The sequence below is a fragment of the Rattus norvegicus genome, chromosome 1, assembly GCF_036323735.1.
Source record: "Rattus norvegicus strain BN/NHsdMcwi chromosome 1, GRCr8, whole genome shotgun sequence".
Taxonomy (NCBI): Eukaryota; Metazoa; Chordata; class Mammalia; order Rodentia; family Muridae; genus Rattus; species Rattus norvegicus.
Window position 1 is genome coordinate 137,153,353 of NC_086019.1, and position 144,179 is coordinate 137,297,531.

General features: G+C 44.9%; 1 protein-coding gene across 2 annotated transcripts; it reads right to left on the minus strand.

The window, feature by feature from the left end:
• Nucleotides 1–19,001: 19,001 nt before the first annotated feature.
• On the minus strand, nt 19,002–94,444 carry St8sia2 (ST8 alpha-N-acetyl-neuraminide alpha-2,8-sialyltransferase 2). 2 transcript variants are annotated; one of them, NM_057156.2, is made up of 6 exons: nt 94,138–94,401; nt 56,132–56,194; nt 51,871–51,999; nt 46,913–47,170; nt 41,333–41,626; nt 19,002–23,383 (listed from the first exon to the last, which is right to left on the minus strand). In NM_057156.2, exons 1-6 carry the CDS (start codon nt 94,233–94,235, stop codon nt 23,098–23,100), a joined length of 1,128 nt encoding a protein of 375 aa, NP_476497.1. In that variant the 5' UTR covers nt 94,236–94,401; the 3' UTR covers nt 19,002–23,097. The 2 variants fall into 2 exon arrangements, with proteins under 2 accessions (NP_476497.1, XP_063124404.1); XM_063268334.1 differs by lacking the exon at nt 19,002–23,383 and adding an exon at nt 23,392–41,136 and having other exon boundaries at nt 94,138–94,444.
• Nucleotides 94,445–144,179: the final 49,735 nt, after the last annotated feature.

A 144,179-nucleotide genomic window follows, 5' to 3' on the forward strand; every position in this document is an offset into this window, starting at 1 on the left:
TAGTGCTCCCATGGTACTACACTTGGAAAGATTCCATTTTCACGTTTCCAGGAATAGGTTAGGCCTTTTTGCTTGAAAGCACTTTTTGCAAACATCAGGAGACTCTAGAAATAGTGAATCAAGGTTCTGGCCCATGCAAAAGCATTTGTATATACTCTAATGTTTCCTGGGAGGAGCTTAGGAAGGAATAAACGGACTGTTGTCCAGAGGAGAAGAGTCAATATAGGCTTTGTTGGCCAAATAGGATAAAGGTTTCAGGTTTTCTAGGGAAAGATGGACCGAAGGTGATTGAAAAGTAAAGATTCCCTTTCCCTCATCCAGGGTGAGAAGGTGGAAAGAGCCCTGATCTGGGAGTCTGGCTTTTTTCCATTATTAAATAGCTTTATGACGTCGAGAAATGGAGATGTGATATTCCTTATATGTAAAAGAAAGGAACCAGGGAGGCTAGGTGATGGCTACAGAGCCCCCTCTCATCCTATCTCACTCTGTAGGACACTATGGTTGGGGGCAGGGTGCTTGGTGTTCGTTCACAGTGGTGACATGGACTAGATGCTGACCTGACAGTGGGTGTGTTTACTAAACGTTCAGACTGAGATGTCCCTCCTAGCAACAGCATTTTGTAACCTCGATTCAGTGTGTTCACATGAACCTGTGTATTATTAATGACTAAGGAAGGCTACCTCAGCTGTGCCCTATGTTGTTAAGCACTAAAGCCTCTGTGCATTCTCTTATCCACCTGCTTGAGGCAGTAAAGTTTTACTTCTTAGCAAGGGACTAGCAAGCACTAACTACTGGATGTCACGGAAGCACGGATGCTTTGAACTTGGAATTTTGATTTTGATGTAACTGTAAACCAGAGGCAAGGGGACAGATGACAGAATTTTAACTCCTTTGGGACAGCCAAGGTCGACATCTTCTAGGTAGTTATGTCTTAAGAAGTTCCAACTGTGACTCTGGAGTAAGGAAATATCTGTGATCTGGGACCCTGGAGGTGGAGTTTCAGGAAATCTAGACCTCTGAGATTGCCTGGGCCTTGTTACATGAGTTTTCGAACAGTTCCCTGAGACTGACTAAAGGTCGGAAGTGGATGCTCCGATTCTCTTTTAGCTGAGATGACAAAGCACAAGGACAAAGGAAGGACAGCTATGGGCCCTCACATTCCAAACTCCAGAGCTCAACATCTGTGCAGAAGTTGTGCAGACTGACCTAAGATGGGGGTCCTGACCCTTAGTCCTTCAGTTGTTTCTTAGGTGTAGAGAAATTGAGTTTGGAAACTCAAGAGAACAAGGATGTGCTGGTGGGCGGGTTTGTGTGTGGTGTGATCCACCTGCACCCCCATAGACTCACTGTAGGAATCAGGAGGCAGGCGGAGAAACTCCCCCTGGAGTTGGAGGGCACAGCAAGCACACTGGGGTCTGAGCCATATCCGACTGAGGCACAGGTTCTCAGAAACTGGGGCTCAGGGAACTGGGGGTGCTGGAAAGCAGTGCTATGAATTTCCTATGATTCAAATAGACTGAAGGAAGAAAATTGACCTGGAGATGTCTCAGAAGGAAGTTTGGCCAAGGTGTACATCTGGAAAAGTAATGAGCCCCTCTCAGAGAGTAGCTGGAGGGTGAGCTCTGGTCCTCAGGGACTAACACAGGAGATGATCAGTCGGAGCAACCATCTGCCACAAGTGGGCTTAGGGGAGGCTACACAGGATCCAGGAAGGCTGAGCATTCCCTTTCCTCTCCACTTCCTCACGAGAGGCTTGCTTGCTTGTTTGTGGCCTTAAGGTTGGAGCCCAGAGTCTCTCACATTCAGGGCAGTGTTTTACCAATAAGCTACAACCATTGCTCTCACACGAAGACCCAGAAAGCAGGAAGGGTGTGAAAGGACACTTCTAAATGTATTCACCTTTAGGAACAGTTTCTTTTTGAACTGCAGAATAGCCTTCCATGGCAGTACCAGTTAATCACCTGCCTGCCCGCTCCCCCCCCCCCTATTGATCAAGACAATGATTCTTTCCTGCTTGGGGCTATTGGGATCAGAGCTGCTAAATACGAATATTCATGTGCTAGTTATCTCGGAAACACATGCCTCTCTTTCTGCTGATTAAGGTACCTCAGAGAGCTCTTCCTGTAACCCTGTGTCTCACTGCTCAGTGCAAAGGCCAAGGTGTTTCCCCTGGCCTCGTCTGTCCCATCTCAGTGCACACTCCGACAGAGTGAGCTGTGCTTGGCTTTTCTTCACTGAGCTGTGTTCGTTTTCTGGAAACCTTGTTTATGGAGACTATGTTTGTTTGTTTGTTTTTTAGACGAGGATGAAAGTGCCTTGCTTTGGTGATTACTTAGGCTGTTGCTAGGGGCCTGGGAGTGTGGAGCTACAGGCCTGGGATCACTTTCAGCCTCACTTGTGACTGAATGTTCATTGTGGACTCTGCTGCAGTCACAGCCACTCAAAGAGAGCTTTGAGATTTTAGATAGATCTGCTTTGCTTTGTTGGGTGTCACGGCCTCTCTGCAGGCCCTGGGCATGAGGGTGAGGTACAGTGGGTTTCCTTCTGCCTCTGCCTTACCCTGCTGGTAGGACCTTAGTCTGCACATAAAAAACAGTAGCTCAGTTCCACTTAGCATGACAAACAAGACCAACTTCGGTTTACCTCCCTGTCTCCGCCTTTTACTTGGATTTTCAGTTTAACTCCCTGAGAGTCTTCTTTTGTTTTTGGCTGTTGGATGAGGTATTTACTGATCTCTCACCAGTGTTTACATGAAGGTGTTCCTAGTGTTTTACTTACACTTTTGGAGATTTTTGTGAGGAGAGTTGGTTCATCTCATCTCTGGGTTGTACAAACCTAGTAGACACACAGGATGCTCTCCTCAGAGTGTAACAGCCATTACCATCCTCAACATCTGTGACTGATTGCAGATGTCCTGGTCAGGCCTGCTGCTCCGGTAGAGGAGGAGGCCATCAGACTCTTACCTGAAAGTTCAGCCATGTCTTCCTGCGCTTTCAATCCTGGTGCTAGATAGTTCCACCCAAGCAGTGTGTGACCTCATGGTCTCAGGAGGTGGTCCAGCGCACAGGATGTGGAAGGGTAGCTGCATATACCCATGTATACACCTATGTATGCTGGGGCAAAGCTTACTAATGCTGCTGCTCCTGTGAGTAAACCCTCACCCATGCTGTGGGAGTGAGCTTCCTGTAAGTGCCCCCTACTCATGTAAGTGCCCCCACCCATGCTGTGGGAGTAAGTCTCCTGTATGTGCCCCCACCCATGCTGAGGAGTGGACCTTCTGTAAGTGCCCTCACCCATGCTGTGGGAGTGAGCTTCCTGTAAGTGCCCACCCATGCTGAGGAGTGGACCTCCTGTAAGTACCCCCCATCCATGCTGTGGGAGTGAGCAAGCTTCCTGTAAGTGCCCCCTACTCATGTAAGTGCCCCCACCCATGCTGTGGGAGTAAGTCTCCTGTATGTGCCCCCACCCATGCTGAGGAGTGGACCTCCTGTAAGTGCCCTCATCCACGCTGTGGGAGTGAGCCTCATATTGGTTCTTGAAGCAAGACTTGTTTGCACTGTCATTAGGTGCACTCCTGATTGGAGTGAATAAACATTCCTTCACACATCTCAGGAAAAGATCACACAAGAAGCGTTAGTCCCATTTGGTGAGCCTTTTTAAAGTATAAAACTTAAAACTCTTTTCTATTCTAGAAATGACATTGAGTTGTGTATTTCATGACATTTTTGTTTTCATTTGCCTTCAGTTTTCTCCAGAGACAAGGAGGCAGTTCATTGGATGGTAGGCCTCTTGTATCAAAGCTCTAGTATTCTTCTTTTGTGATCTTTTCCCTCATTTGGATCATTTTGCCTTATTTACTTGGAGAACTTCTCAATGGCCATTTCAATGCTTTCATTGAATTTTTACTTTTTGTAACGGTGTTTTTAATTCTGAGAGCCCCCTCCACTTCATGGTTTTCGAAACAGTTCTCTCTCATCTAGTACCTGAATTCTGGGTTCCAGAGTAAAATGTCTTCTGTCTCATGAGAGTTTGGGTTCTCCGGTTGGGTCATTGTCTTTACAAGCTGCCCATCTTCTTTTGGTCTCCCCTGTGCATAGGGGAAGCTACCTCTGATGCTGGGACCTTCAACTGCTCAGATTTTAACACCAGGCACCAAAATGATGATAAAAACACTCTATGTGTGTTTATGTGCATTTATGTATGCTTTTTTTTTTTTTTGGTTCTTTTTTTCGGAGCTGGGGACCGAACCCAGGGCCTTGCACTTTATGTATGCTTTTATCTCTGTGTGTATGTGTGTATTTGGACATGTGTATAGGTGTGTGTGTGTGTGTGTGTGTGTGTGTGTGTGTGTCTTAATTTGCTTTTTCACAATAAAGACCGTGAGTAAAAGTAACTTGTGGAAGAAATAGTCTGTTTGGCTTATACATCACAATCACAGTTCCTCTGTGAGGGAAGCCAAGGCAAGGACTCAGACAGGGCAGGGAGTATGAAGGAATACTGTTCAATGACTTGCCTAACTTGCTCTCTTATACAACCCAAGTCTACCTTCCTAGGGATGACACCACCCACAGTGGTCTTGGAATGTCCACATCAATCATTAGTCAAGAAAATGACCCTAGACATGCCCACAGGCCAGTCTTAAGGAAGCATTTGCTCAATTATGTTTACTCTAGTTTGTGTCAAGTTGACAAAAACTAACCAGTACACCACGAGTGTGTACATGTATATGCTTGTTCTGACCTAATCAAGGGAGCGTAGACCTTCGGTCCCCAGCTCTGGAAAAAAAGAGAGAGAGAGAGAGAGAGAGAGAGAGAGAGAGAGAGAGAGAGCGTAGACTTAAGTTTTCATACAGCATAATTTCTCATATAACATACACAGCTGCTAAACTCTACTCCACACTCAAGGACTTGGGTCCATGGAGTTTCCATCACCACGGTTGCTTGCTTTATTTGGACCATACAGTCTCTCTGGCTTCTTGTTTGTGGAACAGGGTGCCAGCCCATTGGTGGTTCTTACATGCTTTAGTCTTAAGTGGTGTGTCTTCCACCTGCAGCTGGTTACGATGCATGTGCTGGAAGGAGTGAGAGAGCAGAGGAAATGCTTGCTGATACAGGATGTCTTTGTCACAAGCTTTTGGACAATATGATTCACGGCTGTGGTGGTTTGACTAAGAATGCCTCCTTGGCTCATACATTTGAATGGTTAGGGAGTGGCACTATTTGAAAGGATTAGGGGGTATGGCCTCGTTAGATTAGATGTGGTCTTGTTGAAATAGGGGTGGCCTTGTTGGTAGGTTTTGAGAGATGAGGTGGCTCAGTGGTTAAGAGCACCAGCTTCTCTTCCAGAGGTCCTAAGTTCAATTCCCAGCAACTGCATGGTGGCTTACAACTCTCTATAACGAGTTCTGATGTCTACTTGTGGTATGTAGATGCACATGCAGATAGAACACTCAAAATAAATACATCTTAAAAGGAAAGAAACAAGTTAAAAGCCCATGCCAGGCTCATCTGGGTGTAGAACTGTGTGCAGCCATGCTCCCTATCATGAGGATAATAAAGTAAACCTCTGAAACTGTAAACAGGCCCCTATTAAATCCTTTCTTCTCATGAGTTGCTATGATCATGGTATCTCTTCACAGCAATAGAACGTTAACTAAGACAGTGACCACTCACCTGTCTGGTTCTAATGCTGGTCCCTTCTTGTGTTTTCCTTTTTAGTGGGTCAGAGCCTCAAAAGCAGTCTTTTCTAATTTCTTAACTAGAAACTGAGTCCTGATAGCCAATGCTCTTGAAGCTGATATGGGGAAGGTGGCTGAAGCTGGGGATGGTGGTGGGTATTTCAGTATTTAGTCCACACATGTAGGCACTGGGGACCTTGTTATTGATGGTGTCCCTCTCCTTGGGGTCCAGAATTCTGTATATGAGAAGACATCTCCCAGGCAGGCTGATGATTGAATTGTTCTTTTAAAGTTCTCAAACTGGGTTTCTCATTGGCAGCCTCCTCTCCATTCCCACATTCATGAGCACCTGGTCGCATCGGCCCTGCTGCCAGCCCAATGTTGACAACTCAGTGCTCACACACCTGTGTGCTCCTTAACTCCCAAATGCCTCTCCCTGTTGCCTCTCATATTCCTTATGTGCCATTGGGTTTGTGTCATTTAAAACTCATTTTAATGGGGTTTCTGAGGAAAGTAGAGGTGAAGGGATGCTTGCTGTCCTTTCTCTTTCTTTAGACAGAAGGTTTATTCCCACAGTGTTTCAAGTCTCTTATTGGATCACATGCACTGGACTCTTACATACACATTATCACTGCAAGCTGTTTTTTAGTGAAACTTGGGGTGCTTTTGCCCAACTATAATTCGGGAGACAAAAAAGGACAGTGCAATTCACCCTGTATGTTTTTCTTTGGCAAAGAAAAACATTTGTTAGTTTTTGTTAGCTTGGGGATATTTTTGTAGATGGCAAATTATGGAGAGTTCAAGGAAGCTTCGTTGTGCAGCACCATTGAGTATCCAGAACAAAGCTCGATGCACCAGACATACTCACTATCAAGACTGGAAACTTTCCTGCTGTGGACCTTTAGAACATGGCTTCTAGAAGAGGCATAGCATCTCATAGTGCTTTGTTCTCTTACTTAACATTTAGTTAAATGTGAGAATTATGAAAGACTCAGCATCCAGAAGCACACTATAACATAGACATTGTTTTGCTTGGAGAGTACGGTGAGTGAAGGAAGACTTTGGGGTGCATCTGGGGGTACTCTTGGACAGTTTACTGAGGTTGTAGTCTGAAGTAGACTTTTATAGAATGTTCTGTGCTTGGGGGTTAGCTTTGAAACATTGACATGTTTAGAAGGGTAGTCAGACCCATTCCTTTCTTCCCTTTTGCAGGGCTGGGGATTGAACCCAGAACTTCATGCATACAAGCCAAGCACTCTGTTGACTAGGCTGTTTCTCCAGTCCCGCTAATACCACTTTTAAGTCTATGCTAGATAGTTAATTGGCACCTGGGCCTATCCTCACAAACATATGGACAGTTGACATCATCTAATCCCCATGTGACTTCATGCCAAGGCTCTTGTGAGTTCAGTCATGATGGCAGTTGCTCAGTATCATGAAGAAGAACCATGGGCTGGAATTCCATTCCTGCTGAGTCATCAGACTGGTTTCTTATCACTAGCACAACCAGGAACTCAAGATTTGAGTCTAGCTCATGATTGTCTGTGAAAACATGATGTTAGTTCCAGAGTAGAAGGCATATTTCTCTCAAAATTCTCTGTCAGGATTAGCAAAGGCCATTACTGAGTCAAAAGCGATAGGGCCGAAGTTCCTGAAGGCCACACCCTTTCATGATGCATGCTACTCAAAACTATCCTGCTTTCAAAGGCCCCATTTGGTGTGGCCAGGACTCTTATGGGGGAGAAACCTTGGGAGTCAGAAGATTAAGACCACACACACACTGCCACTTAACAGTGTATTCCGTTCATTTTGCCTTCCTCTGACATCGTCCCATCATTCCTAATGACTCTCAGGCAAACTCATTACCGTCTGGAATGTTCTTTAATCCCACTTCTACATAGAAGTTTCCTCTCAGTTTTCTCCCTCTCTTTTTAGTGTGTGTGTTCATGCATGTGTATGTATAGCTATGTGCTTGTGTGTGTGTGTGTGTGTGTGGTGTGTGTGTGTGTGTGTGTGTGTATGGTTACACATGTGCAAGTGTGCATACTCACACAGAAGGCAAAGGACAAACTCAGGTGTTTTTCCTCAAGAGGCTTTCACCTCTGAGTGAACATGCAGCTCACAGTGAAGTGTAAACTGACCAGTCTCTACCCCACATGCTGAAATCATAAGCATGAGTCACCAGACCTAGCTTTTTTTATCCCCCTTGAGTGGGGTGATGTCGGGGATCGAACTCAGGAACTCATACTTGTGACTCAAGCGCCTGATCTATGGAGCTATCTCTCCTGCTCTCATTTGCTTTCAATTTTTTTTTATTTAAAAGTTTACTCATATATATATATATGTATATGTGTGTGTGTGTGTGTGTGTGTGTGTGTGTGTGTGTGTGTGTGTGTTTGTGTCTGCCATGTTTGGGCAAGTAAGTACCCTCAAAGGTAGAAGAGGACCCAGGAGCTGCAATTACAGGCAGTGGTGAGTGGCCTGAATGGGTGCAGGGGATTGAATTTGGGTATTCTAGAAGAGCAGGAAGAGCTGACACTGAACCACACCTGTTTATTTTTAACTCTGTACCATGTTGTTCCTTGTCATTTGTCATTTCTCTCTTACTTTACTAGAGGAAGCTCTCCCTTAGAAGCCTGTCACATATCCTACATCTCCACTGTCACGGAGAGTTAGAGTCATACCTTGTTCCTATGGGAAACCAAACATCCTAGAGATTACAGTTAATTGGGGCGAGCCAGCCTGATGACATCATGAGGTAGTATACCCGGCTCCACAGGTCAAGGAAAGTCTTTTTGTTTGCTTTTCTTTCTTCTTTCTATTTTATTGGGCCCTATTATCCACCACCCTTCCAATGCTTATTTCACCCCAATTCCTTCTAACTCTCCAATACTAGGTTGGAGAGAAAAACGGTTAGAGGGGTAAAAGGGTGTAGACCTCTTTAGACTACCTCCTGATGATTAGGGGTGTTCTTTGGGGGCAAATCCGGTCTTAGTAGTCAGGATATCTTCAACCAGCCACCCAACAAACCAGCAAACCAGTAAGCCAGTAATAACAAATGCACCATTGTCGTCGTCGTCGTCGTCGTCATCATCATCATCATCATCATCATCATCATCATCATCACTATCACCATCACCACCACCACCACCACCACCACCACCATCACCATCAGCAGCAGCAGCAGGAACAGTAAGAGCAGCAGCTCCCCTCAGGGCTCTTGCATTTATATCCTCTCAAGAGTTTCTAGAATTCCAAACGTAAACCATCTGCACCTGGCAAAAATCACACCCGTCCCAGAGCATGAGACAATCACAGTTACTGGCTGTGGACAATCTGAAGCAGCCCCGTATCCCATACCTGGGATTAAAATAAAAACATATTCACATATCATAACTGGTTTTTTAAGAAACCAAAGAAACTAACTTCTTTTCACCCCAAGTCAGAAGAAAAAAAATGAAGAGCACTAATAATCCAACTAGGAAATCTATTGGGGCACCCCTTCCCCTCAGCAATTCTTCTCTGTACCAGTGTGTTTCTTCCCACTAGGCAGTGTAAGTACAAGCCTATCATCATCTGATAAAGATCTGGAGAGATCTGCTCTCTGTTGGCAGTCACTCCCCGGAGGACGATGGTAGTTGCTAGAAGACCAAGGACTCACAGATCTCCACCCCTAGAAGACTTCCCAAAGACTTAGCTTTAGTTAGAACAACCCGGGCAGGCAAGCATGGCACCCGGTGGACAGCTGGTGAAGACGTGGGATTTCACTGTCCTCGTCTCTTCTCAGTGCTGGACAGGGGATTCTTGACAGCAGACAGATCCAGAATAGAATAAACCGAAGAATGCATAACCCAAACAGAAAATATAGTTCTTTGTATGATGCACATGAGGATAGGTGATTGAGATACAGATTGACTTCTGCACTAGACCGACATACACACAAGCACACACGCACACCCCCACACTCACCCACACATAGCTTATAGTTACAATGAAATAATAGATGTTTAATATATACTGGACAAACATCTTGACCATATTGAATGAATGTTACCCAACTCCTGTTCAACTAGACTTTTTGGACTTTGATAAATTGTATGATTTGTCCTCCCTTGTCTGCAGAGGAGCACAAAGCCCATTTTTTTGTGAAGACTGCATGGTATTTCATGGTATTTCTTGGAGTGGGCCTTAGGCCCTGTCCTGGCATAACAGAAAGCCGTAATTTTTTTATGTTCTCATCACGATTGGCTGTATGCTTGCTTGTAAGCACTGCATCTACTGTGTTCTTTTAGGCAGGTTTGGGTAAAACACAAAGCTTTATTTTAAACACAGAGCCTGCTGTTGTCTTATTTTTCACAAGATCAGTTTGATAAGGGAGTAACTGCAGAGTGACTTTATGTAGTGACAAGGTAGTGTCTTTTCCATTGTCTGTTGATGGCCTGATGGTCTATTGATGTCTGATGAATAGGGATAGAGAGACTCAATGTTTGTGTTAAGTGCTCCAGATGTAGTTCCTCATGTCTGAGCTGTTGCTTTCCTTGGAGGTTTGAAACACTTCTCTCTGTGATAACACTAGTTAAAGATGAAGTGACAGGAAGGTGGAAACCAGGGGATTCCAATCCGTAGGTTGACCAACAAGAAAGGGTCTTGGTGATACTTGAGATGAGCCAAGAGCCAGTCGTTCTCTGGCCTACTGTGCTGCATCAGATGGAAGAGGAGTTTCCAGAGAAGACATAAGTTAGGACAGGAAATGTCAGGTTAAGTGACTAAGGAACAGACACTGGAGACCCTACATCTGAAGGTGAGATGTAGTGAGGTTGTGGCTAAGGAACCAGGGGAGAGTTGACTCAGAGCTCAGAAAGACTGGGGACTACCTGAGACGGAGGATCTTGTTGCTGGGCTGGGTCTGGCTTTTGTGTGTGTTTTATTCCTAAACTTGAATTCTCATCAATCGTTCTCTAACCGCAACTGTCTATTGTTGGGTAGAGTTGATGACATAACCTATTTCTTTGGAGGAATCATGCACATCAGGATAAGTAACAAGCACGCATCTGTTTAGTGACTATTTAAAGGATTTGCAAAGGTGTAATGTTGTCTTTATTTGTGTATGGTTATCATTTTGCTTATTATGTGGCAAGAATCAAGTTCTGGGAAAACCTGGAAAGCAAGTCCTGGTCAATAAGGACTCGCAAACAGGAATGGGATTGCAGGGAGCCATGAATCCAGCCACAGGTGAGGGGAACCAAGAGCACAGGTGCACAAGGATTGTGGTGAATGCAGTCAGGGTTGCTCTGAGCAGACTCCGCCCACCCTGCAGCCATTACTATGGTCAAAGAAAGTGCAGGGTCCTTCTTAGAAATCTTTCCCTTTCCACCAGATTTCCCCATTCTGTACAGTTGTCTCCCATGAGAAGACCAAGTAACTTCTGTCTTCCAGAAGAAAGACCAAGAAAAACTGATGTGTACATCAACAGACTACGCAGTTGACAGCACCCCGGGAAACTGTAGTGTTCCCTTAAAGACAGGCCTGGAGACAGATACCTCAGAGAGAAGAGCCATAAGCAGACCAAGAGAAGGTAGTATGCAGCATGAAAATCACTCTGGTTGCACCTTGAAGAAAGGTGGATTAGAAAGAGGACAAGGGCCGGAGGGATAGGTTCAAAGAAAATGTGCAGAGGGTGAAACTCTCATGCATGTCACATAGGCACCTGTGCCTGTCCTTCCTGAGATAAGTCTCTGCAGATCAAGGGTCTTATGAATCCAGGTGACCTTGTGTGGAGCATCATCAAGACCTGTAGGAGAGAATATATATAGGTGCCAGCAGGGCTAAGACCCTTGTTGGCTTTTGGAAATTGGTGGGAATTAGCATCAGTGTGATAGTCGGCTGCTGGATTGATTTTCTAACCCATTACTGCTGCTAAGGAGGGTAGAGCCTTCCCAAAGGGAGCAGGCTAGAGAGTCAAGGTCCAAGAAGCAAAGCCCCACTTGATCTTTCAGGCCTAGCACATCCGTCATCTCTTTGGTGAATCCTTCTCTGAGTATTCCCAGTTGCTTGGACTGACATATTCTTTTTAGTTCATTATCCCATCCATCGTGTATCATGGTTCCTACCAGTAGATTTAAGTCTGTCTGAGGTTGGAATTATGTGTCCTTGTTCCTCAGAGACAGCCTTCGTTCATTGTTGCCTTTCAGTGAGGTCTGCAAACTTGGATGAACAAGAGTAGATATTTTATCACACATCTTGCCTTGCTTGGATGGCTTACTGACGTTTGTGGTATATTACAGAGCCCCATATCTGGCATGGTACCTGATCTTAGGGGATGGGGATGAAGATCAAAATTTCCCAGGCTTCTCTTTTCCTTTGTAGACCAAGTCTCCTAAGGAGCAAATGAATCTAACACTGTCTTTGCATATTCTCCCCCTCCGGCTCTCTCACCCCTAGAGCATCTCTATCAGAGCTGTACCATTTCTCTCCTTTCCTTCACCCACTCCAGCCGTGGACTGCGAACCTTGCAAAGGCAAGGACCCAGTGTCCATGTGCCCTGCTGTTCAGGGGGCAATTCGCTTCCTTGAATGAATGGTTAAAGAGATTTCTAGAACGAACAGTTCTGTCCTGTTAAACTTACATGTTGGACTTCTAACTCTAGTACAATTGTATCAGGAGGTTTGGGCCTTTGGAGGGTAATTCTGTCACCAGAGGATAACATTTCTGATGAGATGAGTGTCCTTATAAAATGACACATGAAAACTTATATCCACAGTTCTCTCTCTGCTAATGTAGAGCTTGCTCCTGCTCGGTTTTTCAAAGGCCGTCTGTGTTCCATCTGTGCTCCTGAATCGTTTCCCTTTTCTAAAATACACAGGTCAAGTGACCAAGCACATTAGGTAGGAGACCACCAGATATGTCCCCTTATATCACATGTCACTGGGCCAAGATGAGTGATAGTTTTCTTAAATATAACCTGTTTAAAAAGCAAGCTGGGTATGGTAGCTCTCATTGGTAATCCCAGTACTTGAGTGGCTGAGACAGAAGGATTGCCACGAATTTGAGTCCAGCTGGGCCTGCACCCATTCTCAGGCCATCTGAGATTCCCTGTTTCCCGTGGTGCTGCAGAGGAGGGCCAGAGAAGCCTACTTTCCTGCTGTGATTCATCCTAGAACATGCCTAGTTTTGAGGCAGGCTGTTGGAGCAGAAGTCCTGATTGAGACAGGTTCCTGCTTTCTCTCACTTCCTGTCTTCCACTATGCTGGTTCCAGGCTTGTGGAGTCAGAGAATACTTCCACATTTTCTCAGCAGTTTGACACTTGCCCCCCCTTCCTCATCTTATCCCCAGACTCTGAGCCAAATGGCCATTGTCCACAGAGAAAGATGGAAAGAAGATGTTCAGAGCTTCTGGCCAAGTTCAAAAGGCAGTAACTGCAGCTATGAACTGAGGGCTGCACAGCTAGACTGTCCCTGGCACTGTCCTAAGGAGCATCTCTACTTGGTGGGCCTGGGTCAAAGCCAGGGTGGGAACAAGACTATGGGGACCAGCTGTACCACTCTCTAGCCAAGGCTGATGCAGCCCTGGGGCCCTAAGAAAGCCTAGGGGCTCCTTACACCACTCTGGGATCATGGGGACTCTGAGTTCAAATTACGCTTCAACCTCTTCCTAGGGTTTTGGCCTTGGGAAGGTCAACCAATCTCTGCCTCAGGCTTGTTATCAATGGAACTGGAAAATAACAAGCTACATAAAGAGGTAGTTCTGAGCAGAGAGTTAGTGCATGGGATACATCATTTAGTCAGAATAGAAAAACTGTCACCTACTCCTGATCCTCAGCTACTTCTCCAGTTTCCAGTCACCCTTCAGCACGCCTCTGCTTACCTCAGATGCTATTTGAAGCAGTCCTTCGCTGGTTATCAGTCCTGACTGTCAGACAAGCTTCTCTTTCTTGGGCCTCTCAATGCTCTAATTGAATTCGTAATCTGTACACACACGAGCTACACAGAACATCTGCTATGGGTCAAGGATATGTCCATTCAAAATGAGAAAGAGAAAAGCCATTTCTTCTCCAGGCATTTCTATCATAGAAACACATGGAGGGATTCTTTGGTGTCCTGCCCCCATGGTTCAAACACCCAAACATCCCTTCTACCTTCTAAATTCTTGCCTATAGGGCCTGAGGGATACATACACTATTTGACACTCTGGTAGGACCCTGGGTATCAGAATAGACCATAGCTACTGTGTGCTTGAGCAAGGCTTCTTAGGGCACTCAGAGAGCTGGCTCTTGACTGTCAAGAAAACACCTTAACACACATTGTTGAGTCTATACCCACTGTGCAAGTTGGAAGAGCCAAAGCAAAGCAGTGCTTGGGGGAAGTCTTAGAGGCAGAGTCCCATCTTCATCCCCTTCTGGTATGAGCTCATATGATGATCAGATATTTGAGAGGTGGTACAGGGAAATGCCTCTTGTGGGTGGGCTGGTGTGAACAGTGCTGGCAGATGGTGTGAACAGTGCTGGCAGATGGTGTGAACAGTGCTGGCAGATGGTGTGAACAGTGCTGGCAGATGGTGTGAACAGTGCTGGCGCTGTTCTCAGACTATGTGCTCATGAGCCTTGGCATCTTGAATACATTTTTCTTTAAATCTCAGAGGATCTTGGTAATCCAATCCAATAATAGCACAAAGGCCTGTTGATAAGGTTGAATATTGCAGTAAGTTCTATGAGTTGGGTCTTAAATGTCCCCAAAGGCTTGGTATTAAAGGCTTGGTCATCAACTTGTGGCACTTTTGGGAGGCAATGGAACCTTTAGAAGATGAGGCTTACAGAATACAGCAAATACAGAGGCGAATGCCAGCAGCAAACCACTGAACTGAGAACGGGACCCCCGTTGAAGGAAGCAGAGAAAGGACTGGAAGAGCTTGAAGGGGCTTGAGACCGCATATGAACAACAATGCCAACCAACCAGAGCTTCCAGGGACTAAGCCACTACCCAAAGACCCTGGGCTCTAACTGCATAGGTAGCAATGAATAGCCTAGTAAGATCACCAGTGGAAGGGGAAGCCCTTGGTCCTGCCAAGACTGAACCCCCAGAGAACGTGATTATTGGGGGGAGGGTGGTAATGGGGGGAGGATGGGGAGGGGGTGGGGAAGGGGTTAGGGGGATGTTGTCCTGGAAACTGGGAAGGGGAATAACAATTGAAATGTAAATAAGAAATACTCGTTAGTAAATATAAAAAATAAAATAAAAAAAATGAGGCTTAGCAAGAGGAAGTTAGGTCATTGTGGGTGTGCTCTTGAATGGATGTGGAATGCTGCCTCCCCACCCCCACTATATACCACAAATGAGTAGTTTTCCTCTGCCATGTGCCATAGTGGTTTTGTTTGTTTGTTTGCTTGTTAGAACCAACAATGGTTTTGTCAAGTTCCCATAGACTGAAACTGGAAATTGTGAGCATAAATAATCTTTTGGTTTTTGTTTGTTTGTTTGTTGTTTTGTTTGTTATACATGTGTATAAGCTCGTGTGTGTGTGTGTGTGTGTGTGTGTGTGTGTGTGTGTACATGTGTGTGAGGGTGCATATGAATATGTGTATAAATACAGGTGGGGTTCAGAAAACAACCTCAGGCATCATTGTTTAAGCACTGTGCATCTTGGTGTTTGTTGTTTTGTTCTTCTTCGTTTATATTTTGTTTTGTTTGTTTTTTGAGTCAGAATCTCTCATTGGCCTGGAGCCTCTGGGACTGACCTATCTCTGTCTCTAGTATAGGCATCACAAAGGCATACCCTTATACTTGGCTTTTTTTTTTTTAAATTTGGGCTCTGCCAATCAGACCCTGGTCCTTATGCTTACAAGGAAAACACTCTACTCGCTGAACTATTGTCCCAGCTCAACTTTTGCCCTTTATGAGTTATCACAGGTATTTTGTGAGAAAGTGGGAATGATTTCTTCTCTGCTTGAGGAAATCCAGGGTTTTTTTTCCTAAAGGTAGGCCTCTTCCCTCTTCCACAGATTCCAGATACCAGTTGGGTCCATATTTTTTTCTTTTCTTTTTTTTCCATATATTTTTCAAAGTACTCATGCATCCACATTTCACATTCTGGTTCCTGCAATGTTCTTCATACAACAGGAGCCTGTGAAGAACTCTCTTTGTGCCAAGCATAGTTCCAGTGGCTGGAGAAACCTATGTAAAAATGCCACATGAGGCAGGCAACATGTCAGTGCTTTTTTTTCCCACTGCAGGCACATGCTAACCCAAGCAGCAGGGGCTGGAAGGCTGGCTCAGTGATTCAGAGAACTAGCTGCTCTTCCAGCAGATGTAAGTTTAGTTTGTAGCACCCAAATTGTGACTCATAACTATCTGTAAATTTAGTAACAGGTTCTCTGACACCCTCTTCTGGTCTCAGTAAGCACTAGGCACATACATGGTTCACAGACATACTTATAGCTAAAACACCCATACACATTAAAAGACAGACAGAAAGAAAAGCAGTAGTAGTAGTAGTAGTAGTAGTAGTAGTAGTAGTAGTAGTAATAGTAGTAATAGTAGTAGTAGTAGTAATAGTAGTAGTAGTAGCAGCAGCAGCAGCAGCAGCAGGAGGAGCAGCAGCAATAAAACAAGCACACAAAATACAGCCAAGCCTGAAACTAAGAAAGGAAAACCTCAGAAAACAGAAACAAAGGAAAGGTCTCAAGTCCCACAGGGATGCCATAGAAAAGTTCAGGAAGTGGCTCTGGTAAGGGCGTAACTGAGTGTTGCATAGAACCTTCTAGAGGTATCTAACTATAGCTCAGGGTCTGGTGGGGGTGGAGCATTGTCTGTGAGAAATCCAATGCTTACCTGTGGTTTTTGAGAGCCAAGGAATTGTTACACCACAGGCATAAACAATAGTTACTACCTCAGAGGACAGATACTGCCACATTCAGGAAACAGACCTATATGACCCTCTTTACACACAAACACCTGGAACATTCTAGAAGATTAGCAGACAATAAACAAGGGAACAATTAACATATTACAATTAACATTAACTATTTTGTGTTTAGTTATTCCTTATTATGAAAAATTTATAAGTCAATGTTTATCACAGGTTGGTATGAATAGGAAAATCAGTACATGTGTAGTTTGATACTATCTGTGGTTTCAGGTATCCACTAGAGATATTGGTGGCATGTGTCTCTCAGGGATATGAGTGCACTATTGTAGCTTTTAGAGGCCCCCTCTCCTAGGACAATGTCATTTGTAATAGAAGGTAATAGACTGAGGGAGCCGAGGACTCCGGAGCATGTGACATCCAGTTTCAGTCTTGAAAGGTAAGGAGGAGGCCATAAGTAAGGTAGAGAGGAAGCAACTTTCTGGGCAGAGGAAGTAGCTGACATGAAAGTTCTGAGACCAGGATGATTTAGAAAAGTTACAGGAAAATAAAAAAAAATGGCTAGGTATTCGGAACAATGAGTCAGAAGGTAGGAAAGTTCAAGAGTTGTGGTATTAGGCTTGATGTCTTCTTCTCGGTGGAGGAGAGCCCGGCAGGTATGACTTGGGCTTGGTGGAAGCTTTAGCACTCAGAGCTATACACAATTTCATTGCTCTACAGCACTGCATTTTCACAACAATGCCACAAAGGCATCATTAGGTATCCTCTCTAACTCATGATGACCTAATCCATATCTCTTGACTCTTGACAGACTATGGTCACCTGCGATACTCAGGAGCTTAAGACACAGCCAAGCAATTTACCCCACCCACAGTCGTTACAGTGAGCTGTACTCAGCACACTCCTGATTTTCCTTGGGCAAATTGGCTCACCCATATCTTTCCTGCAGCTCCAATTTCCACTGATTATTTTGATGAACAGAGTTCACCAATTGTTGAGCAGCTTAACTGTTAAAATCTTGCCTGAGCAAATAAGGCAACACTGAGGGCTGCTTTCTTGCGCTAGCTTTAACCTGACTCACCTCAGTTTGTTGTAGGAGAGCCTGTAAACCTTGAAGTGGTTGGCATACTCAGGGCAATTTTCCTCTTTCTTGGGTCTTCATTTTCCTACACTTCCCAAGGATTGACTGCTCCTAGCTGGTCTGGATCAGCTTTGTAGACGCCTCTTCAGATTTTGAAGCTGTTTTCTTGGCTAGAGCATTTGAACTTTTCTTGACAGTTCTTGGAGTCCCTTTGGAAGGCCCTTTCCTCTGCTAGGTTCCTTGCAGGGGAAGGTCTGATGCCTCAGGAAATGGTAGGGAAGACAAGGTGAGACAGGCTGCAAGGCCCTTTAGTGTCCTGGTTGGGTGACTTCACTGGGCTTTGTCTAAAGGCAATTCGAGTGACTAGATTGCCTGGGGGTTATACATGCACCACATATGAAGATTTCCCACAACCCGGACTGATGAGAATGGAAATTAAAGTGTCCTTATAGTGCCCAAAGGCAACTCATACTGCTTCGAGATGGTAACCATGGAAACCTCCCATTGCTGTGAATGGCCCACCACCAGAACAAAAGCCATTTGTTTTCTGCCTCCAAGAGGGGTAGTATTAAGTGTTTTGCCTCCTCCTTTCCCTCCATGCCATCTCACAATGACTCAGGTTAGAGTTCAGGTACCCAGGGCTAAGAGCTGCCACTCAGGACCTGGGAGGGCTTTGGAGGAGGGGAGTGAAAGGATGGGGATGAAGATGGGAAAAGATGACACCCGGAAGGGGTGGTAAGAAGCAGTGGGTGGGGCTGGCTGTTAGTGTCACTGGAGATGCTATTAAGGGCATTTATGAGGGAGCATTCATGTCTGGAGTCCCATCTGACTGGCATCAATAACTGTCTCTGTTCCATTCTGGAAAGAGAGCCTTAATTAGGCATGAAGAGATTCATCAACCAGCAGCCTCTTGGAGCTATTGGTCTCCCTGCCATCTGGATGGATGGTTTCCCACCCTCAACAACAACAGTGGGAATGATGGACGAGGTCCCACAGCTCAAACCTCCAGGCTCTAAGAAAACCCAAATGGCATTTGTCCTCCCCAGAAACAGTGAAAATCTGCCTGCATTGATGGGCATATGTGCTATGGTTCATATTAAAGTTCGTCCTTGGAAGATATGATACTAACCTGGGGCAGCCAAGCCCACATCTACCGAAAGTCAATTTTTAGTTTCCAACCAGTGTTCCAACCACATGGATTTATAGAAAAGGCCCTTGGGTGGGGGGGGGGACGTTGGTGAAAATTCCATGCAGGCCTTTGCCTCAGCTTAGTGACCTATTTCTTCTGCTTTGGTCCAACCCACATGAGTTTTCAGAAGGTTCTCTCAGCATGATAGATGTGAAATGGCTTCATTCACTATAAAAGCCTCTATAGACATCCAGGATTTGATCCAACAAACATTTATTGAGCAACTGTTGTGTGCTATGCACCACGCCTAATGCTGTGATGGATACAGATGAATAAAACAGTGCCTGCCCTTGGCAGGGTTACAGTCTACGAACAGACATAGGACAAGTGCACAAGTAGCTATAATACAAGGCAGAATATGGTAAGTGCCGTGAGAAAGGGAGAAATAAAGTGCTGTGGTGGTTCTGTGGGGGGAGAGGTCCCAGCATTGATGGACTGGGGAGGGCTTCATGGAGGATGTGGTCTCTGCATGCGCCTTGGAAGAAACTCAAGAATGATCCAGAAGATGCAAACTGCAAGGCCAAAGGCACGGGGCCAGGAAACACGGTGCTTTTCCAATACTGACAACTCTTCTGGATTGACCATTGCAGGGTATGAAGGGACCTGATTGGGTGTAATGTCAGGATAAAGACAGGCACATTTTTGTGGGCCAGGAGATCTTAGCAAAGTTCACGAAGAGCTGGAGTTACATACCATTGAGCATGCTCAGGGAGGTCTGGGAGAGGAGACCACTACTCAGGTGGTCCAACGGACAAGTAGAGGTGAGGTTGGGACTAGTTGGAAAGAGTAATGAGGGAATACATGGATGAGTCAGTGGCTATCTTAGGGACCCAGACTGTGTTGAAAGAATCATTGGTATTCCAACCAGAAAATAGGGGATCATGCTGGGAAGATAGATGGTCTACTTAGCTTCAGATGTCTTGAGCTCAAGATGTCAGAGCAGATTAAGTATGCTTAACAAGCAGTGTATCTTCTTGGAACTGGGAGCTTCTAGTGGAGCTAAACAGCTAAGGGGAGTTGAGGGTATTCTTTGGGTAGTGGCAGTTGGGTCTGAAGGAAAGCATGCAACTATGGATGCATGGCTTATAGGACTTCAGGGAGGACCTTGTTGGAAGGAATGGTTACTTTGTGGTACCGGGAGAAGAGAGGGGAAAATGGGCAGATCTTCCTTGGCTCCTTTCAGCTCAAGGTAGGAATGCCAATAAATACCTCATAAATACATAAATAAATATATAAATACGTGGTCATGGAGGTTGGGATGGGAGGGGTAAAAATCTTAAGAACATAGTGTTTTGCCCAGGAGAATTCACCATAGGGCTTTGCAATGAGAGAGGCCTTTCAATTTAGCACATGGAGGTGGCTATAGATGCTGGTCCTAGGAGTAGGCTAGGAGGGAACATTAAGGTGTGGTACGGGGGATTGGTGGCAGTAGGGACTGCAGATGCTGCCAAGGTCTGGTGGTAGAGGAGTTAAGTGGAGAGGCTCTAGGAATCAGGGTGAATGCAAGAGGGGCTGGGAAAAGTCTGAGGGCAGGAGAGGAAAGACTACTTGCCTACAGGAGAAGCCTCACTTGTGGAAGAATGAAGGTTAAGTGGGAGGGAGAGGCCAAGAGAATATGAGAAAAGGTCTGATGTCAAATGGCCTTTTTTTGGTGATAGCAGAGGCTGAGGGTGGGGCCACTGGGGGTTCAGAGTAAATGGAGGTCTGGCAGGCTTAGGCGGGCAGACTGAGGAGGTTACTGATAGCCAACAGTAGAGGGGACTGGCTGAGGCTGCTGTGATGTTACGTGGCAGCTATGAGTTTAAGAGTGAAGGCTGTGTCTCCCCAAGGCCAGCCAAAGTCAACCAGTTTATGTTAAAAGACTTCAATAGAACCCAGCCCCAAGTGAGTTCTCAGTAAGTAGTAGAGGACACTTGGCTGCTGATTGGAGAAGAATGGCAAGAGGGAAAACCAAGGCCCATAGAGATCTTGCAGTTACATGCCCAGATCATTCTAATAGGCCAGGTCTGCTAAGTTAGGGAAAGGGCATATATGGGTGGTCCTGGGACCTCTGCCTTTTCCCATCAGGTTATAGCCTGTGTAAGCCCAGTTAGACAAATGGCCCTCTAACTCTTCACAGAGAGGATGCTGGGTGGTGCTCATGGTCATGTCCAGTACCTGACCTCTGCAGCCTTCTGTATGACTCCACGTGGGGTGTTCTGACATCCAAGGGCTTTCCTAATGCAGAGCCCTGGTGGTGATTGTACCTATTCCTCCAGGACACCGCAGACTTTGGAAATTAAGTGTCTTCTAGAGCCGTTGAGAGCCTTCAGATGGAAAGCTCTGGACACATGTAAAATATGATACTAATTATCTCCGCTGCTCATGAGGAGGCTGAACCACTCAGCTCCCAGGGAGGCTGTTATGGCTGTTACTTTTTAAAATATTCATTTTATGACGCAAATCCCAAATCACAAGCTTCATACTGCAACAAGAACAAAGAGAGAAACATAGAGATATACAGTCCTCAGCCTGCGTGGGGCTGGAGGGACTGTACGCAGGGTTAATGGTTCTAGGGTATCCCTCCATTGTCTTTGCTCACTTCCCATCAGCCATTAATTTAGAGCAAGCATCGTGTTCTGAATGGCTGTTGATTAATTACGTCAGGCCTCATACGCTTGGGAGAGGATCTTGATTACTTTTTTTTTTTAACTCTCTTCACCTTCAAGATAATAGTGTTTTGTTTTGTTTTTTTTTACATTTATCTTTCAAATATGTTTTAAAACACCATTATTTATCAGGCGAGGGAATTAGGGAATTGCATCTAACACATCAAGCTGGCTAATGCTTTGCACTGTGTGACCTGTAAGTCCAACCCCTAAGTTGTTGGCATCAAGCCCAGATTTCCCCTGGAGATTATGTCCAGTGTTTGGACCTGTGTTTGGCTTTGGGCTTTTTACAAGAAAAACAAGTCTTAAGTGGGAGCCCTAACAGAGGGGAGAAGGCTTTTGCAAAAACTCTGCAGTGGTTGGTGGTGTAGGGGTGTGAGGGTGGGGAGGGATGTAGGGTGGACACTGGAACCTCTCCCAGAAGAGCTTGGTGTGGGCAGGGATGACTCAAAATGGGAAAGTGACAAGGTGACATTGACACAGCAGGCTGGCTGCAGGGGACTCTCAGAGTGCAGGATGCAGAAAGCAAACATGGAATGACTGTAGAGACCCAGGGGTAGATGTGTCACAGCCTTCCAGGTGCCCAGTTCTAGGGCCCTGTGAGGTGCCTAGAAAGCTGACTGTATATGTTTTGAACAAGATGACACCTACTGTGACCATGCTCTTTCAAGCACCTGCTGTGTCTTTCTGGTGGTAGATGGGACAGTAGAGTTCCTTCATGTGACATTCTAAGAGGATGGGATAAAAGCTAACCTGGAAGTTGAAGTTCTAGGGTCACTTCTGCCTCAGTGGGCCTCACCCAACAAAAACAATCCTAATTTGTACACTCTTTTGTCCTTTTCTGAGGTGGAGCAAACTCCTAGAAGATGTCAAGTTTCTAAAACCATGATTTACAACAATCTACCTCTTTAGGGCCACGTCTTACTAAGTCCTGCCCTACTAAGTCCCAGGTGGTACTTGTCTAACCAGAATTTGGGGCTGTCATTGAGCTTCCTCCAGCCTTTCTCCATAACTGGGAAGGCTTGTCTGGGACGCCATCCGTACTTGTCCTTTGGGCAGCTGCACTCTCAAGTTCATGAACAAAGCCCTCAGCTCTGTTGTGACCAGTGCTGCTTGGTCTCCTTGTGCCTCTTTGCCCAGTGGAACTCTTCAAGTCTCTCCTCCATGAACTGCACCTCTTTAGACTGGTCCAAGCTGTCATCTCTGGGTCTGGGCTACCCAGAATCTACTTCACTTGGAGGTTCGGGGAAGCTGACAACAGGTGGCTCTCCATTCATCCATGAGCCCAAAGATCCATCCAGCCCAGGAAGTGGGTTGTCATCCAAAGTCATGGGACTGGCTTCTTTTCGTGTCAAGTCCTTCTGCCCCCAAAGATGGACTGAGTCTCCATCTGGTCCAGGTGGGTTCTCCACACCTTCTTCCTGTGGCTTATCTGCCTAATGCTAGATGAACACCACACAGTTATAAATACTCAGGTCAATATATATATGCAGGTATAGATATATATATTCTGGTCACTGTTTTACACTTTAACAAAGAAAACCACTAGCCTGCTTGTTCTATTGTTTGTGCCACCCCGACTCCCATCTGCCTATGGTGTAGCTGGCAGGAAAGTGAGCCACTGAGTCCCATGGGCTGCCCTCCTTACGTAGCCCCGTCACACTGGCCGACAGTCAGTTTCAATGCCCCCTGTTCATGTAGGCTCTTGAGGGCCTTGAATTCCAAGGGCATGGTGTGGGGGCTGGCCTGGGAGGTGTAGCCATACTTGAGGCTGTCATAATAGTGGTACTTGACGGGGTTCTGATTCTGATCCAATGGGAAGGGCCAGAAGCCATAAAGGTAGATCTGATTGCAGAAGCGTGTGGCCAGGGTGTACATCAGGAGGCCAGTGGTTGGTCTTTTGATGTGGACTTTGTTGGTCAGCCAATATCTGGAGAAGAAAAAAAAAGAAGTTAGAAAAGGAACCCTAAAGCCTGGGAAGATGGCTCGGTTGGTGAATTCTTGGCTTGCAAGCATAAGAATCTGTTTGGGTTCCTCAGTACCCAGGTAAAAGTGGGAGGAGTACACCTCTAGCCCTGTTGGGTACCTCCCAGTGGAAACAGGAGGATCTCTGGAGCTCATTGGTCACCCAGCCTAGCCAATCAGTGAGCTCTGGGTTAGCAAGAGACCCTGTCTCTAAAAAGAAGGCAGAGAGCAAAGATACATAATATCAACCGTGTATCCATACATACATACTTGCATGCAAGGCATGCATGTGCACCTCCCCCCCATATACCCACTATATATTATACATTATAAACAAACACGTCAAGAAACAATCAGGAAATGTGTTTGTGACTACTTCTTTCCAAGAAGAAAGAAACTTTTTTCTTGGCCACTCCAAGAGCCAATCACCACGTCACAGACCCAAGGCATCCTTCTCAGAAGTCTGATCACCTCCACAGTTAAGCACCTGGACTACACCTTGAGTCTGTGCTTTCCTGTGAAAGTCTGTGAGGTCTGGGGTGCCAAGATGAAAACTGGCAGCCCAAGGCCACTCACGTGGCATGTATCTTGTTTTGAACTCAAACCTATTGACAATTGAAGCAGGGTTAGCAGTTTTTTTGTTTTTTTGTTTTTGTTTTGTTTGTTTTTGTTTTTGTTTTGTTTTTTTTTTGTAACAGACTGGAAGATAAATATTTTTGGCTTTGCGACCATAGGGCTCCAATTATGACTATGCAACCACACTAAGAACATTAAAGAGCCACCATCAACATGCTTTGGTGTGTCCTGATCTCTATGAAAGCATGTTTGCTTCTACAGAGCCCACTGCCTTACAGAGAGTCCCATTCGTTTTCTTCACTTGAGCAGGCACAGTTGGGCTTGTTTCCTATCAGTGCTCCCAGAAGCCCTGCCCTCTGAGGCAGCTGCTGTTCTCTGACCATGCATGTAGCTTTTCTGCAGAGCCAAGGCACTCTGGGCAGTGGTCTGGGCTGGATTCTCTCTATATGTTTCTTCTAAAGATCTACCACCTTATTTTATCATCCACCTTGAATAGCAAGGCAGTATTTCCTGCCTTGGGACTCTGTCAAAGAATGATGAGAGGAAACACAGAGAAGTACAGAGAGCAGGACGCTAGAGGAGGCTTCCTAGGTGAGTGGAGCTCTGTGTGTGTCTGTGTACCTTAGCCAGGACCTCAGCATAGAAGAGTCTGTCTTCATTCTGGATGAAGAATCATGCCCAGAGCATGGAGATATGCAATTCAGATGGTACCATCGTCAGTTTTCTGTGTCTTGGAGAAAGTCTTTGATGAATCTCATTTTTCATATTGCCATGTAGTCCAGACACCTCCAGGTTCTACCATTCCAGGAGAGTCTAGAAATCTCTCTCCACATGAGAAACCTTCTGCTTGCCATCATTCTCGATTCCTACTGTTTGTCTCTGGACAAACTGAGTGCCCCCCTCATCTCTTTATTTGTAGTTAAAGCTCCACTCCCCCCCACTTCCCCCGGCAGAACAAGCTTAATAGCCAGGTTTCTGTGCCAATTCGAAGGCAGAATTTCTGACCACTGAGCTGGCCCAATGTGTCTCTAAACCAGACCCAGACCATCATTTTCTGTCCTTAAACAACCTTCATGGCACAGCATCTCACAAGCTCCCACTTGCCACTATTCCACTGAAGTGAAGGCCAGCATGGTTTCTGATGTCCTACAGCACAGCAACACATGCAGCTTTATCCTCAGATGAGCTTATTAAATTCATGCTGGAAGTAGGACACCAGAGCGAAATATTACTTACTGTTGAAGGTTAAAACTGTGTGTGTGTGTGTGTGTGTGTGTGTGTGTGTGTGTGTGTGTGTGTGTTCTTCATAGTGATTTTAGTTGGCAGGGAGTGTAGAGGAGGGAAAGGCTTCCTAGAAGCCCAAGAAATCCTTTATATACAATGGCTCTTTCTGCAGCTCAAAAAGGGAACCCAAAAGATCCCAGAGTCAACCCTAGAACATTTCTTTGCTTTGGAGGAAGCATTAGCTTATGAATTTGATGATGTTACAAATGCCTAATAATCCACGTAATTAAAATATGCAATATTTGCAATGTTTGATCAAATAAAAGGTATTCTGAGGACCCCCACAACCTACCCCTCCAACAGGACTGTCTATCTGTTCTGATGTTAATGTCACTTTGGACCGAGATCAGAGACTGTGGGTTCAAATGACCACATCCAGGCCTGTAGTTCTCCTGGGCACAGTGGGAGATTGGTGATCCTTTGTATAACCATGGTTGTTCTCTAAGTTTGTCACTTGGAGGCTCTCTTCCTTCTGTCTCCTCCATTTTATCCTATGGGAACCTAGAAACTTCCTAGCAACTAGATTTTTTCCAACAGGGGAGAAGATGGAACGACAAAGACAGAGCTGTGCAGTGTCTCTGGTAACTGCAAACACAGAGGACACAATTGAAAACAGTAAAGAACAAGTCTGTGGACACAGCACAGATCTTTCCTTTCTTCTCCTACTACTGTTTCTATGGTGATAGTCAACCATTGCCCCTCCCCCTACTCCTTACAGCCTCCTGGGCATCTCTCAGAAACCTCTCCCATTTCCACGGGGCATTCGAATTCCATGGTGGAAACTCTAAAAGACCTGCCCTGGCTACATGGGCAGCTTTGACTTTCCCTACACTGTATCAGCCTCCCAAGTATAAATGGCCACAGCTCTCTTCCAAGGCCCTATGTTGTCTCATAGTGCTTCCCCTATCAAGAGTTTGTTGCACTTTTGTCTTGGTCTCTGGGTTGTACCTGAGGTCACCTGTTAATAGGTTCTTTTCCAGGCTGTTGACATCTCATGGGACTGCAGTGCACACGCATGCCTGTGCACATGTGTGACTTTTCATTATACTGTGGGTTCATCTCTCTTGCTGCCTCTGTGCTAAGGGATAGAACTGCTGAAGAAGTGTATTATCACTTACATGGAAGGAGGTCTGATTTCAGAACAGAGGGCTGTGTTTAGTTTTTCCTTCCCTTACACTGAGCTTCCACAGGGTCATAGCCTACTTTCCATGGGTTAGCTACAGGCATGGGTTGGGGTGTCACTTGTCTGAAAGAAAATATATTGAGAATATGAGGGGTAGCCTATGTGTAGTAAGTCCCACAGGGTTCCAGGATGCTGTGGTTATGGTGTCTTTTCATAGCAATAAAAACTTTTGATGAGTTAGGTAGATAACATTAGTTAGCCATACTGCCAATGAGAGATATCTCATGGGAGATATTGACGCTGGAGATCCTAAGCTAAGAGGGGAATTGATGTCATTGTTCCAAGAATCCACAGGATACCAGAAGTACAGATTGCAACTACTTGGGTGTTTCTGAAAGGCTGTACTTTGTGAGGTTTCCTTCCAACTGCCCCATATTGCAATGCTGTTCTGATCTTTTGAGAAGTTCATGCTTTGAAAAGTCCATCTTGTGACCCTTATTCTTCTCCAACTATGATGGCTATTCTTGGCTGTCAACTTGACTACATTTGGAAATAACTACTCCCCTCCCATATAGGGCACACCTGTGAGGGATTTTTGCTTAATTTGAAGCAGAAAGATGCACTTCTAATTTTGATGTTTAAGATGGGAAGATATACCTTGAATCCAGAACTTTTGAGGTGGGAAGACCCACCTCTAATCTGGTCTGTACTTCTGTTGGAAGTCTGTATGAGAATATGGAAGAAGGAAGGTATTGTTTTTCGCCTGCTTGCTTTTGCCTCACTAGCAAATCTATTCTTTCTGCGGTATTAGAGCTCACTTTTTCAGGATTCTGGCATATACCGAAGACCAGTTGAAACATTCAGCCTTATGGACTGGACAACTACTAGATTAGTGGTCCTTCCACTGATAGTTAACCATTGTTGAATTAGCTGGACCACAGACTGTAAGTCATTCTAACAAATCATCTTTATACATATATACATATGCATGTATGTATTTGTTATTTTAGAGAACCCTGACTAATATACCAGCCATCCTAATAACATTCCACAGCCACTCCCCTCATGTAGCTCAACTGAAGTCTAGCCTTGATTTCAGTAGCCCTTCACAGTATTCTACTCCTCACCCTGGGTTTCACATAGTGGTCATACCACAGACTGGGGCATTAGGAAGTTCTCAAGGATTAAACAAGATCCTATTGGTGAGGGGTGGAAATGAGGCTCCCTTCATCAGGTCCTCTGATTGCACACTTATGTTCTTTGTCCTTTGAGACTACATGGTTGGCCAGGGAAGTACACGATGCTAAGATGTGGGTCTGGCAACTAACAGCAATGACGCACAGTGGTTGTTTAGGGATGCTTGATGCTGAAGTTGGGGCTCCTGAGTCACCATGGTGTTCTCTGTTCAACGGGGCTATGAGATGAACCTGGAAGGCCCTGGGAGATAAGGCAGGGGTTCTGTAAGGAGACGATTCCAAGTGGCTGAAAATGGGTATAAAAGGGCTTTTAATAGTGATAAAAGCCTTAAAAGCAGGATTGTGCAGGTGATTTCACAACTGGTGGTTACAGCTCATCAAACTGCAGCTACAAAATGGGAAGTAATAGGTATCAATTGTACTTCAGTAACATTTTTTTTGTTGTTTGTTTTTTTAAAGATGAGTCTCAGAAGGATAGCCAACAATGGCAGGTCCTCCCTCCCACCCTGGGAAATGTTCATCTGCTTCAACTGACACACATCCAGTAATGGGGAGCTTGCCCTTTGCTAAGGTAGCCTATCACATTTTAGCCCTAATGTGAAGTTTCTTAATTCATTGTCCACTGCAACACCAGGAACTTTAGGAGATGCCTGAAGCCTACCCCTTTGTGTAGTCTGCACACTGAGATTTCTCTAACTCCAGTAACTCCTGTTCTGACTATGAGGTGGGAAAGAACCCAAATACAGGTTTTATTTGGAAGGGAAAGAGGGACAGAGTAAATATAGGAAAGATGAGAACTCAGCCAGCCCAGCAACTTGGCCGAGTTACAGTGGAGTAAAGTGGGAGTTGGGGTGTGTATAAGGAGAACTGGTGTCTGCCCTCTGTGTTGTCACATAATGGGGCGCAGTGGCAATGGTGGCATGCATCTTCAGGAATGGCCAATTTTATTGTGGCTCTGTGAGGTGACGCTAAGATTTTCTGAGTTGTTTTTAAAAGCACTAGAAAGTGTGTGTGTGTGTGTGTGTGTGTGTGTGTGTGTGTGTGTGTGTGTGTGTAGAACACTGTGGGCATTCAGTGGTAGAACAATTGTCCAGCATGCATGAAGCTCTGGGTTCGATTCCCAATATTATCAAAAATATATTTACTTAAAAGTGTCATGTGAGACCTTATTAAGTGAGTGAGTCAGATGGAATCTGTCTGTGGTTAGGGTACCTCCTAGATTGAACTTCTCTTCCGCTTTCAGTGGACAGAGGCAAAGGCAGTGGACCAGGAAGATTTTCCTGAGCAGAAGCAAGTCCATATGCATAGGATTAGACAGGGTTTAGATATAAGATGTGTTTCCCAATCTTGGCCTCTGGGGCAGTTTTCACCCTGTGGCGATTCCATGTGGGTCAGGGTTGGGGTGACATGGCTGTAGCTGCAACTACAGTTATCCAGAGTTCAGCAAGTTGCAGCTGATATTATCCAGAGACCCATGAACCACACTGAGGCTCACTCCCCGAACTAACCACCAAATTCTATCCTAGGGATTTATGCTTTGTTTACTTTCTGATAGTAAGGCCTTAGCAGGGGACAGCTCTCTGAAATGAATTTCTATGCAGGCTAGTAATGCAATGCCCAGAAGCTATGTTGTATGAGTTTAATCAATGGGACAAGCAAGCAGCTAGCAGGGGACAGTGCCATGACATGTTCATACTGAGATCTCTCCATTCCATACCTCTTCCCGTCTGCATCTTGCATGAACTCTCTTTTTCTCTTTCCCCAAATTAAGCACATCCGTCCCCTCTTCCTGAAAGAGTCTTGTTTTTCCTCTAACTCCTCCCTGGCTCAACCTGTCAGTCACACTACTTGATCGCCACGAGCTTTCCCCCTACTCTTTTTCTGTGCTTAGCAATTGGGGCTTCAAGGCTTACATTCCTTTATAGGATGCAGTCATCCAGCTCTCTGCATGCTGTACCTGCTTCCCTAGGCAGAGGCAGTAGCATTTCTGGAACCCACAGTGTGCTCCCCCCATCTCCCCGCCCCACACATCCCAGTATCCTTGAGGTTAAGCTGGGTTATATCACCAGTTCTGGTACCCAGATTACAGCAAGGGAGGCTTCTATTTTCTTTTCCCCTAATCTGAAGATGGGTTGGTTAAAATAAGGTGCATCATAGGTCTCCAAAGAAGAGAGCTAGGAACAACTCCCATTACATTTGGTAAGAGTGAGCCACAAGCATCGATTTCGTTAAACTCCTGGAACTTGAAGCTTTGCCATTGTAGCAGGTCTGGATAGTAGACCTGAGATCTGTTGTGTGCCACATCCATTTCACTCAAATGAAACTGTAAAATGGGTAGATGTGGGAAAGAAGAAAGGGGAAGCTAGCATTGTGCACAGCTTCGGAACTGTGGACATTGAGACAGGAATGGATACACAGCTCTTCAGACTCAGTGCCAGAGTTTCCACCCATAATTCCTACCTGAGAAAGGTGTTAATGGCCCACATGGTTCCAGAATAAAGCAAAGTGTGATGGCTTTTGTTGGAGGGACCCACTTACTCCTTATTCTGCCTCCAAGGTAAACAGGAACTCCTGAACCTTGTCTGACAGGGACATGGGGGCTCCATTTAATGAGCAGCTTGTAATAGAAGCTGACTACGTTAGGTAGGAACAGATCACTCCTGATTTCCTTTCTGTCTCCACAGTCACTCTGGCCAATTTAGAACTGCGTGGCTGATTTGTAGACTATTCCATTCCTTGGGATAACAGCTGGGTGTTAAAACACAAACTAATTAATTTTGCCTTCCCAAATGAGGTTAGCTGGGTGCATCCACAAAGTTTATTGACAATGCACCTTTAATATCCTAGTCTTGAGATTTTAATTAGAAGGCAAAGTAATCTCAAAGATGGCAGTAATTATTTTTCAAATTGGCCACCCCAATGGCTGTGCCGGTTAAGCACTGTATTTTATGAGCATGGGACCAGTCAGTGAGGATTGCCAAAGCTACCTCTAAAGTGCTTCCTTCCTTCACCCTGGATTCTTGGGTGCAGTATGTGGTGAGGATAATGGCTGACTCTGGTTAGAGAGGGGACAGTGAGGGTTTTCTCCCTCACTGTGGGCTGGGGCTCATCATGTCCTTTTAGGGAAGGAATATCCACAGGGAGATGGGAATGGCACGGTAGCAGTACACCATGGAAGGGGTTCACCAGCTAGGCTACTGCTTTGCAGTCTCCTGCAATGTGGATCAGTCCAGATCTAAAAGTCCCACCGTCCATTGCTGTTCTTTCCTTGGTAGGACACTGAGGCCTCTTCTATTCCCTAGTTAATCTAAGGGTGAATTTGTCCATTTTGCATGACATTTAAGTTCTGGCTTTACCTTCAAAGTTGGCGCTGTTGTCAAGAGTTGGTAAAGTGCTTGCCTTGAGAACAGGAGGACTGGAGCTTAATCTCTTCAAAAGCTGGAGGAGGGTAGCCTAATCCTTGAGCCTTACATCCTGTCCTGCACTGAGAGACTCTGTCTCAACAAAACCTTTCTAGGGTGGCACCTAAGGTTGACTTCTGGCCTTCACACGCACACGTATACACGCACACGTACACACACACACACACACACACACACACACACACACACACACACACACAGTGAAGCCATGGAATGAGAGGATTCTGGTTCCTAAATGTCTAGGACTCCAGGCTTATCCAATACTCTATTTAGCTCAAGTATACATCAAACATGACCAAGCCCCCAAAAGTCTCAATGATCCTATGAGTGCATAGGATGAAATCAATGGCCCTGTCAGGCTGGACGCATCAGCAGTCTGGGGCTGCAAACCTTCCTCATCACTACTCTATACCCAACTGCCACTGTAGCAGTTTTCTTAGTTTTCTCCAATGCCTTTCCTCTATGTTTTTGGTCAGCTACTTTAGAATGTTCTCAGTTGTCACAACACTTCCCACTGAAACTTTCAGGTCCTCCTTGGATGGTTTTGGTCCTGTGTGCTGATCCCCTATCACAGCACCTACCTCGTTATACTTTGATTATTTGTTTGCCTGTCATTTCCTCCCTACACTTCCAAATTCTATAAGGAAGTGGATTGGCTTCTGTTATGGTTTGCATATGCTTGACCCCAGGAAGTGGCACTATTTGGAGGTGTAGCCTTGTTGGAACAGGTGTGGCCTTGTTGGAGTAGGTGTGTCACTGTGGATGTGGGCTTTAAGACCCTCATCCTAGCTGCCTGGAAGCCAGGATTCTGCTAGGGGCATTCAGATGAAGATGTAGAACTCTCAGCTCATCCTTTACCATACCTGCCTGGATGCTGCCATGTTCCCACCTTAATGATAATGGACTGAACCTCTGAATCTGTAAGCCAGCCCCAATTAGATGTTGTCCTTATAATAATAGTTGCATTGGAGAACAAAATAATTCAATTAAACAATGGGGTACCGAGCTAACAAAGAATTCTCAAATGAGGAATATTGAATGGTTAAGAAGCACCTAAAGAAATGTTTCAACTTCCTTTGTCACCAGGGAAAGGCAAATCAAAACAACCCTGAAATTCCAACTCACACCAGTCAGAATGGCTAAGATCAAAAACTGAGGGGACAACAGATACTGTGGAGGATGTGGAGAAAGAGTAACACTCCTTCATTGTTGGTGGGATTGCAAGCTGGTGCAACCACTCTGGTAACCAGTCTAGTGGTTCCTCAGAAAATTGGACATAGTGCTACTTGAGGACCCAGCTATACCACTCCTGGGCATATACCCAAAATATGCTCCAACATATAACAAGGATATATGCTCCACTATGTTCATCGCAGCCTTATTTATAATGGCCAGAAGCTGGAAAGAACCCAGATGCCCTTCAACAGACAAATGGATACAGAAAATGTGGTACAATGTGGTACACAATGGAGTATTACTCAGCTATTAAAAACAATTACTTCATGAAATTCATAGGCAAATGGATGGAACTAGAAAATATCATCCTGAGTGAGGTAACCTAATCACATAAAAACCACACATGTGTACTTACTGATAAGTGGATATTAGCCCAAAAGCTCGGATTACCCAAGATACAATCCACAGACCACATGAAGCTCAAGAAGAAGAACAACTAAAGTGTGGATACTTCAGTCCTTCTTAGAAAGGGGAACAAAATACAGGGACAAAGAGTGGAGCAGAGACTGAAGGAAAGGCCATCCAGAGACTGCCCATCCTGGGGATCCATTCCACATGCAGCCACCAAACCCAGTTACTATTGCTGATGCCAAGAGTGCTTGCAGACAGGAACCCAAAGGGATGTCTCCTGAGAGACTCCACCAGAGCTTTACTGATACAGGTTAAGATGCTGGCAGCTAACCATTAGACTGAGCACAAGGACCCCTGTGGAGGAGTTAGGGAAATGACTGAAGGAGCAGAAGGGGTTTGCAACCCCATAAGAAGAACAACAATATCAACCAACCAGACCCCCTAGAACTCCCAAGGACTAATCCACCAACCAAAGAGTCCACATGGGGGCACCCATGGCTCCAGCTGCATGCGTAGCAGAGGATGGCATTGTCTGGCCTCAATAGGAGGAGAAGCCCTTGGTCCTGTGAAGGCTTGATGCCCCAGTATAGGGGAATGCCAGGATGTTGATGTGGGAGTGGGTGGTGGGAGGGGGAGCATCCTCAGAGAAGCAGGGGGAGAAGAGATGGAAGGGGGGGACCAGGAAAGGGGATAACATTTGAAATGTAAACACATAAACTATCCAATAAAAAAAAAAGAGTTGCCTTTGTCATGGTGTCTCCTCACCACACAGCAGTAAAACCCCAAACCCTGAGGCAACTTTCTTTTTTTTTTTTTTAAATAACCCTAGATCCTAGTGCAGGACCTGCAGGAAGTGCATGCTTCACAAGTCTTCAAGCATAATTGGTGAGCAGAGCTCATGGATCACTGTGGGGGCACTGTCAGGAGAGGTGCATGGGCTCACTCAACTTTATTCTACCCTTCCAGGCAGCAAGCAAGTCTGCACATGTGATTGGCTAACGCCAGTCTAGACAGCACATTGCTTCAACAAAGGAGTAAAAAAAGCCCCTCATGCTGATTATTCAGAGGGCCCTTCCTGATACAGAGTGGGTGCTTTGGGTGTAGAGAGACAATTTTTTCCTGCTTAAGACTTAAATCTGTGACTCTAAAGGGCCAGGAGAACTCCAGAAAGATCGTTTGTTGGGAGCTTAAACCTTGTGGCTAGATCTTAGAGTTTAAACTGATGCCACATGCAAACAATCAGATTAGAGTCAACCTTGTTCACAATCAGAGGACTCCAGTTTCAAACAACAGCAATCAGATGTCAGTTTTCACTGGGCTGGTAAAGATGACATCAGAAGTGATGGATGTTGATAGTACATTTTTGAAAAGGTTTTGGGAAAGCAAGTATTTTCAATAATTGTAGGTGAAAGTAAATTGGCACTTGCCTCTAGGGAGGGCGATGTGGTAATAGTCATGAAGATCAACAAGGCATGGATTTCTCTCTCCCTTTTAGCAAAGACACTTCTAAAGGGCAAGGCCACAGATACAAATGCTTTGCAAAAATCATCAGAAGTGATGGATGGATTCATTCATGACCTCAGTGAAGACTGGGAACCATGCCTCTGCCTACGCAGGTGATGAGCCAGGTGTGGCCAGGCAGCTTCGAGGGACCATGAGGTGGTGTGCATCCGTGTGGGGTAGTTTTCAATTTAGAGAGGTGTGAGTGTACACGAATACCCCGTGTGTAAAAAGAGACATAGTCACAGAGAGCTGGCTTTACCGCTCGACACCTGGAGGAGGATGAGAAATGAGGGGCTTAACTTACACACACACACACACACACCCCACATGCACATACATGTACACAAATAAATGCCAGTATCTGAATGTGTCCCAACACTGTAGACAATCTTTTCTTTTTATGCTTTTAAACATTTATTTACTTATATATCTTATGTATATGAACGCTCTATCTGCATGCACACCTGTGTGCCAGGAAGGGCATCAGATCTCATTGTAGATGGTCATGAGCCACCATGTGATTGTTGGGAATTAAACTCAGGACCTCTGGAAGAGCAGCCAGAGCACATATAATTCAGCCAAAGGGAGGGAATGCAGGGATGGGCTGATCTTTTCAACCTCATTTCATTTAGAGGGAAGGCTTCACAGCCACTGACTGGTCTGGGCTTTCCTTTCCCTCCCCAGGGTTGGCAGGTGGAGGAGGCTATCAAGACGGTACAGTTTATAGGTTTTTTATGAGACATCTTAACCCTACATTTGAACTGTATCATGCTGTAACCCTGTACTCCTTAAAAGTCCCACAAACATATTCTCTCCTCTCTTGGCCTTTTCCCCTCTCCAAGGCAGGGTTTCTTTTTGTAGCCCTGGTTGTCCTGGAACTCATTCTGTAGACTAGGATGGCATCGAACTCAGAGATTCACACGCTTCTACTTCTTGAATGCTGGGATTGCAGCTGGTGTTCTTAACTCCTGAGCCATCTCTCCAGCCCAGACAATCTTTTTTTTTTCTATAGAACATACATCCAGAGAGGTAACTGTAGTTCCTTGGCTATCTACCTATTGGTGCAGCAAAAGAGAAGGGTGTGGCTAGGGAGGCCCTCGATGGACTGGGGTGGCATGCTTGGAGAAAGCTCCCCTGCTGATGCTGGGCTGTCCCTTTGTTCTCTGCACTGTCCATCCCTTCATACAGCTCGCTCTTTGGCCTTCAGGCTTCTGCTCACAGTGATAGATGGCAGGACCTCACCACTGATCTTCCCTTCTAAGCCCTGGCAGAAGGGGATCTGAATAAGTGCCATTCTAAGACAAGCCTCCAAATTCCTGGTACTTAATTTGGCACCAATTCACAGAGTATCTGCTCAGGGACCAGGGGCTGCTGCCCTGATCAAGGGATGGCCCTCTCTGTGAGTCACAGCCTTCCCAGTTGTTGTAATTGAATTAGAACCATTCATGACCAGCTGCTGATAGTTTCCCACTTACTGTGCCACACTTAACTGCCTGGCTTCCCATCCACTCTCCTATGATCCTCCCTGGCCAACAGCCAGCCAGGGCATCGGGCCACCATGCAGGCTGGCAAAGCTCTTGGGAGAGCTGCTTGTGCTGGGACCTTGTTGGCATTTGAGGTAGGCTCTGCCAGCCGCCGGCTTTGCATTGTGCTCCTCTCAATGCCTTGGTTGGTCACAATCTCAGATGGACTGGAGCTGGTAAGTGCACTGGTTCATTGACTCAAACAACTCTGGAGTGGAGTGTGACTCTTATGGACTTGTGTTCCTCAAACTCACGGGTTGAAGTCTGTCCTATCTAATTCTCAGTACCTTGGTATGTGACCTTATTTGGTGATGTGGTCTCAGAAGTTTAAAACTGGATGTTAGGATGAGCTTTAATCCTAGGTATCTTATGTCTTTGTGAACAGAAATGTTTAGGCTATGTGAGTGTGAAGACAGCCATCTACAGACAAAGAAGAGAGACTAAGATAGGTGTCTCATAGCCCTCATAGGGGGCCAATGCTGCTGGCATTCTAATTTTGGGGTGCCCAGCCTCTAGAGTTATGAGATGACCCACTGTTACAGTTTAAGCTTATCAGTCAGTCCCTTTGCTTAGGCCACCTTCACTGAACAAAGTACCCCCTCTTTACAGCCTCCATACAGGGATTCACTTAACCCAGACATTTCAAAAGGTGCTGAAGACTGATCACTTCCTAAGGGAGCTGCCTGGCTGCTGAGGCTCTCAGGAGTTGGGATGCTCTCACCAGTGGCCAGATGGCTTGCTCTCCCCACTCCTTTCCTCCACCTACCCGCTACCTCACGGGCTCAATCTAGCAGTCCCTCGAGGGCTCTATTTCATCAACCTAAAGTACCCTGGGAGCTTTTAAGTGTCTGATGAGAGCCCCTGACTGAATGAGGATGTTTTGATGCTCCCCCAGAGCCTTCTCTTCCTAAATGTTTCAACTCCTGATTTTTTTCTGCCACTGTGGTCCTTTTCCAATCTGGTACCCCCAAAAGCATATGTGACTCTTCAAGTGGGATCTGGCCAAGCAGAGGAATAAAGTGATCCCTGACTTCCCTGCCTCTGAAAGGTGCTAAAAGATCCACAGTTGGGCCCTGAAATCATGGAAACCTTTGTGGTAGCCATCTGTCCACTCACAGTTTCAAGCCACCACTGTTTTCCCCGCCCAATGGCAGAATTTTGGTTTTGTCAGAATTTTCAGTTTCTTCCCTTAGATTCAAGGCTCTGAATTAAGACCGAGGCTCTGAATGTTGAAATTTCTATTAGAATCATCTGACGTGTGAATTTGTTAACTGAACCAACAGTGACCTATTCCAACTATTTGCAAAAACAGAGACAGGGTCTGAGCCTTGTGTCAGGGTCATAGAGGACTCAACATGAACACAATGGTCAACATGAACACAATGAATTTAGCATCATTGGCCTGTCTGTGGTCATTCAAGAGTGGTTTGTCCATCTGTTAGGGATATAAGGAGTGGCAGGAGGATGTGTAAAGACCTCTCAATTTCACACAGGCAGAGTCTCATCCACACTCTACCTTCTCACCAGGACAATTTACTTAACATCTCCCAGTCTTAGTTTCCTTTAGAGTAAAAAGGAGAGCTATTTGCCTATGTGTGTGGCTGTTCCAAGAAGAAAGCTAGCATTTGTTCTTCATTGTTCCCACTGTCAATTAGGCTACAGCTCTCTAAGTTGCCATGAAGTACCTTGTCATCGTAGCTGACTTATTCCCTGTGTAAATAGAGGGACTATACAGATCCCAGCATACTATGTGCGCTTCCCTTCACCCAGGAACCCCAGGACGGCACCTCCTGCTCCTGTCTGGTAAGCTCACTTACATGCAATGTTTCTTCCCACCCTCTGTTTATGAAATCCTGGATGAATAACCTTCCCAAACTCAGGCTTACTGGTGTCCATAGTTTTCTCGTGTGTGTGTGTGTGTGTGTGTGTGTGTGTGTGTGTGTGTGTGTGTGTGTGTGTTTTAATTAGAGCCAAGATGACTGCCTTCTGGTATAGCTCAATTTAGAAGAGACCATGGCCAGCTTTTAGAGGACATCACTGCTAGTCTCCCCTGGATGTTAACTGGTCTTGGTTTAGTGATAGATAGCAATGGTTTTCAAGTTTATGCCATTACCGGAATCAGGTGGAGCACCAGTTAAACCACAGATTGCAGGATGTTTTCCTAGGGCTTATGATTCTGGACATCTGGGTGGTCTGAGGATGCACAGGTCTAAAATGCTCCCAGGAGATGCTGATGTTGTGCATCTAGAGTCCGTGCTTAGGGCAGCAAACGGACCTGTAGGTAAGGAACCAAGGATCGCCTCACTTTCTCCAGGCCAGAGATCCATCCCCACCCTCTTTGCAGAGAGAGAGGGGTTGAGGAGTTTGTTTTACTTCTGTATCTTGTTTTTATGTTTTTTGAGGTGCTGGGGATGGAACCCAGAGTTTCACGTGCGCCAAACAAGTAAGCTGCACTCCCAGACTACCCGTTGTTTGGAGCCTCAGTACAATCTACCTCTATTTCTTTGGTTCTTTTGCCTGCAAGATAATATAGCTTTTTGGTGCTGTTATTGTTTTTCTTACTATTATTATAAGCTCATGTCCATCTTGACTTTGCTCTTCTTGACATTATTCTTCTAGAGTCCCTTCACTCCTTCCTGGTCATGTACACTAGAAGTAAAATGAAGCTGATGAGGGACAGTGGGAGAGTCCTGGACCTGTCCCTTCCAGGGAGCCTTGTGTGAATAAACGACCCTACAAGGTTCACTTTCTTTAAAGGGGGGAAAGCAAGGCTAAGTCTAACCTTACCATCACATGGGATAAGGCTCAGCATGGTGTCCGGCCCATATGCAATAGCTAAGACATCATGTGCTCCCATCCATTTTCCTATTTTTCATCTCAGTTCCTCCACACGGCATTCAGAATGTGTGATTGAAGAGTTGACATCTGAGCATGTCTGCTTTTCTTCAGAGGAGTATCTTGCATGCAAGGAAACAGCCAAGCAAATCAGGGAAGACAAACCCATGTGGTCCACTGATGAGAAGGTTTTAAGAAGATAGTGTCCCACTAGGTGCTCATAGGTATTGAGACTCTGGTGTGTTCTGACAATTCATCTTGTCCTGCCTCTAGAGAGAGTTGCCCACTGAACTCCTCCCCTGGGCACCTACAGATATGGAAAGGAAGAGGCACAAGATCCCACTGCACCTGCTACACCGGGAGTCAGATGATATGGTACTCTTGGTTGTGCCACTTAATTGCTGAGTCACCTTAAATGAATCACTGGGTTTTCCTGAGCATTGGTTAGCAAAGATACTAGCATACCTCAAAAGTAGACTCTTATTTAAGTTCCTTGTCAGCAGAGCATAAGAATTTCAGATTCTGCAAGTCGTCACAGATACTTGTTTTCTGGTCACTTCCTTAATTTACTTGATGACAGTTAGGCTCCAAGGTGTGATGTGCAGCCCCATTGTGGTTTTGTGCTTTCTGCAGTCACTGGTGATGCGCAATGACTTGTCATATGCTAATTTCCCATTTGCATATCTTTGGAGAAATGTGTACTTGAATCCTTCTCCCATTTTTGAATTGGTTGTTTGTGCTCTGGCTGTTAAGCTGAGTTCTGAATAGATCCTGGATGTTGGTCCCTCACCAGACATACTACTTGTAAATATTTCTGCTTACTCTACGGGTTTTCTTTGTCACTTCCAGACAGAGCATCCTTTATGCATAGTTGGTGTCCCACCTTCTTCTTTACCAACCCCTAGATATTTCTCTCACGATTTCACTCTGCACCCCCCAGCCTGTTCCTTCATTTTTAGTGAACATCAGGTAAAGGGACCCTGAGACAGAGGCAGGCTTTCTCCAGATGAGACAGGCTGCCTGCCTTCTCAGTGGACTCAGTACTTCACAAGATCAGGGGTCTGTCTGAGGAAATCCATCCCCAGGCACCTCCTTCTTCACCTCCTGGTGGGGCAGCCCACCTGTTACTCCTACACTATTCCCTCCTGGCTTGCCTGCAAGGAGAGCTAGCTGCCTTGCTCCCAGGATCAACAGCCTGTTTGTTTAAAGGGCTCATTACTGCTGCTTAATGCTATTTTGACAGATGAAAGTGAGTCAATTATGGCTAAAAATAGCTCAGGCTTTAGAGGCTTCTTCCAGGTGGCTGCCTGCAGCCCTATCCAAAGGACTTTCACTCTCATTGCCAAAGGGCAGTTCCCTGCCTTCCATTATCTCCTTGAATCTTCAAATCAACTCTGGAGCTCTCCTTCCTGGAATAAATGCCCTTCAAGACTTGGGGCCTAAGCCCTGGAGTTCAAGGTTTCTTTGACAGACCCTCTCTGAGCGAAAAGATGCCAAAGAGGGTCTGTGTCCCTCTGGATCAGAGAGAACTCTGTTCCACCAGCCTCCAAGTCGTTACCGTTGAGGTTTGTCTCTAGATCTATCTTGGAGCCAGTGGGTTCCCTGCGATAACATACAGAAATACATCCAGCTTTGTTCATAAGCATGAATGCCTTCCTGTCACCTTTTTTTTTATGAGCATGCTTCCTTTGTGGATGACTCAGATGGCTTCCCCTTGTGTTAAAGACACATGAGAGAGCATTCCCATGTGTGTTCTTGTGTCTCAGAGCATGGTACCTCCCTCCACCGTTTGCTTAGGTTCTAATCTCAAAATGATGTGGAAAGAGATGCACTCAATAGCAGCTGTATCCAATGTCCCATCACCAGCCACCATCTGACTGCAACTGTGTGGCTGGTACCCCTTGGCCTAGAACCATCCAACCAAGTGCTTTCTGAGCTCCTGATGAAGAGCAATCGAGAAGAACCGTTACTGTTTTTCTCAGTCCTAAATTTCTGAGTGACTTCTTACCCCGTAATAGATAATTGGAACCAAGTGAGTAATTGCTAAACATACAGTTCTGCTGGCCATTGTGACCTAGGGTATGATGTGTCCAGATCCCTGGTGCCTAGTCTCACAGTTGGGAAGAAATAAGCATGAAATTAGGAATTGCCAGTTTGCCTGGTGCTATTGAAAAGCCTAACTGGATCAATGTGGACTTAATCCTTCTTTCTTAAACATTAGTTTATTTTATTTTGAGTCAGAGTCTCCTGCACCCCTCAAGCTTACTACGGTGCTGAGGCTGACCTTGAACTTCTGATCCTCCTTCCTCCACCACCCAAGTGCTGAGTTTATAGCCAACACACCCTAACTATGCAGTGCTAAGGATTGGAACCAAAGTTTAGTGAGTCAATGGTGCGGGTGACAACTATAGTGACAGTGTATCTGTATCAGTTGTTGCCCAGATGTCATCTCATTTAGTCTTCACACCCCAGCAATGTTACCTTCCCCATATCTGCTTACTGATGAGGAAAATAAAATCCACAAAGCTTAAGGTGACATATTGAAGTCACTGCCATATGTTTCTGGTGGAGATCACCTACCTGAGATGGCAGATTAGAGGTCACTGTCTTCCTTCCCAAGTTCATTGCATCAGTTCCACTGAGCCTTAATACAACCTCCACTTGCTTTCCTAAGAGCACAGGAAGGAGGCAGCTCACCTGGATGACAAACATATTTGCCAATCTCTCTCATGGCTGATGGAGACTCAGGAAGGCCAGGTGGCTTGCTAAGAGCATTCGGTTAATGGGTGTGGGGGTGGAACTGCATCTGAGAGGCAGCTCTGCTTACGGTGCACACCCCACCCTTAGCAATGAGAGCATACTCACCCTCGGACTGCGTGCAGCAGGCGCAGGGAAGGGTAAGCTGTGCGTACGTTGACATGGTGCTTCAGGATGAGAGCATTGACCCACTCCACACGCTCCTTGCCACCCCGGGCCATGAAGGCAGGTATCCACAGTATGCTCCCATTGAGGCCATGCAGTCGCTGCAGTAGCTTCTCCCGCCACGTGGCATTCACTAGGTCCTCAAAGGCCCGCTGGATGACTGAGGGGTTCATGGTCACTAGGTCAGTCTTGAGGCCCACATCCCGGGCATACTCCTGAACTGGAGCCAGGTTGCACCTAAGGGATAAAAGGCAAACATGGTCGTTTGGGGAAGATGGCTCTTCTTACATTGAACTTGACCCTGTCCTCTGCCACTTCTGGCTTCTTCCTCTTCTTCCTCATAGACGAAGGAGCTTCACGGGTCACAAGCATCACCTATCATCCTTTCTCTTCCTCCTGACTCAAATGTTTACTGAGCCTCTGTTATATCCTTAGATGCAGACTGCCATACTCCTAGAAGCAACAGTGCTTGTCCTCAGTCCCACAATGAGGTGGCTTTTAACAGGTGTGCCTTGAGCCATTCATTGTGAGGGCACAGAAGACAGAGATGTCCAGGTTCAAAACTCAGATCTGGCATGCTCTGCCTGTGTGGCAATGGGTAGCTTTTTTAGTCTCTCTGTGCTTTCTGGGAGCTTCCATGACTTTGGCTGTGAGGGAGACCACATGAACAGTGGGTATCAGAATGTTGCAGGACCATAACGAGGGCATAGCCAGTGCTAACGGCTGTCATCTTTCTATGGGCTGGAGGACTATCAGGAGAAGGAGTGGGGAGGGAAATCTAAAGAATGAATGAGTAAGAGAGCACTGGTGGACAGACTCAGAAAAAGAGCTTGTCTCCAGTTTGTAAAGTCAGAAGAATCCCACAGAGACTTGTTAAAAATAGGATTCCCCAGGTCCTGATTCAGCAGGCTTAAGAATTTATATGTATATATGTATATGCATGTGCATACATATACTTTCTAAAAATCTCTTCCTCCTTGAGTTCCAAGCAGCTTTAAAAAATAAAAAAATAAACCACCATGCTACAAGAAATTTGCCCGAGGGCAGAGAATATGGCGCAGCATGGGTGTTTAGAAGAAGGTGTGTGAGTGGATCTGACTAACAAATATTACCTAACTGATCATGACAAGCAACAAAAGAGCAGCCAGATGAGATATCAGAAGTTAGTTGTGCAGTGACTTGGCACTGAAGGTAGTAGGGAGCCATTTGAGGGGCCTTGAGGGGCTGAGCATCATGGGCAGATCTGTCCACTGCACTCTCTTGCTTAACCCATCAGCCTGCCCATGAACTTCGCTGAGGGGTCCCTCCCTCAAGGATTCTGCCCCGGTTGTGTGTGCAAGGCTTCCTGCTTGAGCTGAGAGCCCCAGGGACTGAGTCTACAGCCTGCAGGTATTGTCTTCCCTGGAGGACTGGTTGGTGAGAAAAATCTTCAGATCAGTGGGTTTATGTCTGAGAGTGCACAGCAAGTATATACAGTACGGAGGCTGACTGTGTGTGAGGGAGGGGCCAGACGCCATCACTTCATACACACCAGGTAGCCCTGCCTTTAAGCAATAATCGTTCTTCTTTGGCAGGGAAAGAAAGTCAGTTACATTGATGGCGAAGGGGCATCACTTGAGCCCTGGGTTATGCTGGCCACTTGGCTAGTCAGTTCCGTTTACTGTGAACTTGTGTTAATTTTACAGATGAGAGGAATGCAATCCTCAGTTGCCAATTAACTTGCCCAAATCCCCTGAGCCAGGAAGGGGGCCATTAGGATTCAGACTTTGTAGTGTCTAACTCAGAAGCTCACGAACTCTTGAGAGCCTCCCCAAATACTTCTTGTCTCCATCTCTAGCCCCAGGCTTTCTCTCTCCAACTGTGGGGTAAAATTGCTGGGAAGAGAAATGCTGATGACCTCTTCAGATGCCCCTGCTATAGGCCTTGGAGAGTGGGGGTATTTTCAGCACAGTGGCTCCTCTGGGGCCACCCACAGCTCTCTATTATTCTGAGACTAGCCAAACCAGGCTTCCAAAGATTTCCTGATGCTTAGGACTGTTTGTGGGCAGACTCCCAAAACTGAGAGCAGAGACATGGGGATTTAATCCTGTCAGGCTGACTGGAGACAACCACTAACTGGCATGGGGAAAAGGAGGAAGCACAGGTTTACTGAGCACCTAGTAGATTTGAGGACAGGTTAGGAGGTGGGCAACACACTGATGATTATAATGACAATGTGAAAGGCCTCCACTGGAAGGGATATCAGCATATTTGTACCCTCTGAGGGCAGGGCCATTAAAGCATTTCACACTTACATGGGGTGGGTGTGGGGGTCTGTGGGGCCCAAGTTTGCCCAATGGTATGTCTCAGTATGGACATTGCTGCTAGGCATGGCAGCTGGGCCTGTGTGGACACTAGAAATGCTCTTTCCCACTGGCATAGAACGCACGACATGTTTTATTTAAGGAGGGAGGACCCAGTCTTTTCTAACTTTGGTTCTGGTGGATCTAGGCTCTGTTCAAAGAGAGTTTCAGGGCTGGGCTGGAGATGGGCCTGATTCTGGCAGGAAGGGAGCTAGTCCCTTCCAGAAAGAGCTGTATCCATAGGCACATGTAGAGGAAGCCTCAAAATGAGGGGTGGGTGTTGTGGTTCTGCAGCTAGGCTGCCAGGTATACAGCCTAACCCTGGCTGTAACTAGTCACCCAAACTTTGGCCATTCCTTCCCCCAGTTTCCTCACTGGAAAGGGTAGTGCTGAGAGTTAAGTAAGCTCATAGACGTGCGCAGGCTAACACTGAATGCTATGATCCTGCTATTAATAACACACTGAGGGTGTAGCACATCTTAAGGAACTAGTTGATGATAATTTACATGTGTGTGTGTGTGTGTGTGTGTGTGTGTGTGTGTGTGTGTGTATGTGTGTGTTGCTCAGAAGAATGAAGCTGAGAATGGCAGCTCCCCTCATCCTGGCCCTCTTGGGTTTACCTATCTCAGCCATCTCATGTCCCAGCAGCCAGTGTGTAGCCAGCATCTGCTCAACAGAGTCTCCTGGACCAGTTCTGTTTTCCCCATTCCTCCTCTTTTGGTCTGCTCTTCCTTGTGGGAGGTGCTATATGTCCTGTGACCTACTATGACTCCTGGGGTCCTGTCTCCCAGTAGTTTTCTGAGGGAGTGGCAATGTTTTGCACATCCCTTACATGGAGTGGGGGCAGAAACATAAACAAGGAAAACTGATCTTGTAGACTTTGATAGATGGAGACAGACCTCCATTAAGACCTTTTCAGAATTTGTTGTTGGGAGTACAGGCCTTTGGGGTCCTCCTGTGTCCTATCAGATCTTTAGCCTGGAGGTGGTCCAGACATTGATAGAAAAGACTGCTGTCATCTCAGGAGCTCACTGTTTGGGGGTGAACTAGTGCAGTGGACACATACAGTTTATAGAGAATGAATGCTCAGTGTACTGTCATGTGGGGACGTGGGGCATGTCTCCATATGTTACATCACCTAACATTCATGACATCATTTTCTATTGATTGTATATGTGTGCTTGTGGAGGTGGGGTCAGCAGGGCATAGCCTAGCCTCTCTCTAAGCCCATCTTGTATTCCTCCCTTGGAGTCTTGTGGGAAATCCAGTCTCAGGCACCCTTACCCGGTGCCTCTGCATTCAGTAACCACCAGATACACAGCCACATTCAAGCGTGGAGAAATCTGGGTTAGTGTCTGAAAAGGCTTTTTCATGAGAGGATCTCAGAATCGGCCAACACAACCTAAACATTTTATAGATGTAAACAAGGCTCAGGAAAGGGGGAGTGATCTACTCCAAGTCACATGACAAATGGCCAGTAGAGCCAAGAATGAGTTTCAGAACCCACATCGGGAACTGTAGCCTGGACCCTCCCTCTGGCTTCTATAAATTCTCTTTTCATTCAGCCTGGGATCCCAGCCCTGTAGAATAATGACAACCATGTTCACTCAGGGTGGATCTTCCCTCCTCAGTTAGGAGTGGGGCTTAGCATGGCATGGGAAGCTAACTGTTGAAACCTATCACTCATATCAAAGTACAGGGTCATGACCTGCAAGAACTACACCAGGCCAGAAGGGTTTCCTCGATGCTGTTTGCACTGTGGTGGTGAGCTGAGCCCAGGAGGGTGCTTTGGCCTGTGTTCTCCACTTCAACAGCCGCTCCACTACCCCTCACCTCTGGTTTCTAGTCAGACAAGTTCCCATACAGTTTCCTTTCTTTTTCTCCTCAAACCTGCTCTTAACCAATCTTTAGCCTGGAGGGTTTAGGAATGGGGGGATAGAGCTATTGTCTCTGCCGAGCACAGAGTGACCTGGTCAAAGAGAACAAATGTGTGTCCCATCTCAGATTTCTGCCAGGGCTAGGAGCAGTTTGGGATGAAACTTGAGGCACCATGTGTCCTACTTTTGTCTGGGAGACAGCAATGCCTTGTTTCTGAGTTTGTATGGCTCAAGGGCCAGATACCAGGGCCATGGATAACTGTTACAATGTCCCCAGTGATGGCAAAACAAGAGTTGATATCATAGAGAAAATGACTGCTGAGTTTCTTTATCACTTTTTCATTTCCTAGGTTTTGACTCCAGGATTCTAAAGTTACAGGTGGAACACCAGCTTCTAGAATACTGGAGAGAATTTTACAGTCATGACCCCAGTAACTATCCACCCAGGTTTTCTTAATCCCTTTTGTACTAGGTTCTATTCAGTGTTTTCAGAGAACAAGCTGATTCTGTAAGGGGCCAGACAAAAAATATTCCCAGCTTTGCAGCCTGTATGTGTGCCATATTACTTTAGCAAGAACCACCCCAGCTTTGGCCAGAACACTATTGGCAGGGTGAAGGTGGGCATGAGTGGCTGTTTTGCAATAAAGTTTTATTTATAAGATATGTTAAGGGTCATAGTCTGCCCACCTCTATACTCTCTCTGTTTCCCAACCTTAGATATAATACAGAGTCACTTAAATTCTCTGGATTACACAATGCCCTTGTCCTGTCCTGCAGGAGATTTAATTGACTAGATGTATATTGTGCTTGGAGTCAAGGCTCCCTGTGATGACTAGTCTTCACTGTCAACATGATTAGATTTGGGCACATACCTCTCGGTGTGCCTTTGAGAGACTTTCCAGAGAGGTTTAACTGAAGAAGGAAGTCCCACCAGGGGATGTGTTATACTACCCTGTGGGTTGGGTTTCCAGGCTGAACAAGATGGGGAAAAATGAGCTGAGCTAAAGCATTCATCTCTGTTTCTTAACTGTGGATGCACTCTGAGCAGCTGCCTCATACTCTTGTTGCCATGCTTTCTCTGTCATGATGGACCCTCAAACCATGAGCTGCAGACAGACCCTTCCTCCTTTAAGCTGCTTTTGTCTGATGTTTGATCATCGCAATGAGACAAGTCACAGATGCTCTCCCAAAGCCATTATGGCAAGCAATGAAGGTTGAGAACAGGGTGTAATCAATTAATGTGGCTTGTTTCCATCACTCGACTTCAATATACCCGCCACTCAGGGCCACGGGTAGATGGTTACCTTATGACAAAGCTGTGTGTGTCAATCTCCTGCCCACAGCCGCTGTTGAGCAAGACTCCTGAGTTGCCCACGATGGCACAAGTCTGGAAATGCTTATTCTTCAGAGGTGAGGTTCTGGGGAGGAGTTCATAGAGGTTCTGGGACACGTTCATTGTGCTGTCTCGATCAAAGATATAATGAATAATGTCTCCAGGCTTCAGGGTCCCCTTAAGGACAGAAATATCCTTCTCTGCATCCAGGAACTTTAAAATTTGCTTCCTGTGAAAACCAAAGGAAGAAAGTCTCCATGCTGCTAGATACTCCTTATTGGCTTAGATGTTCTCTCCCTGTCACCCTGTAAGGATGCTGCAACCCAGAAAAAAATGGTGGGCATACCCTGAGCTCAGTTGCCCTCAGGGATGCTCTCTAGGCTTGACAGAAGTCCCTAGAGCAGTGGTTTTCAATGTTCCCAATGCTGTGATCATTTAATACAGTTCTTCATGTTGTGGTGACCCTCAACCATAAATTAATTTTTTGTTGCTACTTCATAACTGCAATTTTGCTACCCTTATGAATCACAATGTAAATACCAGATACTCAGGGTATCTGACATGCTGCCCCTGTGAAAGGGTCAACCCCCAAAGGTATCTTGACCCACAGGTTGAGAACCACTGCTAGATGGGGCCGTGTTGCACAAACAGCAGAAGACCTCTTTTGACTGGGTGAAGGCAGCTCTTCAGCCCACCCTTCATCCAACTGTCTATCTAACAGGAAGATCTGAAAACATAACAAGAAGCCAGAGTAACGAATGCCCTCATTCCTCACTGTCCTCTACTTTTCCAGGAAGGCTTCTTTGGAGGACTGGGGAGGAAGCAGGGGATGGGGCACAGGGAGATGGAACTGTGGAACTGTGATGGAGATTACTGCTTCCACCTGTAAGGCTCCTGTGAGCATGGCCTGGGCACTGGCCCATTTTGTGGACTATTATTCCTCTGGTTGCTGTCTCCTGGGGTTTATGAATTGTGACATTCCCCTGGTACAGAGAAGTGTTCCTCTGTGTGTATTCAGAAGAAAGTGATCAAAACACAGTTCTCTTGGTTCCCTGGTAAGTTAGATGTAGAGGGAAAGTTTGAGAATAGCACAGGGAGAGAATGGAGTCATGTCTGGAAAGGAATAGACATATTCATGAAGTCACCATGAGAATTTACTCCTAACACAGTCCATTCATAGGACCCTGAGTACTAGCTAGGAGCTCTACTTATAGGAATCTAAGGACCTGTACGTATGTTATATAGGTCATACCTCTAGGATAATACCAATAGATATATTAATGTGGGAGGGAGAATTCTCATATGATCAACAACAAGAGAAAAGAATCACAGACAGCTAAGGAATGCTGAAAGCAGAAGACCCCTCATTGGTTGTCCAATGGCAAATGATCAGCCCTGAAATCATATATGGATGTAAGTAACACACAGACTGAGCAGGTTGTGTTTATAAATTTAGGAATTCATATCCATCTATCTATCTATCTATCTATCTATCTATCTATCTATCTATCTATCTATCTATCGACACACATACATAACAACAATTAAGAAATAGAGGCGACGAGTTTGAAAGAGAGGGTGACAGTGGGTATACGAGAAAGGCTGGAGGAAGGAAAGGGAAAAAGATTTAATTACATTTTAATTAAATTTTTAAAAGAACTGCCTAAGGGATTGGAGAGATTGCACAGTTGGTAAAGTGTCGTGAAAGTTCGGTCTTCAGAACCAACATTTAAAAAAAATCCAGGCACAGGGTTGTGTGCCTATAATTCCAGTCCTGGAGAAGTGAAGACACACAGATCTTCAGGGCTCAAGTGTTAGCTAGTCTAGCTTACTCAGCGGGTTCCTGGCTAATGAGAGACTGCCTCAAAAACCAATGTGCACTGCTCCTGAGGAACAATGTTAAAGGTTGACCTCTGCCCTCCACATGTACATGCCTACATACAGATGACTGACAGCACACACCTTTATAACCAGCAACTGGGAGACAGTCAAGAGAATGTCTGAGTTCAAGGACAGCCTGGTGGAGAGAGAGAGAGAGAGAGAGAGAGAGAGAGAGAGAGAGAGAGAGAGAGAGAGAGAGAAGAGAGAGTGTGAGTGTGTGTTAGTTCCAGAGAGCCAGGGCTTTCTTGAAATATTTCTTGAAAAACAACCAACCAAAAAAGCCACCATCACCACCAACAAAATGACAGGGTAACGAGTTTAGTCATATAGGGAAGGAGCTGCATGCTTGGGTCAGCTGATCTAATTGTATCTCCTGCAGGAGGTCCCCATTAGAGAGCAGGCCCAAGGGAGCTTGTCTCCATCCACAGAATGCTCATGTGGCCTGCAAATGTGTGGCGCTTCCTAGAGGTGCTTTTGGTAACACCGAGCTTTGAGCCTTCGAACCTTGAACGGTTTATACCCTGAGGCAAGTCCCAGGAGGTTGCATGTCTAGATGCTTGGAAACTAGGAAGAATCTAGAAGCTGACATCTGAAGAAGCCTCATTCTGTCAGGCCCCAGGTCAGATGATTACTGCACATCCAGGTTTGGGATGTTCCAAGGGACAGCCAGAAGCCCTTGGGCATGGCGTGATCCACCCACTAGCCACTGCACATTAGTGACCAGAGTCTCCAGAGTGACAGTAGTGCAGAGGGGGAGAGCCATCTTGGTGAGCACTTCTTACTTCTTAGCAGGAAACAAAAGCGTCTTATTTACTACACTTCACTAAAGATTATATAACTTGACACGCTAATATGGTTTGGAAATTGCTAATATCCCTTGCAATTACTTACCCCAAAGTATTTAAAAGCAAAGAAAGCCCCCAGAAAGCTCATAAATAAATACCTCTGTGAGGGAATTAATTTCTAACTAATTATGAGAAATTACAATCAATTATTAAATATCATTCCGAATCACTTACAGAATCTTTTATTGTGAATAATCTTGGCAACTAATTGAGTGGAGGGAAATTCCTTTTCCCTCCGGGTGGAGGAGGCGTATTATTCCTTCTACAGGGGCTGGTGTTTGCAGACTCCTTGTGGAAGCAGTGGTCTGCTCTTCTTCACAAATGGGGCATGTGTGTGTATATCCGTGTGTGTGAGTGTGTGCATGTATATGCACATGTGTACATATGAGTGTGTATGTCTCTTTTTTCAGGGTTCCTACAGAATAGGTCCTGAAGGAGCTGAAGTAGGTAGGGTCTGACTATAGATTTTTACCCTCATGTGCTATAGTGGGGAGCATGGAATATGGTGGCCACCTGATATATATGGCCAATTTCTCTGGGACCCATGGATGTAATTTTACTCAGAAACAGCACTTCTCAAGATTAAGGATCTTGAAATGAGATCATTTTGGATTCTCTGTGGGCTCTGAATCCAGGGGCCACACCCTGTGAGAAGCAGAGGATGAGGTTATTCCGACTCAGATGGGGGAACAGAAGACATAGATGTCAGTGTGATCCAAACACAGTTACACCTGGAGCCCTGAGAAGCCAGCAGAGGCAAGAAGATGGGTTCTCCTAGAGCTGCTGGGGCAGCATTCGGAACACTGGCTTCTAGAACCATCTAGAGACAGTAACTTCTGTGGCTTTAGCCACAGGCTGGTGGGGTTTGCTGCTTTGCATCTGCCTTGTCAGTTCTGTGGTGTCCCAGATGAAGTGATGTGGCTGTTAGGACAGTGCAACAAGGGCGAGTCTCTCTAGGTGGCCCTGAAAGAGGTGCTGAGAAAGGGTGGCCCTGGTAGCAGCTCTTTCAGCTGGACTCTCAGTTCCTGGGTTCCCAGATGTCAGCACTCTTTAGTCCTATGCTCTTTTTGTCTCCCCATGGCACATCTAGAGCTAGGGGATGGACCTACCAGATGTGGCAACTCCCTGCCTCGTGTTATATTATATGTGGCCTGTCACCTTTGCTTCAGCATGCTGATGCCCTGAGGAATTATCAAGCCTTTTCTCATGTGGTCCTGGCTGCCTCGTTCCCACCCCCATTCTCTATCTTCTTTTCAATTTTCCTTCATCCCTTGTCACAAATACTATAATCAGACCCTGCACATGTACACCTGACAAACTCCTACTTATCCTTCAAAACACATTGCTATAAGCCAGCCTTTCCCCTTTAAAAAATGAACAACTCCCTTCAGTACAATCTCCTTAGTTTTACATATTTGCAAGATACAGGACTGTCTGGTGTGAACATCCTACTGAGTTGTCTTTGCTTATTTTTGTGTTTTTCTGTCTAACATGTCTATTCATGCCAGCAGCCTGGGCCACACAGCTCAATGCCTGGAGATGAATATCTGCTGGGTCGATCACAACAGCATCTCAACCTAAAGTCGCAAGGGCTGAAGTTATAATTCCTCTCCATGGCCACCACTCAAGGATGATTGCTATCTGAAGGCACCAAGAAAGGACAAAAGCTTTTCTCCGGCTTAGACAGTTTGCTCTGTTGTTGGTCGACCAGATGTCAGATCATCTCTGGATCTCTCAGCTATAGTTGTGTGTTCTCATGTTAGTGGTGGAGAGGATAGAGGATTTCGTCCTACAAGGGCCGTGGGAGGTAGACAGGTAAGGGACTGTCATAGAATGAAGACACAAATATCAGATAGAGACAAACAAGAAGCAACTCTTTATATCGGAGAAAGAGGCACTTGTGACCTGTGCTGCCTAGAAGCAGAGCTCCTGGCCTGAACCAAGGACCCTGTGGGGATAAGTTCATCCACGACTTCCCCTTGTCCAAATGGCTACATATCCATGTGGGGCATGTGGCTGGACTTGTCCCAGGTTTTGATAATTTAATTGATCATCTAATAGATGAAACCTGTTTCCTTAGGAGGGCTACATTTTATTTCTATCCTGGCTACTTTAAATAACAGAGAGCAGCAGGTTGGTGGCTTGTGGTAAAGAAGGCCAGGCCTGCCCCTTTCTCTCCTGTTCTGTAGTGACCCACCGATACCTGATCCTCAGAGAGAGCGTCTGGTTGTGTCTCCACTTGGATGAGGCTGGCTGGATGCTGTGCTTAAGGCTTTCATTACTTCTGTCAGCAACGGCTGGTAGTGAAGAGCCATTTATTACAACTTCAGCTCTGGAAGGGGGAAGAAAAAACACGAAGGTAGACATGATCTGTGAGCCTGCCCATGACACGCCTAATAGTTCTGTATTTGCACGGGCTTGAATGTAAACTTCACAAGAGCAAAATTGCCGTTATTACCTGAGAAGGGAAGTCTATTTATCTTCTAGAATGCACGAGTTCTCTCCCTCAGGAAGAGCCTACGGACGTTGGTTCTTAGAAACAGGAAGCGGAGTTCTACAACTGCTCTTCCCCCTCCCATCTCTGCTTCGAGGGAAGCAGGCACTGCCTGCCAGGGCAGTACAGTTTCCTTTCTTAGCTACAGTGAAGAAAGCTCGAAAGGAGAAATCATAAACTATTACATGCTGGCCCACAAATCTTAACAGAGAGCTAAGCACACACAGGTCAATGCCCTTGAAGCCTGTGGTTTCACCTACTGCCCTCCTTCCTGTCTCTTTCTTCCTTTTAAAACTTTTTCAAATTATGTGGTGTGTGTGTGTGTGTGTGTGTGTGTGTGTGTGTTTGCTTGAAGGTAAGAGGACAATGGGCAGGAGTCCATTCTTTCCTTCCACCTTATGCGTCCTGGGGATCAAACTCAGATGGTCAGCTTTTGTGGCAAATGCCTTTGGTAACTGTGCCATATCATTGGTCTCTCCATCACTTTTTTTTTTGGCTGTTAGAAAAATCCACCTATGATAGAATTATCAGTCTTGTTATCTGCCTGTCTTGCTAGACTTCGAGTGGGGGATTTTACTCATTCATTTCTCCATCTCATAACAGTTTAACATAGCAGGTATTCAGTAAGTAGCCACTTGTTGAGTTTGACATTGAAATAGGTCCTAAGAAGCTTGTCATGGAGGAAGGAGTTAGCTGGCTTTGTATTCTTGAAGCAGATCACAATGCTGGATATAAACTCTCTTTCTGTCTGACTCAGGGACAGCAGGGCTTTTTGAACTCAGACACTTGAAATCTATGCTAGTAGGTTTCTAAGAAAGGAGGCTACACTGATATCTTTGAAGACGGTCTAGAAGCCAGCTCGCCTCCTGCCAATGCACAGAGATACATGTGGGTCACGTCCCAAGTTGCTTTTGTCTAGCCGGCAGCACATTCTCCCGGTTAGAATAATAAGTGGGTTTGTAATGCAGAATGCACTAACCTTTGAGAGTTCAAACCAAACACCTCTCTCCTCTACATTTATCTTGGAACAACCAAGTTCAAAAAGATAAAATCCTGCTAGCAATGCCTGAACTCAATACTCTGTTTTGCTTTATGCACTCAGAGAACAAATTCTTTTAGGGTCTACCCTGTGTGGCACCCTTGGCCTGTCTGCTTACCTCCATCTCTCCATATTCCTCCCTCCTCTGCTTTTTATCACTTGTCTTGTAGCTTTGAAGAGGATAGACCACATAGCTTTGCAGAGGATAGACCATGAAAGGATTCAGAATGTGGTTGATGTACTTTATCTAGTACACAGACTTAAGGGAACTCACAGGAGAAAAAAAAGAAAGCCCAAACTTCCAAATTTTATGGTTTCATGGAAGGAAGCTGAATGTGTCATGGAGAAATTTTTGCAACGTGGCCATCCATGGGAAATCCCCTTACCCTTCTGGTCCATAGTCTAGATCTTTACATCTAAGAGGAACATACCAGGCTCTGAGGTTCTAGAGTTCTTAAAGGACTACTGTTGTTTCCTACCACTGCCCAGGGCTCCAGGAGGGCTGGTCGCCTCTGGTACTATCCTCTACATGTGGCTAAATGAGGTTGTTAGGTATCTTCCTTAATTTTCTCTGTCTTTGTTTTTGAGGCCGTGCCTCTCACTGAACCTGGAGCTCCGTGGTTCAATTGGACTGTCTAGCCCTGGAGCTCCACGGTTCAGTTGGACTGTCTAGCTAGCCAGCTCCAGAGATCTACGTGTCTCTGCTTTCCAAGTGCTAGGATCACAAGTGTGTACCTCTATAACTGGCTTTAACTTTGTTTTTGTTTAATTTGAGTCCTTCAGATTGATCACATCTCCTTGAGCTTCTGCAGCAAGCACATTACCCACTGAGCTATCTTCCCAGCCCTGGTACTTACTGCCTACTTATTGTGGCTAGAAGCAAGAGCAGTAAACTCAGGACCATGAATACAGCTGTCACATCTTAAGACTCCTCAATATTCACTGCACCTTACATTAGTAGGGGTGAGAAACAGAAATATCTTCCTGTTTGGGATGACATAGTTTTTCTAAAAACATCATGCCTGGCATCTCATGGATTTGGCCCCTGGTGATACTCCCCAGAAACTGGGAATTTTGCATGACATCAAGCTCACTCAGGAAGAAAACTTCTGCTGAGCTATGGAATCACAGAGGCTTGGAGTGGGGACCTGCTCAGAAATCTGTAGGTGAGATCTCCAGACTTCTCATGGGTACAAGGTGGTAAAAGAAGTGAAGGATCCAGGCTCTGATAATGATAACATTCTGATCCTAAGTCCTAGCTATCCTATCTACATAGCTAGCCTTGCTGCTGAACTTCACTCCTGTGGTTCTCTTGGTAGGGGGTATGGCAAGGCCCCTTCAGGATTCTGGGTTCTGCCTTCATGTCTATACAATAAAGGTGATGGCTTAACTATCCACAGGCACGACCTCTGTTTACATGATTCACATCTTCTCCGCTATACAAAGCCAGCTGGACTACTGAAGGAGATTAGTTCTTTCCCATGAATGTGCACTTCAGGGTCCAGGACATCTCTCAAACACTACAGGTACATTTTGGGGTTAAATTGCTTCACCTTTGAACTCTTGAACTTCACCCTCAGTCATCAGTCTCTGATGCTATCAATACATCCAGTGACAGCAGTGTCTGCTGCATGCATTGATCATGCTCAGAAGCTGGCTATATAGAGCCTTATATTCAATAGTTCTAAGTTGCTGCTAATTGAATGGGATACTAAGACCGAGAGGGCGAATTTACTTGCCTGATACCCTACCTAGAAAACTCAATGTTGCATCCAGGGATGCCTGGCTTCCAAGACTGCTCAGTTCTCAGACTCAATCTGGAGGTGCCTCCTCAAGTTACCTTGGAGACTTGGGCTTTGTGGGCAAGGTCACCTGTCTCAACAGGGGACATTTTTCTATAGAGGACAGAAAAAAGTATAAGGACATGTGGCTTTCTTTATTTTGGCTGTGTTTGCATTTTAGCCAGAAGATATGCTTCATTTGAAGTGCCATGTGGTTGAGGCCCTTAGAGTTGTAGAAGCGATGATGGTGAGAACAGTTTCTCATGCCAGTCACACAGGGTCATGATCAGGCATACTTCACAGGTCAGGTATGGTCAAAAGACCTAAAAAATATGGAAGAATGACAAATTTGGCCTTTGACTGTTGTGGACCTCTCATTCCCAGCGGTATCAAAACAGGACATTAAGGAAGTTAAACAGGAACACCAGTTTGAACAGTAACCTTTGCTCATGTTTAGGGTCTCACCACTTGCATTCCTGATTCTCAAGCTTGGACTTTGAGACAGAGGTCAGAGCTATGATACACTGATAATTTTGTGGAGAATGGAGAATGGGGTGTTGGCAGTGAATGTGTTTGTTGTGTTGCAAAGCATCTGCACAGTTCTCTGCACCAATCTGTCCCATTGCTGAGGACTGTCCCAAAGGATTCCAGTGGTACTATGTAAGAATGCTCTTTCAGAATTTAGAGCACACATCCAATCATTACTTAGTTGACTCCCTAACATATTTTAAGATGTCTCAGCAAAGTTCTCGAATGCTTTATTCTCATCTCAATCCCCAGACAGGCCATCAACTACAATGAAATTGGATTAAAGTCCTAGCTTGCTTGAGGGGTTCCACTGCTCAGCAAAAACACAGGTTTCAAGTAAGTTGGTGGTACTTCAAGGTCTACAAAGTGGGTGGGCTTTTTTCCAGAAGGTAACTTTTACATATATATATTTTCCATCTCTGCAACGTCTCTAGCCCGATGGACCATTTCATGTGATCTCCCATTGACAGCTCCCCTCAAAAGTGATTAAGGAAATGCAAAACCAAAGAAATGAAACAGATCTATTTGCTAAGTAAGAAGGGCACCATCCAGCAAAGAGGAGAAGCAGATTAATAGCTGCCTTACAGCAAAAACAAATGAACACAAAATCTAATTTACAAACCTATTAGATTTGCTATGTAAGCTGTTCACAGCTGATCTGATTGTACCTCTGCCTCCAGAATTCCTGCAAGACAAAGGAAATGCATTATTTATAAACACAGCTCTTCCTTGCAAAGCCCTCTTCAATCACCAGGAGACCCCAGAGCTCACCTAGGGGACTACAGAAAGAAAACATCTTACTCTGAACTTTCCATAAAGGGCCATGTCTTGGTCTCAGTCATAGCCCATGGATTTTACAGGGATTTGGGACTCTCAGGTCCTCCCATGACCCAGTTGATCACTTCACATTGAGGCAACCATTTGAGACTGGTAGCAGGCCTCTTTGGAGGCAGTCTCCCTTGGCTAACACACATGATGACACGATCTAGTCCAATTTAGCTTTTACACCAATATGATTCAGCACCATTCACTCTCCTCTCTTGCCTTCTTTCATAGGTGGTGAGATGTTGTTCTTCATATTTACCCTAAACTGAGGACACCAGCAAATCAGCAGAGGCAGCAAGATTCACTCAGCGGTGCCCCTAGCCAAATGTGGCAACAATTTACTCTTCAGAGGCAGAATAGATAAGCTTAATAGTGTTGCTGTGTGGAATGGAGGAGGCAGGCAGCAAGTGAACAGTGAATGGGATTCTTTGTTTTGGAGAACGGGCCCTTGAAAAGCTCAAGACTTTTGATCCGTTTCTTATTCAGTTGGCAGATCCTCTCCGTTGGCCACACAGTGTCATCCGATCTTGCTATCGTATTGTATTGGCTGGGTAAAGCATGACTGTGTGTCCTTGGCTCCCCACTTTGTGCCACTGTGTTGTAGAAAAGTCATATATGTCTAATTATTTTTTTTTAATTTTTTTTTATTAACTTGAGTATTTCTTATATACATTTCAAGTGTTATTCCCTTTCCCGGTTTCCGGGCAAACATCCCCCTCCCCCCTCCCTTTCCTTATGGGTGTTCCCCTCCCAACCCTCCCCCCATTGCCGCCCTCCCCCCATAGACTAGTTCACTGGGGGTTCAGTCTTAGCAGGACCCAGGGCTTCCCCTTCCACTGGTGCTCTTACTAGGATATTCATTGCTACCTATGGGGTCAGAGTCCAGGGTCAGTCCATGTATAGTCTTTAGGTAGTGGCTTAGTCCCTGGAAGCTCTGGTTGCTTGACATTGTTGTACTTTTGGGGTCTCGAGCCCCTTCAAGCTCTTCCAGTTCTTTCTCTGATTCCTTCAACGGGGGCCTATTCTCAGTTCAGTGGTTTGCTGCTGGCATTCGCCTCTGTATTTGCTGTATTCTGGCTGTGTCTCTCAGGAGCGATCTACATCCGGTTCCTGTAGGCCTGCACTTCTTTGCTTTGTCCATCTTCTCTAATTGGGTGGCTGTATATGTATGGGTCATATGTGGGGCAGGCTCTGAATGGGTGTTCCTTCAGTCTCTGTTTTAATCTTTGCCTCTCCCTTCCCTGCCAAGGGTATTCTTTTTCCTCATTTAAAGAAGGAGTGAAGCATTCACATTTTGATCATCCGTCTTGAGTTTCGTTTGTTCTAGGGATCTAGGGTAATTCAAGCATTTGGGCTAATAGCCACTTATCAATGAGTGCATACCATGTATGTCTTTCTGTGAATGGGTTAGCTCACTCAGGATGATATTTTCCAGTTCCAACCATTTGCCTACGAATTTCATAAACTCGTTGTTTTTGATAGCTGAGTAATATTCCATTGTGTAGATGTACCACATTTTCTGAATCCATTCCTCTGTTGAAGGGCATCTGGGTTCTTTCCAGTTTCTGGCTATTATAAATAAGGCTGCGATGAACATAGTGGAGCACGTGTCTCTTTTGTATGTTGAGGAATCTTTTGGGTATATGCCCAAGAGAGGTATAGCTGGATCCTCAGGCAGTTCAATGTCCAATTTTCTGAGGAACCTCCAGACTGATTTCCAGAATGGTTGTACCAGTCTGCAATCCCACCAACAATGGAGGAGTGTTCCTCTTTCTCCACATCCTCGCCAGCATCTGCTGTCACCTGATCTTCTTATTCAGTTGGCAGATCCTCTCCGTTGGCCACACAGTGTCATCCGATCTTGCTATCGTATTGTATTGGCTGGGTAAAGCATGACTGTGTGTCCTTGGCTCCCCACTTTGTGCCACTGTGTTGTAGAAAAGTCATATATGTCTAATTATTTTTATTCATTAAAAAAATCTCCTGGATTTATAGGATATGTGATTATGAAGGTATTTTGTATTTTACTTGTAATTTAAAGGTTCTAACCCTTCAGAGAAAGAATTAACATCCCCAGTGAAGCTATACATTTGGGGAAACTACCATTAAATGAGGATTCTCTGGGAAGAAGTTATGGTAGAGCAAAGCTGATCTTATACATATATTATGACCATATGTGCGCGCGCGCACGCGCACACACACACACACACACACACACACACACACACACACACACACGATCTGCTGAAATGCAATTTCAACCTTAATGACAGTCAACAGTCTATTTAACAGCCAGATAATTGGAGGCAGCAAGAGGGCCTTTATAATTTCTCCACCATCAAGTTTTACCCCTTAAGCCTAGTTCTTCACGACACAGAGTATCTTACTGCCTATTCTAATGTAATGTTTAGTATTATTTATTTAATTAATTAATTACATTTTTAGGTCTCTCCACTTTCCTTGAAAAGTAGACATCATGTCCTTCTGATTTGGCTTCTGGTAACAGCTCCCAGGTCCCTGTCTGAATCACCTCTGGCTGACCCCAGGGACTTTATCAAAGTGCCTTCACATCTCACCCAGACCCCAGCCCTCAAAGCAGCTCTCCTTGGGGGAAGGAAGAGTTCTTTGTCTAGATAGAAAGCCAAACATGGCAACGGAAAGTGCAGTGATAGTTCAAGACTAACGAGAGGTTAGTGAAACAGCAGAGGTTGTCTAGAAATACTGCATGTATTTCTACATGATACATTTTTTTTCTAAAAGCATTATCAAAGAGAAATTAAGTTAATGGTTTGGAATAGTTGCCTACAATCTTGAAAGAAGTAATTTGAGCACCTTCCTGTGGATAGCAAAATGGACATCACATGGGTTTAGCTGGTTATCTTAGTTTACATCCTGCTGCTGTGAGAAAATATTCACCCAAAACAACTAAGGTAGAGAAGGATTTTTTCTTCTTCTTACAACTCCCAGGTCAGGGAGGAACGCTGAGGCAGGGACTGAAGGCCCTGGGGGAACTCTGCCTGCTGGCTGGTTCTCTGTGGTTCGCTCAGCTGGGTTTCTTATAGAACCCAGGGCCATCTACTTGCCTATGGGTAGCACTGTGCAGTGAGCTGGGCCCTCTATCAATCAGCAGCAGCAAAGTGTACCACAAGCTTGCCCACAGGTCAACACGATTGAGTTGAAGTCCCCTCTTCCTGGATGACTCTAGTTTGTATTAAGTTGGCAAAACTAACCAGCATACTAATGTTCCCCGAACCAGTAATTCTTACATCTCTATAACCAATTTCTGTTATCATCTATGCATACTGTTTTTCTAAATTTAAACATTAAAATGGGCTCATCTTCAAAAATGTACCATTGTCCTAAACAAGACTCCAGGAAGCAGAGATATGATGTCATAACCATGTACTTATTGAATAAAACCACAAAACCATTGCTAGGAAAGTATTCATTAGAGGAATTCTTCAAATCATCATCACAGGGAATAGTGGGCATGCTTACATCTCCCTGGGGAAGGCTACATAAAAGAGGAAAAGACTTACAAGAAAAAGCAAACATAAAACCGGGAGGCTGTGTGGTAGGCGGGGTCGCCAGGAGTCAGAGTGGGGAGCAGAATGCTGACAGACATGATCTAAACACATTGTATTTAGGTCTGAAATCACTAATGTATAGATAATGACTTAAATAAACATAGGAAATGGGTTAAAAATGGCCTGGTATTATGAAGTCTTTGATGAAGGCTCAGGAGTGTGTGTGAAGGGTATATAGTAGAGATAATATGTTCTGGAGAAAGGTCTGCCTTTATCAGAATCTAAAACACTGCTTATTAAAAATGCAAACCCAGTTCCCAGGGGCTTTCAGCAAACTTACAAGGGCTCCAGGTGAGGAGAATGCAGCATCTAATTTAATGTTTAAATAGCATTCATTCAGTAACTTTTTTTTTTGAATAACATCATTGTGGGGTTGCCAGCAAAGCTGAACACATATAGTTCCTGCCCTCACGAAGTACTGTTTTAGGGATGTCACAAGGATTCTCTCTCTCTTCCCCTACCACTTCTCCTTAAGTTCCCGGTTACTTACCTACACACACACACACACACACGCACACACACACACACACCAGGAATGATGTTTTGTGTTCATGGGTCCTATGTCTGTGGGTTCAACCAACTTAGGATAAAAAGATACTTAAACATTTCGTGTCTACTGAAGCTGAACAGACATTTTCTTGTTGGTAGCCGAACAGGATACAATAGCACGTATGTAGGTTTAGAGATTAGCAGTAATGAATCCAAAGTATATGGACGTGCGTAGGTTGTAGGCAGATACTGCACCACTTTGTATAAAGGATTTGAGTGTTTGTGGAATTTTGTGTCTGCGGGAGAGTCCTACAGTCACTCACCCATGATTACTGAAGACTGAGTTTGTCCATCACATCCACTGTGATGTCTTGATAGATGTATACATTATAAAACGATTAAGATAATTCACATATCCATTACCTCATATAATCATCTTTTTTTTTGTGTGTGGCAAGAACATAGATCAACCTGCTAGCATATTCCAAGTATCTATTATTGTTGTTATTATTATTTGAGCAAAGTCTTGCCATGTTGCCCAGGTGGGCTTGGTTTTTGTGATCCTTCTGCATCAGCCCCCTGAGTAGCTAGGGTGACAGGACTGAGACATCGTGCTTGGTTACTATAGTCACTGTGCTACAAAATGGAGTTTTGAAATTGCCTAGCCGATCTTTGTGTACTTAGACTAACATCTCCCTCCTCTGTCCCCAGTCCGTGACTGACAGGCTTAGAGGGACCAACAGCAGCCTCAGGCAGGTCCCAGACAACACGGAATCCTGCGGACTTCAGCCATCCATCAAATCCTGTGCTCTCCTTATCAATCCTCCCTGTATCTCCGGACTCCCTGCCCTTGACACTCCTGACACTCAGTCTTTGTTGGTAGGCTAGGGGTGGAGCAGCTATCTCTATATTATAGCACACTCTGGCTTTTTTATTTTTTCTTTTTGAGACAGAGTCTCACCATGTGACTCTGGCTGTCCTACTTAGATAAGGTTGACCTTGAGCTCACTGAGATTCTCCTGCCTCTGCCTTAATCTCTGCTGGAATTAAAGGGATTCAACCTGTCACACCCCCTCTTCTACCTACTGCTCTCTAACAGTGGGCTTCTCATCTTCAGGGTACGATAAACAAAAATGTTCCCAACTTTACCAGCGTCCCCTGGGACATGGAGCAGGGACTTGCTTCTAGCCTAGAGCCTGTTCTGTGACTATCATTTTTGTCTATTGTTTCCCAGCACACTCTGTCTGCTTCATGCTAACCCCCAAGCGCGATACCTGGGTGTCCCTCAGAACTCTCCTGGACTTCCACCCTCATCAACCTTTCCTTCTCTTAGAGAGCAGGTGTATCTTTCCCAACATCTCAAAGCCTGACCCCTCCTCTTACAGTGGAGAGGCCGAGGAGGTCTGCATTCTTGTTCCGGTTTTAGCATCCCTGGCTTCTGGACCCACTGCAGCCTGTGTCCCTTATGGAGAAGTTAACACCTTGCCTTTTATTTTCCATATTCTGATGTTTTGACATCTGGGTCTTGCTATCTTTGCACGTATCATCCCCCCTTGGGTTAACTAAGCCTAGGTTAACTAAGTCAAGGGATGTGACCTTCAAGTACCACCCAGCCATGGCATAGCCCACATGCCATCACCTCATTTATGGAGATTCTGCTAAAGGTTGTTTTCCTTCGAATAATAATTCGAAGGACAGATATGAGGGAACCAGGACCAGATTCTATGCCCCATAGCTGACAGAAATTATTCAAACTCGTATGTTCACCAGCCTTGCCTATCTCCTTACAGAAGCCACATTAAATGTTCTTGGCACTTTTCTCTCACTTTCACTGACCTGCCCCAGTCTTTCTTGTGTGCCTCCACTCCATGGTGTGTGCTCTCTCCTTGTAGGGACTATTAATGTAACAGAACATTTATTAACATAAATAGGGTGGGGCCCTGTCCCATTCACTTCTGTAGCTCATAGAGTGCCTTGCCCGGGAGCTTAGTAAACTGTTAGACTCTCATCCTGAAAGTCTACACACCTGATCTTCCACCCTCACTCTGCCCATTCCAGACACTATGTTCCAATAATTCTTAGCGGAGGGCATCACTCACAGGGAGAATGAAGGTATCCAGCTTTAGAAGGTGGCACATAAACTGTCAGGGATTTGTTTTTGTTTTCTGATCACATTTTGCCCCAAATGTTACTAAAATAAACTAATACTTGCTGGGTTAAGGGACAGAACACAATGATTGGGTGAAAAATTTGCTAAAATAATGCACAAAGTGAGTTACAGAACCACATATGCTTAGACTACCCAAACTGAAGAATAACAGCATGTCCTTCCACCATGAGAGCACTTTGCATTCCAGAGATCCTCTAAACCCAGGCCTAATGTCAGCAACAGCAAGTGTTTGTTTAATCTCTCTACAATATTCTCAGCTGTAACGGTGACAAAGTCAGGCCACCTGAAAGTTTTGCAGTTTAGAATGTGTTTCCTGCACAACATCTGTGATGGTCTCCCTGAGCAGAGCACCTAGGAGCTAAAACACACACACACACACACACACACACACACACACACACACACACACACACACAGAGAGAGAGAGAGAGAGAGAGAGAGAGACAGAGAGAGAGAGACAGAGACAGAGACAGAGAGAGGAGAGAGAGACAGAGACAGAGAGAGGAGAGAGAGACAGAGACAGAGACAGAGAGAGGAGAGAGAGAGAGACAGAGACAGAGACAGAGACAGAGAGAGGAGAGAGAGAGAGAGAGAGAGAGAGAGAGGTCATGTTAACAAAACACAACAAAATTACATGAAGTTGGATCTGCTTTGGAGAAAAACAACCAGCAAACACGAGAAAGGAATTTTTGCTCACCTTCTGTATCAGAACCAAATTATTTTTAAGTCTCTATTTTTAGATTATTTAGTTTTTGAGACAAGGTCTCACACAGCCTAGGCTATGCACCTAACTATGTACCCTGGATTGATCTTGAACTCCCTATCCTCCTGTCTTAACTTCTTGAGTGCTGGGATTGCTTGTGTACCACACACGCTAATTCCTGAAGTGCTAGCAGCTGAACTCAGAGCTTTATGCATGCTGGAACATATTCTGTCAACTAAGCTACAACTCCAGCCTGAAATTTTTCAAATTTCTTGTTAACTGGGTTTTTTTCCCAATAGACAAATCACAAATGTATAGTTAGTGAGATACAATGTGCTGCTCTGATATGTGAACATTAGGCTCCATTGTTTATACTCAAAGTCATGCCCAGCATCTATCTGTGTGAGAATTTCCTACCCTTGCAGTCTCTCACCAGAGAGTTGGGCTCAGAAAATGAACTTTCAGGAGCTGACAGCTTTAATTAAGAGTCTGGACCCAACTTAAACAGTTGATTAATCTTGAGAGTAGAAGATTAAACTGAAGAGCGACTTGTGAATTTGTAGGTACTTCACATTGTTGGGAGGATGCTGAATGCCTTTTTCCAAGTCATAAAACCCACTGAGCTCCTACCTGCTGATTCCTGGGTGTACACTAATATATGGTCCTATGGGCACATGACAGGAACAAGGTGAGGGAAGGGACAATTTTGAATCAGTCACAGGGTCAGAGCTGGAGCTCCTACTAAGGTCAAGCAAGGGTTTTTGATTTAGAGATGCTCTTTCCTCTATCTGCCTAAAACCTACCATATTTGTCATTTTCAGCAACAGCACAGGGATATTAAAGCACTAATAATGTTGTCACCCATCACCATCATCCACCCCCAGAATGTCTCATCCCAAAGAGAAACTACATTCAATAAGCAATTCTCCTCGTCATTCCCATAACTTTGATTTCATTGTCTGCCTTTAACACCGTTATGACTCTGTCTATTCTAGATATTTCTAGTGGATAGAATCACACAACTGGCTTCTTTGACTTTGTATCATATTTTCAAAGTGTATCCACTTACTGGTGTGCCACTGAGATCTGGCACTTGGTGGCACAGTTCTGGGAAGCAGGACATCACAAAGATGCTCTTTGGCTCAAGTGGATGGCTCAAGGGCTCCATTGCCCAGAGTTTTCTGAGTTAATCAACAACAGATTGAGCTCTGTTGTCAGTCTCTGGCTTCTGAAAGGCCGGCTATCCTTGCTCAAATAACCAAGGGGCCCCAGACTGATTGATTCCGTACAGATCCTTAACATCAAGTTAGCAACCATAATTACATTGCTTACTCTGAGTGGGAGGTGGTTCTTGTGTGTTTGCCTGGAGTCTTTGTACTTGGGTTTGGGATGGCCACATCTAGAAGAATGCCAACCATCTGGGTATGACCTGCACTAGAGGAGACTTTGCTCTCAGCATTCCAGTCATCCTGGGCCAAGGCATCATTGGAGAACCCTTGATTTAGGACTTGTATCCGTCTGCCTGACAGACTGTAGTGATGTAACTGCTGGGATCATCAGGAGACAATAAATTCAAGGTTGTCCTCCCTAAACTCTAAGGTGTGGAGTGTCCTTGCCCTTTGCCACCCTAAAAGTGTGACCGGGGAGATGGCTCAATGGGTAAGGCTCATGGCACACAACCATAAAAATCCAAATTCAGATCCCCAGAACCCACACAGAGCCAGATTCAGTACTGTATGTCTGTAATCTCAGTTCTCCAATTAAGAGATAGGAGGCAGACTGGAGGGTGCCGAGAAGCTTGCAGACCAGATAGCTCGGCATAGGGAGTAGTGAAGAAGCCAGTCTATCTCAAGCAAGGTGCGAGACAAAGACCAAGCCCTCGGATGGCCCTTGACCTCTGCAAGTGCACTGTGGTACAGGAGTGGCCCTCACCTCACACTGCAGTTGGTTTTTCTGATCACATCCCAAGTCACCTCTAAAATTTTTTATCCTCCAGGGCATGAGTCAGCTAATTTCTCCTTTAAAGAGCCAGATAGTAAGTATCTTAGGCTTTATGAGTCAAGAGGAAAAACTGAAGATATGCACACCCTTTAGAAATAAGAGAAAAAAATTTCCACAAATGTTTTATTGATGACATTTAAAAATAAAATAATTCAGTAGAATATTTTACTCAAAAGCTTCATCAGTCTACTAATGAGAAGAAAGTAATTCTTTGGAGGAGGCAGGATGGATCAAGTTTTGCTTAATTCATATTATGGGTAGGAGGTCTCATTCTTCTATACCGTTTCATTGAACCTCTGAGATCCTTTATCTTTTTTTCTGTGAACTCCTGTGTTACCTTAATCTTTCTTTTTTTCCCTATCTTTATTAAATTGGGTATTTCTTATTTACATTTCAAATGTTATTCCCTTTCCTGGTTTCCAGGCCAACATCCCCCTAACCCTTCCCCCTTCTATATGGGTGTTTCCCTCCCAACCCTCCCCCCATTGCCGCCCTCCCCCCAACAGTCTAGTTCACTGGGGGTTCAGTCTTAGCAGGACCCAGGGCTTCCCCTTCCACTGGTGCTCTTACTAGGATATTCATTGCTACCTATGAGGTCAGAGTCCAGGGTCAGACCATGTGTAGTCTTTGGCTTAGTTCCTGGAAGCTCTCACCTTAATCTTTCTTTTGGAACTTATGCTCTATCCTTACAGTCATGTGGAACTTTTCCTATGGGGAAGAGCAAGGTCAGAGGTAAAAATTCCACATGTTTGATTTCTATATGAACTAATCATTAATTGTTTGATCTTAAATTATCACTTGGTCTATCTCTAGAAGCTTCTGTGTGCTTCCACATCTATAGAATGAGCAATGGTATCTGGTTGGTATGGTTATTGAAAAGGCTATTGATCTAATGCGAAGATCTAGAAAGTGTATAACACACTGCAAAACACTGAACAGCAATACCGTTCTTTTGATTACTTTCCTCTCTTGACCTAAGGACCATGCAGTGGAGTGGTTCGAATAAGAATGGCCCCATGGGGTCGTATATTTGAATGCTTAATCATCAAGGAGTGGCAGTGCTCTAGAAGGATTAGGAGGTGTGGTCTTGTTAGGAGAACAGTGTTAGTGGGGGTGGGCTTTGAGGTTTCAGAAGTCCAAGCCAGGGCCAGTGACTCTCTTTTCTGACTGCCTGAGGATCCAGATGCAGAACTCTCAGCTATTTCTCCAGCACCATGTGTTGACTCCTATTTTAGGATGTGAGATACTTCTGATAGTCTAGGAGACATTGTTATCACATTTCCTTCCTTATGCTTTTATGTGGCATTTACATAGGTCACAAACCCCAGCAGGGGCAGCTCATCACAAGTGTGGAACCATCACAGATCATGCTGGAATTAGTCAGTGGTCGTAGGACGAAGAGTGACAGCATAAGGCATTCCCCCTACAGGTTCACTTTCACAGGAAGTAACATGATTTGTTCTTGGTGTTGCCCACACAGATTGGCAGTTTTTCTCTTTATTGGTTCTCAGGTCAGGCCTAAAAGCTTTGCAATATGCTCACCAGTATTTGAAACTCCTTTTCTATACAGCAAGCCTTATTATGGTAGGGGGTGCTTAAATCCTATAGATATAGAGGATGTGTATATGCTCCATGGGACACAGAAAAGTGGGCAATGCATGTACATGTCACTGGACAGTGTTGCTTCTGTAACAGTTAAGGTCACTGACTGGGCTTCCAAAGGTGTGGTCGAGACAGAGGTTAACTCAGTTAACAATGTTGTCTTCTGTGCCTGCGACCTGTCTTCCACTTCTCATCACTTCTCTTGCCACCCCTTCTCCTGTTTTAAACACTAGCTTGATTTGATGTATACATTTACTTTGATTTCAGCCAACTTTTTCTTGTCAATCAGTTTCCCTTGGTGTACAAAAAGGTACTAGCTCACTCTTGGCTTTCCCTTCTGCTTAAGTTCAGAAAGCATCCCCGAGACCTTAGAGCTTTGATTATGTTCCAGCCAATTTCCATAAGCTTTATAGAAAAGTACTTATAGGCATCTGCACATCAAAATGCAAGTAAACAAGCCTCTTGGATGCCAGCATTTCATACCAGGCTTATTCCCCATCTTTCCTCTTTCTTACCTCTAACGAGGAGGAGACAATATGATTTATCACTCCAGCCAGAATGCTTTCAGAGTGAATGGAGGTACAGACCTGATAAGATGCATAAGCTGGGGTTACCAATTCATGTGGGATTTGACCTCCATATCTTTAAGGGAGGCAGACTTTATACATATTTAAAATAATGCTGCAGCTAAAGTCCCTTTAGTTCAAAGGCTATATATACATATACATATATATGTGTATATGTATTTAAAACTCAAAGGTATATGCACCTATGTTAATAAATGAGCTGAAACTCATGAAAAGCTAGTAGAAAAGACTTATAAAAACATTCTAGTTTTACTTGTGTGTGTGTGTGTGTGTGTCTGTGTCTGTGTCTGTGTGCGTGCACACACACACGTGCACACATGCACATGTGCACTAGTATCCACATGTACTTGTGGGTGTCCACACAAGGCAGTACAGGGCATTGGATCCCAGGGAGCTATACTAACAGCCTGTGGGTCACCTACTATGGGTTTTGGGAACCAAACTCTCTGGTCTTCTGTAGGAGCCAGAAATGTTTTTAACCACTGGGCCATTTCCCTAACCCCAATGACTTTTAAATATAAGGTATTATAGTATCTTCTATGTGTTCATGTGCTTTATTGCATGGTCCCAGAATGGTGACACTTTATGGAAGGTCTGGAACCTTTGGGAGGTGGAGCCTCAGGGGTGGAAGTGGGTCACTGGGAGGAGCACCATGTACTTTTATAGTTTATCTTCACTTCTGTTTGTTTGCCGCTTCCTGATAGGGAAGGCAATGTGACCAGCTGCTTCTTGCTCCCAAACCTTTGCTACCATATATGGCTGTGTTCCCACTAAACTGTGAACCAAAATAAACCCTACCTTCCTAAAGTTGATTTTTTTTTCATTTATATGGTCACAGCATCAAGAGAAAGCAACAGTATTTGTGGTTACAAAGCCTTTTCTGAGTCCATACATTCCTGTGCTCTTAAAGTCAGGGACTTCTGCTCTGCCTTCCTGCTCTCATCTTTTGGCAGCAAGATACTCTCTACACTCAGTTCTCAGTGTCCCCACCATAGACCATGGCCAAACACAGGTCTGGGACCCTGATCATGCTAGTATCACCATGGGAGGCATACTTTATATATGTCCAGTGTACATATTAGGAAGCTCTTAGGAATGAAGATAAGACTCAAAAGAGTTGCAGGTGTCTCTCTTCTCTAGAGAAGTGTCAGCCTCCTAGAGTAGGTCTTGGAGATAAAGGATGGAGAGACCAGACATATTCCTGTGCTTTCCACCTGCTTTGGACCTTGTGCTTTGTGCTAGCTGTGCTCCACCTGATGTGTTTGTACCAGAGAGATCCCCATGGGATGCTTCCCCTTCTCAAATCTTTGTGCAAATGTCATCTGTGTAGCAAGGCCCTTCCCGGCCATCATTAAAAATAGCATCTACTTTCCCTTGTATTCCCACTGTGGTTCTCCCCACTCTCCACCTCTTTATCTTTTAATCACCATACTCAGTTATTAAAACTACCATCTTGAACTACAGCATTAACTCTGTGACGGAAGTGTGTGTCTGCCTTCATGTTGCCACCCCCTGTGCTGTCGGGCACATTGCGTCTGAGGTTTAATTAATATTCGTTAATAGACCGACTCAACCTCCCACCTTTCTCTTGTTGCAGCGGAGGAACCAGATGTCTCCTTAGCCAAGGCCAGTGCCTCCACCTATATTCTGAATTGCATCCCTTTCTCCCTCGAGGCTATTCTATCCGCTGTTGTCTTCCCTCTTCCACGAACTCAACAATTCCCACTAGCTGCATACTTTTGATACCTATCATAGAGCAGCTGTAAGTCAGGCTCTGTCCCACACATCTTACCTTGCTTCACAGCTGCCTCAGTACAGCCCTGTGAGGATGGAATGAACATCCATTTCTACACAAGAAGAAGCTGAGGCCCAGAGAAGGTAAAACTGTGATCACAGTCACATAGTAAGTGAGGACCTCTGAATTTGAACCCAGAAACCTAGTTGAAGAGCCCTGCTCTGAATCACTTTTATGCTTCAGGCTCACACCCATCCACTATCATATATATATATATATATATATATATATATATATATATATATATACATATATATATATACACTTAATCTAGATTTAATCTTAAGAAGCCCTTAATTCCATACCCCTTCAGCTGACTCCATATTTCTTCACACTGCTTTGCAACTGTTCTCAAAGTCTCATCTATATTAGCCATCTCTTTCTACCCTGTTCTTTGCCCTACTTTAATCTGCCTTATTTCTATTCAAAGAATTCTTGCTGGACTACCTTACGACAGCATTTCTCAGTCATTACCTGTGTTAGTTTGCTTTTTATTACTGTGGTAAACAGCATGACCAAAGGCAACTTTGGGAAGAAAGTGCTTATTTGACTCACAGTTTCTAGACCACCTCAGAAGACGTTGCAGCAGGAACCTGGAGGCAGAAGCTGAAACAGTGGCCATGGAGGAGTGCTGCTTATTGGCTTGCTCCCCGTGGCTTGCTCTGCCTGCTTTCATATACAACCCAGGACCACCTGTCCCAGCATGGTACCAACACATCAATCATTAATCAAGAATTGGAATGCCACATACCAATCTGACGGAAGCATTCGAGGTGAGCTTCCCTTTCCCAGATGACTATAGCTTGTGTCAAGTTGGCGCCTGCCATTTTACTCAGCCTCCTTCAGAATTTGCCAGTGATAGCTGCTTCTCTCTTACTTGACAGAATATTGTGGGTTTTCTGAGTATAGTCCTTGCCTTCTGCCTGACTTACTGGGTAGCCCTGAGCAGCCCCTCTCTTCCTTAGAAGATATGTGAGAAACGTAACCCATGAGCACACATTGGAGAAAGCTTGCAGTCAGGAAGAACTGTGGTGCATGATTCTAAATGAATGGAACATCTTCAACAGACTTCTGACTCAGAGACTTTTGTTTTAAATAGTCGTCTCTAAATACTTTAGCATTCTATCCACAATGGTATAAAATTCCTCCTTGATGCTTTTTGGTACCCAGGCAGATGGTGTCCAAATTCTTAAAACAAACAAACAAACAAACAAACAAACAAACAAACAGACAGACAAACATCCTCACACCCAACCAGATTTTGCTTAGAATTACTTTATATCATTCTTTCTAAAAAATTTATATTTATATTTCCAAATGCTTAGAATTACTTTTTATCATTTTCTACGAAATTTAGATTTACAAAATTTCCAAATGCATTGTATATTTCCCCTTCAGACTAAGTGGTCTTCCCATTACAAAAATTTATACCCCAAGAGTATCTTTGTTATTCCAGCTGACATTTTTTGTCCCATTTGGCCATGTAGACAAAATGCTGTCTGAAAGTGTAGGAAGAGTCCATGAGCTGTCAAAAATAGTTATGGTTTCATGTGCAGAGTCTTACCACAGCCAGGCATGGTACCAAAAATGCAGTACATTCTCTTTCTTATTTCTTATGGTTTTAGACATAGTATGGCCAAGACTCAAATAGACTTCAGGATTTACTCAGAATCAGCCAGTGAATAACCCCAAAATGTGGGTTTTCAGGATATCACCCACATGAGACCAAATCTCAATGTGTCTGTGAGAAGGTACCTTGTACCTCCCCTTCCTTGGTAAGAATTGAGTGTGCTGTCATGGGTTTGCTAGAGAATCCATAGGAAGAAAACACTACTCTATGAACAGTTGTGGGGTAGCTGAGCAGAGAGAATTCTGACTTGAGCAACACTGATCAGATAAAACGTGGCCCAGCCATTGAAAGCTAAGCTTGGAAAGGCTTGCTACAAGAATGTACTCACCCAGTTGTTTTGTATCCATTATTGACAATCTTCCCACTTCAGATGGTGCCATAACCTTGGCTGTCATTCCCTGCTCTTTTATTGTAGAAGAAATGTACTACTGTAGAGTCCTAACCAGAGAGTTGGCAGCCCTGAAAACTCATTTCATTCATGTCGTAGGGTGTGGATAAACCCGTGCTCTTTATAGAGGAGCAGACTTCCTGTCCAATGGGCTACACTTTGCTCTTGAACCTGCCTGGCGGTAACTTGAAAGGCGTCCATGTCCGACCAGACTTTTTTCTCTCTCTTTTGTTCTCTTCTTGATGGACTTGCATTCAGAAGCACCGGGGTCCCTATTAACCTCAGCGGCAGCCTTTTCATGATGGAATTTCTAGTGGACACCTGGGTTAGGAAAGATTTTGAAGCTGTTTTCCTTCTGAGTGTTTGATGTGTCTCCTTTTGACCCTGCTTGGTCCTAGGGCAATGGCCATTCCTCTCCTCCCTAAGCAGCGATGCTGGTCACCACCCAGAAAGCCTCACAGTTAGCAGGAGGACAGTGGTACCACTGGATATGGGCCTGGAGCTCTAGCTTCCCATGGGCTCTCCTCTTACTGTCCTAACTCTTTCTTGGTTTTGATGTCTTCATTGTAAGTTGGGTCTTGGATTCGAACAAGAATCATGTGTTTGTTTGTTTGTTTGTTTGTTTTTTTGCAGTGATATTGTAGGTGATGGTCACTGCCCTTTAAAATAGAGAATAAACCAGTTATTGTTTGCTGAGCCTAAGAAGTCTCTTGGGACAGCTGCTTTTCCATAGTACAGTCCTTTAGGTTATTATCAGAGGCCATGAAAGAAGGAAGAGAGAGTTTAACATAACAGGACCATGCTTTCTGATGCTCCATGTCCTTCTCGACCTGGGGCAGGGGGTGATGGTGGTGGTCTATCCAGACAGAAGGCTGCTGGGGGTTGTTTTTATGCTTTTTCTTTTCTTCACATAAGAGATACATCTGAATGTCACATGGCCATGTTCATGGGGCTATGTAGGGCTTGTGTAGAGAGTTCTGGTCCCTCCTTGAGCAGGTGCAGATATAAGCTCAAGCCAAGTAAGATGGTGGTGTCCCCTCAACAGAATCTAGAATGACCTGGTAAAGGGGCTTTCGTGGTGCCGGTGGGGGACTAACTTGATTACTGGAAGTGGGAACACCTGCCCGTGGTGAATGGGATTCTAAACTGTGTAAACTGAGAAAGGGAACTGAGCAGAAGTTTTCATTCATTGGTCTTTTCTTTTGACTATAGGAGTAAAGTGATCAATTGTCTGGAACTCCTGCTGCCTTGATTTCCCAGTTGTGGTTGATTGTACCCATACCTGTGAGCCCTAACAAACTTCTTCCTGAAGTTGCTTTTGTTGAGAGAATTTAACTATAGCCATGGGGAAAAAAACAAAGACATCAAGTCTTTATTTTCTGCACTGCCCGTGTACCAAATGGGACTCTGAAATATCCCAGGGACCAGCCTCGCGCCTTCATCCTGTGGCAACACTTTCTCTGGCTTTTCTTTGAAGCTTCTTTGCACCCATTTGCTTCCAGCCCTGCTTAGAAGTTAGTGTTGTTCAGAGCTCAGCCCCAACACGGCCCATGTAGTGACCATCAACTTCCTTTGTCTACCTGTAAGTTGCCCGATTTGCCCTACACACTCTACTCCTGCTGACTCATTGAACATCATAGCTGTTTCAAACCCATGTCATACATCTAACTCACATCTCTCACTTAGATCTTTCCCATAGGGAAAGACAACCCTGCCTTGTTTATTCGAAACTAGGTCAGTGTCTACAGCTCCCCCATCTCTCCTGTGCATCCTCCCCTTCCGTATTCTATCACCTTTGGATTTTAGGTCACCTCATAAATGGCAGGAGTGGCTAGTGTCATGTTTCTATCACTGTGATGACGTACATCTTCTCTCCCAGGTGCACAGTCTGCCAGGCCTCCCCATGGAGGACATGCCTTCTACAATGCAAAGCTCAGCAGCTTCTCTTCCTCCTAGTAACCACTCAGGGTCCTTCATGGGCACCCCTCGCTTTCAACATCAGACTCAGATGTCTTAGCACAAGAGTCTTTCTGAGCTGCCCCACTGCCATGGTTCTACTTCCCAGACCTTCTAACTGCCAGGTAAAGCATGTCTGTCCTGGAATTCGTGAATTAGCTCCCATGGTTGTACCTTTGAATATCAAGTTCTCTCCCAGGAATATCTTGCTCTATTTGTGTGTGTGTGTGTGTGTGTGTGTGTGTGTGTGTGTGTGTGTGTGTGTGTTTTGAATTTAACATTTATAAATGGCCAGCCTCAGATCATAACTGGCCTACATATGCATTTGGGGGCTTGTATTATGTTGAACTCTTTTTGAGATAGGGTCTCCTGTAACCTAGGTTGGTTTTAACTCTATTTAGCAGAGGATAACTTTGAATTCTCAGCCCTCCTGCCTGTACTTGCTGAAGGCTTGAATTACAGATGTGTGACATCACACCTGGTTTTATGAGATGATGGGGAGGAACTAAGTATCTTGTGCATGTTAGGAAGGCACTCCACCCCATCCCATGTTAAACATTTTAAAATCCAGAGACCGATCTTTAAAACAAAGCAGACTAGTCAAAGAATCATCTGGTTTCTTTTGAACATTCCAAGGATCTGGCCATGCTGAACCACAGTAATTGGAGCAGTGGCAGTCTATGGTTGGCAGATCTGTGTTGTGTTTTCCCACAGTCCACACTGATCCTGACTGACAGCGAGCTGCTTCTCTTATGTGTGTGACCTGCCTAGACTCTGGAGGCATCTGACCTTGTGTTTCCCTAGGCTTATTCCAGTCAAGGAACAATAATCAGCTAATGCCATCTTCTCCACAAACTTTCTCCTTTGAGACACACGAAGCCTACAGTACCTTGGGGTGTGGTGGGCACTAGTTCCCTGTTCTTTCTCGGTCACAGTTGACAGATGCTAAAGTCAACTTCAGGGACCTCTGGGATGACCATTCATCCCTCTCCCCCATCAGTATTTTGCAGGTTCCAAGGTGCTGAGAAGCACTGGGCTGAAAGAAGATTTCTGCCCTAGGTCCTCATGACTACTGGGAAGCAGGAAAGCCAGCCTTGTTGGTTTCGAGATCAGAAAGTGACTGTACACAAGAAATGTCACTGAGTTCACACCAGGTGGTGTTGGGAATAGTACAGAGAGGATAGGAGCCTTCAGGACGAGGACCAGGTTGATGTTAATAGCATGTATCTTGAATGAGAACTGGAGGAAGACTTTGCTTTGAAGGACAGTTAAGTAGAGCAAAAAAATAATCGCATAGCTACTACAACCCAAGCCATTGCTACGGGTGGGCTTCCTCATAAATTCTTCTTTCTATGCTTATCCTAGTCCTCTACGTTTAGCATCTTATTGCTTCCATTTCACTGAGGGATGTTGAGTATTATATTTATCCTAACTAGGTTTTGTCATTAATTTGATGCAGCCTAGAGTTATTTGAGGGTGTCTCAGTTGAAGGATTGCCCAGATCAGACCAGCCTATGACCATGTCTCATCTAGATTGTCTTGAATGATAGCTGCTGTGTGAGGGCCCAGTCCACTGTGGGCAACGCCAATCCTAGTAGGTAGGTCTAGACTGTCTGAGAAAGCTAGCTGAGTATGAGCCTGTCACCAAGCCAGTGACTAAGTCAGGATGCAACCTCACTCGGTGGTTTCTACCTTAGGGTCCTAATTAGAGTCCCTGCCCTGATGTCCTGTAATGTAAGCTAAATATATCCTTTCATTCTCAAGTTGCTTTTGGTAAGGAAGAGTGTTTTATCAGAGCAAAAAAAAAAAAAAAAAAAAAAAAAAAAGCAAACTCAAACAATATCCAGTGACTGACAGCCAAGGAAGGGAACGGGAGGCGGGATTTGAACTGGGCTGTCTCACTGTCAACTTAGTTCAGGTTCTGACCACTTAGAGAGTGTTAGAGTCAGTATAAGAGGCGCACTGAAAAGATGTTGGAGGGTGAGCCTAGGCAGCCAGTGTTCCTGGTCACTGCACTTCACTCCAGACAAATGCCAAAGCTCATTAACTAGAGCACGAGAAGGAGTGAAAGCCATGTCAGGAAGGAGGCCTTGTGTACTGCAACAAGGCTGTCCTTCTGATTTGACTCCCCCGTCTCCTCCTTGGAGTTCTGGCCCTTTGCCTTAGATGCCTTCTGCAGCTTCTGAGAGGAAACTCAGGCTGGAAACTGTTTTAAGCATCCATAGTGAGAGCTACAAAGACATAATGAACACCTACACCTCCCACACCCACACATACACCCTTACTCTTCCTGTTGCCCTGAGAATCAGTCAGCTCAGACAACATGGTGGGTTGGCCAGGGATAGGCACAGACACCGGGCAGGGACCTGTTAGGGTTCAGGGTTCAGAGCTTGGGTTGGTGATTCTGGACAGTGTCCTGGGAACAATGACTCAAGGTGTTGTTGAACATTTTACATCAAGAGGTTGCCTCAGAGCTCCATTCTGTTCTCAAATCTCATGTCATCAATTACTGTAGGACATTTCAGAAAAGGGGGCTGGGGTAAAACCAATAAGGTTGAGAGTCTGCCAGTCTTTGGGGTTTGGTATCATTCAGAGGCAAAGAGAACTCTTGTTCCACCAACTTCTCCACTTGGCCACAGCACTCTGCAATTGGGCAGGGTTTTTGGCCCCGTTGTCTTGGACAGATTGTGTGCTCTTCTGAGACATCTGGGCACAAGAGGAATCACACAAGCACACTGGGACGCAATAGTTCTTTCTCCCCAAGACAAGAAGAAGGGACAAATTCCTACCTCTTGGCTGGTGGGGGGATAGGAAAGGTGGGACCCTGACATTCTTAACAAAGGTGCCTTTGATATGGTGATGTGTAAGAGTTTGCAGGAAAAAAAACCTCACAAATCCCAAGTCAACCAACCAGTCAACCAGCCAACCAAACGAACAAGCTCGGTGTGATTCCTAGTGCCATCTTTAATAGAGAATACAAAGCCACCATTTTTCCATTCTATGAAACAGATGCCACTTGGCAGGCACTGATCTTATAGGTTTTATTATTGTTCTTATTAAAACTCTTCTAAGATATATAGCCTATAGCCAAGTTATTCTGTTTTAATTTCTTTTTGTTCCAATTAGCCTGAATTTGCTGAATACCTATGTGACAGGCGTTGAGGTAGGCTCTATGGTACCATGTGTATGCAGACTGAGTGGCCAGTTTCAAGGTACTTAAGATCTCATTTGGAGATGTGTGTGCACGTACTAGTACACGTGCGTGCATGCGCACTTGTGCACACACACACACACACACACACATACACACACACCAATATACTCAAGCAAATGCCCTCCTGCTCTGAGGCATGGAGCTATATTTACCCACCCATACCTTGGGAGGTACTGAGAACACACATAAGAAACAGTAGTGCAGGGCACTTCAGTTAAGTGTGTGCTCAGGAGTGGACAGGGGTGGGCTATTTTCTAGAGGACTCAGAGAACCAGATTAAAAAACCACCTTGAGGGAAGAGTCTCAAAGAAAATGAATTGCAAATGTTGCTACTCCAAAGAACAGTCCCATCTCTCATGGTTTATAAACTATATCCAAGTCTTCCCTTCTGTAAACCACATGGTGTTTCTGTGCCTTCCTTAGCCCAGTAAACGGTCATTTCGTCTTCATCCTCTCTCTCTTCTCCCTTCTCTCCCCATGATGTTTAGTTCCATTTTGTTTCAAGGCTGTGGCCCTATCACAGAGCCTCTCTTGCTTTCTTTCTCTTCCCTCATGACTTTATTTTTAAAATTTGAAAACAATGTATCTGTGTAAGTGTGTGTCTACGTGTGTGTGTATGAAAGTGAGTATGTGTGTGTGGATATATATATATATACATATATATGTGTGTGTGTATTTGTGTATATGTGTGTATCTGTGTGTGAATGTGTGTGTGTGAGTGTGTGTGTGTGAGTGTATGTGTCTGTGTGTGAGTGTGTGCATGTATATCTGTGAGTATATATGTATATACGTATATGTGTATCTGTGTGTGAGTGAACCTGTGTGACTGAGTGTGTGAGTGTATGTGTGTGCAGGTTGGAGGACGAGCAGGGTGTTAGTTCTCAACTTCAACCTTGACTCAGGGATGTCTGCTACTCACCACTGCCTCCAGCACACTTACTGCCTTCCAAGTTCCCAGTGTTTTCTGGCCTCCTATCTTACAGTATGAGTGCTGGGTTGCAGCCTCCCACTGCCGAGCATTACGTGATGTCCTAGTTTCGTTCTGTTGCTGTGACAAGCACCAGGACCAAAGGCAACATAGAAGAGGAAACTTCCGGGACACAGTCTATCCCTGAGGGAAGTCAGAGCAGGAATTCAAGCAGGAAGTTGAAGCAGACACCCTGGAGGAACTCTGCTTGCCAGTTCACATTATGACTCAAACAGACTCATGCTTAGTTAGAGTGTGTGTGTGTGTAATCATTTAAAACATATGGATCCTATGTGTACACACACACACACACACACACACACACACACACACACACACACACAGAGCTCAGGATCACCTGCTCAAGAAAAGGTGTGAGTGGTCCTGGCCCTCCTGTATTAACAAGCAAGACACACTCCCCCAACCCAGACATGCCCACAGGCCAGTCTGATCTAAAAGCAATTTCTTGAATAAGGCTTTCCTCTCAGATCAAGACTTGCCACTTGGATGATCCTAGGCTGTGTCAAGCTGACAAATCTGAGTAGGACATATGAGTTCTGAGGACTTGAACTCAGAGCCCAGATGCTTACACCTGGCTGGCAAGGGCTTGACTCACAGAGCCAGCTTCTCAGTCTGGTTCCTTTGGCAAGCCATTCTTTTATTTGTAGACTCCCTGTCTTTCTAGCTCCTGCTTTCTCCTTCCTTCTCAAACCTCTGACAAAACCAGTCTCTTGTCATTAGAATCTCATTCCATTCCACCATTCGATGCAGAGTGGTCTCTCAAAGTTGCCAGTCCTGATAATGGCCAAGTCCATGATGGGGACCCTGAGCACCCTCATCTTTAAAGGGAACACATGCCAGCAAGACGTCTCCCTGCTCTCTTTCCTCACCTCACTGGCTACCTTTCCCTGTGGCCTCTGCTACCTGAATTCTGCTCTGGCTCTCCAAGTAAGGCCAAAGACCAAGGCTTATCCAGGAACCTTGAGTACCACAGAGGTTCATCTACACCAGTGGCTTTCATCAGACCTCATGAAAAATTACTTTTGTCTCAGCCCTGACTGCTCTCCAAACTGCATACCAGTCAGTCCCAAGTCCACGGTAGGGGACTGTGGACAAGTCCTTCACATCTTAGAGTCGCTACACCTATAATAATAATGAGGGGTGACCTCGTATGTCCCTCTTTGCTAATAATGGGCGAGCTGATTTCTGTTTTGTTTTTCTGGCTGTTTCACTGGTGTCATTACACTTTGTTCTTGTTACCACACAGATGAATGCCTCTGTTTAAAATGATCAGGTGTGAAACCAATCCCATCCAAGGGCTGTACAGAACAGCTACCTTTCTTCATGCCGAGGCTGCCCCACGCTCAATGACTCCTCTCGGCATTACTGCTCAGTCCCTGGGAAAACTGGAGTGCTGTCAATTCCTTTTTTGAAATCACTCCCTAACACTTCCTGTTAATGCAAGGGATACTAACCCAGAGTAGACCCTACATGTTTCGGTTCTGATTGGTAATGTGGGTGGTCCTCTCAACTCCTGTGCTCTCCCCACCTCTAGGAAAAGGCACTTTGCTGGCACATTCTTTGTTCAAAGAAAGCACTTCAGGGGTCTAGGGTGGTTCCTGTTTCTTTGAGAATCATTTGAAAGGTATGGATCCTGTGTCTGCCATTTTAAGGGGTCACAGAGTACCTAAGATTTGCCACACAGGGCTCTGACTTCCCGACTTAAGCCAGACACTGCTCCTCCCCCAAACCAAATTGTCTATTAAAATTTTATTTGTTTTAACAGAGCATTCATCACCAAGGTCAGTGGTTACAACTAGGGTGATGGCAGACCACAGGCATGGGCCCTTTGTTGGCGGTAATGAGTTTTCCTGAAAGCTAAAGGAAGGAGACTTCCCAAATTTCCAAATTTAGCCGTGCATAGTGAGAACTTTTCTGCATCTAGCTATGTACCGTCATGGACTCTGCTGAAATGTGGTATGTTGGCCATTATTATCAAGAACGCTGCTCAGACTGTAATGTAATGTTTTCTCCTTTGGTACTGATTGGCATAGAGGATACAAAGTGATTGCATGGCTTTGAGGACCTTTCCCTGACCTGCAAGAGTTACTACGGCATGGTGCAGCCACTTAGCCAGTTGGATTTCCTTTCTCTTCTGAGCTCCAACCCTTCTGCCCTCTAGGTTCTCATGTGGAGTAGATAGGAGGTGAAAATAGATTAGAATTGGTTACTGTGCCTTCTAGAAGACATGTTGGAGCACAACAAAGGGCTTGTCTACCTCCAGGGAGTCTAAACCCTTTCCCAGGGAAAGTCTCTGTTGTGTCACCCAACTGTGAGAATCCAGAAGAAGGCAAGACCCATGGCTTTATCTATCTATGGTTTACAGATAGAGGAACTGAGACCGTGAGAAACAAGGACCTGCCACTCCGATAGGCTGCACATCTACAGCCAGAGACCAGATCTCTAAAGGCTCTCATCCAGACATTTGTCCAAATGTTACACAAGAACTCTGCTCAACTGGACCACAATTTCCTTGAGCCTCTCATCTGGGCTGTGTGCATCTCTGCGTGCCGTTTGCATCTAGCACAGAATCTGTAAGGACCTGGTGCAATGGGTCATGTGCACAGCACAGACACAGCCGGCGACGTGATGACACCATAAAACTTATGGAACTGTTACAGAATCAGGTACCAGGAGTTGACCTGATGCTTCCCCTACAGGAATGACATGGGTGCCCCGTTAGGCTGCTGTGTGCACACCTGATCAGAAATAGATTTTTTTTTCTCCTCAGAAGACAGGCTTGTGGCACATTCTTCACTGGTTTCTCTGAGAACCTGCTTTTGAGAAATAGTCACTGAACATTTACAGAGCCATGTGCTGGGTACACAGAGATGAGCTAGCCCTGAAATGGATTCTTTCCCTGGTGGAAAATGATCTAGTGGGAGACGAAAGAATAAAAAAGAACGAGAATAAAAATAGACCACCCCTCATGCAGACGGAGCGAGGCTAATCTCTGCCTGCTTCTAAGAAAATAAAAACAACACCGTACAATGAGACTTTGATGAAGTCTGAAAAAAATCTAAAACCCAACATGCTTTATTTTATCTCCGTGGATCTCAACTCCCAAATATCTGTGTATCAAAAGGTAAGATTAGATACCATTAAGCCAGCCTGGCCAGCATTGATTTTAAAAACCCTCTTCTGTGCTTCAAAATTGAGGGGGTTGTGGACCTCTGTCAATCTCCTTGTTATCAGCTGGATCTCAGCCTGCCAGGAGCCTGCCCGCCTGATTCTCTATTCTAGCCACATCCCTCCAATCTTCTGGTTTCTGTCTATGATGTCTGTGTGGAACCATGAAGCAGCCAGTTAGGAATACTAACTTAAACCCTAGGCTGCTTTTCCTTCATGGAATTGGGTGGATTTGATATGATAACGAGATACAATTCAACATATGTACCTAACGGAAACGAAGAAGAAAAGATTTCTTTTGCTCACACTCTCAGATGGTTCAGTCCATAGCTTTGGCCAGCTGTCAGACCATCATGGCCATGGGAGCATATAGAAGAGCTTCTTCTCTTCAGGGTGGACAGGATGCAGAGAGTGGGCGAGGTCAATGGTATCCTTCTAGTGCCCTATTTTCTCCAGGTTGATTTTACCACCTATGGTTTCTGGTACCTTCCCAAATACAGCCACGAGCTGAGGACCATGTAATTAACACATGAGTTTGTCGGGGGCATCTCATGTTCAAAGAGTAACAGTGGGTTTCATATCAGATGATGGCAGACTCCATACAATACCTTGCAGATTTCCTCTTCGGTGGCAGAGGAGGAAATACAGAAAGAGGTATTAAGGGATCCCAGAATGTTATTGACAGAGGCTTTCTGGGCCTCTCTCATGGAATGAGCGCCCTCTCTCTTCTTTCTTTCCCTTCCCCATTCTTTACTTGATTTCTCAAACAACATACTCTGTAACAGGCACTGGATGAGGAGTCGGATGGCCAACATAGCACAGATCTATCTCTTGGTGATCTTATGTTCAGCAGTCATAAAAGATACCACATGATAAGTATGAAGTGGTACTCAAGGGAGGCAGAACGTTCCAGAAGAATGTGAGCTTGGTTGGTCTGGTAGTGTTGCAGAGAGGGAGATCCTCTTGAACCTAACTCATCTTAACCTTCCTCTTGTTGTGATGGACAACACACACACACACAGACACACACACACAGACACACACACAGACACACACACACACACACACACACACACACCCCACCCTTTAAATCACCTGCATGATTACCATTGGGTACTAGGCAACTTTTCAAGTCCCATTTAAGGAGTCATTTCTATAACAAGGGATCTTTCTGGGATATGAACTCACTTTGTATAGAAGTTCCTCAAGGAGTTGTTCTGGCTTTGCTACCTTCGGGGTAGATAATGCCATGGGGGAGGAAATCAGATTAGCATGTCATATGTAAACCTCAAGCTTTCTGGGTCTCCTCTCGTGTATTTTGCTAACTCAACTTTATTGACTTAACACTTGTCTTTAAATTGACTCACTTAAAAACTTAAACGAATTTATCACAAAAGACATCTTTATATTGCTGCCATAAATAGAATAGCAATATCCCCTGCCCTAAATAGAAGGTAATAGCAAGAATAAATACAATTAAATTGTTGGCCGCTGTCCTGCTCAGGGGCTTGCTTTATCGGGAAGAGCAGATGGGTTTTAAAAGGCTTCCCCTATACTTAACATCCATCATCCCTAGAGCCCACCCCTCTCCATTCCAGACTACAGGCTGGGCAGGCCACCAAATCTGCTGAGGAAACCCCAGACCTCTGGAGGGACTATTACTGCATGTGCCAACTGTGAAGCAAGGCCATTTGCTATGTGAATGATCGCAGCCAACCAGCTCGCAAGGGCTTCAGTAAGGCGGAGGTGTGCTTTGCTTCTCCAGAAATTTTCATCTGGTACTGAAGGCCAACAGTCAAGGCTGTGTCTGGACACAGTGGGGTCTCTAAAGATTCCTAAGTCAGGTCATCCTTTGATGACCTTTGGTGACGATTCCTTGTGGTTTTATCTCATGGCCCAGGAACATGGCCAGCTAGACTCTGAAAAATTTCAGGTCCCTTTTATGACTTTATAAGGCAATTATTGTTCTTAGGTTTTAGTTACCTGTCCATCAAATTGCTCTTGCAGGGTGTGTGTGTGTGTGTGTGTGTGTGTGTGTGTGTGTGTGTGGTCACTATAGCACACTCATGGAGGTCAGAAGATAACCTCTCCTGCCTGCCTTCACCACCAACCTTATTTGAACTGGTCTTTTTGTTGTTTGCCAATGCATACCCATAGCCTACGAGTTTCTGGAAAGTCTCTTATCTCTGCCACCCATCCCGCTGTAGTAGCACTGGGATTAGAGATGTGTGCACTGCCCTTGGTTTTACCTGGGTCCTAGGGATTCAAACTCAGGTCCTCAAGCCTGTGTGATAAGCAGTTGTCCTACTGAGCCGTCTCTCCAGTATGTCTTGCAGTGTCTTTATAATAAATGTGTGGACAACATAAAGAGCTCCTCATAATACACAAGGGCATTCCCACTTGCGTCTGTAATGAGTTACTCTTTTTTAACATTCACTTTAATTAACGTTTTGCATTAACATTTTAACATTCATTAACATTTTTTAAAACATTCACTCTAGGACAATTCCTTGACGGACAGTGGAGATACATAGGCAAACTCTCCCTGGTGAGTAGGGCCAGGGTCACTACAGAAGGCTGAGAAAGAAAGCGGTTGCACTCATGTATCCTTTACTGACAGAGACATACCTGCGAAAAGCATCCTTAAGCACTGTTGTGTGAATGCTACCAAGAGTTCTTCAAACATGGATGGTGCAGCCTTCCATCAGCTGACTGTGTGCTAAATGGCCTATTGCTCCGAGGACCAAATACCATGTTCCTGTACAGTGTACTTACTACCGGCCACAAAATGGTATGCATTTTTTTTACCCAAACATAGGAAAGGCATATTATGTTTCAGCTCCATTATAATCTTAGGGAGCCACTCTGGCATACGCAGTTTAAGATTGAGCAAAACATCCTATCATGGGGTGTGGCTATGCTCCCACCGGTATGCACATTGTTTGAGCCTTATTACAAGGCAGACACAGCCTTAGGTGGCTTGAGGTTCAGCATGTCTGCCAGACCTCCAGACGACACCCAGAGTTGCTGGTTTAAGGACCATACGTTGAATGAAAAGGCCACAGACCAGTGTCTAATTCCTGACCCTCAAAGGCCCCGGCAGTGATAGGATATCCTGGAACTTGTCCAAGATGCAAATTCCCAGTCCTTAGGATCTCTGGGGTGGGGCTCAGCTATCTGCTTTGGACAAGCCTTTGAAGCAATTCTGATGCTCTTTCAAGTCTGAGAATGACTTCATAGACCTCATACCTTCCAGAAGCCATATTAACTCATATTCCCATTTTCTTGTAGGTATGCGTAGTGTGAGCCTGACAGGTAAGGGACTGTGAGACCCCAATTTTCTTAGTCTTTCCATTGCCAAATCAGAAGAACAGAGGTTTGAGGCTCTTGTCAAGTTCACTCTTGAGGGGAAGAAAAGGCAGTTTCAAGACTACCCCACTGTAGAAGAGAAAGGGAGAGCAGCGAGCCACACAGGATGGTGGTTGGGCGGGCTCTGAGGAGCCTTCTTTTTCCTCCTTGAGTGTTTATGGGAACCTAGGGACTTCTCCACTGAATTTAGACAGGTGGGTAGGCCAGCAAGGATTTGCATCAATGGTCACACAGAAAAGTATGAGCTTGTACATCCCGTAGTCCTAAATCCAGGAGTTAAGGACTTGGGCCACATCCAGCAAGTCTGTCCAAACGCACTGTCACAGCAGTGAAGTGCATTTTCTAATTCTGTGTCTCTGCCACTCCCCCTCCCATTATTGCCTCTCTCCCGTGCTTCTTGGCTCCTTATCATTTCCTAAATGAAATAACCCTCTCATTGACGTCGCTTTGTTAAAACCGCACCATGCTCTTAAAATAAACCAGCGTGCCCCAGCACCCACCAAGCATTCTCCCATATGTGTGTGTGTGTGTGTGTGTGTGTGGGTTTTTTCAAAAGTTGAAGTACAACACATGCAACATCTACCGTTTTACACTCGTTTAACTGTTCTATTTAGTGGCGTTAAGTACATTTCTGATTGCTATGCAATCTTCACCACTATCCCTCTATGGAACCCCTTTCATCTTGCAAAAGGGGAAACTTATACTAATTAAATAGTAACTCTTTATTCTCTTCCCATTGACGGTGGCCACCACCATTCTCCTGGGAATCTGGCTGGTTTGAGGAATCGAGCAGTGGCTGCCTTTTTCTGACCACATTACTTCGCTTAGTTTAATGGCATCAAAGTTCACCTATGTTGGACAGCGCATGTGTCAGAAGTTTCTTCATTGTTGAGGCTGAATAGCATTTCATTACATAATATGTCATCATTCGTCCGTCAGTGGATATGGGCTGCTCCTACCGTTTGCCATTGTGCATGGTGGGTCTATGAACAGTGGCATTACTATTTCAGTCTCTGCTTTCAATTTTATAAACTTTTCAGGGATTTTACTTATTTTTCTTTATTTGTATGCATGTTTTGCTTGCATAGATGTCTGCGTACCACATCTGTGTTTACCTATAGAGGCCAAAAGAGGGAGTCGTATTCTCCAGAATTGGACTTGAAGATGGCTGTGAGCTGCCATGTGGGTGCTGGGACTTGAACCTGGGTCTTCTGGAAGAACAGCCAGTGCTCTCAAAAACTGAGCCATTTTTCTAGCCCCTCCATAAATGAGACTGTTAGATTAGATAGCATGGAATCTTTATTAGGGTTTTGGGAGGGACTGCCCTATCGCTTTCTATAGTGGCCACAGTTTTCATATTTTGTCATTTGCAGCTTGCATAATCGGGAGAATACTGTGTCTTAGGAAACCAGGTTTCAAAAAAGTGGGGACTTTTGTTTGAGGACACACAGGTAATAAGTGTTTCACCACAGCCAAGTATCCCCACTGCCCGGTGCTAGCTCTTTACTGATACAGGCTGATGTCCTGCATCATGGACAGTGAGTCCTGCTCCAGTAAGACATTGCAGAAGTAAGGCTCTGAGTGGCATCTGGAAGAGATGTGTATGAAGCCCTAAGTCTTCACTCTGTGGGGCTAGAGCCACAGAATGGTAGGCTATGGAAAGCACTGTAAACTGTGGCTGTTTCCACATGCATCCAGAATCTTTTCGGGAGGCCTTTTGTAAGCATGTCCAGACACAGACTGGAGTTCCTCCCACCTTACTTTTTGATTCTCATAGATAAACATTTTGACTAGGACGTTAGTCTGGATATCTTGCATAGTTCACTTGAAGTCAAGTTCTAGGAATGTAGTTAGAGGCCCTTTGTGACCTATGGAAACATCAAGCTGAAGTCACCTGCCCCATCAAGCTCACTCTCTCCAGACACAATATGCCTTTGCCTCTATATTTAGACTGTCTTGGCACACATTGTGAAAGAAGGTACGAGTTACCCTAGGTATCGCTCCCCTGAATGAGGCCAACAGTCTTAGCCTAGAAACTAGAGATAAGGAAACTTTACAGCAAGTGCTCAGGTCTTACTGGGCAGAGTCCTGGTGTGTCTGCCCTTTCTTCTGCTTCTCCTGAAATGCCAGCCCTCAGCGATGTCACCTCAGTGCTAGGAGACTACAGATGGTCAGTGAGGCCCTCCTACAGACTCAGAAGTTTCCAGTATCCTTTTACCAACCCGCAGCATGGCATAGAAGGTGGAATGGAGTGTCGAGTGCTAGAGTAGAGGGTATAAAAAAAGTACCAAAAGTTAACAGAGTGCAGTGGGGCAGGGCCGGGGCCGGGGCCAGGTAAACACGGGTCCTCTTACTTGTTGTGTCCTGGGATCACTCTAAGCCTTTATTGCTTATCTGCAGTTGGGCAGAGACCAGAGTTGCAATACCTATTGAGGTTTGGTGTGAGCTCTTAGAGAAGATGTCAGGCCCTGAAAAGTGAGACTTCCTGGGATGAGGCATCTCCCTGCTGAAGCCCATCCTCTCCCAGACAGGAATCTTTCCTTACCAGGTTTCATTGGCCTGGGGCAGGCAGTTGACAACACAGCCCTTCTGTTCCTCATCAGAAGAAAACTCCTCTAGGCCTTAATCATGTGTATTGTTTCTTCTTCTCTCAGTGACTCATTCTCCTCTACCCCTAACTAACACCATTTTCCAGAGCCATTCTGATGAGAGGAGCTCTGGGCAGAAGGTTGTTGGAGGGGAGGCAAAGGCAGTGGCATTCTAAAGCTGGCCCTCCATTCTGTATGGACCATTCCTGCTCTCATGGCCTACTATATCTTGGGCTCCCGCACACTGTCCCTGAAGGCCTCCCCCAGCCTTGCTGAGTATGTACAGTCCTCTGTCACAGCCCTTGGTGTTTCGGGGACTTCTTCCTTGGAGATTAGAGCATTTCTATTTCCTTACTGGAGGCTGCTCCATGTGTCACTTTTGGATAGTTCCTGTCATCTGGAGCCAGGGTTCTAATTTCACTTCACTAGCTATGTGACTCTCAATGAATTATTTGATAGCTTTGTGCCTCAGTTTCCTCATCTGTACAATAGGGGTAACAATCACATCAACCCTATATTGCTTGTGAGATCTAATACCCATAAAATGACTTTGGTGTTATTGTCTGTTGTTGCCTTTCCCTTGGAGAAAAGAACTGTGTGCAGGGGTCCTGGGGGAGGCATTGTCTTCCAGTATGGTCCCCACCATGGATCTTTAGGAACCAGATCCCAGCATATAAGATCTTAAAAGCTGGTAACATTTTTTAAAAAATACCAACAAATCAAAAAAAAAAAAAAGAAAAAAAAGAAAAAAACCCAAAACTTGGGCTTCACAGGCATTGGTTCTCAACCTGTTTAGCCAAGGAAGAGGATTATTGGGACAATTACAAATGGTTTTTTAAAAGCATGGTCATCTTAGTAGCCAAAAGAAAAAGAAAGCAGAGACTCGAGATACAGACCCTCCGAGCCAATGACATCTGGGACTGGAAACTGCCTAACTGTTCTGGCTACATTGTAGCTTTTTCTTTCTTCTTTGTTGCTCCCTTTTGTATCCTTTGTCCTTTCTGCACATCAGCATTTGAGGACCACTGATCAGAGGGACGGTCTGGATCTCCAAGCTGTGGATTTAGAAGCTAAAGGAGCAGGGGTTGCACCCCTGAAGCTTGAAGGGGGACTGAAGAGCAGAGCAGAATCTGGGGTTCCTCAGACAATAGCAAGAAAGCGCCTGGGAAATCCCCTTGACAGAGCGAGAGCCTCTCTCTTGCAATGCAGATTTACAACTCACAGCAAGCAAGGCGTGATGCAGGCTTTTCCAGGGAAACAAATCAGCTCCCCCAAGTGCTCGAAAGTGTGTCAGGAGGAACACAGCTGCCCGCGTGTAATGCAGACGCGACACGCCTCTCCTTGGTTGAAGCGGTTCTTGATTCTCTCCACCCTGCTGTGAAGTAGGTGACAGCTGAAGCTGAGCAAATTCAGGGACAAACAGGTCCCGTCAGGACACTGGACAGTCTCCTAGCTGGGTGATGAATTGTGGGCAACTGGGGAGAATTTAAAACCAGCCCAGCTGCCACCTAGGAGATTGACTAATCTCAACACTTAAGGATGAGACTTACACCACAGAGATAGCAAGCAAGACCCAGACTGTCAGGCAAACAGCCCCTGGGGATGTCACTCTGGCAGACCTTCAGGGACGGACCTGTCTCCATCACCCCCCTCCCACCAGCAGGAGACAGCCATCAGCTCACTGGGCTGTGGAGTTCCTGCTATCCTGCCATCTGTCTGTCTAACTCAGTTTTGCTCCAGGCAGCTGTGAGATCTGATCCTCCTGAGCTTATCTAGATCCATGCAGCGTGCCCAGCCTTGAGTGGTCATCACGAGCCTCTGGCTTGACAGTGTTTTAAAAATAAAACGCTGATTTCAAACGCCCCATAAAGAACATTTGGCGATAGCATACATGCGTGGGACCTTGTATTCCTATGTGGGCCATGTCTCAAAGGTGTCCCTTTCAGTGTCCTTCCCAGACTGTACCTTTCATGCTGCACATGGCAGAAATGCCTTTGCTTTCTCACCAAGTGGAGGTGTTGCTTAACTGTTAGCTGAACAGTGGGGATCTTTTGAGACTAGGATCCAATTGCCAATCCCTAAGCCTGAGTTTGTTCATTCAATAAAAAAAGCCCCGAACAAAACAAAAACCTTTATGGGCTTCATTATCTACCAGGCATTTCCATCCTGGGGCCCTGGGCTATATGCGTCCCAGGATAGCTATGAATGCAGCTCACTACAAACCAGTACACTAACTTAAAACATTGTGACTTTAAAAAAATGATTTGTTTCGGTAACTTGATTAAGTGGTTCTTGAGGGTGGACTTGTAGTTGGCAATGTCATTTTGCAACGTCAAAAGGCTGGGCATTCCTGGATCATATATTTCTCACAAGGAGCTGGTGACAGAGGAGAAATAAAATGTAACTGTGAGCTCTGTCTCCATAAGATGCTGGCATGATGGGATACTCAAGGTGCACCCTGGGTGAGCAACGAAGGAAGATCGAGAGTGGGCAGGGTGGTTGGGAAGGTGATGCTAAGGAGGTGGTGGCCAAGTAGTGAGGAGACAGGGGCCTGGGAAGGGGGCAAGAAGAACAAGAAGGCCAGTGTATATCAGGAGTCCCGGAAAGGAGGATTGGCATGTGCAAAGATAAAGAGATGGGCGACTATGGAATAATCTAGAAAGACGTGAGCAATATCGAATGGAGCAGGTTGAACCTGTGGGAGAAGCCATGGCTCAGGCATAGACATGGACATCCATTCTCTGCTCTGAGAAGTCCGTGCTTTTCTAGAATCCCACTCTTCAACAAGTATTTATAATTTTCATTTTCAACATTCCCAGTTTGTAAAAATCCAAACAGTTTTTTTTAAACCTAGCAACTCTGTACTACAAGGGGAAAGAGGCTATGCACACTGAATTGGTTTCCAAGACGGATATCCATTTACAATTTAAATTTGATGATAGAACAGTTGGCATCAAGGACTAGGAGCGAGGGAGTTAAAACCAGAACGTCTTTCTCTTCTATTTTATCTTTTAATTGTGTTTATGCTTGGGTGAACTATACTAGGATGGAGGAGGGAAAAAACGGACCCCTCCCCCAACAAAGGGACCACCTTGAGTAAACACGGACTCTTGTTACGGAGCACAGGATGCAACTGCCCCAGGCCATGTTCTCCACATCCGCTCAGACTCCTCTCAAAAGTGTATTTCACCTTGTCTTTCCTGGATGGCGCAAGTCACTCATGGATCCAGTCACAGTGATGGGCAGATCTAGCCCCTCCTCCTCCTCTGTCACTTTCCCAGACGTGACCTGACATTTAATAGGGTGCTAGGACCCTGGCATAATGTGCTAGATGGCATCAATTCTGGCCAGTCTGATATGCATTCTAACATATCAGTGTCAGAGATGGATCGTTTGTTAAATATCTTCACAATCACCCCTGCTCTGGATACCTGTGCGTAATCAGAGAAGTCTGATTCAGTTGCCATAGGAATCTCATTTGCAAGAGAATGACAGAGCCATCTCCTCCTGAAGATTTAGTCCACAGTCTGCCTGACCTCTGGCCTATGTAGACCTAGTACTTCATTACTAGCAAATTAACTCAGAGCTTTGGTTTCCTTACTGATAAACTAGGGGTGGCAGCACTGAGGATGGAGAGGGTGATGGGTCAGTGAACACAGGCTTCAAGGAAGTCAGCATGGGCCAGAAACACAGAGCTCAATGAACAGTAGTAGTTCTTGGTGCCACTGGTTGCTGGCCATTGGGGTACTGCACAGACAGAATACGTTAATGTCTTGGAACTTCGAAATGCTCACAGTTCATGCTAACCATCATTACCAACCCCCTTAGTGCCACAAGAGGCATCATTAGGACCCCCAACTACTCATTTGTCTTTCAAACAGAGTTGCAGAACTCTCTTACAGTTATAATGGCTCATCTGGTGACTGGGGTATTGGATGACAACTCGTATAAGTCTGCCTTGCACGGAAGCAACTATAACATGACTTAAATATTTGATATTACATTAAACCAAGCACAACTGATAAAAGAGGGAGCTGTTTCTAGAAGAGGAGCCCTTTGTGGCCTGGGCACCTCTGAGAGGCACCTTGCCTAAGGATGTTGTGTGCCTAACCTGTGCTAGATGGGGGAAATTTGTACCTCCTGAATGCCCAGGAGAGAACCAGAATAACTCAGTTTACCTAGCAGGTATGTCAAAGCTGCAGGCCCCATACACACCAAGAGAGCTATGAATGTAGTCTACTGTAAAATTGCAAATGTATTGAAAACACTATTGGGTTTTTTTGTTTGTTTGTTTGTTTTTGGTAACTAAAGAGCATATTGTGAACTTTGTAGATGATAACTCCATGTCACAGTATCTAAAGGTTGAACATGCCTGATACAACGTGGGCCAACTGACCATAAAACCCGGGAGGTGCTGGGGGTGGGGGTGGGGTTATAGGTCTCTTTCACCAAAGCCCCATTGAATCTCAGAACTTGAATGTGCTTCTTGGTTCCCAGAGAGCATGGATGGGCGGGCACCTTGCAGAGAGTCTGTCTCGTTACACTTCCTTTTCTCTTACAGTCCTGTATGAATGACAAGAGTGTCAAGAGTGGAACTCTGGAGACAATCACTCAGAAGAAGAGATGTCTCTTAGAAGCTTTACCCCTGGCCACAGGACATTTAATGCTTGGGTTAGGTCAGGACCACTGAAGCCACCAATCTAAAAATCTCATTTTCTAAGAAAGAATTGAAAGTTTGGAAGAATGGGTCTGTAGGGTGTGTGTGTGTGTGTGTGTGTGTGTGTGTGTGTGTGTGTGTGTGTGTGTGAGAGAGAGAGAGAGAGAGAGAGAGAGATTTACTTGCTTTTTTCTTTTTTAAAAAAATTGGATATTTTTTATTTATATTTCAAATGTTATCCCCTTTCCTGGTTTCCCATCCATAACCCTCCTATCCCATCCCCCTTACTGTCCATTTCTTAGTCCCAAGAAAACTTATCCCCAAAGTGTCTGTCTTTCTTGCCTGACCAGTAGATCTCAGGATCACACTTTCTACCCCTTCCAGAATCAGACCTTTTTGGACAGGGCCACGATTCTCTCTGGTGCATAATTTGTTACCTTCCCCAGCACAGGTAGCAAGGGGTGGTGCAAAAGCACTGTGGTCCTGAGTAGGACCCAATGCCTTCCTAGGAAGCACAACATAAAGGAGACAGAGTTCTCTTGACACCCCCAAATCTGTGTCAGGTCACTTACCCACACCAAACATCTGAGGTGGCTCCAAGGATAAATGACTGTGTTGAAACTTCACTCCTTATCAGAAAGATAAGTGCGATTCCTAGGTCTGTCCCACATTGTTCTTTCCTTCTCTACACAAGGAAAACACAGTGAGCCTCCTTCCCTACAGATTAAACAGATCGGGGTGACTGCAAAGAGAACTGGGCTATTGATACCAACCACGTGGCATGGAGACTCCATCAAACTAGGAGACAGTGTTGATGATTGACCAAGCTAAAGTCCAGCCCAAAGACAAGAGTCTACAGAGGATGCTATAGAAGATGTCTGTGTGGGCTAGGCGACAGTTTTCGTACTAGGATCAGTCCAGGTAAGGGAGGGAGGGAGACTCAGGGATCCCCAAGTGAAACATGATATGCTCACAGCACAAAAGTCCTGAGTTTTCAATATATACTTTATATGTAAATGCTCCTGTGGAAACTTCTGACTGCCTGCTGGAAGAATTTGACTGTGGAAAGTGGAGGCTTCAACATGCCTTTGGCAGGAAGGGGAGACACCACGTGTAACTGATCTTCTCATTGCATTTTAAAAATTAAAAGTCCCTGGCACATAGAAGATACTCGGTAAAAAGTTCAGCAAACTGACGAGCAGGGATGCCTGTTCACGGAAGTGGGAGCATATGTACACACACACACACACACACACACACACACACACACACACACACACACCCCAAAACAAGTAGGCATCAGAGGGTCCTTCCTTTTCCCCCACCGTCAAAGTCACCCAGTGGTCTAGGACAGGCAGAGACCTGGGAGCGCTGAAGGTTCACCTTCCATTATCTCAGAATGTGATTTCTGTTCCGACCACACACCAGGAGAGCAGCTATGGGAAAATAGTTTGTTTCTGTCTCTGCTGAGGAGTTGGCGGCACAGAGTGTATTAACTGAGCATTAGTGAAAGTTTTCGGAGTTCTTGGGGAAACCGAGGATGAGAGGAATGATGCAGAGAGGGCCCTTGGAGCATAGTCGTGTCCAGAGAATAATTTGTGGGGTTACAGAAAGGGACAGTGGTAAAGAGAATGCAAAGAGCAGGAAGAGGCACCTGCCTGCGGGTTAGGGTCCCTAGGGCCTCAACATCTTGGATTCTGGACTTTCTCTGTGTTGGAGGAGTCTGAAGGCAGGACCCATCCCTCTGTTCGTGTGGATAATGAAGTTGGACAAAGGAGGGGCGCACGCAGCACAGGACGTTTATGAGCTTGGCTCCTCGCTAATCCCACAGAGGATCAGATCCCCATCCTGTGCTCTCAGGTACCTCACCCTTTTACTGAAGGCTACCTCAGAACCTTACTACCTTCCTACATGTCCACCACGGTTTGGAGGCTCCGGACGTGGGTCAGGCTCCGCGTGCAGAAGACTGTAGGTTTGGGAGGCAGCCTCAGCCCACCGGACACCCTAATGGTGCGCCTGGCTCCGTTGAGAGAGCGCATTCCAAGAAGTCCGGAACCAGGAGCAGCTGGAGGTTGTGGTCCCGCCCACCTCTAAAGAGACAGGGGCAAGCTGAGAAAGCGCGCTCCTGGGGACTCCGAAGCCCACCGGGAGGCGTTGGAGACTTTCCTACAACCTCTCAGGGTCTTGGTGCCGGTTGTGAGCACTCAGTAACCTGGGGTCGCCTGGGGCGTCGTAGGGTGGGCAGAGCACTCAAAGCCAGCGGAAAGCCTGGGTCTCCAACCCCGCGCGCCACACCTTTAGCGGTGCCACCCCCCCACGCCGGGATCCTGGGTTGGCCGGCGGGCGGCGTGGGTGCGTACCGGTGTGTGCAGGGCACATTCCCCTTCCCAGGAGCCGGTGCAGAGCCCTCCTCACTCAGCTCCCGCCAAGGGATTCCCCTCCCCCAGCTCAGAGATCCCCCGCGCGCCCCCTGCCCACTTTGCCAAGGCGAGAAAGCGGCCGAGCTGGAGACAAAGAAACTCCTGCCTGCCTCCACTCTCCGTCCTTCCACCCGCCCGAGACACTCCCCGGCGCCCTCCCTCGACCCCGGCGACACCGAGAGCACACACGCCGAGGAAAGGGACCAGGGAACAGGGAGCAGGGTGGGCGAGTCCGCTTTCCCCACGCCGCGCGGCTACAGCTGCCCATGCACCCCGCCCGGGGACGCCCCTCGGCAGCCGCGCCCCCATCATCCACTCCCTAAAGCGTCCCGGGTCCCTGACACTGCCACCCCAGCCCAAACCGCCAGCACTATCCCTCCAGCTGAGCGACAGGGGGGCGCGGCGCACACAAAGCGGATGGGGAGTAAGGAGCCCAGGGGAGAAAGAGATCCCGCCGGGGCTCGGGGCTCGGGCTTCGGGCGGCTATTTACCCGATTTCTTCTTCGATCTCTGAGATGTCTGCGAAGATGAGGAAGACCACGAGCAGCGTGAGCGCGGCCAGCATCCAGCTCCGGAACTGCAGCTGCATGGTGGGGTCGGTGCCCTCCGGGACCCGCGCGCGGGCCGGGGCGAGGAGCTGGGGCTGGAGGAGCCTCCGCGCTCCACGCGCAGCGGGGCACACACCCTGCGCTCCGGGCGAGTCCGGGCCGGCGGCGGCCAAGGCGACAGCAGCAGCAACAGACAAGGGTTGCTCTGGCGCGGCGAGCCCGCTCGCTCTCTCTCGGCTCCTGCCCGCCCCTCCCCTCCCCTCCCTCCTCCTCTCCCCTTCCCCCGCCCCGCACTGGGCTCCAGGCGCAGTTTGACAGCTTTGCTCCGCGCCTTGCCTGGTCTCCTCCCACTAACTCCAGCGGCCACCCACCCGCCTTTGCTTTTGCTGCCCGGGGAAGGCTCAGGGAGCTTGCCACTCCCGGCCTAGGAAGGCTGGGCTCGGGCCATCGAAAGCAGAGACTGAGCTGAGCCGAGACAACTCCGAGCACTGGTGCTGCCTGGCAAACGCCTTCGTCGCTCGCTCTTTGTCCAGCGCCCTCGCTTCCTCTCAAAGTTTTCCGACACAAAGACTAACACCTGGGGACGGTCTCTGGCGCGCGGCGAGGAGGCGGTTTCCTCTGGGCTATGTTTCAGCAGCTGATGAATTGGGAGGGGAAGTGGGAGAGAGGAGGGGAGAAGAAATGGCTAAGAGAGGCCAACTTCACCAGAGATGCTCCTGGCAATTTGTGGGGAGGTGTTCAGCTTGCAAAGCACCATCTTCTCTATGGGCGGTCATTTCTGTCCATTTACAGACCCAAGCCGGGGATGCCTGGAGCCTGGAGTTGTTTGAAGTCATGGCTAGAACCTGAGGATCCCCGTAGTTACTGCTCTACTTCCAATAGCAGGCATAGTACCCACATTGTGGCTAGTGCTGTACGTTCTTCGTCTCCTTAGCTCTTGCTCTCTTCTGGTCTAATCAATAAACCCCTGGAGTCCTATCATGATCAAAAGGTCTTCTAGAAAAATACAGTTCCCACAAAGGGAGATGCCCCCTCCCCCCACTGCATACGGAACTATTTCCCTGCTTCAGATGCTTTAGCTCGCTTTACGTTTTGCTCTGCTGCGTTAAGTGGGAAGGGCCCATTCATTAAGTTTTACTAGAATTAGATTACAACACACACACACACACACACACACACACACACACACACACACACAGCCCTGGATGTAACTTTTCAGAAGCCAGATCATCCTTTGGCTGATGAAAGGTTCCCGGAGTTTGATTGTGGGGGCAGTTAGGAATGTCAATGTAATGTCCTGCTGTCTGGGAAGTACATGAACAGAGAGGGCAGGTTGACTGTGCTCCAGAATAACTCTGAGGGGCTAGTAGTACCCAAGTCTCTCCCAGTCAAGGTGTAAAGATCTAGAGAGCTTTCCATCCTTCTCTTCAGGGAACAGGCTATAGTGACCAGAATCCTTTGGTCTCTTTGGGAGTAAATGGGAACATGAAGGAGTGGTCTCTGCAGGAGGTCTGCTGGGGTTTGTTGTTGTTTTCATTTTTATTGTTGTTGTTTGTGGTGGTAGTGATAGTGGGGGGATTCGGGACGAGCATTCCCCTGCAGGAAGAGCCTCTATCCCCTGCCTGCTGACAGGATAAGGAAGCAGCCTTGGTAAAGTTCTTCAGGGGTCTCCTCTAAGTGCCAGTAGCAGTTGTCTCTTTCCCAGAGGTGGGATGTGCCCCTCCCAAGAGGCTTCACTGCTTTCCTACCCCCTGCTGTGACCATGCCCTTCTGTTCCCTTTCAAAGAGTACCCAAGAGTAGCACACTTTCCCCCCCTCAGGGGTGACTTTCTGATGCAGAGCACACATTGGAAGTCACTCTTTGTCCATTATAGGTAGGGAGAAGACATCTAAGAGGGCATCTCAGAGCTGAGGAGGCCGCTCAGTCAGTCAAGGGCTTGGTGTATGTTCACGTATGAGGACCTGAGTTTGGATTCCACGTACCAAGTTCAAAGCTGGGTAGAATAATGTGCATCTCTAACTCCAGTGCCCAGGGGCAGGACAGAGACAGGCAGGTCCCTGGGGCTTGCTGGCCTGCCAGTATAGCTGAATTGGCAAGCTCCAGGTTCAATGAAAGACTGTCTCAAAAAATGCAGTGGAACATTGAGGAAGGCAGCCAACATTAACCTCTGGACTCTGTACACACATACCTGCCTGTGTGTGTGCACACCCCATATGAACATGATCAATACAACAACAATAAACACACACACACACACACACACACACACACACACACACACACACACACACCCCTCTAGCTGACCAAACTTAGCAAACAAGCTCTGGCAAGCCTTGATTTTTTCCATTCCCTCTGCTTTGCTATAAAACAAAAACCAAAACCAAACCAAACACATTAGATTACACTCTTAAAGCTGGTCACCAAGGTTTATTCCCTCCTCCCGAGGCTGACTACCAAGGTCCAACTATCAAAAGCCCCCTTTTTCCCTGCCTGAATTAACATGCCCAATCAAAATTGGACACCTCATCCTAGCATGAGGTTTCCCATTTTAACTTTATAAACCACCATTTGCCTATGGGCCACATCTGTCTCCTCTCTATCCAGAGGCAGTTCTGTGTCCCACTGGGGAAGATATCCCCTCCCCTTCTTCCTCATCTTCATCCCTCATTCCCCGACCTTTGTCCTTCTGGGACAAATAAATCTCCTTTGTGCTGAGAATGTGGTCTTGGGGTGTTTTGTGCTGACACCAGTACACACACACACACACACATGCACACACACACACATGCACACACACACACATACACACACACCACACACACACCACACACCACACACACATGCACACACACACCACACACCACATGCACACACACTCACACACACAGTCACACACACACACTCACACACACACTCACACACACCACACACACTACACACACACCACACACACACACACTACACACACACCACACACACACATGCACACACACACCACACACCACATGCACACACACTCACACACACACTCACACACACCACACACACTACACACACCACACACACACACATACACACATACCACACACACATACACACACACCACACACACACATACACACACACCACACACACACCACACACACACCACACACACACACCACACACACATACATACACACTACACACACATACACATACACACACACCACACACACACACCACACACCACACACACACATACCACACACACACACACACCACACACACACACATACATACACACCACACACACACCACACACACACCACATACACACATACACATACACACACATCACACACACACTACACACACACACCACACACACACATACACACACACCACACACACACCACACACACACACACACACACCACACATACACACACCACACATACACACATACACACACCACACACCACACACACACCCACACCACACACACACACACACACACACACACACACACATACTCGAACTTTTCTATCAGTGTGACCGATTAGGTGGTTTAATTCATCCTATGTGTACATTTTCAAGTGCCTTTCTCTCTGTCCAACTTGATGAGTCATTTAGGAGGCGTGCAGTGTTCTTGCTGATATTTTGGTTTGTTTTTCCTCCGTTCACTTCATTCACTGAGCAGTGTTTATTGAGCAGTTATCTTGTGCCAGGTTCTGTGCTAGAAGCTAGAACTGGCAGGAGCCAAGTCATTTCCTGCCCTCTAGTGGCCCTCTGTTCAGAAGGAAGGTAGACAGGCAAGAGTCTGAGTATGAAAAAGGGTATGAGCTACGGTGGAGCTGTGTCTTCTACTTGTAACTGATGAATGGGATCACTCCGGAGAACAAGAGGGAACTACTCTGGCCTGCTTTCCCCTGCTCTTGGCAATATGTTTTTACTGTCTACTTTTCATGTGTGAGGCGTGGGGTTGGGGGCATATAAGAGTGTGTAGGTGCACACGTATGCTTTCATGCATGTATCTGGAAGTCTGAGATTGATGTTGACACTCACCTTTGGTGATTCCAATTCATCAATGAAACAGGGTCTCTCAGTCAAACCCTAAGCTGTCCAATATAGCGAGCCTTGCTAGTCAGCTCAACTTGCCCCAAGAAACCCTGACTGTACCTTCCAAGCCTGGAATTAGAGATGGGCTACCATACCCACTGGCATGTATGTTGAGTTTTGAGGATCCCAACTCTAGTTCTCAAGATTGCACAGTGAATGCCCTAACTACTGAGCTATTTCTGCGCCCCCAACTGTACTCCTTGTTGTGACAGAATGTCATGAAATAGTACCACGATGCTCCATTCATCAGTCAGGCAAACCTCGCTGCCGCAAACACTATTATAGTGGAGACTTTTCATTTTCTGTGTGGTGACCCACATTCTTAATCCTGGTTCAGCAGTATTCCTCCTTTTTACCTACTAGAAGGGAACCATTTTGAATGGCCAGGGAGCCATGGAAACTTGCATCAAATACCATTCATTATAGAGAAATTTATGTTCCCAGACCATTGGAGAAGGCTCCAGGGCACATATCCCAAGAAATGGAATTAAATTAATATTGGACACAACCTTCTTCCAATGATAGTCACTGAGGTAGGGTTTAGCTTGGAGGGTGGTGAAGGACCCTTTTGATCATTCACCATAGAATATTGTTTAAGGTTCGTAAGATGGATTATTCTTGGGCCGATATCCTTAACAGTGACATTTGTATAATGATTGCCTTTGTCATTTGTACAACCTGAGTTTGTTCCTGAAATTTGGAATGATGACAAAAGATCAGATTGGAAGCAAGTGTCAATAGCTAGCATCTTAGTTAGGGTTTCTATCACTATGATGAACCATGAACTGCAGGCAGGAGCTGATGCAGAAGCCATGGAGGGATGCTGCTTACTGGCTTGGTCGTCATGGCTTACTCAGCCTGCTTTCTTTTTCTTTTTCTTTTTTAAAATTTTTTATTAGATATATTTCTTTACTTATATTTCAAATGTTATTCCCCTTCCCGGTTTCCTGACCATAAGCCCCCATTCCCTCCCCTCCCCCTCCCCCATACGGATATTCCCCCCATACATCTTCCTTACTGCTCCCCCCCCATATTCCCTTGCACTGGGGGTCCAACCTTGGCAGGACCAAGGGCTTCCCTTTCCACTGGTGCCCCAACAAGGCTATTCTCCGCTACATATGCAGTTGGAGCTCTGGGTTAGTCTTTCAGTAGTGGTTTAGTCCCTGGAAGCTCTGGTTGGTTGGCATTGTTGTTTTTATGGGGTTGCAAGCCCCTTCAACTCTTTTTTTTCTTCTTCTTCTTTTTCTTCTTCTTCTTTTTTCTTTTTTTCGGAGCTGGGGACCAAACCCAGGGCCTTGCGCTTGCTAGGCAAGTGCTCCACCACTGAGCTAAATCCCCAACCCCCCCTTCAACTCTTTCAATACTTCTCTAATTCCCCCCAAGGGGGTCCTGTCCTCAGTTCCGTGGTTTTCAGCCTGCTTTCTTATAGAACCTAAGACCATTAACCCAGGAATGGCACCACCCACAATGAGCTGGGCTCTCCCCCATCAATCACTAATTAAGAAAGATGGCCTATGGATGGATTTTATGGAGGCATTTTCTCAATTTAAGTTACTGCCTTTTGACTGATTCCAGCTTGTGTTAAGTTGACATAGAACTATAGCTAGCACAGCTACACAAGCAAGCACATGCTTGGCGTGGTATGGTGATCCCTTCTATTCTTGCCTCTCATTCAAGCAAGTCCCCTTTCCTGCGTTGGATTTCTCAGGAAACTGGGGTATCCTACAGCAATCCTTTCTTGAGGCCAAGTCATTGAATGCTTGGGCTAAAATTGCAGGACTTACATGGGAGCACCAGTAAATTAAAAGTCATTTCAGCTCATTAACATTTTAATTCAAATTAATAGAGTATATTAGCTGTTCAGGCAACTCAAAAGGGCTCAGGAAGTTTGTACTAATGGGAGGTAGCAGAGAAGGAGGCCATGCAGAAGCCTGGCTGCACGTAGCAGTCAGATGGCTTTTCTATGTCAGTGGCAGGCTGAGAGTTGGAGTGTCCTTTGAAATACCAACCTCAAGCAGTGGGAGTTACCCAGAGCTGCAATTCATGAACGCCCTGCAACTTTACCACCACTAGTCTAACTAACGACCTCAATAGACTCTGGCTATGAAAAAATTTCACTTGAACTACTGTATTGGTAATGATTTGTGCACCACACTGAAGGGCCATGACAGATGGGGAAGGGGTGAACAGTTCCATAGCAACATCCACGAAGAAGACAGGCCAAGGGGTGTTTCTCTCAGTCCTCCTGTAGGTCCTTTCAGGTAAATAGCATCATCTCCACTTTGTACCAAGCAAACTGAGGCTTAGAGATGCTGAATTGCCTACGTGGTTCTCTTGGTGGGAAGGGGGCGGGGAATTCTGATTCAGAAGCTGGAAGTGCAAAGGCTCCCCCAGAACTCCAGCAGCTCTTTGTAAACAGCACCTACTTTGATTTGTATCCCTTGAGATCTGCTGTGTCGGAACTTGGGGATCAAATCCATCTTCACTTCTGTGCAGCCTCCATCATTGAGGAGGCAGTAACTGTAAATCTCAATTTTTGTCTCTCCATGTGGAAAAGTCCTTTCAATCAATGCAGAATAAATAATAATTATCCGACACACAGACCTAGTACCTAACATCCTTGTAGCTACAAGCAGTGATAGTTTTGTGCATTCATCATCTCTGAAAGAGGAGGGAGGGAAGGAGGGAGGGAAGGAGGGAGGGAAGGAGGGAGGGTAGGAGGGAGAGGGGAGGGAGAGAGAGAAAGAGAGAGAGAGAGAGAGAGAGAGAGAGAGAGAGAGAGAGAGAGAGAGAGAGAGGAATATGTGTTGAGATAGAGTAGATCTGGAGGGGAATGGAAAGAGGCAAGATATCATAGTCTGGGTAGATTAATAAACTATTGTGTTTCTGTACCTTCAATAACTGAAAGAACCTGCCTTTTTGTTTGAAATTTACACTACATTTGAGTGTTCTTTAAAAATGCCACGCTTCCCCCTTCCAAATCAGAACCAGAGTGGTAACAATGTGGAAAGGCGAAGGGACACATTTGCATTCCATTTGTAACTTTCCTACATAGCAAAATTGTAGTTTAGCCAAGGAACGAAAAGAAATATACTCAGGCAATTGCTGCAAATGTTTCTGAAATTATCGGCAAGAGATGTGGGGAGGGTGTGGGAGCATGCTCATAGCGAGCTGAGAGGAAGGGATGTTGAGGGGAGGTGTCATTGAATTTTTTTTCCCTTGGAATTTGGACAAACCCTTCCGTGGGGGGGTGAAAGACCATTTAGAATCAAACCATGAAGTACAGTACCAGGTAGCGGAGAACAAAAGGGAGTGTTTTCTCATGGTCCTGTAAAATGGCCACTGTGACTTCTGAGTCGGTCTTCTCAGCTCGTCATGGTTTGCTCAGCGTCCAGCACGACGTCCCCATCCTGGGGCTGACATCCTCGGGTTCATCTTGAATCTCTTCCCTTTGCCTCTGTTCAGATGAGGAGCCTTTCATTCACAGAGCTGGGAGTGTCTGTGGAAGTCACAGGATCCTTTTCACTCACAGACAGGGCCTGTTTCATGTCACTTTGGTGTGTCTGAAGCTGGGATGTGGTGGCTGAGGCAGGTGGACTACTTCTGGATGGAGCTTGGAGTCTCCAAGTGTTTCCAAGCTGAGAATACACTACAGCTTCCTTGCCTCTGATCAGGTGCAGTATTAGCTTCTCATAGACACCAGTTCCTTTCAATCCTTCATGCAATTTCAACGAAGTTAGAAACATGCAAGGGATAAAGACATTCATTACTTTCTGACTCCACACTGATGTATGACGGACAGTTATGGTTCAAAAACATTTTTTTTACCATGACCATTATCCTAATGTTGATAAAGTCATAGTTGGGAAGAGAGATGCCTGGCATACCATGACAGAGCACTTCCTTCATGCCTAAAGACAATGAAAATATGTCAGGAGCACAGAAAATAGTGAAGGGTGAAGCAGCGAGAAAGTGGGGTGTTCTAGTTCTTACTGTCTTTCCTTCGTATTGAAATGAAATGTTTATATATTCCATGTATGTTGATATTTGATATTTTAACTTTTAAAATGTTTTCTTTTTCCTGTTACATTCATTTATTTGTGTATGTCCAGGATGTTGTGAGCATGTGGAGGCCAGAGAATAACTTTCATGAGTTGGCACTGTCCTTCCACCATGTGGGTCTGAGGGATGAAGTTGGGTTTGTCAGTGTTGGCAGTTTGTCTCTTCCCCTTCTTTCCTGCTCAAATATTGTCTGCATGGTTGTACATCAGCATTCACCCGTCCCCATATTTTCCTTGAGAAAACAGATGTAAGAGAGATCCAGGGATGAGTAACACACAGCTCCAGTGTACAGGAGTAACACACAGCCCTAGTGTATAGGAGTAACACACAGCACCAGTGTACAGGAGTAACACACAGCCCCAGTTACTGGAGTAACACATAGCTCCAGGGTACAGGAGTAACACACAGCTCCAGTGTACAGGAGTAACACACAGCTCCAGTGTACAGGAGTAACACATAGCCCCAGGGTACAGGAGTAACACAGAGCCCCAGTATGTACAAGTAACACACAGCTCCAGTGTACACAAGTAACACACAGCCCCAGGGTACAGGAGTAACACAGAGCCCCAGTATGTACAAGTAACACACAGCTCCAGTGTACACAAGTAACACACAGCCCCAGGGTACAGGAGTAACACAGAGCCCCAGTATGTACAAGTAACACACAGCTCCAGTGTACACAAGTAACACACAGCCCCAGGGTACAGGAGTAACATATAGCCCCATTGTACACAGTAACACACAGCCCCAGTGTACAGGAGTAACACACAGCTCCACTGTACAGGAGTAGCACACAGCTCCAGTATATACAAGTAACACATGTAACACATAGCACAGATGAGTGTTGGACCCTGGGCCACACATTGAACTGTTTTCTTTTAGACTTGCTTCTGAGATCATGCACATTAGAGTTCAGAACCCTCTTAGTGTCTGTTTCTGGTCTCTCTGAGTTTCAGTTTTCTTGATGATAAATGGAGACGATAGTAGTGTTTAGCTCAAGAGTTTCAGTAAGAGTTAACTATTATATCCAAAGTGTGTAGAAAGCTAGCACCAAATGTGGTGCACACAGAGCTATATTTACTATTTATTATATAATAATATAAAGGACATGTTTATGCACATATGTGAATATACACTATCTATCACATTTGTATTATATGTGTAACAGTAGGTATCTCTAGGCAGTGAAGCTTAGGATGATTTTGATTTTATTCCACACCATTTTCTGCCTTAAAAATTTTTCTTCAATGTTCACAAATTACTCTGTAATCAGAAAAAAGCCATTAAAATTTGTTTCGCCTATTTTCTCTGCACTGGTATCTTTTTGGCAGGGTTTAATATTCTTTCTCAATAATCCAATATAAACACACATATTTAGTAAAATTGGTTTTGCAAACAACTTCCCAACCTTTCTTTGCTATTTTGTAAGCATCCACCTAAACTTCATAGTGCAGTTTCTAAGGGAGGAGAACATGGCCCACAGAACCTTCTTTCATGCAAATTCTAAGTGCTGGAGGTGCTTCAGGCTTTTTCCCTTGCAGTGTCCTCTCCTGGGTCAGTCTGACTGACACCCAATTTAGATTTTTCTGCTGCCAGTGCTTCAGGAGAGTGGGTGTCTTAGTAAGGATTTTATTGCTGTGAAGAGACACCGTGGCCACAGCAACTCTTATAAAAGAAAATATTTCTTTGGGTGGGCTTACAGTTTTCGAGTTTAGTCCATTATCATCATGGTGGGGAGCATGGTGGCATGTAGGTAGACACAGTGCTGGAGGACAAGCTGAGAGTTCCCCATCTTGGTCCACAGGTGGTGGGAAACTGTGTGTCACAATGGGCACAGCTTGAGCATATATGACTTCAAAGCTCACCTCCACAGGGACACATTTCCACAACTACTCCAGCAAGACCACACCTTCTAATAGTGCCGCTCCCTACAGCCAAGCATTCAAACACAGGAGTCTGTGGGGTCCTTTCTTATTCAAACCACCATGGTGGGCCTCATTCAGAGGGCCTGGGTCTCCTTCCTGGTCACCACTACTTAAACCCCACCTTGGTGGTGGGGCAGGGAAGAGTCAAGAACATTTCCTTTTCAGATCTTCAGCCATAAAGTCTTTCTTGAGGCCTCTGAATTGCTGATTTTGAGGAGAATAACTCACTGTGAATGTAACTCTGAGACTACCCTCTGTTTGGAGGAACTTTAAAATAAATTTATAGTTAGGAGAAAATGTGCTGTGATGTAAAAGAAGACAAAAGTTTCAGTTTCTCCAGCTAGCTTGTTAGTGATGTATGAAAGCCCAAATTGTCTAAATTCTAAGAGGACAATATGGCTCTTATCTTTATCACTATTAACATGTTTGGGAAGACTATTTTATGATCTGCTAATGTCCCATGATCTTCTGTTTCAAATATTCTTTAGAGGACATTGGAATCCCATGTGTGCCACCAAAGCTTAGAGTAAATGTTTACTAACAGGGAGATAATTTGGGCAAATCTGAGTGATTACAGAGCTTTGTGGCTGTGTGTCGGCCTTTATGTCAACATGTTATTGCTAATGGCTATGATTTATTTACTCCCAAGTCCTTGGTCAGTAGCAGCGCCTCCAGTTATATATCCTTGGTCCAGTGAAGAGCATGCAGTCTGTTTCTGGAAATTCACCATGATGACAAGAGAGCTCTGGGCTGCTCCTCTCTCCTGAAAGCAATTTAATACAATTTCCTGAGTGGCTCTGGGAGAAGCTGTGGCCTCAAGCCATTTAACATACCCAGGGTCAGCTCGGGCTTGTCACAGCAGCTCCTGTAGCATCTAAGTTACTAAAACACTGACTTATCAAGACACGTGGCCTTTTTCCAATATAGCAGATCATGAGTCTTAAGGATGGAGGATTTTACTGCCCAGACCCCAAAGGTCCATACTCTAGAGACCTGGTCTTCAAAATGGTGTTATTGGAATTCCTGTGGAACTTTAAGAAATGAGACTTTGTGTGAAGTCCCTAGGTTAATTTGAAGGTGGTTGTGAAAGGGGTCGTGGGACCTGGTCTTTCTTCTTAGTACAGTTCCTGATTTGTGATGTGAGTTGAGGTTTATTCCTGGTCTCCGTTCCTGACATTTAGAAGCTTCACCAGAAGACCCGGAGCAGACAGGCAGGCCGGTATCTTAGAGGGAAACCTCTTAGAATCAACAACATAACAGCAGTTTTCTCTTTTTAAGTTTATTCTCTCAAAGCTTATTAACACAGCTAGCTGAAGTCATTTGTTTTCTTCTGGAGGGAAAAGTTGGGGTGGGGGGAGTGTAGATTTAGAGGTAGAAAAAACTGTAGAGGGTTATCATATCTATTTGAATAAACACGATTTTTGGGCAAACTCTCTAAATGCTCGCTGCCGTTGACCGATCGTTTTAGGTTGAGGTTCTTGATTGTGCAGGTGGAGATCAGAAGGAATGGAGAACCAAGGATGGCCGGAGCATTCAGAGGACTTTCATATTGTGCGTTCTTCCTTCAACCCATCCATAATTCCTACTTGGATCCTTCAGAAGAAGTTGATTATTTGTGGGTTCCACGAAATGAGTATCAAAAAGACTTGGGGGAAAAAAATCACATGTTCACGGAACATGCGCAGGCTTTTGTTTCCTCCTTGCATTTCCCTAAACACCAGGGAACAGTTATTTCAGGGCATTTGCATTTACATCGACGTTTGGTCCTTGTCGTCAAGAGAGAGCGTAAAGAACAGGGGAGGATTTGTGTGGTGTGCAGGTAGCACACTGTTTCTTTCCTATAAGGGACGTGAGCATCCACAGATTGTGGTAACTATGGGGGTCCTGGAACCTATCTCTCATGGTTACTGTATTGTTTTGTGTTATTTTTTGGGTTGTGTGCATGTGCAGGGGAGTATCTGCACTTCATCTGTCATTTCCTGAGGATGACCCAGGTTTCCAGCAGTTTCTTTCTACCTTTTCAGCTGGATTAGTAAGTTTCTAGCCCCCTTGTATTTTTTCTAAAGCTTTCATTTCCCTGTAGTGTGGCTCATTTCAAAGACTGCTATCTGCTAATGATCCTAGGCCTATTTGAAGGGGATGCGCTGTTCTCCCCTCCTCGCTTTTACCTTCTGCTTGCCAGCCTATGGGAGAAGCCTGTCTGCAGCTGGAGAGCCCAGCAGCCCATGCCACAGCTGGCCTCTGGCAGAGGTGTACCAACAAAAGAAGAAAACAAAAGCCTAGCTGCTGTCATTTCAAGCTCCATTAGAGGCATGTGTTGGGCGAGGAAATCAATGGAAAAAATGAGGCTGGCAGGAAAGGGGTTTCCCCCACCCCCTCTGTTTGTAAAATGGGATTGACCACAAATAATAATAGGGCAGAAATCACCGGGCAGAGAAAAAAATAAGAATAAAAGAAAAAAGAAAAAAAGGGAAGTATTTCCAAACCCCAGAGAGGAAAGAAAATTGCCACTGTGGTTAGTTTTTTTTTTTTTCTTTTCATGACAAAATATGAGCCAAGCCAGGATTGCAGCACCCAGCTAGCCACTGTGAGATGGATGTTTTGAATGAAACGGGAATTACTCTCTCACGGTTACTGCAGCCATTCGAAAGGATAAACTCTTAAGTATCGATAATATTGATATTCGTCCTAATGCGTGGCTAATCGAAGACCATTTTATAGCTTTGCTTTCAGAAAGCCAGTCAAGAGAAGGCATCCACGGGGACTGGTTAACTCAAAATTCATCCCAGTCCTCTGACAAGGTACAAAAAGAGAGATATTTTGAGAGACAATGCGGGCAGCGATACAGTTGTGTTTTTCGTAAATAGTCTATGAAGAATCAATTCTTACTCTGTAACTGTTTTCATATAACTTGTGCGCTTACTGGAAGGTCTACAAAAGGGTTCCTTTCCTGTCATTTGATTTCTTTGATATGCTTAATCCTGGCCTTTTCAGCTTTCTCTTGATAAGCTTTTCTCTGCCTTTGTTGTCTTGCTGTAATGCCCGAGAGCAGCCACCAGATGGCACTGCGCCAGACGAGTGTCTTGGAGACAGGAAAGGGAATTAATTGTTGGGCTTAGCTGGGGTTAGGTAAATTCGTGGATAGGAAAGAGTCAGAGGTGAGAGTTACAGCATGGGAAGACGAAGAAGAAGTGGATACAAATGCCTAGAAGGAAAAAATCTTGCATCCCCCCCCCCCCCCCTAGTGAATTGATTTGTGTGAAACTGACGGGAAATCACGTGCCTGGAACTGAGATGAAAAAGGGGCTTGCGGTCTGTGGAGAACGGTATTCAAGGCAAAGGAATCAAGGCGAGGCTCTCATGGATTACCAAAGATTGGTTGAGAGTCCCAGTAATCTTTGCAGAGAAGTCCATTCATTTACACCCCACCAAGCCTTAGTGAAGAAATTAAATTTGAACACTTCTTTAACTAATCAAAGTCAATAACAGATTGATACCTTGCACTTCCCTGATGTAGGCACGACGTTAGTAAATATGTGGTTCTCGAGGTTTCAGTTTAGAAATTAAAAAGTAGAGTTGTCTTCACTTAGTGTAATTAAGTGCCCTATGGAAAATATATGTTAGCAAATTCCCTTTCTCCAAGGGATGACAGAAAGGGCAGAATTAATATGGGCCCACACACCATGCCCACATGACCATGAAATAGTGAAATAACTTCCCTGATGTGCCCAACCCCAAGCCCAGATCAGTGAGTTAAGAAGTAGAAACCACAGCGCCTTGGGTTTTAATCACGCGACTCAATTTCGGCGCGTGCTTGTCACACGTGCACGGAGATGGCCGTATCCACTCCCTCATTCATGTAGTGGATTCTCATTGTCATTCTCTAGGGATGTGGAGTTGAAGCCCCCACCTATTGTGGTAAATGTGGCTGTACTTTTACAATCTCCTTTACTCCCAGGTTCTGAAAGCCACAGGACGGGCGCTCCTCCGGAAGCACAAGAGGAGAAAGGGAGAGAGGGAGTAGGTACCTGGGAGCTGTCTTCACCTGTTCCGCCAGGCATGGTGCGCCAGGCATGGTGCATGCTTTCAAGTCCCCCAAAGTGAGAGTTACTAAGCTATACGCTCTTTGTCCATTTCAGCACTCCTGCTGGCCCTTTGAGAGGACTTGCTTCTCACTGTTTCAGGTCACCTATGAGGCAGCTGGCTTCGTTTAGGGGAAGCATTTTTTTTTAAGGTTAGTAACTCTTGCTCAGATTACATGACTGTAATCCTAGCTCTCGGGAGACTGAGGTATGGGAACCATGAGTTCAAGACTGTTTAAAAAAACATCAGATTAGAAAAAGTCAGTGACTTAACATTTCATCACATCATCTCTCGAAAGGATAATCACAGGATTTCAAATACATAGCTCAAATTGGTTTATCATTTATATATTTGTTTGTTTATTATTTGTGTGTGTGTGTGTGTGTGTGTGTGTGTGTGTGTATGCATGCTTATGTGTGTGCTCATGCACATGTGTGTCTGTGCACATAGAGGCCAGAGGACTAGTTCTGGTGTCATTTCTCAGGAACACTGCCTCCATTAGGTCAGGCTAATTGGCCAGATCCATCTGTCTCTCCCAGTGCTGGGATTATAAGTGTGTCACACACACACACACACACACACACACACACACACACACACACACACACCCATTCTTCATAGCACAAGCCTAAAGCCCATGGATGCTTTAAAGAAGCTTTGGAATCCCAAGGCTTTCAGTGGACGGCCGACAGGCCAGTTCTCAACAGCCTGGTGTTTCACATTTGAGCTAGCTCACATACTTGAGATCTCTGGCTGCCTCCTGGCATCCAACAGGTGGATGAGCACACACATTTCTGTACCCTGCTTGGGGATAGGCATCCTTGTTCATGAAGAATCTGAAATAAGTGGGGACAAATCGTCCACATTGCTCACATAAGGGTAAATTGGAATGACTTCTGTAAAGGACAATTTGTCAGTATGAAAGAAATCTTGATATGAGGGGGACAGTACCTGTTCTGTAGGGTGATTTGGCCTTTGGTGAGAACAGAGTCATCTAGAACCATGAAAAGGAGGCCTGTCCCTCCCGTTCCTCTGGGGTGTCCTGGGTACAGTGTTTTTCCAAGAGAAAATGGGGACTCGTGACAGACAATCTGGCTCTAAACAAAGAGCAATTCAAATATCTCACCCCACCATTTAAAGTTCATCTAGATGTTTCTGCTTTTCAGGTTATGCAGGGAATAGACACAAGGGCAGGCAAGGACTTCCTGAACAGAACGCCAGTAGCACAGGAACTAGCCCCGATTATCAGCACACTGCATATATGAGGCAAGAATGTCTGTGCTGCGTGAACGTAGGCACAGCATCAGCAGCCCACAGAGCAGAAGAAACTCTTGGCAGCTCTACCTCAGACAAGAGGGTAATAGCCGGGATTTACAAAGAACTGCAAGAATTGAATATCAAGGAAATAAAACTGCCAATCAACAAATGGGCTAATGAATCAAATAGACGGTTTTTAATAAAAAGAACAGAAACGGCCAATAGATATTTTAAAAAGCGTCCAACATCCCTAGTCATTAGGGAAATGCAAATTAAAACTACCGCAAGATACCACCTTACCTATTTCAGAATGTCTATTATGAAGGGATCTGACAGTAAATGTTGGAGAGAATGTGAAGAAAAATGAACTCTTACTGCTGGTGGGGGTTCAAGTTAATACAGCCATTATGGTAATTAGTTTGGAAATTCCTCAAAAAGTTAAAAGTGATACTACCACAAGACCCAAGTATCTCACTCCTGCGAGCATACCCAGAGAACTCCACACCATAGAGAGATTTGCACCCCCAGGTTTATTTCTGCTCTATTTTCTGTAGCAAAGAAATGGAGCCAACTTAGTTATCCATCAAGAGATTAAGGGATAATCAAAATGTGGCACCGTTGGTTTTCCTGTAGCCATGGTAAACACCATGACCAAAAGCAACTGGCAGAGGAAAAGGCATATTTACCGTATACTTCCATTTCAAAGGAACAAGGCAGGAACCTGAAGGCAGGTACAGAGGAAGAGGCCATGGAGGAGCATTGCTTACTGGCTTGCTCTTCCTGGGTTGGTCAGTTTGCTTTCTTACACAATGCGGGGCCACCTGTCCAGCGGAATCACTGTGCACTATGGACTGGGCCCTTCCAATTAACCACAAATCAAGGAAATGTCCCTAAGACTTGCCTACAGTCTCATGAAAGCACCTCCTCAAGTGATGTTCCCTCTTCCCAGATGACTTCAGCTTGTGTCAGGTTGACAAAAAGCTAACCAGCACACATACATATGTAAAATGCAAAAGCAGTCAGTGCTAAATAAGAGTGAAATCACAAAATTTGTAGGAAAAGGGATGAGCTTAGAATATATAATATTAAGGGGGCTGATTCAGTCTCAAAAGGAAAGGAATGAACCTTCTCCCTATACTCAAGTGGCAGCCTGTAGTGCATACATGCACATATGTAAGCAACATGCTTCTGGGTGAGTACAACCCAAGGAAAGAGAACACGGTGGGGGAAGAATAGAATATGCAGAAGGATTTACTGCCACTAAAACCACCAAAACAGAGACAACCAGATACTGTGAGTCTCCTAATAAAAGATGTAATGATATTTATGAAGTTCTGCCCAAATAATCAAACTGATTACAACTGCCTCGTATCTAAACCCTGACCATTTTCCTGGATGTGAACAGAGGACCATGCAGACAGCACCATCAGGAAGCCACCAAAGTAGCCCAGGGTGCAAAAAGTGCCACCAGGTGAAGGGTACAGAGACTTACACTATGCGTCAACAGGACCACTGTGAAAGAAAACAGTCACGGTCAGCCTTAATTGTCAACATGATGCAGTCATCTGAACCAGCCACCCTCGAGGAACTATCTAGATCAGATGTGGGCATGTCTGTGAGGGCTTGTCTTGATTGCTAATCGATGGAGGAGAACCCAGCTCATTATGGGCAGTACTTTTCCTCACCCTGGTGCTGGGTTATATAAGAAAGCTGGGTAAGCACGTTAGCAAGCCAACGAGCAGCAATTCCTCCAGGGTTCCTGATCCAAGCTCCTGCTTGAATCCCTGCTTTGTTTGACTTCCCTCAATGATGAATATCACTGGCAAATGTAAACCAAAAGATGCAGAAGATGCAGAAGGACAGAATGCAGGGAAAGGACATGAGAGTTACGAAAGATGTTGCTTAAAGTTAACTGTTTTCTAGTTTTAACTCTTTTGGGTTTTTCTTTCTTTTATTTTTGCTGGATACATGCATAAAATATGCTCGGTAGTTAAATGAATAAGATCGAAAACACAGCTATGGCTTCAGAACGGCTCTTCTAACTGAATAGAGAGTCACTGAGATGTCTAAACTTTGGGTCTGGTGCATGCTTGTTTGAGTGGTTATGCTTCTCTAGCACTGTGATTTATTTCTGTTGGCATCCTTGTAACAATAAAGTGGTGTGTGTGTGTGTGTGTGTGTGTGTGTGTGTGTGTGTGTGTACATACAAAAATATTTCATAAAGCAATACAATTCTTAAAACCACAACACTATGTCCTTCATCCAATAATTCTACCATCTTTAGGACTCTTTCCTTAAGGAAACGTGTCAATGAGGAGGAAATAGACACAAGGAGTTTATAACAGCATCACTTTTAGAATTAAAACTGGAGACTAACATTCCAGCAACAGGGCTTTGTCAGTAGCTCATACGACAGATGTTAAGCAGAATCCTAGGCAGTCATTACAGATGACTTACAGTGACCTTCTGGGACGTAGCATCTACCTGCATTCTGTAAACTGAAGAAGACTGCAGCATGGCTTGAGCCAAGAGTTTGCTTTTGGAAGCATACATGGGGCCTATTTGGAGTAGTGGGCAGCCTCTGAGAAGGAACACAGCGATTCCTGACCTTTGCATCGCTTGCCAATGTAACCTCTTCCCTCAAGCCACTGTCCAGTAGAATATGGCAACATGGAGTTCTGAACTCATGATGATGTTAATGTGAATTCATGATGATATTACACACGTTGTAGCTTCTACTTCTCTCTCTGTATCAGTTACTTGCTTGTCACCTGATTATGTATCTGACAAAAGGGACCAAGATGAGAAAAGATTCATTTTGGCTCACAGCTTGAGGGCATAGTCCGGTGGTTCTCAACCTTCCTAATGTTGTGACCTTTTAATACAGTTCCTCATATGGTGACCCCCAACCATAAAATTATTTTTCACTGCTGCTTCAGAATTGTAATTTTGCTACTGTTATGAATCACAATGCAAATATCTGTGTATTCTGATGATTGGCCACCCCTGTGCAAGGGTCATTTGATCCCAAATGTGTCATGACCCACAAGTTGAGAACAGGTGGTATAGGCCATCTTGGTATCTTGGTAGGGAAGATCCAGTAATGGGAGTGTCTCTCAACTGTGACAGCAGGTACAGAAGGATGCTAGTTTCTAACTAGTGAACCAGGAAGCAGAGCGGATAATAACAGAACTCAGAAGGTTTTCTTCTTCCTCCCTTTTTCATTCAGTCTGGGTGAGCAGCTCACGGAAAGATGTTTCCCATGTTCAGGGGGAAGTCTTCCCTCAGTTAAATCTTTCTAGAAATGTCCTCACAGCCATTCCGTGAGGTGGGTTTCCAAGGTGATTCTAAATCTTGCCAATTTTGCGATGATAGATAACCATCAGGCTATTGGCTTCTCCCTATTGCTTTCTTGGTTACTGTTTTGAGAGAGCCAGCTTTCATGTAGGAATGGCCCATATGGCAAGGAACTGAGAGGGTGGTCTCCAGCCAACAGTCACAGGGACACTAGCTAATGCCTATCCCTTAGTGGTAGGGAACTGAATGCTCCCCGGCACTGAATGAGCATCGAGATGGCTTTTCTATTAGTTGAGCATCTAGTTGAGAATGCAGCTCTAGCTAGCACCGTGTTTGCATGACTCTGAGTTCCTCGTGGAGAATCAAACCTAGTTGTGCTGATTTCTCACCCCCAGCACCTGGGTTTTCTGTTTCTGAAGTGATGACTCAAATGTAAGGCAAGAGGTTATGAGTTCTAAACTATAACGTACTAGATGCTCTTATGTCTGGGTGGCATAAATGTAGCATTCTTAAAATATTTTGGGCCTGCAGATTACTTCAGTGTCATACTGGCAGTGTCATATGTTTATTCTGATGAAAACTTGAGATTTTGACACTGCCATTGAATAAACAGAAGGGTGATTTAACAGTTTACAAATTTATCTGGCTGATTTCATATACTTATGACAGAGACACACTCTAGATTTATGGAGTAGGCTATGTCTTAGGGTTACTATTGTTGTGATGAAACATTATGACCAAAAGCAAGTTGAGGATGAAAGAATTTACTTGGCTGACATTTCCACATTGTAGTACATTATTGAAGGAAGTTAAGACAAAAACTCAAATGGGGTGGGAACCTGGAGGGAGGAGCTGATGCAGAGGCCATAGAGGGATGATGCTTACCAGCTTTCTAATCATGACTTGCTCAGCCTGCTTTCTTATACAACCTCGGACCAGAAGCCTAGGGATGACACCACCCACAATAGGCTGAGCCATCCCCCGTCAATCACTAATTAAGATGCTTTACAGCTGGGTCTCATGTAGGCATTCTCTCAATCGAGGCTTCCTCCTCTCAAATAACTCTAGCTTGTGCCAAGTTGACATAAGACGAAGCAGTGCTGTGGTTGCTACAATTTAGGATTCAAGGTGAGTTTGGTTCACATTTTTGTCTCTTTTTGTTGTAGGTTGAGTTCTTGCAGGAGAGACTCAGATGTCCTTGGACACCATTGCCTGTGAATGAGGCAGGCATGAAACAGAATGGAGGCAGGAAAGCTGAGCTGCAATCTCAGAATCTTAAGTGACCAGGCCAATGTAGTCCTTCCTCATTCAGCCACTGGATACTGGCTGTTCCCATAGAGGGAACCTTTGTATACATGACACCTTATCCCTGAGATAGTCCTAAGATAGGTTGACCACAGAAGATTGGCTTCTGAAGGTATTTCCTGCTCTGGACAGTGGGCCCTTAATTGAACATGCCTGTAGGTGCTTCATTTCTGAATGGACCACAGCAGAAGGGAAGATTAAAAAACTGCAGAGCCTAGCTAATGGAGGGTTGAACTGCTCCTCATACCTAACAGATATTTGCCCAACCACACAAAAAGTCTGAAGCATATTTGACCAAGGGAATTTTCTTCTCATTGAGAGAAAAGGCCAGTTTTATACCTTTTTATAGTGGGTAAGTGACTGCTCATTGCCCTCAGAATGGGCAAGGCCTTGGGTGAAATCATTCTTATTGGCAAGGTAGAGTCCCAGGGAACTGGCACCCAGATCCCACTATAGGCTTAGAGTTTTCAAAACCTACTTTAATAAGGGTTCTCAAATGCTCCACTCCCTACCCCCCTTCTAGCCCACTGTCCAAAGGTAAGGAAGAAAAGATGGTAATTAGGACAAGGGGGTGTGGGCCTGTTTATAAGTAGTTCTTTGGGATGATTCCAATCTCCATTGTCAGGATGTCAGCAGTTCAGTTTCAGTAGTGTCAGGATATCAAACACGTGAATCAGCACTGGTGTCACGATCTAACTGCAACAGCCAGTCCTCCACCAAATCAGCACAAGCCAGCCGGAGCATCTAGAACCAGCTGGATGCCAGGAGAAGTTCTCTGCCACGCCTCTCTCAACAATGTGAAGATCAGCGAAGACTCAAGACCAGCGAAGCATTGCAAAGCTAGCTGTGCAAGCACCCTAACACCATCCATTGAGTCCTCTTTCTATTCTCTCCAAACATCATGTGTCCTCCCATAGGACTTGCTTCAGCAGAACACCACGTGAGTGTGCATCACATGACACGACCACAAACTTCCACTATATCCCACCACTGCTTTCTTTCCCCAGGACCCGGATGGACATGCCTGCCTATAATGTGCCATTTTCACCTCTCAAGTTTTCTTCTGAATGTGTTCTAGTAGCTTCTCCAGGATTGCAGTGAGCCTCATTCCTTTTGAGGGAATCAGAAGATAAAGAGTCTTAGAAGAACAAAAGCCAATGTTTTATTACTTCTCTCTGTAGTGCTTTGAACTTCCCATGGGTCAAACTGTATTGGATTATACTCCTTCCCTGATCCTTACTGTGGTACTTGTATCCATCTGGCTTCAAGTATTTTATTGCTCCTGGTGCTATCGTGCTCATTGCCTCCAGGAAGCCTAGCTCTGAAACAGCCTTTCCTACCATCAGCCTTGGCTTGCAGAAGATGGCCACCACCAATCATTGAAGTGATACTGGTGCCCTGACCCCTGGCCCCAGGGAATAGTATCATCCCTGAGCTGTCTATTGAACACTGAAAGATCTTCTGAATGTTCTGGCTTTTCCCACAGCCTTGTGCTTTCTGGTGTTTCTCCTGGAAGTTCTAGCATCTCAGATTTCCTTTGCTTCTCTATCATGTGCTCTGTGCTCCTGAATACCATCCACCAGACACTTTGTATTATTTTTTTGAGTCCTTGATAGAAGGTATCTTGGAAGAAAAATCTCAAATCAATAAACCTTGCCAGATCTAAATTCTGACTGGACTGTTTGGTACTCATGAATATTTCCAGGCTCTTGTGGGCCCAAGCTGGTTAGGGTTAAAGCTATAGGGTGGAGATTGGACTTCTCGTGATTTTTTCTTCTTTATCTCGCAAAAGACTGGTTGATTGTGTGTGTGTGTGTGTGTGTGTGTGTGTGTGTGTGTGTGTGTGTGTTCATGTATGTATGTGCACCATGTGCATGCAGTGCTTCAGGGATCCAGAAAAGGGCATCAGTCACTTGTGTGGCTGTCACTGGGACTTGAATACAGGTCCCCTGGAAGGATAGCAGTGTTCTTAAATGTTGATCCATCTCTCCAACTCCAGGAGTTTGTCTCTTACCATGAACCTGTCTTTGCTTCTGTCTTTCCATGAGGAGACAAAAACGTCTTAAGTACCGGGGGTGGGGGGAGGTCTTATGGCTTTTACACTTGCCTTTCAATTGCCAATCTCTTCAAAAATTTTTCCTAAATATAAATAGTGCCTATCAATAGTCACTTGATGCACTGCTGTTGGAGTACAGTCCTGAGTCAATGAGTGTGGCTGACATGAGCATGGTCATATCAAACACCCCATACCTAAGAGCCACAAAACCTTCTGCCTGAGTAAGGCTCAGGGAAATGGCAAAGGCTTTCCTTGGTCCACATGCGTGTGTTGACAGTGTATGTATTATTCTTCCTGGATGTTTACAGAGACTGAGCCCCATAAAACTTTACAATAAGAGATTAATGAACCCCCCTCTTTGTGCTGTATGTAATAAACTTGCTGAGTTTCTGAGCAGTGTAGTAGGTACCCTCCATCACAGTAAGCACAACCTACCAGATTCCAGCTTTTCTGCATTTATGTCTGTTACTTCTTCTTCAGTGTCTGTCATTTCTTCATTCCAGTATCACCACAGTCAGATTTCCAGGACCAAGCCATGCTAGACAAGGCAACCCCCCTGCATCAAAGACTAATTGATTTGTGCTTGTGTGTATGTGCATCCATCTGGCCATATGTATGTGCTCTGTGTTCATGCAGTGCTCTCAGAGGCCAGAAAAAGACATGAGATTCTCTAGACCTGCAGCTATAGTCACTTGTGAGCTACCCAGAGTAGGCACTGGTACCTCACCTCTGCAATACACATTTTTAATAAATTATACTAGTTCACTATTCTTTTGTACTAGTATGCAATTCCCAACTCATAAGACTAAGAGATTTAAAAATTGGATTTTTACCCTATGCCAGAGACTCTCTAAGTCCCATCTACCACTAAAGAAAGAGTCATGGACAGCTAGAAGTCAGCAAGTTTGATCTTTGGCTTCATCCACTGTCTCTTCCTATGACCTTCCAGTAGAATTATTTCTCAATGGCTAGTTTTATGTCAACTCGACAAGCGAGTCATCTGAGAGGAAGGAAGTGTAGCTTGAGAAAATGCTTCCATAAGATTTGGCTATAGACAAGCCTGCAGAACATTTTCTTTCTTTTTTAAAGAATTTTTTTATTAGATATATTTCTTTACTTACATTTCAAATGTTATTCCCCTTCCTGGTTTTCTGTCCATAAGCTCCCATTCCCTCCCCTCCCCCTGCCCCATATGGGTATCCCTCCTATTCATACCCCTTACTGTCACCCCCCATACTCCTCTGCACTGGGGGTCCAACCTTGGCATGACAAAGGGCTTCCCCTTCCACTGGTTCCCCAACAAGGCTATTCTCTACTACAGAGCAGTTGGAGCCCTGGGTCAGTCCATGTATAGTCTCTCGGTAGTAGTTTAGTCCCTGGAAACTCTGCTTGGTTGGCATTGTTGTTTTTATCGGGTTGCAAGCTCCTTCAACTCTTTCAATACTTCCTCCAATTCCCCCCAAGGGGATCCTGTTCTCAGTTTGGTGGTTTGCTGCTAGCATTGACCTCTGTATTGGACATGCTTTGGATGTGTCTCTCAGGAAAGATCTATATCCGATCCCTTTCAGCATGCATTTTTTAGCTTCATCAATCTTATCTAGTTTTGGTAGCTGTATCCATATGGACCACATGTCGGGCAGGCTCTGAATGGCCATTCCTTGAGTCACTGCTCTCAACTTTGCTTCCATATCCCCTCCTATGGATATTTCCCCCTTTTAAGAAGGAGTGGGAGCATCCGCATTTCGGTCATCCTTCTTGAGCTTCCTGTGGTCTGTGGATTGCATCTTGGGTAATTTGAGCTTTTTGGCTAATATCCACTTACCAATGAGTGCATACCAAGTGTGTTTTTCTGTGATTGAGTAACCTCACTCAGGATAATATTTTCTAGTCCATTCCATTTGCCTATGAATTTCATGAAGTCATTGTTTTTGATAGCTGAGTAGTACTCCATTGTGTAGATGTACCACATTTTTTGAATCCATTCCTCTGTTGAAGGTCATCTGGGTTCTTTCCAGCTTCTGGCTATTATAAATAAGGCTGCTATGAACATAGTGGAGCATGTGTCTTTGTTGTATGTTGGAGCATCTTATGGGTATATACCCAAGAGAGGTATAGCTGGGTCCTCAGGTAGTGGAATGTCCAATTTTCTGAGGAACGTCCAGACTGATTTCCAGAGTGGTTGTACCAGTTTGCAATCCTACCAACAATGGAGGAGTGTTCCTCTTTCTCCACATCCTCACCAGCATCTGCTGTCACCTGAGTTTTTGATCTTAGCCATTCTCACTGGTGTGAGGTGAAATTGCAGCGTTGTTTTGATTTGCATTTCCCTGATTACTAAGGATGTTGAACATTTCTTTAGGTGCTTTTTGGCCATATGATAATCCTCAGCTGAGAATGTTTTGTTTAGCTCTGTATTCCATATTTTAATAGGATTATTTGGCTCTCTGGAGTCTAACTTCTTGAGTTCTTTGTATATTTTGGATATTAGCCCTCTATCAGCTGTAAGATTGGTAAAGATCTTTTCCCAATCTGTTGGTTGCTGTTTTGTCCTAATGACAGTGTCTTTTGCCTTACAGAAGCTTTGCAGTTTTATGAGGTCCCATCTGTTGATTTTTGATCTTAGAGCATGAGCCATTGGTGTTTTGTTCAGGAAATTTCCCCCAGTGCCCATGTATTCGAGACTCTTCCCCACTTTTTCTTCTTTTAGTTTGAGTGTATCTGGTTTGATGTGGAGGTCCTTGATCTACTTGGACTTAAGCTTTGTACATGGTGATGAGAATGGATTGATTTAGGAAATGACACTCTTCACAATAGTCCCAAATAATATAAAATATCTTGGTGTGACTTTAACCAAGCAAGTGAAAGATTTGTATGACAAGAATTTCAAGTCTCTGAAGAAAGAGATTGAGGAAGATCTCAGAAGATGGAAAGATCTCCCATGCTCATGGACTGGCAGGATTAATATAGTAAAGATGGCCATTTTGCCAAAAGCAATCTACAGATTCAATGAGATCCCCATCAAAATTCCTACTCAATTCTTTATAGAGATAGAAATAGCAATTTGCAAATTCATTTGGAATAACAAAAAACCCAGAATAGCAAAAACTATACTCAACAATAAAAGAACTTCTGGGGGAATCACCATCCCTGACTTCAAGCAGTATTACAGAGCAATAGTCATAAAAACTGCATGGTATTGATATAGAGACAGGCAGATAGATCAATGGAACAGAATTGAAGACCCAGAAATGAACCCACACACCTATGGTCACTTGATCTTTGACAAAGGAGCTAAAACCATCCAATGGAAGAAAGATAGCATTTTCAAGAAATGGTGCTGGTTCAACTGGAGTTCAGCATGTAGAAGAATGCAAATCGATCCAGAACATTTTCTTAATTAGTAATAGGTGGAGGGAGGTCCAGGCCATTGTGGGTGGGGACATTTCTGGGTTATTGGTCCTAGGTTCTACGAAATAGTAGTCTGAGGAAGTTATAGGGAGTAAGCCAGTAAACATCACCCTTCCAAGGCCTCTGCATCAGCACTTGCCTCTAGGTTATAGCACTGCTTGGGTTCCTATCCTGACTTCCTTCAATGACAAACTATGATGTGGGGGTATAAGGAAAACACAGCTTTTCCTCTCCAACTTGCTCTTGCTCATAGTGTTTCATAATAGTAATCCTAGGTAAGACATCAGAAGTGGAAATTTTCAGTGTTTTAACAACTCAGTTATGTCATGTGGTATTTTTCTGGACACTGTCTTGTGAGAGGGCATGCGATGTTTTGTTGAAAACAAACATTTGAGAGGGTTCATGATGTATAGAAAGAATATGAACAGAATTCCACAGTGAGAGAATGCTCTTGCATTGCTACAGCTGGTCTTTGCTGGTCTTCACTGGTCTTCACTAGGCTTCACTTCAAAGAAAAAACTCACCAAAGAACTTTTTGTGGTATTTGGCAGATTCTGGCCACTTCTGCTGACTCATGATAATCAGGTGGTGCCTTGCTGTTTCTGCTGCATCATGCCACCACTACTAATTTGTGTTTGGTGTTTGCTATTGAAATGGACTGCTGGTATCCTGGTAATGAAGAGTGGAATCGCCCCAAGGAACTACTTTTAAATGGGTACATGGCACTCTTCTGTTAAATCTTCTTTTCTCCCTACTCCTAGGGTTAGAAGGGAGGTTGAAGAGTTTGATAACCCTAAATAAAGTAGGTTTTGAAAAAATCTAAGCCTATGTACATCAGATTTTACAGAAGCACATAATGATATGGTAGTTTTTATGGTGACTAACAGCTGTGGGAAGGTTGGGTGATTGGGCTAAAGAGGCAAGGTTGTAGCTCTGACAGCATTTTGGCCCAACTCCTGGGGAGCTCTGGACCGAGGATGGACCAAATTTCATGCCTAGTGTTGGGAGATAGCAGGGCTATTAGCCGATGAATAAGTTGTTAAGAGGAATTAAGAATTTTTGCACCCGGCCCGCAGCAGCTCTCTGCTCCCAGACCCCATGGGAAAGAGACCTCACCGCCTGGTCAGGTGGGCACTCCTGAGGCTGCAGAGCGGAAGAGACCACCAACACTGCCCACCCCTGCCCACATCCCTGGCCCAAGAGGAAACTGTATAAGGCCTCTGGGCTCCCGTGGGGGAGGGCCCAGGAGCGGCAGGACCCCTGCCTGAGACGCCGCCGGAACCTGAGGGAAACAGACCGGATAAACAGTTCTCTGCACCCAAATCCCGTGGGAGGGAGAGCTGAACCTTCAGAGAGGCAGACAAGCCTGGGAAACCAGAAGAGACTGCTCTCTGTGCACACATCTCAGATGCCAGAGGAAAACACCAAAGGCCATCTGGAACCCTGGTGCACTGAAGCTCCCGGAAGGGGCGGCACAGGTCTTCCTGGTTGCTGCCGCCGCAGAGAGCCCATGGGCAGCACCCCGCGAGCAAACTTGAGCCTCGGGACCACAGGTAAGACCAACTTGTCTGCTGCAAGAGAGCTGCCTGGTGAAATCGGGACACACAGAGGCAGAATTCCTCTAGGACCGGGCACGTTCTGTGTTTACCGGAAGTCCCACACCCGCGGATCCGGGCCTGCAGCAGCTCTCTGCTCCCAGACCCCATGGGAAAGAGACCTCACCGCCTGGTCAGGTGGGCACTCCTGAGGCTGCAGAGCGGAAGAGACCACCAACACTGCCCACCCCTGCCCACATCCCTGGCCCAAGAGGAAACTGTATAAGGCCTCTGGGCTCCCGTGGGGGAGGGCCCAGGAGCGGCAGGACCCCTGCCTGAGACACCGCCGGAACCTGAAAAAAACAGACCGGATAAACAGTTCTCTGCACCCAAATCCCATGGGAGGGAGAGCTAAACCTTCAAAGAGGCAGACAAGCCTGGGAAACCAGAAGAGACAGCTCTCTGCACACACATCTCAGATGCCAGAGGAAAACACCAAAGGCCATCTGGAACCCTGGTGCACTGAAGCTCCTGGAAGGGGCGGCGCATATCTTCCTGGTTGCTGCTGCTGCAGAGAGCCCGTGGGCAGCACCCCACGAGCGAACTTGAGCCTCGGGACCACAGGTAAGACCAACTTTTCTGCTGCAAGAAAGCTGCCTGGTGAACTCAAGACACAGGCCCACAGGAACAGCTGAAGACCTGTAGAGAGGAAAAACTACACGCCCGAAAGCAGAACACTCTGTCCCCATAACTGACTGAAAGAGAGGAAAACAGGTCTACAGCACTCCTGACACACAGGCTTATAGGACAGTCTAGCCACTGTCAGAAATAGCAGAACAAAGTAACACTAGAGATAAGCTGATGGCGAGAGGCAAGCGCAGGAACCCAAGCAACAGAAACCAAGACTACATGGCATCATCGGAGCCCAATTCTCCCACCAAAACAAACATGGAATATCCAAACACACCAGAAAAGCAAGATCTAGTTTCAAAATCATATTTGATCATGATGCTGGAGGACTTCAAGAAAGACGTGAAGAACTCCCTTAGAGAACAAGTAGAAGCCTACAGAGAGGAATCACAAAAATCCCTGAAAGAATTCCAGGAAAACACAATCAAACAGTTGAAGGAATTAAAAATGGAAATAGAAGCAATCAAGAAAGAACACATGGAAACAACCCTGGATATAGAAAACCAAAAGAAGAGACAAGGAGCTGTAGATACAAGCTTCACCAACAGAATACAAGAGATGGAAGAGAGAATCTCAGGAGCAGAAGATTCCATAGAAATCATTGACTCAACTGTCAAAGATAATGTAAAGCGGAAAAAGCTACTGGTCCAAAACATACAGGAAACCCAGGACTCAATGAGAAGATCAAACCTAAGGATAATAGGTATAGAAGAGAGTGAAGACTCCCAGCTCAAAGGACCAGTAAATATCTTCAACAAAATCATAGAAGAAAACTTCCCTAACCTAAAAAAGGAGATACACATAGGCATACAAGAAGCCTACAGAACTCCAAATAGATTGGACCAGAAAAGAAACACATCCCGTCACATAATAGTCAAAACACCAAACGCACAAAATAAAGAAAGAATATTAAAAGCAGTAAGGGAAAAAGGTCAAGTAACATATAAAGGCAGACCTATCAGAATCACACCAGACTTCTCGCCAGAAACTATGAAGGCCAGAAGATCCTGGACTGATGTCATACAGACCCTACGAGAACACAAATGCCAGCCCAGGTTACTGTATTCTGCAAAACTCTCAATTAACATAGATGGAGAAACCAAGATATTCCATGACAAAACCAAATTTACACAATATCTTTCTACAAATCCAGCACTACAAAGGATAATAAAGGGTAAAGCCCAACATAAGGAGGCAAGCTATACCCTAGAAGAAACAAGAAACTAATCGTCTTCGGAACAAAACAAAGAGAATGAAAGCACACAAACATAACCTCATATCCAAATATGAATATAACGGGAAGCAATAATCACTATTCCTTAATATCTCTCAACATCAATGGCCTCAACTCCCCAATAAAAAGACATAGATTAACAAACTGGATATGCAATGAGGACCCTGCATTCTGCTGCCTACAAGAAACACACCTCAGAGACAAAGACAGACACTACCTCAGAGTGAAAGGCTGGAAAACAACTTTCCAAGCAAATGGTCAGAAGAAGCAAGCTGGAGTAGCCATTCTAATATCAAATAAAATCAATTTTCAACTAAAAGTCATCAAAAAAGATAAGGAAGGACACTTCATATTCATCAAAGGAAAAATCCACCAAGATGAACTCTCAATCCTAAATATCTATGCCCCAAATACAAGGGCACCTACATATGTAAAAGAAACCTTACTAAAGCTCAAAACACACATTGCACCTCACACAATAATAGTGGGAGATTTCAACACCCCACTCTCTTCAATGGACAGAATATGGAAACAGAAATTAAACAGAGATGTAGACAGACTAAGAGAAGTCATGAGCCAAATGGACTTAATGGATATTTATAGAACATTCTATCCTAAAGCAAAAGGATATACCTTCTTCTCAGCTCCTCATGGTACTTTCTCCAAAATTGACCATATAATTGGTCAAAAAACGGGCCTCAACAGGTACAGAAAGATAGAAATAATCCCATGCGTGCTATCGGACCACCACGGCCTAAAACTGGTCTTCAATAACAATCAAGGAAGAATGCCCACATATACTTGGAAATTGAACAATGCTCTACTCAATGATAACCTGGTTAAGGAAGAAATAAAGAAAGAAATTAAAAACTTTTTAGAATTTAATGAAAATGAAGGTACAACATACCCAAACTTATGGGACACAATGAAAGCTGTACTAAGAGGAAAACTCATAGCGCTGAGTGCCTGCAGAAAGAAACAGGAAAGAGCATATGTCAGCAGCTTGACAGCACACCTAAAAGCTCTAGAACAAAAAGAAGCAAATACACCCAGGAGGAGTAGAAGGCAGGAAATAATCAAACTCAGAGCTGAAATCAACCAAGTAGAAACAAAAAGGACCATAGAAAGAATCAACAGAACCAAAAGTTGGTTCTTTGAGAAAATCAACAAGATAGATAAACCCTTAGCCAGACTAACGAGAGGACACAGAGAGTGCGTCCAAATTAACAAAATCAGAAATGAAAAGGGAGACATAACAACAGATTCAGAGGAAATTCAAAAAATCATCAGATCTTACTATAAAAACCTATATTCAACAAAACTTGAAAATCTTCAGGAAATGGACAATTTCCTAGACAGATACCAGGTACCGAAGTTAAATCAGGAACAGATAAACCAGTTAAACAACCCCATAACTCCTAAGGAAATAGAAGCAGTCATTAAAGGTCTCCCAACCAAAAAGAGCCCAGGTCCAGACGGGTTTAGTGCAGAATTCTATCAAACCTTCATAGAAGACCTCATACCAATATTATCCAAACTATTCCACAAAATTGAAACAGATGGATCACTACCGAATACCTTCTACAAAGCCACAATTACTCTTATACCTAAACCACACAAAGACACAACAAAGAAAGAGAACTTCAGACCAATTTCCCTTATGAATATCAACGCAAAAATACTCAACAAAATTCTGGCAAACCGAATCCAAGAGCACATCAAAACAATCATCCACCATGACGAAGTAGGCTTCATCCCAGGCATGCAGGGATGGTTTAATATACAGAAAACCATTAACGTGATCCATTATATAAAGAAACTGAAAGAACAAAACCACACGATCATTTCATTAGACGCTGAGAAAGCATTTGACAACATTCAACACCCCTTCATGATAAAAGTCCTGGAAAGAATAGGAATTCAAGGCCCATACCTGAACATAGTAAAAGCCATATACAGCAAACCAGTTGCTAACATTAAACTAAATGGAGAGAAACTTGAAGCAATCCCACTAAAATCAGGGACTAGACAAGGCTGCCCACTCTCTCCCTACTTATTCAATATAGTACTTGAAGTTCTAGCCAGAGCAATCAGACAACAAAAGGAGGTCAAGGGGATACAGATCAGAAAAGAAGAAGTCAAAATATCACTATTTGCAGATGACATGATAGTATATTTAAGTGATCCCAAAAGTTCCACCAGAGAACTACTAAAGCTGATAAACAACTTCAGCAAAGTGGCTGGGTATAAAATTAACTCAAATAAATCAGTTGCCTTCCTCTATACAAAAGAGAAACAAGCCGAGAAAGAAATTAGGGAAACGACACCCTTCATAATAGACCCAAATAATATAAAGTACCTCGGTGTGACTTTAACAAAGCAAGTAAAAGATCTGTACAATAAGAACTTCAAGACACTGAAGAAAGAAATTGAAGAAGACCTCAGAAGATGGAAAGATCTCCCATGCTCATGGATTGGCAGGATTAATATAGTAAAAATGGCCATTTTACCAAAAGCAATCTACAGATTCAATGCAATCCCCATCAAAATACCAATCCAATTCTTCAAAGAGTTAGACAGAACAATTTGCAAATTCATCTGGAATAACAAAAAATCCAGGATAGGTAAAGCTATCCTCAACAATAAAAGGACTTCAGGGGGAATCACTATCCCTGAACTCAAGCAGTATTACAGAGCAATAGTGATAAAAACTGCATGGTATTGGTACAGAGACAGACAGATAGACCAATGGAATAGAATTGAAGACCCAGAAATGAACCCACACACCTATGGTCACTTGATTTTTGACAAAGGAGCCAAAACCATCCAATGGAAAAAAGATAGCATTTTCAGCAAATGGTGCTGGTTCAACTGGAGGTCAGCATGTAGAAGAATGCAGATCGATCCATGCTTATCACCCTGTACAAAGCTTAAGTCCAAGTGGATCAAGGACCTCCACATCAAACCAGACACACTCAAACTAATAGAAGAAAAACTAGGGAAGCATCTGGAACATATGGGCACTGGAAAAAATTTCCTAAACAAAACACCAATGGCTTATGCTCTAAGATCAAGAATCGACAAATGGGATCTCATAAAACTGCAAAGCTTCTGTAAGGCAAAGGACACTGTGGTTAGGACAAAACGGCAACCAACAGATTGGGAAAAGATCTTTACCAATCCTACAACAGATAGAGGCCTTATATCCAAAATATACAAAGAACTCAAGAAGTTAGACCGCAGGGAAACAAATAACCCTATTAAAAAATGGGGTTCAGAGCTAAACAAAGAATTCACAGCTGAGGAATGCTGAATGGCTGAGAAACACCTAAAGAAATGTTCAACATCTTTAGTCATAAGGGAAATGCAAATCAAAACAACCCTGAGATTTCACCTCACACCAGTGAGAATGGCTAAGATCAAAAACTCAGGGGACAACAGATGCTGGCGAGGATGTGGAGAAAGAGGAACACTCCTCCATTGTTGGTGGGATTGCAAACTGGTACAACCATTCTGGAAATCAGTCTGGAGGATCCTCAGAAAATTGGACATTGAACTGCCTGAGGATCCAGCTATACCTCTCTTGGGCATATACCCAAAAGATGCCCCAACATATAAAAAAGACACGTGCTCCACTATGTTCATTGCAGCCTTATTTATAATAGCCAGAAGCTGGAAAGAACCCAGATGCCCTTCAACAGAGGAATGGATACAGAAAATGTGGTACATCTACACAATGGAGTACTACTCAGCTATCAAAAACAACGAGTTTATGAAATTTGTAGGCAAATGGTTGGAACTGGAAAATATCATCCTGAGTGAGCTAACCCAATCACAGAAAGACATACATGGTATGCACTCATTGATAAGTGGCTATTAGCCCAAATGCTTGAATTACCCTAGATGCCTAGAACAAAGGAAACTCAAGACGGATGATCAAAATGTGAATGCTTCACTCCTTCTTTAAAAGGGGAACAAGAATACCCTTGGCAGGGAAAAGAGAGGCAAAGATTAAAACAGAGACTGAAGGAACACCCATTCAGAGCCTGCCCCACAGGTGGCCCATACATATACAGCCACCCAATTAGACAAGATGGATGAAGCAAAGAAGTGCAGACCGACAGGAGCCGGATGTAGATCGCTCCTGAGAGACACAGCCAGAATACAGCAAATACAGAGGCGAATGCCAGCAGCAAACCACTGAACTGAGAATAGGTCCCCTATTGAAGGAATCAGAGAAAGAACTGGAAGAGCTTGAAGGGGCTCGAGACCCCATATGTACAAGAATGCCAAGCAACCAGAGCTTCCAGGGACTAAGCCACTACCTACAGACTATACATGGACTGACCCTGGACTCTGACCTCATAGGTAGCAATGAATATCCTAGTAAGAGCACCAGTGGAAGGGGAAGTCCTAGGTCCTGCTAAGACTGAACCCCCAGTGAACTAGACTGGTGGGGGGAGGGCGGCAATGGAGGGAGGGTTGGGAGGGGAACACCCATAAGGAAGGGGAGGAGGGCGGGGGATGTTTGCCCGGATACCGGGAAAGGGAATAACACTCGAAATGTATATAAGAAATACTCAAGTTAATAAAAAAAATGTAAAAAAAAAAGAAGACTGACATGGGAGAAACCAGAGCTGGCCAATTGAGTTGTGAAGCCCTGAGTTGGGAGACTATCTGTAAAAGAAATTTGAAGGAGTCTGCTAGAGTTGACGGCTTTGACTTTCCTTCAAGGATCCAGGAGGTGAGACATTGGATGACAACTTGCCCTTATGGATGACAAGCTTGAGGCATACTTAAGTGACTAATGTTATGTGACAACTCTAAAGGTAATAAAATATAGCTAGTTTTAAAAAAAATAATGTATGATTTACAACAATGAACTATGTATTTCAGAACAGCTAGTAAAGAGGACTTAATGTTTTCAACACACACACAAAAAAAGAATTTTTGCTCACTTTCAAGAATTGGGTTAATTGGCACAAAAGTAAGTTGTTATAAAACTACAAAGTTTGTTGGACTTTTCCTGGCTTTTCTCCTGCTTCCTCTCTTGCTATGTGATGTGATTGGCACACACCCACTTGTTTTCCTTTCGATTTCACCCTGGGGTCCTCATAATAAGCTGACCAGACACTAGCACCAGAGATGACTGTGGGTCTCTACAATGATGAGCTAAATAAACCTTCTTCTCTAAATCACTCAGCCTTGGGCACTTTATTATAATACCAAAACATAGTCCAAGTTAAATGTGGAGCTGTGTGGGTCATCACCATGTCCACCACACCCCTGAAATGTATTTCAATTTCCTATATACAGTTTATATGTTATTTTTCTATGTCATAAATAAAAAGGACAACCTATAAATTTTTATTTAGAGTGAAATTCAAATCGCCTGTCCTTCCTCAGTTTGCTTCATAAGAAAGCATTTGGATCATTTCCAGTGTGCAAGGGTGTATGATCAGAGTTTGTAGCATCTGTTTAGAAATGAGATAATGGCCAAACTGATGCTCCCAGCTCCTGTATGCTATGCTATCAGATGTCCTTGGCAAAGACAGCAAGAAACGGACAGCTTATGACCCCATCTCAGTGTTGGTGTTGTGTTGACTGGCTCATGTTGCGCTCACTTTTGGAATTGTTTTCTCTCCAGTAATTCAGATTTGTGCTTCCAGTGAAGTTGATGAATCCACACAAGCAATGACTTTTTAACCTGAAGGATCAGAAAGAGACGGTATCAATCTTCCTTCCAGTTTCCATCTCTGAAACTTCTCCTTCTGTGAAAGTGCTTATGGGAGAGAATTAGTGACAGCTTTTGGCTTTGAAGATATAAAGACCAGCCTGAGGCCTCATTTCTGCTTCTGCCAAGTAGCATCTATTTCCCAATGAGAAAAAAGTCACCTTTTGACAAGAGGCTTTTTGACCATAACTAGAGAATTTAGTTTCTTTCCTATGACTTAGAGAAAGGAAGCTCACACAAAAGAACAGCTTGAAAAGTGTAAAAGGTCTGATGGAGAGAGGAGAGAAAACAACATGGGATTTGATGACAGTCGGCCTCGGGGATCGTAGATGGATTGATATGCTGCCTCCTGCTCTAATCTATTGTTATATAAACTTTCCAACGTTCAGTTTCTTCAGGTAAACCAAGAGCATAGCTCATTGTTTTTGCCCTTTTTGTAGTAAATGTCCTTGAATGGATTCTGTCTCCTGTGCTCATGCATTCTCTATACAATTCCAAATAGCTCCATCCTGACAGTTCCTCTAAAGGGCTCCTATTGACCTTCTGCTGTGTGAGATGTTTCCTAGGGAGACATACAGCAACATCTATAGACACCTAATGGATTATAGACCAATGTAATGATTCTATTGAAGGCTAGCTTGGTGAACCAATGGGCTTATGGGATTTTATATAGGAGCATGAACAACTCAAAGATAGCTGTGTTACCCTCCTCAGCCTGTGTGTTCAAGCATAGACGATGCACCGGTGGAGCTCTCTGTGTGGTGTATATTTCCCCACTGTTACTTAAGGCTTATATAAATGTGAAGAGGGAGAGACCTTGTGAACCTGGTAAGTTTCAAGGACTTCTTGTGACTAGTGAGTTACTTCCTGAATCTTAAGGAATCTCTCTCCAGCTTGGATTGTTTCAAAGCAGAGGAAATTGCTACACATCTTGCTGGACAGATATTTTTATCTTGCCTCAGGAGACTTCCTAGAAGATCTCAGATCATACTCTTGCAACTCCAGGTTTCCAATCAACCCATTCATCTAGAACATCCATCCTTCTCTGGATCCTTGACTTTTGCTTCTCCTCTGGCCAAACCTGAGTCTGTAAATATTTTCTCCAACTATATGCTCATCTGATGCTGTTGTTTCGATATTCCAAGTTTGTGGGGTTTTTTTTTTGATGGTACCTATGTACTGAGCACTCTCACATTTAGAGCTCCAGTCTGACCTTTCCTATGACTTTCAGTATCAGATATTCAACCATTTAAGTCACATCTTTTGAGTGTGCTGTCTGCACCTCAAACATAGCTCCTTATTCCCACTCTTCCCACCAATGGTGCTGGAAAGTCTGTTTGGAAAGCCAATGTTATTCTTTCCTTTTATGCTCTGCCTTTTCCTAGAGGGTCTGGAATTTACCAAGTATATCTCCCAGAATTCCTTCCTGTAAGGTAGCCCACCAATAAGGTGCATTTGCATGAGACTGCAGAGAAAAGAGGTCTAATAATTGCTACACCCAGACTGTCCTCAAGTAAGAGATTTTGCCATAGTCTCCAGCACTCCTCTGTAAACTCATTTGCATCTGACACTGAAGTGTCTCAGGCATTTTCTCAACTCCCTGCAACACTCTCCCTTTTGTCAAGGACACCCGGCTAGAATCAGTGTTCTTCCATGACCTAAGTTCCTTCCCTCTTTCAAAATCTTATAAACATCCACAATCTCAGATCCTTTCCTTCCTAAAATGCCTGCATATGCTTCACTTCTGATCCATCCTCCAAATCACTGGCCCCCAAGTGTTACCTTTCCCATAAACAGAAGAAATGGAGGCATGTGTGTTAGCCCAAGATCGAAATCCGCTTATCTAAACCCTTACCATATAGGTTAATGGTAGTGTCATCTATATGGCTAAGGTCAAAACACATAAGAATATTTTATAAAGATATTTTTCTCTCTCTTTTTATAGCCAGGATCTTGGGTATTTAAATAATACCTCTGAATTTGGACAGATTATATAATCTGGATGAGGTTCCATATAACTACTACCAGTCATCTGTCCCCGAGGCTGGATGTCACCAAATGGGCTCCATCTCAGTGGAACCAGCTGAATGGTGTTCTAACTGGAAAATAAAGAAGCACTCTCAATGAAGCTTACAGGGAAGTTTCCAGCTGAGAAAAGTGAAAGGCTTATGAAGTGAGAGGCTGGCAGGACAGTTACGTACAAGAGCAGAAGACCATTTGATCAGAGGAGAGTGGTACATTTGTTGAGCAGGATTAGGATGCAATTTTGAGATTTCCAAGGTAACAGTTTAAACAGAGCCTAATCCTTGCAGGTGGAGAATTCTTTCTCCAGAAGTATGTATGTTTCCACCATCAGTTTTGGAGATGGTCCCAGGAGTGGGGTTGTTAACAGGGATCGTGTACATTCTGCTCTGTGGTGGCCACTGCCAAAAGAGATGTCAACGTGCACCAAAATGTCTGTCCATGGCTAACAGTGCCATTTCAAACTTCATCTTTGCCATCTACTAGGGCAAGAAAAATTATGCCATGATCTATGTATGTGGGCATCCTTTTGTGTGCTGTTTCTGTGGACTGCCTATTTGTGATGGAGCTTTCTTATAAAGTTAGGACAGAGTACAGAGGAAATACTTTTTGTTCAGACTTACTGAGTAAAAGTAAAAGCATTGAGCAGGAAGTCCCATCTCCCTAGGGCAAGAAGTTTAAACCTTAGCATCAGAAGAGGGCACTTTCTCTGGACTCCTTTTTCCTGCCTAGGAACATTCTCTCTAGGCCACTACTGCAGAAACACCTCCACCCCACTTGGTGGTGGGTATCACCCAACTGGAGATTTGAACCCAGGTTCCCAATTGCCACCACTGTAATCCCACATGTAATCTCAAGCTCAGTCTTACCTATGTCTTGGTGCTGTGAGACGCTGAATGAGAAGAAAAAGCAATGAATAAAAAACAAAATGATAAAATAAATCCTTTGGCTTATAGGTTCAGTGGGAACTGCGAGTCAGAATTATGCATTTGGCAACACAGAAATGATACTAATGAATGCAAAAAATATGAATCATATGCGTTTTCAACCCACCATACAACCCCTCAAGTGGAAACAAGACTCCTAAATCTAGTAAATTTGTCTAAACCGAGATCCATAGTGTATTCACACATGCCAACCCTCAGTACTAGTCTAAAATCTTAACCTTGAACATGAAATAAGTAAATCTTGGGTTTTTGAGGGGTGTGATATTACACGGGTTTATAGTGTTACAGGTTTCTCGGGTCGGGAAATTTGTGTGTGCTTCATTATAAGTTTGTGGTGTTTAAATGTGGCATAAGGGTGCTGTTCAGAAGCAGGCATTCAATTTCCTTCCTTTGAATCTACCATCTCCAGATGCCCAGGAACATCCCACAGTCCTGGGTTCTATAAAGCTGACATTCACAGAACTGCAAAGTCTGACATAGCCGGGGTATCCTCACTCAGAGAAAATATTCTCTCAACATTCGCCCATTTTTGGCTTTAGAAAATAGACTTAGCTGAAAGAAACACTAGCCTGTTCTGGGTTGACCAGACATCTGTCAAAATATCTAAAAGCTAAGGCCATATTAAGAGCTTCTCAGAGAGCATAGCAGCTCCAAAACACCTACAAAAAGCTGAAACTGCCCCTGGATTTCTCCCTCCTAAGCAAAAGAGAACTGAGTGTGTACCAAACCTTTCTCTGCTTTTCTTCTGGAATGGTCTTGATGGGAGACCCTTGTCTGGCAGCAGTTTCATCCTTGGGCATTAACTCAGGGTACTCTTGACACAGGGATCTTTGGCTCTGGAGGGCAAAACTCTGCCTTAGGTTAAGTCCAACCTCACAACTTCCAGACAATAAGTGGCCAAGTGGGATTAAAGATCTGTGATCTCAAGAGATATTCTTCTGGGTAGAAGAGAGAGGGTAACGTACCCTTTGAACAAATGTGTGGAACACACCAGCACTGTGAAATCATGGGATAACTTGTGACGTCAGTTCTCTACACTTCCAGTATGTGGGTCCTGGGGATTTAACTTCAGGTTTTCAGGCTTGCTGGTAGGGCTTTACTGAGCCGTGGTGTGTGTGTGTGTGTGTGTGTGTGTGTGTGTGTGTGTGTGTGTGTGTGTGTGTGTAAGACAAGGATGATGTCAAATGTGATTGAGGAAACAATCACTTCCCATCTTATTCATTTTTGGTACATGGACTGGAGCTCTGTTGAGTTCTGGGGCTCAACAGTTGGTCTAGATGATCTGGTCTGCAAGCCCCAGGGATCCTCCTGTCTGTCTGTCCAGCGCTGGGCTTATTGGTGCATGAAACATGTAGCTTTTTATACTGGTTCTGGGGATCAAACTTGGGTCCTCATGCAGGTGCAGCAGGCAAGTCACTTACCAATTCTCAAAAACTTGCTAAAATGTTTTAGGTCACTAAATACATCTATAATACGAACAAACCCGCCACACACACACACACACACACACACACACACACACACACACACACACACACACATTCTAGGTTTTACAAACCACGAATATTTTTCAGATTGTTACAGAAACATCACACTGTATCTTGTAGTTACCACCCAGCCGGAAAAACAAGGACATTTGCCATCGAGGATGATGAAGGGCTTTCAAACCAGAGTTGTCTTCAGCTACACGCAGCCAAGTAGCAGTTGGCATAATGCACTTTCCTCTTTGTGCATCAGTTTCTCCCTTTCTAAAGTAAAAGTATTGCTTATTTCTTACAGACATGGTGCCTCGCTGCCATTTCTAGCATAACCAAAGAATAAAAGTGTCGTGGGAAGTTACTCTCTATTCTTGGAACTAGACCGGAACTGACTTGTATCTCTTCCCCGTTAACTCCCGCTGAGCAGGTCCGTGTTTCTCTGTGACATTTTCCTGGGAGTTCATAGAGTGAATGCTACTCTTGTTGCTACCTCAGCTGTGGATTCTCTGGACAGATGCTGTTAAACAGGAATCATCAGAGCAAAGATGCAACCTCTGAGGACTCAAGGACCAGTTGGCCTCTCAAAATGCTTCAGGAGAGTCTGATACTGAAAGTGATGCCTCCAGATTCTGATCTAGGACCAGTGAGCAGCCTATCAGTTTTCACTGGCCCAAAAACTAGTGCATTAGTAAAGGCAGGGTGCCTCCTGTGGGAGTACACTTTGCCCTAAGTGGGGAACGAGACTAGGTCTCTGATCTTGATACAGACAGAGAAAGCAGAAACTCAATACACTCACATAAGTTCCCCATTCAGGAAGCAGAGGATCAAAGGGCAAAGGAACAAGAGCTAGCTGGGTGACCATTGCAGGGTGGCCAGCCAGTCTCACTGTGCCACCCAAGACCAAGTCATTCATTGCCTTACAATGTTTCAGAAGACACAGGAGTGCCAAGGCTAGTGGAGGAAAAAGAAGCAAAACAGGCCACAAAGACTTGCCAGTAGAGTACGGGTAATTGAAGAATCATCTCCCACTCCCAGGTACCCAGGGGCAGAGGGATGCTAGAATGGAGAATGAAGAGAGCTTACCTACAGCAAGGAACTCTACTGCCCAGGAAGTATGGCTTACAGGTTCTCAAGCCTCATGGTGCACCGCATCCTTGGTCATGGAATTCCTACATGCCACCATTTTAAGACATAGTTTTTTTGTTGCTTGTAAGTTAATCAACCTATAATTTGTTATAATAGCTGCACAAATGAAGGTGTCAAGCATTTTTCTCCTCCCTCTCTCTCTTCCTCCCTCTCTCCCTCTGTCCCTTCCTTACATCTATCCTTCTTTCCTTTCTTCTTTCCTTCTTTTCTTCTTTCTTTCCTTCCTTCCTTCTGAAGCAGGCAAACAGAGGAATAGTTTAGTACCCTGGCCTTTAAGCAAACTTCGAGGGAGACACTCTTCTGCCTTTGTATAATTAGGTATAAAATCAGATGTGTTTCGGGAAGTAGAAAAATGATTATTATGACCTAATCTATTAATCAAAACAGAACCACCTGCATTCTGCCTCCTTGGTAACCAAGCTCCTCCTTCCTGTGGCCCCAGATGATAATCAAGGCCCTCAAATAATTTCACTCCTACCGCCTTCCTCTCCATTGCAGCCTATTCTGATCTTTTCCCTTGCTTTGCCTTAATAAACTTTGCCAACTCCCTTTGCAAATTTATCTGGGTTTTTATTTCAATCAATAAATCAAGAGGTCACACTCAAGCCTTACCCTCATCGCTGGCTACAGGTAAGTCTTCCTCTCTTCCTCTCCATCTTTTCCCCTCCATGTTCCTCCCCACTTCTCTTCTCTCTCTCTCTCTCTCTCTCTCTCTCTCTCTCTCTCTCTATATATATATATATATATATATATATGTATATATATATATATTTCCTCCCTTCCACTTCCTTTGTTCTTTTTCCTTCCTTTTATGTGTGTATGGCTTCTTTGCCTGCATTCATTAATGGTTTGTGCACTAGATGGGTGCCAGGTACCCTTGGAGGCCAGAACACATCAGGTCCCCTGCAACTAGGCTTACAAATAAATGGTTTTAAGCCACTAGTCTGCGGCCTGGCCTTTCAGCGTGACCTTCAACTTGCTAAGTATCCCAGCCTGACCTCAAACTTGTGATCCTCCTACCTTTGCTTTCTGGGTACTTTGATTGTAGATATATACTACCCTGTCTGACTCGGTGTTTTTGAAAATACTCCCAGTATGTTTCCAATAGGCAGTCAGGGTTGGAAACTGCTGATCTGGAATATTCCCATTTTGCTCATTAGACTGTTAGTAATTTCATTACTGTGTGGGCATTCCTTAAAACCTGTTCCTGGGTCCTGCATCAGAGTACAGATACTTGGGTCCTACTTCAGACTTAGATTCTCCAGAGTAGCCCAAGAATGCATTTGAACACACACCATCTCAGGTAAGCTTTCTTAGGTTCGATAAAGTCGAGTAAGAGCTGGACTGTCTCCCATTTCGTGCCACCCTGCACTAAGAGAGCCGATGATCCTTCTGTCTTCTGACTAAGTCCACACCACTTCTGCTTGCTGTTACAAGCTAAAAACCTTTAAACAGCACAGCGAAGACCTTGGGAGGGAGAATCTCATCTGGATGGAACGCAAGCAGTTGGATGAAACCATTTCTTCTGTTTCTGACACTCTATGATTTTATACCATTATATCTGTCATTATGATCTGTGAAGCCCAGGCATGAAATGGTTCAAACTGTAGCTACTGCGACAGAAGGGCAGGCAATAGCTTCAAGCAGGGCTCACATATCTCCACGGGTCCTGCCTTGGACTTTAAATCAATCTGACTGATGGAGCTAAGGATACCATGGGGCTTCAAGACCAGGCCATGCACTTGCAGCCACCTCCCTGCCACCTCTCTGGATCATTGTGGCTCTTGTCTCTTGGTTACTTCGTTGATACTGGCATTTGTCTGTTGTGAAGAATGATGGCTCCTGTTATGGTGTTCTCACACTTGTATGTTATACGCACTGATCTGGTTCAATGCGCTTCCCCTAGGTCTATCCTACACCTCTTCTGTTGTTTTGACCTGTACTACATTTCTGACTCACTCCGAGCTCTTGGCTGTGAGTCTAAACTTTGTTCTTACTGCTGATCCTTAGAACTTGAGAACTTGTTTCCCCCTGAATACTCATCTCAGCCTTTCCTGATAGGCTTTTTCTGCTCTACCTTGGAAATATGAGCCAACCCTGGCTGGCTCAGGCTGCCATCCAAACAGTTCCATCACACCCACCTTGACGGACAATTCCATCACATAACCTTTGAAGCAACACAGAGAAGTCAGATTCTTCCCATACTCCCCAAGAATTGCCAGTAGACAGCAAAGGTTGACCACCAATTAACAAGCAGAAAACTATGGCTCCCTACAGCCACCCTCCTCTACCTCATCGCAGCCTGGGTTACACTTCTGTCATGTTTCCACGACGTGGAGGAGCTCTTTTCATGTCTGTCCCAAACCAGTTGTTACTACTCTTCCCTCCAGGAGTCTGAAATACGCCACCAGTCACGAGAATGCAGGCCGCAGGAAAGGCAGCTGGCCAAAGAAAACAGAACTCTCACAGGAGAGACTCACAGGCAGAGAGCTGGCGGGCCATGCAAAGCAGAGAAAAGAAGCCATTCGCCGTAATGAGTAACCCGCGGCACAGCAATACAGTTGATAAATACTCGGTGCTTAAAGTGAACTTCGAACAAATGCAGAAACAGAGATTGAGTGCTGTGTGAAAAGAGTAGCACATTAAGGCCTTGTTACAAAGAAACTTTGTCCCTGCCTAGACTGAAGTGGGATACAAACAGAGCTGGCGACTCTGAGAGATGACTCAATGGTTAAGAACACACACTTCTCTTGCAGAGGAATCAGAATTCAGTTCTCAGCATCCACGGAACGCAGTGTACAGCCACCTGTAACTCCAGCTTTGGGGTGGGGGGTATAACACCCTCTTCTGGCCTTCATGTGTACCTGAACTCATATGTGTCCATGTGTGCACACATACAAACATAACTAAAAATAATACACAATGTAAAAATATAGTTGAAGACTCAGTGGAAGTTCCTTAGCAGAACCCAGGCAGCAAAACACTTTTCCTAAGATGCCATGATTGAGGTGGAGGGAAACCTTCCAGTGGTACTCACTCAGCTGGGGTTGCGGCGGTTTTAGGGTGAGGTGGAATTGGAAGCTCCTATTGCGATCTCGCTGTGGGTTGTTTGTAGTTGGTGGAATCCGCCAAGCTTAAACTGTCTGCCTAATACGTTCTTTATCATCTTAATTCCAGAGGGCAGCTCACCATTTTTAATTAATTCTTTGGTTGTTGCTGTGAATCACCGAGCTAAGGAATCACGTTAAGCTCTTTTATAGAAACATATATGGGCAGAGAGTTTGGGTGTCCAGCTCGGTGGCAGACAGGGGGATGACTCTTACTATGATATCGGCGCCTCAGCAGCATTCAAATTCCTCTCTGGATGCTACACCCAGTGCTAACACCGCCCAGCCTTAGGTAGAGAACATAAATGGTGAGGCCCAAGGAACTGAAAGGCTGTGGGAATCGTGCATTTGGGAGGTCCTGTAATGAGACAGGGCCCAGAAAGATGTGGAGAACTCTCTAGCTGTCAAGTTGCAAAGGTTGGAGGATTAAGTGGGGCGTTTCGAAAGAGTCATCCCTGCTTTTCATTAAGATGAGAACCCAGATACACTCATCCCTCACACAGTCAAACGGATCTCAACAAGACAGCCCGAGCTCACTGGCCTGTCACTTCCTATGGTGGTGTGCCGAGGAGAACAGGACCTGACTCTCGTCATCTGCCAGGTCTGGATGTTGATGGGAGTTTCTGATGGGAAGAAATTGACTGTGATTTTTTTCTTTTAAATTCTGTGATTTCAACAGACTTGCTTTAGAAAGAACCAGCAGAGCAGAAAGTAAACCTTGTGCCAGGTACACATCTTCTCTCCTTCCCTTTTCTTTCCTGGCCAGGAGGGATGTGTCTCTTAGAAGTCCCACCCCTGGTGATTCTCTTTGGAAGAGCTTGCTTGGAAACTGAGCAGAGGAAGGAGTTCAAGCGCATTGCCCCTGAAACCAGATTAAAAGCCAGTGATTACCTGGGAGCTGACCGACGGTGAGTCCGCCCTGGCAATCTGCTCCCTGTAGCAGCATGCAGTTATACACAAGGTCTCCTTGAATTTCCTCAGAAGAGGGCAGGTTAAAAGTAAAACTAGGGATAAAAAGGCCAAATCTTAAATAACTAGAGAAAACCTGGGTGCTGGGGACAGCCTTTGCCAGGTCCTATCTCTTGGAGTGCTGGGACCAAATCCCATTTCACACCCGATTTAACAGAGGATTTATCTGAAAGTCAGAGCTCTGCACAGTGCCTTTGAACATCTTCCTTTAAGCCGTGTTAATGAGCTTGACTACTTCAGGCGCACAAGCCTTCACTGCCCCCTCGGTGTTGATGTCGACACAGGACAGGCTACAGGATCTCTCTCGCTCGGAGTTCCGGTTTCACCGCCGACTCCTCCATTCCTTTATCTGAGAAGAAAGGAATATTTAGACATTTAATTGGCATATAACGAGATAACTACAACGAGTTAATTAGTTCTCAATTAAGTTGCATTTGCCATACCTCCCGAATGTGTTCTCAGCAATTAGGGACATCTAATGAACTTGGAGTGACTGCCTGACTTCTTACAGTCAGCAGGAAGATGAGAACGTCTCTCTTTGAGTTGGAAGCAGCACAGTTTTTCTTCCTTGAATGCTGGCATCGGGGGCTGTATCCAGCCTGTCTCAAAGTCAGTTGAACAGAAGAGAGACAGTCAACTTAGAGAGATGGTAGGCTGGAGCGAGAAAACATGTAAGCAGAGTGACCAAGGAATGCAATGTAAAGACCTTTGCCTGTGGAGTCCTGGAGGTATGGGTTCAAGTCCTGGCTATTGCTTTCTAGCTATGTGACCAGTTTAGTTCATTTTCTACTCTAGAAATTACTTTTAAGTGATGACTTTATGTGTAGGACAAATTAAGTAATAATTGTTAGGTGCTATTATGGTATAGTACTTGACTTTGACATCAAAATTGACAGAATATGACATCATATTTGAAAGTGTGTGACATCATCAGTGTAAATATATGAGATCATAATTGGAAGGGTATGACGCCATTAATAGAATGACATGGCATCATAATCTAATGACGATGGCATCAAAATTGACAGGATATGGCATCATATCAGAAGGAGATTGTAGTTGGAAGAGAATGAAACCATCAACAGATTGACATGATATCATAATCAGATAACTATAACATCAAAACTGGCAGGATGAGACACCACAATTGGCTGGATATGACATCATAACTGGATGGATATTGCAATGTAAATATATACAGTATATACATACTGTATATACTTCCAGTATATACATACTGGAAGGTCATGTCCCCTTCAATGGAATGTATTCTATGAATCCTTGAGATTGAGTAATGTATAAAGGAGAATTTTTAGATATCAAGAAAACAAAGGAACTCTGCATTGACAGTCCATCTTGCCCCCGTCAAATGGCGAGAATGAGGAAGGAGATTGATGGCAGATTCTGGAATAGGTGTTGGGAAAAGGACCTCTTAGTCACTACTGGTAGAGAAGCTAGGGAGATACTGTGGAGATAGTGAAGAGACTGTCCAAAAGTTAAAATCGAAACACCAGGATCCAGCTATGTGACTCTTGAGCATGTAACCCAAAGGAAGTTAATATACCACAGAATTGTTTGCCACATCCACATTTACTGTAGTCTTGGTCAGAATAGTCAAGTTATGGAACCAAATAGATATCCAGTTAATAGATGAATGGTTAAAAATGTGGTATACACACACACACACACACACACACACACACACGCACACGCACACGCACACGCACACGCACACACAGGACATGAAATGCACTTAGTGGGAGAAGTCAGGAGACGTGGTGGAGAAAGAAAAAGATGGGCAAGTTACAAAGCACATATATGAAGACATCATGACGAAACTTATTATTTTGCGCCCTAATCAAAAGTCCACTAGGATATTATCTCTTGATGGTGTTCCCCCTTCAGTGACGACAGACAAATAAAAATCCCAAAGATGAACACGAGCAACATTTGTTTAAGGCATCATTCAGGAGCTGGAGGATACAAGAGCTGTCCCTGGTATCTGATGGGGGGGGCTTCTTACTGAATGATGCTATAGTGGAGGGTATCGTATGACAAGAAATGGAGATAACATTTTGATGATCAAGCCACTCTTGGAGACACCAACCAATCTACCCATGAGCCTTCAAATGGATGCATCTGATTATCCTCTGAGGGGCCTCCCTCTAAGTGCCATCAATATAAAGATAGGGGTTAAGTTGCCAACATATGAATTGTGGAGGACACATTCAAGCCATAACAACGACTTGGGCAAGCACCTCAAATCCTCGAAGACTCCACTTTGTACTAGATAGAACAATGAACTCTTAAGGTTGCTATGGAGATTGGCCGGAGTATGAAAGCTGAGACCCCCTGTTTTCTACATATAGTAAATTTAGTTACTCATCTGTAGACGTTTCTCTGTAACTTCTGTAATTTGGAGGGTTTGGCAGAGACATTACTTGGATGAGCCCCAGAGGAGGGGGTTAATTGTCATAGATGAAGCCCACTGGGGAAATTTCACTGTAGTGCAAAGTGGTGAACTATTCAGGGAAAAACTATCGGGATACTATAAGATGCCCAGGTAGCCAGGGAAAGTACACGGAGAAGGTCAATTATTCATCCCACTCCCATCCCCCGTTATGCTCACACCACACAGTGAGACTGAGAGGAGAAAAGAGATTCTAGTTATCCATCAAGCACCTTGTAAAGGAGTTGGAAAGTGCTCCTCTCTGAGGAAGAAGGAGCTATGGTAGGGTAAGGAAGGAGTGAAACCTCCCTTAGCAGCATGTACCCTGCGGAGGGGCTCCAAGGTCTTGGCTATCCCTAGATACTCCTTTCCAGCCAGGGCTCACCTCATCTTGAACACCAGCTATGATTAAAAAGCCACACTGAGAAATCATCCGAAGGAGGGGAAAAAAATTTACAAACTAATTTGCATTTTAATGAATTTTTAATTGAACCCAAATCTGTTGTTTCTGTTTAAAGATGCAGGGCTGACTTTGTGGTCTCTGCGGCTGAGGGCCAAGTGGGAGCTTGATGTGATAAAAACAATAATAACGCTAAGCTTAATTAGGTTTGAAGACTTGTCTGGAAAGTCTGCGTGGAGTCTGGGAATGGTAGTGTTTTCTAGCAGTGGGCTAGAAGCTGGATTGGATGGGTAGATGTTATCTCCTGCGGATCAATATCTCAGCTCAAAGCAACCACAAGCCCTGGGGGTGGGGCAGGCTACTGGAGTGGTGGCTATGGTGCTTCTTGTCTTCTAGGCACAAGTGTCTTCCAAATTAGTTAGCGGTGGGTGGGCAGGGAGATTCCACATCTCTCTTGCTCTTGTGCCTCCCCCTACAGCTTCTCTTTCTCCTCTTTTCCCTCTTTCTTTTCTTCTTTATCTGTTTTTTTTTTATTCCAGTTTTTTTTTTCTTGAAGGGGGATAGAGCTCAGTCTCTTGGATGCTGTGAAGAGGTTCAACCACTGAAGCATATCCTTAGCCCCCCCTTTTTTTCCCCTTGTGTTAAATGGCAGATTCTTAGTGAAGCCAAACCAAAACTAAGCGTAGAAAGTCAGTGTGATCAGTGTGGAACTGGGGCAGATGACCGAGCTGGTGAAGTGCTTGCTGTGAAATGATAAGCACCCATGTAAACAGCAGAGCCCAGCGCGGGGTGCCGGGAGGCCATTCCTGGGAGCCCATCTCTGGGGCTTGCTGGTGGTCCAGTCTTGTGGTGTCTGTGAGCTTCATGTTCAATGAGAGAAATCTGTCTCAAAACAAACAGACAAAACAACAACAGAGGTGGTGAGTGAGTGAGAATGAAGCACTGACTTCGCTTTCCAGAGGGTCTAGGTTACGGTTCCATTGCCATGACAGAAAACCGGACCAAGGCAACTTATAAAATAAAGCATTTAATTTGGGGAATCACCATTTCAGAGAATAGTAGGTAGGAGTTTATGATGGTCACGGCAGGGAGCATGGCGTCAGGCAGGCAGGCATGGCACTGGGGCAGTCGCTGAGAGGTTACGTATTAAGACAATAACTAAGAAGCAGGGGAGGGGAGGAGAGAAAGAGAGAGGGGGGATTGTGAATTTGGTGGGCTTTTAAAACAGTAAAGCCCCTCCCAGTGGCGAACTTCCTCCAACTAGGCCCCACTTCATAACTCTTCCCAGTTTCATCAACTGTGAACCACATATTCAAGTACACCGAAAACTCACGTACATGCACGTGCGCATGCGCATGCATATGCACGCACGCGCGCTCATGTATACACACAGACACACACTCACATGTACATAGCCATATACCACATACATAATCCCACACTACATATGAATTCTAAATTATATATGTGTATAGTTTAAATGGAAAGATGATCACTGTGTGCTTTGGAAAAGACATGGAGGGGCCAGCATTGAAAAAAAACCTGAAAGTTCCCGACTTTTCATCGTACTTGGTAAGATGATCTGAGTTTTTCTCCTACTATTATATTTGGGTCAGAGATGGTAGATTTTATTACCAAGAGCAAAAATCTACAAGCAGGATCATGTTTCTGTTGACTCGCCATGACCTGCAGCTCCACTGGGGAGAACCGAAGTGGCAGGTTGACCTAGATGGATTCTTTTCACTAGCAGTGGGTGTGCCACAGGAGAAAACATCCAAGGGTTGGAGATTCATAACTTTTATGGGAAGAGGAAGATATCTTGCACTTTAGGGTGAGAGATGCTTCAGAAAAGGGTCCAGGTAATTTTAGCAGTCAGGACCTTGCATTCCCCAGCTCACCTGGCTAGGTCTGGTTTTTCATCCCAATGCTGTGTCTTCATGTGAAGTTCATTGTCCAGTATTTGGAATGATTTGAGTGCAGGGCATGAACAATCTGGAGAATGTTGGGAAAGTAACTTGTTTCTTTGCAAAGGAGTAAAGTAATTGTTGAAATTATCACCCCTTTTGAATAATTTGTGTAGCCAGGGGGAATTTTGACGTATTAATGATAAGCAAATCTTTCCTTTTTTTTTAATAATAGAAACACACACACAAAATCAGAGAGAGAGAGAGAGAGAGAGAGAGAGAGAGAGAGAGAGAGAGAGAGAACTATAATTGCATAATTGATGTTAAGATTTAGGAAATATTTTATGCACAAAATATCCTTTTCTATTAATCATTGTGCTATAATGATATAGAAAGTACACTATGCTTTCTTTTTTATTTTATTTTATTAGACTTTTTTAATTTACATTTCAAGTGTTATTCTCTTTCCCCGTTTCCCATCCATAACCCCCCTATCCTCTCCCCCTTCTTCTATGAGGGTGTTCCCCCTCCCAACCCCCCATCCCTTCCCGACTCCCCACCCTGACATTCCCCTACACTGGGACATTGAGCCTTGGCAGGACCAAGGGCTTCTCCTCCCATTGGTGCCCAACAAGGTCATCCTCTGCTACATATGCAGCTGGAGCCATGGGTCAGTCCATGTGTACTCTTTGGATGGTGGTTTAGTCCCTGGAAGCTCTGGTTGATTGGTATTGTTGTTCTAACAGGGTTGCAAACCCTTTCAGCTCCTTCAATCCTTTCTTTAACTCCTCCAATGGGGACCCCATTCTCAGTTCAGTGGTTGGCTGTGAGCATTTGCCTCTGTATTTGTCGTGCTCCTGGTAGAGCCTCTTAGG

Excerpts from the sequence above, each read along its gene's own strand:
- St8sia2 (NM_057156.2), bottom strand. The coding sequence starts at position 94,235 with ATGCAGCTGCAGTTCCGGAGCTGGATGCTGGCCGCGCTCACGCTGCTC. Across the intron at positions 41,627-46,912 it reads ACACACAGCTTTGTCATAAG|GTGCAACCTGGCTCCAGTTC; the intron begins GTAACCATCTAC and ends TTTATCCCTTAG. Across the intron at positions 23,384-41,332 it reads CTGCTGCACGCAGTCCGAGG|ATATTGGCTGACCAACAAAG; the intron begins GTGAGTATGCTC and ends TTTCTTCTCCAG.